Raw genomic sequence first — 144,179 nt, forward strand, 5'->3', positions numbered from 1 at the left:
TAATTTGAAATTTAAACCAGAATGTGGGCATCTTTAGAGGTGATTATTTACTTGTGTCAGGACTTAAACTGAATTAGATTTCTCAGAAACTCAGGCAGATTTCTTTATGTTGAACACAAGAAGGAGGTCATGAGAATACTTCTTCAGCCAACCTAGAAAGACTCTGGAGGAGTTGGCCACACTAATATTTTTCTGGAGGTGGAAACAGACCAGTATGATAGTCCTTATAACACGGTTCATTGCAGCTTGAAGATTAACTCAGAAGGCTTAAACCTGATACTGGAGCCTCTCCCTATCAACTCCCTATCATTCCTTCTCTACTATCTTGAAACATTCCCTCACTGCCCACATTCTTAAAAAACCTTCACTAGATGCTACCTTCTCCTCAGCTATCAGCCTTTATCTCTCCTCCTTGAAAAAGTTGTCTACATTTGCTTCTTCTACTCCTTCTCCTTTCCCTCACTCCTCAACCCTTCTCATTGTGCCTTTTGACCTAGTTACTCATCTGAAACTTCTCTCTTCCGAGTTACCAATGATCTCTTAGTTGTCAAATCTGACATACTTTTCCCATGCCTAATCCTTCTTAACCTCTCTGCATTTGACACTGCTAACTCCTCTCTCCTAGATACCATTTCCTTTCTTCAGTTTTGCCTCCATCTGACTTCTCCTGTCCCTCCTTTCCTGGCCCATTTCATGTTAAACCTCCTAATTGTGGGTGTCATTCCTCAAGGTTCTGTTATGGGCTGTCATCTTTTCTCATTCTGTACTCTTGGCAGTCTCACCAGTTTCCATGAGTTTCACTGTCATCTCCCTGTGGTTGACTCTCAGATCTACATCTCCAGTTTCAATCTCGTATCATCAGATGTTCCAAACTGGATGTCCCAGAGCCATCTTAAACTCACAGCCTAAAACTGAGCTCATTATCCTGCCTCCTAAACCTTATTCTCTTTAGACTTACCTATTTCTTTCAAAGGCACTATCGTCCTTCCAATAATCTCAGCATCATGTCTGACTCCTCACTCTCCCTCACCCCCACATAACCCACGTAGTTGCCAAATCTTGCTGCTTCTACCTCCACAACATCTTTGCATCCTACCCCTTCTCTCTAGTCAAACAGCTATGAATTTAGGCCCTTAACGCCTCTTACCTAGCTTATTGCAACAGCCTCCTCATTGGGCTCCCAACTGGTCTTCCTGATTGGTCTCCCTTCCTTAGATCTTTTGCCATTCCAGTCCATCTTACACACTGCTGCCTAAGTAATTTTCCTTAAGTGCAGATCTGACCATGTAACTCCTCTATTCAACTAGTTTCAGTGGCTTTCTATTGCATCTGAAATGAAATATAAACTTCCATGTTTTGATTTTAAAACTCTTTACAGCCTGGCCCCAAGTTATCTTTCCAGCCTTCCCGGACATTTCACCGCCTCCCACACTCAGTGATCTAGCCCCACTGGCATTCTCTATGTTCCTCACTCATGACACTGCACCTCTGTGCCTTTTCTTTGATTCTCCGCCACACCTGGAATGCATGCCCTGCTTACCTTTGCCTCCTGGAGCCCCCCACTTCTAATACACAATGCAGCTTTCCTGATCTCCCCACCTGCTAGTGTGTTTCCTTCTATGATACCTTGTATTTGACTACTTTGTGTGTGTATGTGTATATATAAAGGCATTTATTAATTTTACGCTTGTGTAATATGTTTTTATATGCACTTGCTGCCTCCCCAAGTAGAGTGTAAGCTTAACATGAGTGGAGATAATTTCATTCTTTGTACTCATATCCCCAGTATTTAGAACAGTGCCTAGGACATAACAAATACTTAATAATGAAATGTTGATTAATTAGCCTCTCCATTATGGATCCCCATGTTAGATCAAGGAGTCATCAGGTTTCGCTGCCATCCATTACAACAGCTGGATATTTGGTAATGGTCTCAAGACGTGGTTCTAACAAATAAGAAACTTGTGCAGGGTTGTCAGGGACAAGCGGAACTGATGCATTGTTAATCAGTCAAGTAACACAAGCTATTGATCTAAATTTCTTTTTAAACCACTAGGATCCTTTTAAATCACTCAGGAAGATTTTAGTATGGTCAGTTAAGTCTTCTGGTTCACTGTGATTAATATATGTTCTAGTTACTGTTGTGAGCTGCCCACCAAAGTTAAGGCTGTGTGTGTGTGTGTGTGTGTATGTATGTGCATGAACACATGTGTGTTGAGGGATGCCAAATAACTGCTTGTTGGTATCATCTACTTGTATATCTCAGAGCTGGGAAGTCCAAGATGGGGGCGGGGGGAGGGTGACAGGATGGTGAATGGGGCTTATATTCAGGTCTGCTGTCTTTACACTCTACATTAAGTGATTCAGCCCTTGGGGGTGGGCTGTATAGGTCCTTTCCCTAAAAACCTGAAAAGAAATGGTCAGTTAGACTGATACAACGACTATGCAGTTCTGTGCAGAATAAAATAGTAGCGGGAAGAACAGTCCAAGGGTCACCTTAGGGGCAGCTGCGGTTCTAAGGAAATAGAACTGGGTATGGAGTCAGATAGAAAACCTGGGCTCCACTCCATGCTCCACTGCTTCCTAGCTGTTTTGCCTCTGGGAATTTACCTTCCCAGTTTCAGTTTCATCATCTGCAACATGTGGATAATGATGTCTGCCTTGCACACATCATTTGGTTATGAGAACGTCATCTATTATTATTATTTATGGTGTGGCATGTTACTTATCAGGTGTATTGTCAAGGACATTTGTGGTCATCAGTGGGTTGGACTAGATGACTTCTGATGTCTCTTTCAACTCTGAGACCCTGTGAATCTGTGTAATCTGAATTGATGAAACATGCAGTGTGGACACTACAAACATATGGGTGTTTGGGGCACAACTGTGATGCAGTATGTTGAGTACAGGTGTTGCTTATATTAATTGTGTCTAGGACAGGTGGTAATGATTTTTCACGGGAGTGGCCTGGGGGCTGTAATAAGCTATGGGGGAGGGAGGACTCCTTTCAATACTACAGTGACTTGGGAGCAATCCTACACTCAGGCTGCCAGCATTGTCAGGGCAGTAGGAGTTAGGGATGGGGGAAAGGGAGGAAGGAGAATGGAAGAGTGCCCAGATTTAAACACTGTCGTGTGTCTCCTGTTAATGCTCGTTGAGAACTAGAGACAGCTCAGAAGATTCACTACCTGGCAGTTCGGCCAGAGGCAACCCATGGCATAGTGGATTGAGTGCAGGGATTAGTAGTAAGAAGATCTCGGTTCAGATCCTGCCTCTGACCATTACTACTTGTGTGACCCTGGGCTAGTCACCTAACTTCTTAGTTTGGGCAACTCTCTAGGACTTAGCTAAGTCATTAACAAGTTGTGATCTGTGTTGAAGGTGGGAGTTCCCACCCCAGGGTTCTGTCATACAGATGAAATCATAGCTCCTTCCGAAATTCATGTAATTCTTTTATTTTCTTTTAGTTTTTTTAGTGGTATGATCTTTAATATTAAAGTTCTGTATTCATTTAGTATGGATTATGTGATATGGTGTGAGGTATTGGTCTTAAGCCTGTTTTCTGTAAGTTTTCTCAGCAGTTTTTATCAAACAGAGCCCTTTCCTAGGTAATTGATGTTTCCTGCTTTATCAAATACTGGGTTATTGAGTTTCGTTGTTTTTAATTCTCCCTCATCTAGTCTATTCCATTGACCTACTTTGATGTTTCTTGACCAACACATGGTTTTGATGAATTCTAGAAGAGCTATTTCTTTTGTCGCCATCCCTTTTCATCACTTCCCTTGGGTTTTTCCAATGAATTTTGTTATTATTTCATCAAGTTCAATAAAGTATCTACTTGGTACTTTGATTGGTATAGCATGAAAAATGTATGTTATCTTGGGTGGTATTGTCATTTTGAAAGTTATATTGGCATGGGTCACGAGCGATGAATATTCCTGTATTCTGTTGTTGCTTCATCTTACATCTGTATAGTTATTGACAGTTTACAAAGTGCTTTCACAAATATGTTTTAATCTTAATCAAAATTTCTGTGATGTGTATATCATCTCCTTTTTTACAAAGAAGGAAACTGAGGCCCAATGAACTTATATAACTTGTCCAACTAGGTGGAAGCATCAGAGCGAGAGCCTGTTATTATACGTTTTATTTATATTTAGTTAATTTTAATCACAAGGACCATTATTGTAAGATTTTATTGTTGGTGTAGTTTTTACATAGCCTCAGAGTGCTTTCCTCATAGCTAACTTGTGAGGTAGGGTAGGTCGCTGTAGTTTTTCTAAGAAAACTTGTGATGTCTAGTAAATTCACACACAGGGTTTTTCCCCGCCCTTATTGTAAAGACTTTGGTCCAAGGGGAAATCAAGCTGTGATAAAAAGAAAACTTTTTTATACTTTATTGAAAAATGCAAGTCGTGTTGCCTAGGAAATACATGGTCCAGTAATAAAGTACTGTACAAGCTAGTAAAAGAAAGATTTATATTTCATCCAGGAAAGCTCTAGTAATTCAGTAATAGGAGGAAGTGGATTATTTCCCCCTGCCTCTAGGCAAGGTTTCTAGGAGTTGTGATTGTGCCCCAGGCTAAGAGGAAATCACCTTTAGCTTTGGGAGTTAATTATGCGGAGGGTTCGTGCTCACGCCCGTTGTGCTTCGGCTGTTTCTGAAAGGCGAGTCCGTGCCGGCTGAGTATATGGGCCGTGCGCAAAGATTAGTGAATGTAGTGTAATGAGTGAAAAGATGCGATGAGTAGGCAGAGTTGAAAGAGAGCGAGTGTAAACATAGACGGGGAAGGCGCAGCCTGCAGGTGCTGGGGCCATTCAAACAGAACACTTCACTGCTCTAGGAGCACAGAGAGCCCGGGGAGGTGCTCAGCTCCCTACGGTTAGACGGCTTTGTAGATTCTGGGCAGACAGTGGCTTGTTAGCGAGATGAGATCTTTTTTGGGGGGGCGGAAAGAAAGCGTTTTCTTCTAACATGACCAAACTAGGCTGTTAGAAGTAAATTTGACTTTTGTATTTTGGGGAGTGAGCAAAAAACGTCTATGGAGAGAGTTGGGAAGGAGATGAAGGGGAGCCTGCTGGACCGGTCCTCCTTGGCAACTTTAAGTGATCCAGATGTAACCCTGCTCTCAGTCCACAAGCGACCATCCTTCAAGAAGATGCCTCGTTTAGGCAACCATTCCGAGCCAGCGCCCCCTCGGGATCATGGTCGTGCTCTCCCCAAGGGGAAGGCATTGGCTCCGGGAATTTTGAACGGAATGCCAGAGACCAGCTCCCCTCAGGTCAGTGGGCTTTTCGAGGGGGCTGCTCTCGGACAGCTCCTGAAACAAGTGGACGTTTTGATGCCCCCATATGTTGTGTGTATACATAAGGAGAGAGCCCCTTAGAATGAGGGTGCACATGCCTTTAGAACTATCAGGTGGTGGGACTTTCTGTCTCTTTCTTTTCTCAGTAATATTGTTTTATCGAGGTAACAGCTTTTGTCTTCTCGGTGAATTTTGGCTAAATATTTTGGAAACCTGTAGCAGTGGTTCGAAAGGTTAGCCTCTGCATTGGTCCAGAATACAAGGTCTCCAAAATGAGGGTTTTTTTCCCCTTTTCTCATGTAGATTTAAATTTTAGCTCTAAACCTACATTTAAAGACAAGGTGGATGATTTGAAAACATAGCAAAAACAATGGTTATTTACTTAATTTATTGCTTGAGGTTTTGTTGTTTTTATGAGCAGGTAAAGTAATTATTTTGCATAGGATCATTTGTCCCAGGAAAATTACTTTAAGAAAAATTAAGGAGCCTTTAGGAGGCTTTCAATCAATGGGTATAAAGTAGAATTGGCTTAATTCTTATGTGGCCTTTATAATTATTTTTGTTAATAATTGTTTAGAAGCAGTAAAGGTTAAGGTGAATTTTATACCTAGGGCTTCTTGGAGTGGGTTGTAAGACATGTAATTCAGTTGAATGAATATTCAGCTGCCATGTTTCAACCTTTTGGGTTAAAGGCCGAAAAATGTTTTTCTGTATTGTTATGTTTTGCCAGTATTTTGACTGTAAAACAATTAAAAATATTTTTTACAGGGCTAAGCTGGTAGAAACATTAATGTTACATTAGAAGAAACTTCTCAGGCAAATTTGATAGACGCCCCAGTGTGGAGTCACGGTTGCTGACAGTTTAGTAATTTATTGCCGGAGCTGGGGTTAGGATGGGCCTTGTTGATAAGGGAAGGGAAAAATCAATCTTGTTCTTATAATCAGCGGGAAAAAATGGTCTTGATGGTTATGCAGCTACTGTACTTCATCACCCATGGGATAAATTCTTGATAGCCTAGTAGTGGTTACCATTTTCTTCTCTCGGATTTTTTTTTCAGAGTAGATGTAATAGCATGGATTTTCAGAATAAATTCCCTTAATTTAGGAGTTAAACGAATATGTGACAGTTGCTTGAAATCTTAAAGGACAAGTAAAGTTACTTAAGTTGGTATTCCCTTCCTTGAAGGTTTATGAAGCAGGACGCTTCTACTGCTGGAGGATTTTTTTTTAGAGTGATATCAGAAAATAAAGATTTTGGAGGTCTAGAGAGGAAGAATATTCCACCTCCACAGTTATCATCTGGAATTCAGTGGGAGCTCACCTGCTTCTCAGCAAGTATGATTTCAGTTAAAATAATCAGAACAGTGCTTTACAGGGACCAATGTGGATTCCTGAAGTTTTTGTGTGAGAAATGGAAACTATCACTAGTTTTATGGTCACTCACTTGTTGAAGAAGGAGGCAGTTAGGGAGGTGGTTAAAGCATAATTCCCTCTGCAAAAAGATGGGCCTGGAGAGAGACCATTGACTCTTTGTAGTAGATTTTCTAGTAATTCGCTTGGTACTATCTGTATTGTCTGGGTATGATAGCTCTCCTTACAGGTTACTTAGTTTAGAATTAAAATTAGTAATCCTTAATGAAGGAAATGGACAGGTTTAAGTATGTGAAAACAAAGCAGGAATTTAAACTCAAAGCGATGCAAAGAACACTCATATATGAGATGTATCTGTCTATCCATTTATACATCTTTTATATCTCCCTAAGGACCACTGTGTCTTTTCATCTGACCCGTACCTGAAACCTCTTGCATATTTCATTTCTTCATTAGAATGTAAGCTCTTCGAAAGTAGTCCCACTTTTCTCTTTGTATCCCTAGTGCTTAGTATAGTGCTTTATATATAGTAAGTGCTCAACAAATGCTTTTTAAAATTCATTTTTCATATATATGAATATATATGGATATATAGATCTGTGATACTTTACACCTTCTGTACGAAGCCTTTCCTGATTTTCCAACTGCTGGTGTCCTGCCTCCCTAATTATGTCACATTTATTACATATAATATTTTTTATATACATATGTATATGCACATATTATCTCTCCTAATAACATGACAGCTCCTTGAGAAGAAATATTGCTTCATTTTTTGCCTTTTAATCCTCAGCAATTAACATAGTATGAGGCATATAGTAAGAGCTTAATAAATGCTTATTGATTGATTAAAATTGAGCAACCAAACACCTACTTAAACCTTGGCTGTTTTGGGAGACCATAGTAACACTTGATATGTTGGATTTAGTCATGTTCTAATGACATCTGAGTACCTGGAACTACTAATTTCTCACTCACATGGATGGGCAATTAATTTACTGGTACAGAGTACTTTTAGTTAAAACAGGATCATGTTCCAAATGAAGCCTTGTTCTAAAATGATTAAGGTTACTATGTACTTGTATTTTCTTTTTAACATTGCTCCTAACAATGTAGAATAAAATCATGGCAGTAAAATATAGGGTTCTTCAGCTCCTAAAAGCTTTTTGAGAAATAAAAGAGAAACAAAAGAGATAGCAAAAAAAAAAAATGGAACTAAATGATAGTGGGAAAGATATTTAAATTGGAAACACAAAGAGACTTCTTGACTACAAGGGTTGTTAATTTGCTATCTTCTGTCTCTTGAGATTTATAAAATACGAGATAGAGTTCTCAGGGGTAGTTAAATTGGATTCTGCCTAGATGAACTCATGGTGACTTTCTGAATCCTCAGTCCATTGTATCCCACTTGAAATAAGTCTGATATGTAAAAACCCAACTATATAAAAATTATTAGGCTTTTTGCAAAATAATTTTGTGATTTAGGAAGGAATTCTATGATCAGTCCTTTAAATAGTGAGCCCATTATGCACTTTGGTATAAAGAAAGTTGATACATGCACACCTATTCAGGAATACATCTGTTGCATTAATTGAATTGTATCTGAGTCTGTGCTAAGAACAGTGCAGCCATTACAGTAAAATCCATGTAAGCTTATAATAAAGATAAAGACTGATTAATTTATTCTATCAGACCTAAGACATTTCTATGCCATCTGAATTCATCAGCATTGTATGAAAAATTAAAAGTCTGGGCCTGCCAACTATTTTTCTATAGTATAAACATTTGAAAAAGCTTAGTGTAATCCATACTTAATTAAACTCTGGAAAACCACCTGGGATACATATCCTTACTATCTGGGTCTTCTCTTGATTCTGGAAAATGATGCAAGAGAATTATGGCCTTACTGATTTGACTTAGGGCATTTCATTAGAATATTAAAAACCAAACCAAACCAACCCACTATCAGAGATTGGCCGTTTGACTGATAGTGCAAGATTAGCCTTTAACCTTGCCTAGTCTCCCTCGCAGAATGTTATCATAGAGATGACACTGCCATAGCTCACAAGGTACTGTTATTTGATAAATCGTCAAATGAAATATTTGCTGCAGTAGACAAAAGTTAGATAACAATGCAATTCTCTGAAACGTTAAGAAGTCGAATTGTATGGAATTTGATTCTCTGTTAAGAAAAGCTGTTAAGATAACTGTTGTGAAGAATTTTAACTCTTCAGTTAGGTGGCTGGATCATGGATTTGTGTTGTTGAAGGAAAAAAAAAATCTACTATTAATATGGTACTCCGTGTTTCTAGGCACAGGTCTACCAGAAACATTTTACTATATCTATCATTATTTTAAAACGAAGAATTTCTAGCTTAGAGAAATATCCAAACTGATATAGTCTCCTTATGTTCTTGGGCATATTTTTCTCCAAGTCATTTTGAGATAGCATTTATAGGAAGCTTGAACAAGAAAATGGCACAAAATAATGAAATGTGGTTTTGTGGTTAACATTCCACTTCGTCTGACAGAATAATAGTCACTTAATCTTTTGGTGAAGCCGTTGGAGAGCCATCCTCCTAAAATTATTCAGCCATCTCTGAGCACTCCCTTCCATGCCTCCCTGTGACCCATCACAGGTGACATGAAGGAATCAAAGGGATTGCCTCCTTCTGATCAATATCCTCTTCATTTCATGACATGTTCAAAGAAGGGACAGCCCTTACATGGTCAGTAGTCCAATCATTTCAGAAGGTGAGAAAGACAATAACTAGACAAGAGTAAATTTGGTTACCACCTCATTCCTGGAACCTTGACCTTTATTCTTGACTTTTTACACATTTTCCTAAAGGGAAAAGTCTGGAAATGACTTTTAGACTAAAGAATGTTATTTCTTAACATTTTCAATTGAAGTAAAAAGCTTTCTAGTAGGTTCCTAAATTCTTTTGCTTTTTTACTACCTTAGTTTAGAAGAAATTAATCCAAATAAACTGATTATTAATTATTCTGTATAGTTTACATTGCTTGTTGTTCAGTTGTTTCTTAATCTTGTCTTACTCTTTGTGACCTCGTTTGGGGTTTTCTTGGCAAAGATACTGGGGTGGTTTGCTATTTCCTTCTGCAGCTCATTTTACAGCTGAGGAAACTGAGGCAAACAGGGTTAAGTGACTTGCCCAGAGCCACACAGCTAGTAAGTGTCTGAGGCCAGATTTGAACTCAGGAAGATGAGGGCCCGACACTCTATCCACTGTGCAACCTAGCTGCCCTTACGTTGATTAGAGAAATATTACCCTGGGCAGTTTTCAAGTATTATTTCTTAAATTATATTGTTCAATTTTTAAAAAACTTTTTGTATTTTTCTGGGAAACTTATAGTTCTTAAGTTGTCTCTACTTATCTGGTCTTGAAGATCAATGTTTTGTATACTTATGGAGATCATGTTTTCTTTTATCGGTACTGCTTTTTGCTTTGCTTCCATATTGCCCTTCACTTTCATCTATATGCATTCCCAGTCCATATTTCTATCTTCTATTTCTTTGGTGAGACTTTCTACTATGGATTCAAGTTTTTCTATTCTACTAATTATTTCTGCTTTGTAGGCTATGAATTATTCTTTCACAGTGTTTATTTCCCTTTTAAACCATTCAAGAACATCCTGCTGTGGTTCCATGCTCTCTTGGGAATTCACAGGATCCTCCACCTTGTCAGGTGTTGATTCAGTTTCCTTTTTCTTTCAGAGATTCCAAATGCTTAGAGAAAATCATGGACTGAATTCATGATGAAGCAGAGAGACTATTAATAACTGCTGATCGATATTCTTCCTATCTCAACATCTTTATAAGAATAATACACATGTGTATTGAGGCCATTTTTGATGAGAGTATGAGAATAAACAGGAAGGTTTTTGCAAAATTGCTCTATAGCTGACATTTATTTAGAGTTACACAGTTGACTAAAAGGTGGAGAGAATAGAAAGTTCCACAATGCTTAATGTTTGTTGAGAACAAAAAAGCATTTGATTTTCCAAAGCAGAATTCTATCTCAAAGACTGTCCTCCTGAAAGGTATCTCTCGTGAACCTGCTGGAATCATAACAAGATTCTTTGAAAGTTGTAACTACTTGATTTTTTGAATATCGTGTGAGTCATAAAATATGAAGATGAATATTCACCAAAGGCTTGCCACTGTTACAGAGCATATCCAACACAGAATCCAAAGGGAAGAGAAATTCCTTACAGATTAAATTCAGTAACCATTTCTTAAACACCTACTACTTGCAAAATACTGTGCTAAGCCCTGGGGATATAAAGATAGAAGTGACGCAGTGTCAACCCTCAAAAAGCTTAGATTTCATGGATTTTGTGGTCTTCCCGTTCCTTCTGTTTGTGAATGACTTTGTGCTGGTAACCTTTGCACATATTAAGTGTGTTGTCATATTTTGTCTTTTTTAACCTCCATATCTTGTTTCAAAAACATCCCCTTTTCTTTTTTTTCATGATATAACCTTAGTTTAGACCCTCTTACCTGGTCTACTGTAGTAGTCTCCAGATTAACCTTCCTGTCTTAAATCTCTCACTTTTCCAGTTCATCTTTCAGACAGCTGCCAAAATGATTGTCCTAAAGCATAGGACGGTCTACTGTAGCGTGATATGGAAACTCCTCTGTTTAGCATTTAAAGCTTTTCACAGCCTGGCCACGATCTGCCCTTCCTGCATTATTATACATTGCTGCTCTTCCCACAATCTTTGGTCTTGCCAAACTGGCCTACTTGCTGTTTCTCACACAGAGAACTCTACTGCCATTGCATAGTATCTGTCATGCTTGGAATGAACTCCCTCCTCCCCTCTGTTATCATGATCTCCAGCTTTCCAGACCTCCCAAACCGCTAGCACCACCCTCCCTCCATTAACTTATATTTATTTGTTATATATTCTATACGAACTTATATGTCCATGTTGTTTCCTTTATCAGATTATAAACTACTTGAATGCAGGGACTATTTAGGTTTTGTCTTTGTATCTTCAGCACTCAGCACACATAGTGCTTGGTGCATAGTAAGTTTTTAATAAATACTGGTGGGGCAGCTAGGTGGAGCAGTGACTAGAGCACCGACTCTGGAGTCAGGAGGACCTGAGTTCAAATTCGGCCTCAGACGCTTGACACGCTAGCCGTGTGACCTTGGACAACTCACTTAACCCCAATTGCCCTGCCTTTCCCCCTCCAAAAAAAAAAAAGAATAAATACTTGTTGATTGATCAATCGAATGCTGGAATGTTGAAGAACCTCCTGAAATCTATAGTTTCTCAAAATCATCTCCCCAACTATCCTCATGTAAAAAACAATGTGGACAAAGAATACCTAATGTTGAGACTGTGATATGCATTTAGGGGAACACAGTCTAGCCTTTGGGAAATTGTGAGGTGTTTTTAACAAAGTCCTCCTTTTCAACACCAGCAGTCTCTCAGGGTGCTGTTTGGTCATGAAAATTAAAATTTTGGGTCATGTAAAAGGGAATGAATAGAGACAAATATGGCAAGTGTAAGTGGGTTACAACATAATACCAGTAAAAAGTTGTTCAGAAGTGGTATAAAAGAGATCATCAGAGCCAGAAAGAGTCAGGATAGCCATCCACCAAGACAGATGCACAGCCCGTGTGCTCCATTCGGCGGAAGCTAAGAAGTCTATAGGAAGGCCCCTAATACATTGAATGGACCCCCTTTGGAGTATTTGTGGAGTTGTACAGAATAGGAAGGTGTGGATACATGAATGGGGGTCTGGTACAGGGAGTGCCTACACTGATGACATGGGAGATCCAGCCAAACATTAAAGACTACAAGGTCACACTATTTCCCATGGGAGAATAGCATTTCCAGTTCCTTAAAAAGGTTACCATGTGAGGTCATGGGTCTTATAGAAGCATTCTTTGCAAATAGGACAGATGTATCTAGCTGTCTGGAGATGGTGATAAAGTCCTGTTTCAAGGAAGGAGTTAGAATTTGTTGACTTCTCCTGGCCTTTGCTGTCCCTCTGGTTCTTTGGTGTTCAGAGAATTCATAAGTGAGGCCGCTTGAGTATGGTAGTCCAGGATGTACCTAGCACCAAGAGTATGTAGCGTCGGAGCAGAAGATCTGACTTTGCTAATGACTTTTCCTTCTCCCCACAGAGAAGGAAGATGGTCTATGTGCTTTGAGCATAGGGGGAAAGGATGGATGTTGAGAGAAACAGTCCAGTGTGCATTGTGTTGCTGGAGTACTTCTGAAATGACAAAAGTGCTAGGTAGAGGACGGAAGGTCTTGTCCCCTAGAAGAGCATGCTGGTCTTCTTAACCTAACTATATGTCTGTTCCCTTGAACCAGGGAAATGGGGCAGTTAAAGCTGACTAATTTTTTGGGGGATGTGTAAGAGTTACAAGTGAAAGGGGTCGTATAAAATCAATCAATAAGCATTTATTAACCTTTTACTCTGTGCTAGGCACTGTGTTTGAGCCCTGAGGATACAAAGCCAAAAATGAAACAGCCCCTGCCTTCAGGTAACTCACAACTTACATGTACACATGTAAGTAAGCGCAAAATACAGACAAAAGAAACACGAAATGATTTTACGGAGAGCACTGGCCACCCAGGAGATCAAGAGTAGCAACGTGCAGAAGGTGATGTGTGAAATGAGCTTTGGGGGAAGCTGAGAATAAGAAGTGAGGGTGAAGGGGTCAGCCTGTGCTAAGACACAAAGACCGAAGATGAGATCATGTCTGGGAGTATTAGCAGTTAATGTAAATTGCTGTTCCTCTTCTATTTAAAAACAATAAGGGTGAGAAAGGAAAGAATGCCTCCCTTCCTCACCCCTCCCCCTCCAGGTATATACTAAGTGTGACTGACCGGATCTGTACATCACAGCTAACCCAGATGTTGAAAGTCACAGAACAACAGAATCTCAGCGTTAGAGAGGGCCCGAGGGTCGCATGGCCCGACCTATAGGTACAGAGGAATTCTAGCTTCTCCAACAAGTGGTCAGACAGCCTTTACTTGAAGGCTGCCAGTGGTTGGGAGCTTAATACTTTTTAAAGAAGATATAGATATAGATAGATAGCTAAGTCTAGCTAGCTAGCTCTCTTTCTAATCTGTATCCATCTATGTCTATTCTGAACATTATCGTGGTTGTTTGGTTGTGTCTGATTTTTTGTGACCCCATGGATCATAGTCTGCCAGACTGTCCATGGAGTTTTCTTGGCAAGGATACTGGAGTGGTTTACCATTTCTTTCTCCAGCTCATTTTACAAATGAGAAAATTGAGGCAAACAGCTTTAAGTGACTTGCCTAGGGTCACACAGCGAGGAAGTGTCTTTTGCCTCTTTTGTATCCCCAGTGTTTAGCACAGTGTCTGGCACTGTGGTGCTTAATAAATGTTTTTTGATTGGTTAATTGATTGGTCATGTCCAAAATCATGTGTCTCCTGTCCCTTGAGTTCATCACTTTTCTGTTAGGAGGTAGATGACATCCTTTATCATAGATCCTCTGGTGAGTTACCACTTTGGTCAGAGTTCTCAAGTCTTTCAAAGTTATTTTTCTTAACAATGTTGTCATTGTGTAAGTTGTTCTAGCTCTGCTCATTTTGCTCTGTTAGTGCTTACTTCCCAGGATTGTCTGAAATTGTCTCTTTCTTCTTTTCTTGTGGTACAATACTATTCCCGTTATGTTCATATACCACAATTTGTTCAGCTATTTGCCACGTAAAGGATATGCCCTTAATTTCCTCTCCTCTCCTCTCCTTTTCCCTTCTCCCTTTCCCTCTCCCTCTCCTCTCTTCTCTGCCTAACCTTGCCTTTTTTCTTTTCCACCTCCCCCTCCCTTCAGAATCAGGAAGTTTGTTTTCTTTGTGACTGTTTCCTCCCCAGTATTATCTTTCTTCTTAATCCCTCCTATGCCTGTCCCTGCCTGTTTCCTTATGGAGTTTGATGTATTTCTACAAGATATGTGTGTGTGTGTGTGTGTGTGTGTTCAGCCCTTTTCTACCCCCACATTTCTATACTCTTTTTCGTGCTCCCCAATTCTGAGAAATAAAAGTTCTATACCCCCCATTCTCCTTTATATAGTAGTGTATTCCTTTTACCTTTCCTTTTATTTCTACCCCCATTCTCCTTTATATAGTAGTGTATTCCTTTTACCTTTCCTTTTATTTCCCCTCTTAAAACGTTCGGAACAAAACTGATTCATTCCCAGATCCTCTGTTTTTCTTAATTAATGTCCTTAATACCCTTTGAATACACTAAGGTTCTGAGAGCACATTAATTCTTGGTGCAGCCCATTTCACTATTGAAAAGCTTTTCATTATATTGAAAATTTCTCAGCAAATTCCTCTTCCATCTGGGATCAAACAGAAGAAATCTTCCTTGTGATTGTACTTCACATACTTGCAGATAGATAGTGTTGAACCTGAAAGTTGGTTGAAGGAAACAACAGGCTAGGTGGTAGAAAAAATTCATATTGCTTCCTTCTTTGTTCATTCCCCTTAAACTTAGTGGATACATGCATGCATGGGACCACACTAAATCTGACTCCCCGAACAAAGGAATGAGGAAGCTTAAATACATTTTTTTTGGTCCCAACACAGCAGCCTGCATTACATCACTTTTATGACCCCTATGTGTGTTAATTATGATACAAGACAAGGATTTTCTTTAATGGAATAGATTGCAAATACAATAAGTCAGATAGTTGACAAAGTGTCAATTGAAATTACAACCCAGGATCTCTGTGTTTAATTTGCCATTAACATTCCATAACATAGTATATGCCCATAAAATATTAAGATAAGGAAAAGTCACATAATTCAAGATAGTGTCTGGGGTCAAGGTTCTCACCCTTAATGGCCATGGACAGAGAAAGGAATGCTCTGAGTGTGTTGGGATCAGAAGAGGCATCTCCGAGCTTACTCAGACAACAAAGAGATTGTTAGGATCAGGCTTTTCTTCTGGTTAATTAGTTCAGGCTCTGAGTCTTATTGAAATTACAAAAATGATATAAAATGGTATAAAATGTTCCACAATAGCTACCATGTCCCCCTAAAAGATTCTTCCCTGGATAAATATGTCCAGTTTCTTCAACCAATGGTCTTGGTCTGTGTCCTCTCAATCATTCTAGTTGCCTTTCTTTGTAAATGTTCAAATCAGTGTATCTAAAATAGGAAACATATTTTTGCCTTTTGAATATACATAGAAGGATTTGAATCTGTCCTTATAATTTTGAGGAACATGTTGATTCAATTATGGGTGGTGGTGGTGTGTGGAGTGAAGTACCAGAAATCAGAACTCTCTATAGTAGTTTTCCTTCATGCAGTACCATAGGGATGAAATTGTTGTTGTGTTTGCCCTTCATTTTCAAAGAGGACCATGATAGGGAAATGATGACATGACTTGCAGTTGACTTGGATTTGAGTGCAAGGGCACCATCCTAACTTTCTCCTCCAAAGCCATCTGGATCCAGTGACCTGATATTCATCAGGATGACTGGAGATGGTCCAGGATGCAATGGGAGACCCCGGCCCTTTTAAGCTCAGGCCTTTACATGTACTCACTTAGAGTGAGGTAATGCCTATTCAGTGAATTGGCCTCTTTAAGAAGTGAATCAAGAGATAGCCCCTTTAATTAGCAAAAAAGAAAAAAATCAAGGCGGGATGGTGGTTCAACAATCTGGCTAGCAGCTTCTGTGGGGGTGTAAGATCCAGCAACAACCAGCACCGAGAAAGCTGCCAACACAGGTTCTTTGATCTGCTTTACTAAGGAAAGGAACTTTAAGGGGTTAACAATCTCAGTTTAATCAAACATACAAATATCACTCACAGTTCAGGGGGAAAAGATCAGCCCCCTGAACTTCAAGGCAAATACAAACAGAAATTACAAACATCAACAGACAGACCTTGTCTGATTCAAATCACAATACATAGTTACCAGTACCAACATCTGGGTTGCAAAGCTGGGGGCAGTTTGCAACTTGCCCAGAGTCTCAACACTCCTTCCATGAGTGTGCCCCAAAAATCAAATGCCAAGCTCTCCTCAATTATATCCAGTTTGGAGCCCTGAGGGCTCTGACCTCACCCAGGCTGGGTGAGGGATAGTTCCCCATCTCCAGTATCACATCACGTACAAATCAATGACTCCCGATTGTCTCAGGGCTGAGAAATACTTCAAGACAAAAAGATCCCACTTTATCTGCCCCATTCAAACAAAGGCCAGAATCATTAAAGGCACTTGAGAAGAAATGCAAAATGTACCACCTTAATTACTATTACAGATGGGAAGACCTTCAGAAAAAGTTACCACTGACATTCACTTTAAGCCAGGAGGGCCCTAAATACAGCCGTTAAGTGGAGCTTGGCAAGGGACCTATTGTGGCCCAATCTCTGAGCTTCGGAGTAAACTGTGAGGAAGAAAGGAAAGGAGGGAGGGAGGAAGGAAGGAAGGAAGGAGAGGGGAAGGGAGAGGCAAAATAATATGCCTTTGAAAGTATTTTGGTATATATTTTATGTTTTGGAAGGCTTGGAGAAACAACCTTCAAAGGCACAAATATTAGCGATGAAGTGCCATGTGTAAGAAAGAGCAAGATCAATTTGGCTGCATTGTAAAATGGATTAAGAGGAGTAATAGGTAATAAAGCTGGACAGGTAGTTTGGGCCAGGTTGCGAAGTATTTTAAATGACAAATGTGAGACTTTGTATTTGGCTTTAGAGGCCATAAGGAACCCCTAGGGTTCGTTGAGTAGGGGGGTTGAGTGGCCTGGTCAGACCTGGGCTTTAGGACAATCACTTTGACCGTTCCGTGTAGAATGAATTGTAGAGGTACAGATTTGTGCCAGGGACACTCACTTGGAGGGCATTGCAGCAGTCTAGGTGAGAAGTGATAAAGACCTGAAGTAAGGCAGTGGCTGTGTGTGTAGAGAGAAAGGGGATGGGTGTGAGATGCAGCTGATTGGATGTGTGCGGTGAGGAGGTGAGGATGCCACCTAGTATAGTTACAAAGATTGTGGTGCCCTTGAGCGATAGAGGAAATCTGGAAGAAGGGTGGGTTTGGGGGGAAATTAATGAGCCCTGTTTTGGACATTGTGTTGTGTTTCTTTGACAGTCAGTGCATAGGAATAGTGATTAAACCCTTGGGAGCTGAGAGAGTGGAAAGACAAGGGAAGAGAGCCAAGGACACCACCTTAGGCTACAGCTACAGTTAGGAGACACAATATGATTACCTAATAAAAAGATAACAGGGTCAAGAAAATCCAAGAGGGGGTGGTCAGCCGTGTTAGATGCTGCAGAGAGATCAAGAAGGATAAAGATAGAGAAAAGATGGGGCAATTAACTCCTTTTTCCAGGAGTTTGGCTATGAAAAATTGTCCTGCATCTGTCTTCCTCTTCATGGAAAAACTCCTTGAAAAAGCTTTCTGCTCTTTTTGTCTCTAATTCTCTTACTTCTGACCTCACTTAATAAAACTGCGTTCTCCAAAGTTAATAATAATCTCTGAGTTGACCATCCTTTCTGTCTGAAGACTATTACTTTTCTAAGTTTTCATGATACTAATACCTCGGTTCTCCTTCTACCTGTGTGACAGCTTGCTAGTGAATGGCAGTGAGCGCTGTGGTCTTAACAAAAGTGAATACAGTCACACAATTACACCTGGAGAATCATCTTTATGAAAATTTGAAAATTATTTTGTGCTATTAATTCAACTTGATTCAATAAACATTTATAGAGCATTTACCACACATGTGTATGTACTCTCATGTACATGTACACTACACACACAAACGTTTATATTCGTATATATTTCTATTAAATTAAGAGCTGATGTAACAGCAGACAGAGGGCTGCTCCCACACCACTAACTAAAACTAACACTCAGGGTGTTCCAAAACAAACACACACTCTGGTATGTCATAAAGTTGCCTCTGTTTTCAGGATTTTTTTCTTTCTGGCCCACTTGGCTTTACAAACCTGCCCTTCTAGAAGGAGATTTATTTATATTGTTTCCTGCAAAGGAATGGTTCCAGCTGTCCTGATAAACCCTTTTGGCGGTTATACACACTTCACAAATTTTGACCAAGAAAAATTAAGATAAACTAGGTGGAAAACCATTGATGATTCACTTCTTAGACGTTGGAGATGGCTAATGAGTTAGATTTTTATCCTTAAGAAGCAGTTTGCTAGCCTAATATATGTCTGTAGTAGTCTTTGAGATTACTGTGAATCACTATCCTTCTTTGAGAATCTTTTCATTTTTCTTTCCCATAGCCTTTATCTTTGTTCTTTTTAATAAGGCTTCATTTGATGCTGATGACATCCAGAAGATTTTGTTTTCTTACCTGTGTCTGCAGTATGCTTAGGCAACACCACATGGAAATGGTTAGCTGTGTAGCAGCTGAACACCCTTAGGTTAAAAAAAAAAGTGATTTAAACAAATGACATGATGAAGTAGCACTATGAGTGTAATTTTTAAAAGTCCTAGTGTAGGTAGAAATAATGGAGAATTTAATAAGACCATGGCTTTGCCAACAGAATGAAATGGAGAAGCAAGGAAATTGTCCATCTGATTCATGGAAAAGCATTTTCCTCCTGAGGAAAAACAAATATTGGGTCTGTCCTTCAGACCAACTGTTTGAAATATTCAGACCAACTGCATTGATTGCATGGTTTGCCTCTTCATTTTGCATTTATGGATGCAGATTTGAGAACAAACTAGACTATAAACTGACTGAAAGCAGGGGCTGTGCCAGTTTGTCTTTATATCTTCCCCTAATGCCTAATATAGTCTCTTGTATATACTATTGACTTAGTAAATGGTTGTTGGATTTACTCCATTAAATCTAGTTTTCTGGTCTTCCTGTGACAAGAAATTAATCAGGTCAACATCATTATTCATGTTCTCTAGGGAATAGTTTTGATAAGTGAAATACATAAATAATTTCCCTCATATTTGGTTAGTAATTTCAGTTACATTTCTTTTTTTTTGGCAACATATTCTTTTTTTAAAAATCATTATTTATTTATTTAATACTTTTAGTTTTCAGCATTAATTTTCACAAGAGTTTGAATTACAAATTTTCTCCCCATTTCTACCCTCCCGCCCCCATTCCAAGATGGCATATATTCTGATTGCCCCATTCCCCAATCAGCCCTCCCTTCCCCAGTCACCCCACTCCTCCCCATCCCCTTTTCCCTTACTTTCTTGTAGGGTAAGATAGATGTTTATGCCCCATTGCCTGTTTATCTTATTGCCTAGTTGCATGCAAAAACTTTTTTTTTGAACATCTTCTTTTAAAACTTTGAGTTCCACATTCTCTCCCCTCTTCCTTCCCCACCCACCCTCCCTAAGAAGGCAAGCAATTCAACATAGGCCACATGTGTATCATTATGCAAAACCTTTCCACAATACTCATGTTGTGAAAGACTAACTATATTTTGCTCCTTCCTGTCCTATCCCCCTTTATCCAATTTTCTCCCTTGACCCTGTCCCTTTTCAAAACTGTTTACTTTTGATTACCTCCTCCCCCTATCTGCCCTCCCTTCTACCCTCTCCCCCCTTTTTATCTCCTTCCTCCTTCTTTCCTGTGGGGTAAGATACCCAATTGAGTGTGTATGTTATTCCCTCCTCAGGTCAAATCTAATGAGAGCAAGATTCACTCATTCCCCCTCACCTGCCTGCCTTCCCTCCCAACAGAACTGCTTTTTCTTGCCATTTTTATGTGGGATAATTTACCCCATTCTATCCCTCCCTTTCTCCCTCTCTCAATATATTCCTCTCTCATCCCTTAATTTGATTTTATTTTTTTAAATATCATCCCTTCATATTCAACTCACCCTGTGCCCTCTGTCTGTCTGTCTCTCTACATGTGTGTGTATATATATATGTGTGTATATATATATATACATATATGTATATATGTATGTATGTATAGTCCCTTCAGCTACCTTAACACTGAGAAAGGTCTCATGAATTATGCACATCATCTTTCCATGTAGTAATGTAAACAGAACAGTTCAACTTTAGTAAGTCCCTTGTGATTTCTCTTTCTTGTTTACCTTTTCATGCTTCTCTTGATTTTTGTGTTTGAAAGTCAAATTTTATATTGAGCTCTGGTCTTTTCACTGAGAAAGCTTGAAAGTCCTCTATTTTATTGAAAGTCTCTATTTTATTGAAAATCCCTATTTTGCCTTGGAGCATGATACTCAATTTTGCTGGGTAGGTGATTCTTGGTTTTAATCCTAGCTCCATTGACCTCCAGAATATCATATTCCAAGCCCTTCGATCCCTTAATGTAGAAGCTGCTAGATCTTGTGTTATCCTGATTGTGTTTCCACAATACTCAAATTGTTTCTTCCTGGCTGCTTGCAGTATTTTCTCCTTGATCTCGGAGCTCTGGAATTTGGTGACAGTATTCCTAGGAGTTTTCTTTTTGGGATCTTTTTTAGGAGGTGATCTGTGGATTCTTTCAATTTCTATTTTACCCTGTGGCTGTAGAATGTCAGGGTAGTTCTCCTTGATAATTTCTTGAAAGATGATATCTAGGCTCTTTTTTTGATCATGGCTTTCAGGTAGTCCAATAATTTTTAAATTATCTCTCCTGGATCTATTTTCCAGGTCAGTGGTTTTTCCAATGAGATATTTCACATTGTCTTCCATTTTTTCATTCCCTTGATTCTGTTTTATAATATCTTGATTTCTCATCAAGTCACTAGCTTCCACTTGCTGCAATCTAATTTTTAAGGTAGTATTTTCTTCAGTGGTCGTTTGGACCTCCTTTTCCATTTGGCTAATTCTGCCTTTCAAGGCATTCTTCTCCTCATTGGCTTTTTGGAGCTCTTTTGCCATTTGAGTTTGTCTATTTTTTAAGGTCTTGTTTTCTTCAGTATTTTTTTTGGTCTCCTTGTTTTTCATGGTTTTCTTGCATCCTTCTCATTTCTCTTCCCAATTTTTCCTCTACTTCTCTAACTTGCTTTTCCAAATCCTTTTTGAGCTCTTCCATGGCCTGAGACCAGTTCATGTTTTTCTTGGAGGCTTTTGATGTAGGCCCTTTGTCTTTGTTGACTTCTTCTGGCTGTATGTTTTGGTCTTCTTTGTCACCAAAGAAAGATTCCAAAGTCTGAGACTCAATCTGGGTGTGTTTTCGCTGCCTGTCCATGTTCCCAGCTAACTTACTTGACCCTTGAGTTTTTCAGTAGGCTATGACTGCTTGTAGAGTAAAGAGTTCTATGTTCTAAGCTTGGGAGGATGCACAAACTCTGCTACACCAGCACTCCTCCTTCCCCAAGAACCCTCAACCCAGACTGGACTTAGATCTTCAGCAGGCTCTTCACTCCTGCTCTGATCTGCCACTTAATTCCTCCCACCAGGTGGGCCTGGGGCCAGAAGCAACTGCAGCTGTAGTTTTGTAGCTGCCCCACCTCTGCTGCCCCCGGGGCGGTGGCTGAACCGAAAACTCTATCCCCCTGTCCCCAGCAGTTTTTCCCACTAACCTTCTCTGTTGTCTTTGGTGTTTGTGGGTTGAGAAGTCTGGTAACTGCTGCAGCTCACTGATTCAGGGTGCTAGGGCATGCTCCGCCCGGCTCCTGGTCTGGTTGGTCTGTGCCCACGCTGGGCTCTGCTCTGCTCCACTCGCTCCCAGCTCCATGCTGGATAGACCTTACCTAGAGACCATCCAGGCTGTCCTGGGCTAGAGCCCTGCTTCCCTCTGCTATTTTGTGGGTTCTGCAGTTCTTCTCTGTTGTCTTTGTTGTTTGTGGGTTGAGAAGTCTGGCAACTGCCACAGCTCACTGATTCAGGGTGCTAGGGCCCGCTCCACCCAGCTCCTGGTCTGGTTGTTCCGTATGGCCCATGCTGGGTTCTGCTCCGCTCTCAGCTCCATGCACGAAAGACCTCACCCAGCAACCATCCAGGCTGTCCTGGTCTGGAACCCTGTTTCCCTCTGCTATTTTGTGGGTTCTGCCGTTCTAGAATTGGTTCAGAGCCATTTTTTATAGGTTTTTGGAGGGACTTGGTGGGGAGCTCACTCTAGTCCCTGCTTTCCAGCTGCCACCTTGGCTCTGCCCCCCTCCTCCAATCTAATTTTTAAGGTAGTATTTTCTTCAGTGGTCTTTTGGACCTCCTTTTCCATTTGGCTAATTCTGCCTTTCAAGGCATTTTTCTCCTCATTGGCTTCTTGGAGATCTTTTGCTGTTTGAGTTAGTCTATTTTTTAGGGTGTTGTTTTCTTCAGTATTTTTGGGGTCTCCTTTAGCAAGTCATTGACTTGTTTTTCATGGTTTTCTCACATCATTCTCATTTCTCTTCCCAATTTTTCCTCTACTTCTCTAACTTGTTTTTCCAAATCCTTTTTGAGGTCTTCTATGGCCTGAGACCAGTTCATGTTTTTCTTGGAGGCTTTTGATGTAGGCCCTTTGTCTTTGTTGACTTCTTCTGGCTGTATGTTTTGGTCTTCTTTGTCACCAAAGAAAGATTCCAAAGTGTGAGTCTGAATCTGAGTCCATTTTTGGTACCTGGCCATATTCCCAGCCAACTACTTGACCCTTGAGTTTTTTGTCAGGGTATGACTGCTTGTAGAGTGTAGAGTACTTTGTCCCAAGCTTGAGTGGCTGCGCTGTTGTTTTCAGAGCTATTTCTACCCAGCTAGCTCTGCCACACCAGCCCTCCTCCTCCCCCAAGAACCACCAACCTAGACTGGACTCAGATCTAAGCTGGCTCTGCACTCCTGCTCTGATCAGCCACTTAATTCCCCCCATGAGATGGGCCTGGGCCTGGAAGCAACTGCAGCTGTAGGTCTGTAGCTTCACCTCCCCTGCTGCCCCCGGGGTGGTGGCCGAACTGTGAACTCCTTTCACTCTGTCCCAGCAGCTTCTCCTACTAACTTTCTCTGTTGTCTTTGGTGTTTGTGGGTTGAGAAGTCTGGTAACTGCCACAGCTCACTGATTCAGGGTGCTAGGGCCTGTTCTGCCTGGCTCCTGGTCTGGTTGGTCCAGGTGCGGCTCATGCTGGGCTCTGCTCCTCTGTGCTCCCAGCTCTGTGCGTGATAGACCTTATCCAGCGACCATCCAGGCCGTCCAGGGTTGGAGCCCTGCTTCCCTCTGCTATTTCATGGGTTCTGCAGTTCTAGAATTTGTTCAGAGCCATTTTTTATCGGTGTTTGGAGGTCCCTGGGGGAGAGCCCTAGGCAAGTCCCTGCTTTCCAGCGCCATCTTGGCTCTGCCCCACTCAGTTACATGTCTTACCAAACTTAAAAAAAATTTCACATCTTTTTTCTTCCTCTTCCCACATTCTTTTGGATATATAATAACTAGTAGAAGATCAAAAAGATGATTGTAGAAGGGAGAAAGGATAAACAACCTAGCTAAAGAGTAATTCCCTAGATAAGTTAGGGTTAATTCTCAGAACAAGTTGTAAAGTTTAACTTTTTTAAGGTATAGCATATTATTAATATTTTACTCAATTAGTTCATGATTTCCTAAGTGATTATCATAACAAATATAATATTCTCTGTTTTCAGAGATGATTATAATCTTCAATTTGTTTATTTACCTATAATCTCTTCAAAAATAACTGTTACTAGGATTTAATTCGTATTAAATAGAAGCAAGTGAAGCCGACTGTTGTGAAATTACAATAATCACACCAGCCCTGGAGTCAGGAGGACCTGAGTTCAAATCTGGCCTCAGACACTTGACACACTTGTTAGCTGTGTGACCTGGGCAAGTCACTTAACCCCAATTGCCCTGCCTTCCCCCCTCTCCGCCCCCTCCCCCCCAAACAAAGAAATTACAATGACCAAATTCGGCCCCCAAGAATAGATGTGAAAAGGTACTCTTCACTTGTTCTCAATCTTGTACTCACTTCATTATATTAGGTATCTGTGGCTTCTTTGGTAGGGACGCTCCCTCCATTAATGTAAATGGCAACACTTGCCTTAGGTGATAGTCTTTATGAGTTATTACAACTGAAAAAATTCATCTTTCATTAGCCCATTTTCTGGTAATTAGCCTCTTTGAATTTAGGAATTTAGGGAGACTCGTCCTTAGATGACAGTCTAACTCTGGGTCTGTGCTTGTTGCCACCTGGTAGTACCTACCAGAACTTGTACTCCTTGAGCATCACTTCCGTGCTGTGGTACATCATCAGAGGAAGACTTTTTACATAACACTTCCCTTTGAAGAGGACTTTAGGTGAACCTTCTGTCTTAAGAACTGTATTGGACCTTCAAATTCAACTGCTAATGAGATAGCTTAAAGAAGTACCAGTAAGAGAGCAAAGAAACAGAGAGTAGCTGAAAGGAATGTATTTCCTTTAAGTCTTTTTGGCATAGCCGAGGCAGCCATATATATTAAAAAAAATAAATGAACCACGTTGCTGTACTTATATTGTAGAGAATTTTTTCCCCAATTTTTAAAACATTTGCATCTAAAGTTTTGAATTCTAAATTCTATCCTTCCCTCCCTCCATGAGATGATAAGCAATCAGTTAGAGGTTATACATGTGAAGTTATGTAAAATTATATTACACTAGTCCTTTTGTATAGGAGGACTCAAATAAAAAAAGAAAGAAAAACTGAAACATAGCATGTTTCAGTCTGTATTCAATCAATATCAATTCTTTCTCTGCAGTCAGATAGAATGTTTCATAATTAGTCCTTTGGGATTGTTTTAGATTATTGTATTGCTGAGAATAACTAAGTCATTTACAATTCTTCTTTGTATGATATTGTTGTTACTATGTACAATGTTCTCCTGGTTCTATTCACTTCACTGCATCAGTTCATGTAAGTCTTTCCAAGTTCTTCCGAAATCATCCTGCATGTCATTTCTTATAGCTCAATAATATTCCATTACAATCATATACCACAGCTTGTTTAGCCATTCCCAACTTGATGGACATTCCTTTGATTTTCAATTTTTAGCCACCACAAAAATATTTCATTAATATTTTTTTTGGTAGAAATAGGTCCTTTTCCTTTTTTTTGGATGTCTTTGAAATGTAGACCTAGCAGTGGTATTGTTAGATCAAAGGGTATGCACAGTTTTATAGCTCTTTGGGCATAGTTGCAAATTGCTCTCCAGAAAGATTGTATCAGTTCCCAATTCTACCAACAGTGCATTAGTGTCCCAGTTTTCCCACATCCCTTCCAACATCCAATATTTTCCTTTTTTGTCATATTAGCCACTCTGATAGGTGTGAGGTGGTACCTCAGAGTTATTTTAATTTTCATTTCTCTGATCTATAGTGATTTAGAGCTTTTTTTTCATATGACTATAGATAGCTTTGATTTCCATGTCTGAAAATTGCTTGTTCAAATCCTTTGACCATTTATCAGTTGGAGAAAGAGTTGTAATTTTTATAAATTGGACTTAGTTCTCTATATATTTGAGAAATGAGGCCTTTATCAGAGATACTTGTTGCAAAAATTTTTTCCCAAGCTTTTTGCTTTCCTTATAATTTTGGTTGCATTTGTTTTCTTTGTGGAACAACTTTTTAATTTTATATAATCAAAATTATTTTACATTTTGTAATGGTTTGTATATCTTCTTTGGTCCTAAACTATTCTTTTATCCATAAATCTGATGGATAAACTATTTCATGCTCTACTAATTTGATTCTGGTATCACCCTTTATATATCAATCATGTACCCATTTTGACCTTTTCTTGGTGTACAGTGTGAGATGTTTGTCTATATCTAGTTTCTGCCATACTGTTTTCCAGTTTTCCCAGCAGTTTTTGTTCTAAAAGCTTGGATCTTGGAGTTTATCATGTATTAGATTACTATGATTATTTACTATAATGTAGTGTGTACCTAATCTATTCCACTGATCCACCACTCTATTTCTTAGCCAGTACCAAATCGTTTAATAATCACCCCTTACAGTCTGGTATGGCTAGACCACCTTCTTTCACTTTTTTTATTGATTCCTTTGACATCCTTGAGCTTTTGTTCTTCCAGATGAATTTTGTTATTTTTTCTTGCTTTATAAAATAAGTTTTTTGATAGTTTGATTGGTATGACACTGAACACATAGATTATTTTAGGAAAAATTGTCATTTTTATTATGTTGGCCTACCCATGAGCAATTAATATTTTTCCAGTTGTTTAGATCTGACTTTATTTGCGTGAAAAGTGTTTTATAGTTATGTTAATATAGTTCCTGGGTTTGTCTTGGCAGGTAGACTCCCAAATATTTTATATTGTCTGCATTTATTTTAAATGGAATTTCTCTTTCTATCTCTTGTGGTTGGGCATTGTTGGTAATATATAGAAATGTTGGGGATTTATGAGGGTTAATTTTGTATTCTGCAACTTTGCTAAAGTTGTTAATAATTTCAAGTAGTTTTTTTAGTTGATTTTCTGGGATTTCTAAGTATAATATCATATCATCTGCGAAGAGTGATAGTTTTGTTTCCTCATTGCCTATTCTAATTCCTTTAACTTCTTTTTCTTCTTTTATTGCTATAGCTAACATTTCTAGTACAATATTCAATAATAAAGGTGATAATGGGCTTTCTTGCATCATCCCTGATTGTACTGGAAGGGCTTCTGGCGTATCCCTGTTACAGATAATGTTTACTGATGGTTTATGTAAATATTACTTATAATTTTGAGGTAAGTTCCATTTATTCCCATGCTCTGTAGTGTTTTTAATATCAATGGGTGCTGTATTTTGTCAAAGGCTTTTTCAGCATCTATTGAGATAATCATATGATTTCTGTTGGTTTTGTTATTGATATGGTCAGATTGAGATAATCATATGATTTCTGTTGATTTTGTTATTGATATGGTCAGTTATGCTGATAATTTTCCTAATATTGAACCAGCCCTGCATTCCTGGTGTGAATCCTACCTGGTCATAATGTATGATCTTTGTGATATGTTGCTGTAATCTCTTTGTTACTATTTTATTTAAAAATTTTGCATGAATATTCATTAGAGAAATTGGTCTATAATTTTCTTTCTGTTTTGGCTCTTCCTGATTTGGGTATCAATACCATATTCATGTTATAAAAGGAATGTTGTAGGACTCCTTCTTTGCTTATTTTTCCAAATAGTTTTTATGATACTGGAATTAATTGTTCTTTAAATGTTTGGTAGAATTCGCTTGTGAATCCATCTGGTCCTGGAGATTTTTTTCTTAGGAAGTTCATTGATGACTTGTTCAATTTCTTTTTCTAAGGTTGGGTTATTGAATTATTTTATTTCTTCTGTTAATCTGGGTAATTTATGTTTTTTTAGATAGTCATCCATTTAATTTAGATTGTCAAATTTTTTGGCATATAATTGAGCAAAATAGCTCCTAAAAATTGTCTTAATTTCCTGTTCATTGGTAGTGAATTTACCCCTTTCATTTTTGATACTAGTAATTTGGTTTTTTTCTTTCCTTTTTTTAAGTCAAATTAACCAATGGTTTATCTCTTTCATTGTTTTTTTTTTTTTTTGCAAAACCAGCTTCTAGTTTTATTAGTTCAATGTTTTTCTTTCAGCTTCATTAATTTTTTTTTTTGATTTTCAGGATTTCCAATTTGGTGTTTAATTGGGGATTTTTAATTTGTTCTTTTTCTGGTTTTTTTAGTTGCATGCCCAGTTCATTGATCTTCTTTTTGTCTGTTTTGTTGATGTAAACACTTAGAGATATAAATTTTCCCTCAAGTACCACTTTGACTGCATGCCATAAATTTTGGTATGTTGTCTCATTATTGTCATTTTCTTAAATGAAATTATTGATTGTTTTAATGATTTTTTTCTTTGACTCACTTGTTTTTTAGGATTAGGTTATTTAATTTCAAATTAATTTTCAATCTTTCTTTCCATTGTCCATTATCGAATGTAGTTTTTATTGCATTATGGTCTGAAAAGGATGCATTTACTATTTCTGCCTTTTTGCATTTGGTTGTGAGGTTTTTATGTCCTAAAATGTGGTCAGTTTTTGTGTAGGTGCCATATACTGCTGAAAAAAGGATATGTTCTTCTGTATTGCCATTCAGCTTTCTCCAGAGAGCTATCATAGCTAACGTTTCCAGAATTTTATCCATCTCCATAACTTCTTTCTTGTTTGTTTTGTGGATACTACATGATACTATCTTTCATCTTTATGTGCCAGAGAACCTGGAATGTCTCTAGGAGTAAGTAATAATATTGCTGATTTTGAATTCTAAATATGTCTTTTCTTCCTTTAGATGTTATCTAAAGTTTCCTCTGCTGCTTGTGCTCAAGAATTACCAGTAAAGCAGGAACTTGCTTTTGACAACATAGGCTATGAAGGCGGCTTGGATAGTTTACCTACATCATCTTCAACAAGCACTAGTATGATCAACATTTTGGGCATGACATGCCAATCATGTGTGAAGTCTATAGAGGGCAAGATTTCTAACTTGAAAGGTATTGTGAGCATAAAAGTTTCCCTTGAACAGAATAATGCCACTGTGAAATACATACCATTGATCATAAACCTACAACAGATTTGCTATGAAATTGGGGATATGGGCTTTGATGCTAATATAGCAGAAGGAAAGTCTGCATCATGGCCCACAAAACCCTCATTTGCTGATGAAGCAGTGACCAAGCTTCGTGTGGAGGGCATGACTTGCCAGTCATGTGTCAATACTATAGAAGGGAAGGTTGGAAAACTTCAAGGAGTTCTGAAAATCAAAGTCTCCCTTAGCAATCAAGAGGCTGTCATCACTTATCAGCCTTACATCATTCAACCTGGAGACCTTAGGGACCATATCAATGACATGGGATTCGAAGCCACCATCAAGAGCAAAATGGCACCATTAAGCCTGGGAATGATTGATATTGGACGGCTACAAAGCAATAACCCAAAGCAAATGCCAGCTCAACTCTACTGTAGTAATACTGAAGCGTGGGGGGACCAACGCAGCCCAGCTGCTACTCTCCTGTTAGGAGTGGAAGGAATGCATTGCAAATCTTGTGTCTTGAACATTGAAGGAAATATAGGTGGACTACCAGGTGTGCAAAGCATTAAAGTATCTCTGGAAAACAAAAGTGCAGATGTTCGATTTGATCCAGCCTCCATTTCCCCACTATTCTTGAAGCAAGCCATTGAGACTCTCCCACCTGGGAATTTTAAAGTCACTCTCCCTAATGGAGTAGAAGGCAGTGGGTTGGAGAATTCGTTAGACAGCTTGTCTTCAAGACTTCCTCTATTTACACAATCCCAAGGAAACCAAGCACAGGGAGTATGGAGTACTGCTGTGATTGGCATTGAGGGCATGACCTGTGCTTCCTGTGTGCAGTCCATTGAGAGCCTACTATCCCAAAGGGAAGGGCTAGGAAAAGTTTCAGTTTCTTTGGCTGAAGGGATTGGAACTATCCACTATAATGCCTCAGTAGTGAGTCCTGAAGAGCTAAAAGCTGCCATTGAAGACATGGGATTTGGGGCATCCATCATAACTGGTATGTATTTATTATCTGGTTGTTTCATTGTCAACTGTCTTCTCTTTTTCTCCCTTAAAAATATAGTATCCAGCTAGTTTGACAGGTGGCTCATTTTCTTATAGAATAACAGTAAAGCAGTCATCCTTTTTACACTGAATGACTGAATGAATTTGTATCATTTCCAATAGCCAGGTAAAATTCTCATCTGGATATTATGGCAGTGGATACCAAAGATGAGCACAATAAGGCCCTTTGACATTTTGTTGTTATTTTTTTTCTTAAGGCAGTTATGTCTTGTTTGGTTGCTTTTGACTCCAGATTCACTCCAAACAAACTGTCTTTGCCACAGAGACTTGTAGAATATTTTTTAAACTGTATCTTTTTTTTTCAGGTAATATCTCAGAATAAAGTTTCATTCATGTTTTCAGAGGAAGCAAGTAAAATCAGAATAGAGGAAATGGATTTTCCAGCCTTTTAGCTTTAGCTTCCATGATAACCATGCTTAGAGGTAGCTTGTTATCATGGAAAGGATGCTGAATTTCGAATCAGAGGGACCTGGGTTCGAATCTCAAGTCTATCACTATTTTAATTATCCTGGGCAAACCACTTAACTGCCTTGAGTCTCAGTTCTTCATCTATAAAAGTAGAGAATTGGACTAGATGACCTCTAAGGGTCCCTTCTAGCTTTGAATCTATGACACTATTAATTCCTTAGCTCAGAGCTGTCCAAAATGCAGCCCGACTACAAGCATAGAAATTTACATAAATGTTTTAGTAAACGAAGCTTAGCTACTGCAGAGCTCTTTCTAAAATGGCCAATCAAAATATCTTGTCTATTGTTTCAATAAAAACCTAAGGTTGGACAGCCCTGCCTTAGCTCATGGTCTCATTTTTAGGTCAGTCCCCTAGAGATCATTCCATTTCCTTTTTCCAAAATGATTGGTAGATGGCTATTTTGTAGATGGATATTTTGATGACTGATGACTTCATAGAAAGTTGAATGCCATAGCCAGGGCTTGTAAATGTAAGGAGTAAAGACCTTTATCAGTCAAGTGGACAAATTACTCATCGCCTTTTTCTTCCTCTGTCTCTTGTAAAAAGGCACTGAGTCTGAACTCCTGTAAAATTGCTCATTTTCTAAGCAATGATGAAAATAAAGGCTGGCTTAATTGAATTCACCTTCTAGCCCTTCTACACTTCCAAATTTAATAATAATTTACATTTATACAACACTATATACTTACAAAGCATACTATGCACAACAAAACCTTAGAAGATAAGCAGCGCAGGTACAATTTTTCCACATAAGGAAACTTGAAGCTGCTTAACTTGCTACTTTTGCGAACTCATACAACTCATTAACAGCAGAGTCAGGATTCTAACACACATCTTGTGTTTGGAATTGCAGTTTTCTTTACATTGTAGCATATGCTGCCTCCTTAGCTAATGTCATCCTTATAGGGATTAGCCTTATGGTGGGCATGGGGAGGAAGAGAAGTCCCTTTGTGGACCACCTGCAAAAATTTGACTTCACACATTTTCATGACACCAGACTGAATTTCCAGGAGTTCCAGGTCACTGGTGTTCCCTCCTTCCTCCATCAGAAAAACATGAGAAGTAAAACCGTGGATGGGGGCAAATGCCTCCTCACTGCCTGGTGTTAAACATAATTTTGATTGGTACCTAATTAATCTGCCTGTGCCTCTTTATTTTCTTTCTGTCAAAATTGTGGCAGATGCTTGTGGGTAATATTTGTTTAGAGATACTGCCTGACATAGTGGAAAGACCTCTGGACAGGGAGATGGAAGGCCTGAGTTTCAGCCCCAGCACTGTCACTTGCCAGCCTTGGGGCTTCCCTTCTCTGTGAACAAATTTTTCTCCCCGATAAACTGGAGCTAACAGTGCTCTCATTATGGCCCTCATGGAGCTGGGAAGAAAGTGCATAATAAGTCATGCACAGTGCTATAATGCGTGAGGGTGAGTGATCGCTTCCATCAGAATCCTTTTGGTTTGCATACTTCACATTTTATATATTAAGGGAGGTAGCAATTAAGTATTAAAAGCCTTTACCAAAACACTATAGCTTATATCCTGAGATAGAAGAAATGTTGCTATGCTAGAAGTAAGCCAGCTAAAACTTCCAGAAATATACGTCTGGCTTCATCTGCATAAAGTATAGGGTTAGGACTTCAAAGCGCTGGTTTTAATTGCCCAGGTGATGTTAGGAACACTTAGAGCAAACTGGACCAGCTGAAATGTTTTAGGCAGCCAGTTTGTTATGGCTTCATAGGTAGGATTCTGATTTTGTTGGATGCTTTTTTCCTTTTAGGACTGTAACGAGGTAGGTGGATGGTGCAGTTGATAAGTGTGTTGAATCTGAGTTCGAATGAGTCCTCACACACTTATTAGCTGTGTGATCCTGAGCAAGTCACTCAACCTTTCTCAGTTTCAGTTTCCTCACCTGTAAAATGAGGATAGTAGCACCCACATCCCAGGGTTGTTGTGAGGATAAAACGAGCTAATATTTGTAAAGTGCTTAAGCGCACCTTATAATACTATATGAATGCTAGCTATCGGAGGAGGAGGAAGAGGCCTAAGCGGAGGAGTAGCAATAGGAACCGTGTTCTGACCTTGTACATACACTCGATTACCAGCGTAGAATGTGTATATCACACGTGTTGTTTTGGTTACATTCTGTACTTCACCTGGTTTCAGGAAGGAGATCTTTTTAAAAAGAAGAATCAGTTAAAAAAACAAAAGAGAACAGTTAATCCTGTTTTAACAGGAAAGAAATGTAGCATGAAGTCCACGCATAACTGTTTATTATGGGATTTTAAATCCTTCATCAATTACGCTTGAGCAGTTAGCTGTTATTTGGAAGCTGGCACAATGATGGCTGGGATAGGCAGTGTCGTGGATGGCAGATTTTGAATCCAAAGAGATCTTGACAGGCCACAACAGTGGGCTGAATAAAAAAAAAAAGATAAAAGTTTAATTGGGATTAACGCAAAATCTTATATTTGGGTTAAAAAAAAAGTTACCAGAATCAGGATGGGATAGTTGTGGCTAGATCATAGTTCATCTGAAAAATATGTGTCTATTTTAATGCATTGAAAGCTCAAAAAATATGATGGGCCTAGGGACTGGACCTGTGATTTAATTGGTATAGGGAACTTCCAAATGAGGAGACTCCCTCCACCAGTGTAGGTCAGCAGATTTTGAAGTATGGCCCCGTAACAGGAGGAGGCCAAGTCATTAGCCTGTGGGTGGAGTTGGTGGTGAGATAAGAGAAGAAAATGTTGGCAATTGGTTCTGTAAAGAATGAGACAAGGTGGTTGAGATGGGTAGAATAGGAAGCTTCCCTAGAAACAAGGCTCTGGATCATGAATCCACCAAAACTTGGCTGATTTTTCTCTAGCAGTGCTAAACAACAGGCAGGAACTAGAAAATGTTAGAGGGGAGGATTAAAAACAAGGGCTCCTGACTCCTAGTCTGGTTCCAACCTGCTCCCCCATGCCGCCCATCTGTAAGGAGCCGATCTGAGAGAAAGCGGTTGAGCAATGTTGTGTGGCAGTTAAAAGTCTCTTCTTTGCTTGCTCTGCCTGACCACTGCCATTGGGATTAAGCAAATATTTAAAGATGAGATTTTGGCTCTTTGAATTTCTGATAAGTGGCATTCCTTATGAAGGAAGGATCTGGGTGTTACAGAAGGGGACCTTCTATTCTGTGCTGGGGGGACTTAGGGCCTAGCAGTCACCTGACTGCTGCTGTCGACCTAGTGATGGATTGTGGAAAAGGTGGAGTTCAGAACAGTTCTGATAGCTGGAGTCACCAAAGTCAAGGTGAAGGTTATTTGAGTTGAGAAGATGAAGCAACTGAGGTCAGAGTTTTCCATAAATTCCAGTGGGAAAAGGAAGCCTAAAAGACCTGGCATTTGTTTTGTTTCAGTATACTCCTTTTAGGGAAAAGAGTCAAACCGTAAGGATCATAGATTTAAAACCAGAAGGGATTTCTCTAAAAAAACCTTCTCATTAAGGCCAATCCCCTCTTTTTGCAGAGACTTGTCCAAGGTCACATATACCCTCAGAGGTGATATTTGAACCCCCTGTCCTTTGCCTCCAGAACCAGTGCCCTTTCAATATGCCACACTGCTTTCCAGTGACAGAAAACATTATTATTAGGGATTGATTAAGAAGAAACCTACTAATATATGGCTGGGTACCATTTCAGCCCTATTGCCTCACAGGTGGAGTGGAGATTCTTTTTTTGGGGGGGTGGGGAGCGCAGTGAGTTTGGACAGATCTCTCCTAACCCTGAACTTTGATGATTCTGTAATTCTTGAACCTTTAACATCTGTAGTCTATGTAGCTGATATTCATCACCTACAGGATCGTTAATATCCAGATTAGAGGCTCTTAGAATATATGATGTCCTTATTTACCAAAGAAGTACTAAATTATATTCATGGTACTATATTTAAGAAAGATAAGTCGGCATTTTTTAAAATGTAGAGGCTGAAACAAAATGGTTTTTTGATCAAGCCTTAGCCAACCAGCATGGACTGTCCCCCATGCCTGGAACTGTCTGCCTACTGACCTCCTTGGCTTCTGTCAAGTGTCAGCTGAAATCCCAGCCTTCTGCCAAGAAACCTTTCCTAGGCCTCCCTAATCTCAGTGCCTTCCCTGTGAGCTTATCTCCGTGTATATATCTTCTTTTTACTTAATTGATGGTATGTTGTCTCTCCTCTTAGACTGTGAACTTCTCAAGAACAAGGAGTGTTTTTGCCTTTCCTTATATTCCCCAGTGCTTAGCATAGTGGCTGGCACATAGTAGGCATTTAGATGCTTGTTGACTGACTAACCAAAGCATTCAGTTAACCAGAATGCTCCATCCATCAACCATTTTAGTTCGTGAGGTTTTTCTGCATGAGTAGGGAAGAAGAGGAGGAAGAGAGCCCAGTATGGTCTCTCAGGCTTTGATTATGATGCTGTCAGATTTTTGTTTTCTATTTTTCTGGAAGAAATGATTTGATTTTCTAATTTAACTACCTCTTTTTCCTTTTATAAAAAATATAGAAACCAGTTCCAGAAAGCATGTTGGAAACTATTATGCTATGGATTCTAATGCCCAAACAGAGCTTCAGGACTCAGTTACTCTTCAAGAGGAAGAAGTTGATGCTAAGGGGTATCACAAAACAAACGTCTTGACCAACTCTCCAGAGCCTTTTCCCTCAGAATACTCACTTCACCCTGAGGCGGTGACCTCGGAGAAATGCTTTTTATGCATAACAGGCATGACCTGTGCATCCTGTGTCTCCAATATAGAAAGAAATCTGCTAAAGGAAGATGGTGAGAGACGTAAACCCTAAATTATCTCCAGTATAGAATCCATGAAATATATTTATCTGTTCTATATTGGAACAGCTTAAGAGACCATTGAAGTAGGGCATACATTATCTCCCTTTGGGGCCATCATTTGCTACTTGTCTGTCTAATAACTTGGTAAGAGGTTTTTCTTTGATTAGTATAAAAGTCTGCCTAATCTTCTTGGACAATTGGTTCCTTGCCTATTTTCTGATCTTTGATATTTCATTTATTTGGGATATAAAAGATAGGTTTGCATAAATTAGGCATGGAAAAAGGGTATCTCTCAACCCAGAGCTTTTTCTCTTTCTTGGTATCTTTTTTTTAATGTTCAGTCCTCCTGGTATTAGCATTGTAGCTTTTTACCTTTTAGCCCTTGTTTATTGTATGGCTTCATAAAACTCCATCTTCTCTCAAGTCCTTTTCTTCTTGTGGGTTTCCCATTTCTTAAGACAGAAGAACCTCTTCCTAGTCCTATGTTCACTATAATCTCTGTTTTCCTGGTATCTGAGAACAATGGTCCTTAAAAATGTGGTCTGAGAAAGGCCTCTATATATTATCCACAGGCTAAATTAATTTATAAACAAGACCATACTTTTGTGTCCTCTGTGAATGCTTTCTTGATATTCCTCGTTGGCATTTCATTAATCCTTTCTCCTAATTTGGACAAGGTGTTTTGCAGTGGCAAATGGAAGCAGGTGGGGTGGTTGGTCTATAGCCTTGTTAATCTCACAGAAGCAGGCTATGGACTGAAAACATTTGAGGTTACTGCTTTAGAGGGGAATTCTTTCTTATTTAGAAACATCTGAGAAAGTAGTTCTCTCCCTTTTGTAAAATGGTGGCTCATAGATGCAAGGTATATTTCCCTTTTGGGGGTATATGATGTATATGGCCATATCCCACTGGTATGGCATCCTATGGCCTGAGGGAGACTTTTTTCACTTTTCAGTGTACTGTACATGCTGTTCCATGGAATCTTGTTTAGCATAAGCCACAAATGTTGTCCTTATGGTTTCAGGTATACTTTCAGTTCTGGTCGCACTGATGGCTGGAAAAGCAGAGGTCAAATATAATCCACAAACCATCCAGCCCCTTGAAATAGTCCAGCTCATCCAGAATTTGGGCTTTGAAGCTACAGTAATGGAAGATTATACTGCATCAGATGGCAGTGTTGAGCTGATTGTGAGTATTGGGGTGGAAAACTAAGAGAGAAGGAGAAAAGCTTAAGAGAAAGCAACTGGACTCTAGATTGGACCCTGCCACTAATTGGCAGGAACACCATAGTCAAGCCACCTTCCCTCTCTTATCTCAGGTTCCCAAGAATGAGACAACTAGACCCAGCTATGGAAGGGTCCTTAAATAGTCCCTTATTTATTGGAGGGCTTCATTCTTTGGGCTGTTGACTGACCTATTTCTGGTTCAGGAGACCTAGCATAAATTTTTTTTCTAAGTTACCAGTAATGATTGTTCACCCTGTGGTGCAATGAATGGACAGTTATGACTTGTCACTCCCAGAAGTAGGTACTTTGGGATCAAATCAGTGCATTGGAAGGAGGATTTGGGGAGTAAAAGGAGGTTTTTAGAGAGGAGAGAAATTCAAGAACCTTGGGGAGGTGCAGGCTTAGGGAGCTGTTGGTATCCTGGTGAACTAGTGTTAGAAGTGGTGCTCAGAAAACTGAAGCATTTGAGATGTTGGAATGACTACATGCCTCTGATTGGCCACGAAGAAGGTTGAGGAGGCTCAAAAGGTTTGTTCTGAATATCTGAGATGCTGTGAAACCCACTGGCTGAGAGAGGAAAGAGCATATGTAAACTCTCTTCTCTGTGTCCTTGTGTGGATGGGACAAGGGTCATACATACCAAACCAAAGATAAGCAGTCACCATATCTGCTGCTCAGAAAAAAATGAGAAGCTGTACCACGGGATTGGGGAGAGTGAGTGGAGCCTTCTTATTTACTATAACCAGTCACCCTGTCTATGAGGGAGGAGGACAACATAGAAACATTTATACAGGGTGTCCCAGAAGTCTTGGTGCACTTACTCACTTACTGCACTTCAGGGAATCCCTGTATGACATTTTAAATGGGCAAAGTATTTTCCTTAATGACAACCCTGTGAGGTAGCTAGAACAAGTATTATTTGTAGAGGTGGCCTGGTGGTTAGGGTGCTAGACTTGGAGTCAAGAAAAGAAGACCTGAGTTCAAACCCAACCTTAGCTACTTACTAACTGTGCGATTCTGGGCAAATCACTTAACCTCTGTCTGCTTCAGTTTCTTCTTCTGTAAAATGGGGAGTATAACAGCACCTACCTCCCAGGGTTGGTGTGAGAATCAGATGGGATAATATTGATAAAGCTCTTTTCAAACCTTAAAGCACTCTATAAATGCTGGCTATTGTAACTATACTCACTTGACATGTAAGAAACAGACTCTGAGTGGTTGCGGGAATGCGCATGTTTACTTAGCTAGCAGATATTAGACCGGAGGGTTACAAACCAGGGCTCCTGACTCCAAGTCGGGCCCCAGTCCGCTCCCCCATGCCGCCCATCTGTAAGGGGGCTGTTGTGTCGAGCAGCCGGCCTGAAAGAAAGAGATTGAGCAATGCTGTGTGGCAGAGCTAAAAGAGTTTCGTTTGCTTGCCATGTCTGACCGCTGCCATTAGCAATAAGCAAATATTTAAAGACACAGGTGGCACTTTGAATTTCTTATAAGTGACATTCTTTATGAAGGAACGAACTGGGTGTTACAGAATAGGGCCTTCCTTTCTGTGCTGGGGGACTTAGGGCCAAGCAGTCACCTGATTGCTGCTGTCAACCTAGTGATGGACACTGGAAGAATTTTCCTTTTCCCCTAATACCACATTCTGCAAAGGAGGCAAATACTAAACCAACCAGTTTGCTACACCCCCAATCTAAAAATAAATGAGTAATTTTATTTAAGAACTTTTTTCAACATTATAAGAATTATGGTGCCTTGATATAGTATTTTTTTTAGCTAATTTGCCTTTATGATCATTGCTGTGTATTATTTTCACTACTGGTCACTATAACAGCTACACAGGATTTTCTTGTGGATCTCAGCGTTTGGAGAAGCAATGTGGACTTAGAAGGCTTGGGTTAGAGTCTCTTCTCCATCAGTATGACCTTGAACAGATGATTAACACCTGTGGTGCTCAGGTTCCTTAACTATAAATGGGGATACTGCACTAGGCCAAATATAGGCCACACTGTCCTCCCCAGTCTGGCTTATATTAACCTGAGTCTGGGCTATACTGGGCATTGTTTTTAAATGTTTAGCTACCCACATACACACACACAGATACACACACATTTTTCCTTTCAAAGAGATCTTATTTTTGTTGTGTAGCCCATATTTTTGGGTCATACTTTATCAAATGTGTGTGTGTGTGTGTGTGTGTGTGTGACAGTCACAGTCACGACTTGGTACTCCCCAGAGTAGATACTTCTGGATTAAATCAGTGCATGGGAAGTATGTGTGTGTGTGTTTGCGTACGTCTACATATATAAATCTGTGTGTGTGTGTGTGTGTGTGTGTGTGTGTACACACACATATATACATAATTATATAATTATGTATTATAATTTTTTGGTGTTTAGTCATTTTCATTGGTGTCTGACTCTGTGTCCCCTTTTGGGCTTTTTTTTTGACAGAGATACTGGAGTGGTTTGTCATTTCCTTCTGTAGCTCATTTAACAGATGAGGAAACTGAGGCAAATTGGGTTGAGTGACTTACTCAGGGTCACACAGCTAGTAAGTGTCTGAGGCTAGATTTGAACTCAGGTCTTTCCGACTCCAGGACTGGCCCTCTATCCACTGCACCAAGTAGCTGCCCCATTATATTATATTATGTTGTAATATCTCAAATTATATTAATAATTTCAATGTGTATTGGACCAGATGGCTCCTGAGGTCCCTTCCACCTCTCAAATTCTGTGATTCTGTGTTATCCAGTGTTTAGCTCCTCTGCCCAATCTGATCCCCTTAAATAAGATTCACAGGGATTTTGTGCAAGTGCGATCTTATGGAAGATGTATGTGATGGCTCTTTGTAGCTCTCAAGCCGCATATAAATGTGAGCTATCACGTATGATAATTAAGCTGTTAATGAAGGACAATGCTGACCATTTGTGCTCAATGTCTGATCCATTGTATGCATTCTACAGCAATGATTTCCTCCTTTCCTGCAGTTATGGAACCGAAGGAGACCTTAACAGATGCCCTTGTCTCTTCCTTAGCAGGGACAGAGTCTAAGTTTTAAGGAGCTCACATTGTTTCGTAAAGGCTATATCTCCTCACGAAATCTCATTGAGATAGATGAAGAGCAGGCATTGTACCCATGGTGCCAGTGAGAAAACAGAAATAAAGAGAAAAGATGCCTCCTACAAACCATGCAGCAAGTAACTCCCCGAGCTGGAAGTTTGAGTTCAAGTTGTCCTGCCTCTCCATTTATTGCTCAGTTATGTTGCCTAGACAAGGGATTCACAACCTTTTTGGGGGAGAAGAACTACTTTTTATTTATGTACTTGAAGAAGCTTGCAGGGGCGGGGGGTGGGGGTGGATCGTGCTGATATGGAGAGTTAACTCCCCAAATGAGTGAGGGTATCATGGGGAAAGGTTGCTGACTCCATAGTCAGAGAACATGAATTGAAATCCTGTTTCTAATGCTTACTACCAATGTGACCTTGAAAGAGTGACTTACTGGCCCTGGACCTCAGTTTCTTCATTTGCAAAATGAAGGGGTTGGACTAGATAACCTCCCATATATCTTCCGCCTCAAGATCTGTGGCCTGGTGGTCTTATAATGTACTGGATAGATTACTGGCCACTTAGGAGTTGATCAGAGGGAATGTGGTGGTAGGTACTTGTGACAGAGGTTGGAGAGCCGTAGTCTAGATCCCACAAGTTCTCTATAAATATCTGTTTTGTCCTTCTGCTTTGTAGGTCACAGGGATGACCTGTGCTTCATGCGTTCACAACATTGAATCCAGGTTGACCAGAACCAAGGGCATTCTCTATGCCTCTGTGGCCCTTGCCACTAGCAAGGCTCACATCAAGTTTGATCCTGAAATCTTGGGTCCTCGGGATATTATAAAAATTATTGAGGTAAGTTATTTTAAAGTACGCTCATAGAGATAATCTTAGGTAATCTGAAATAGTAAGACGATAGATTGGAGTAAAATACTTTTATATCTTTGTGTTCATCTTGGAAGAACATTTGAAACGTCTTTGGAGCTGAGATATCTGGCCCATGAACCTAATGATTCCTGCTGCCTTAGTATTTTAACTCTTTCATTTTTTCATCAGATGTGTATTTCATTGTTTGCTCTGTGCCCTGAACTGTATTAGAGAAGACATCAAGATGGAAAAGATGTAGTCAGCCCTCAAGGAGCTACAATCTGCATTCATCTCGTTTGACCAAGACTCCCCCCTGATATATATTAGAGACCGTTAGTGATGACTTGCATGGTTTTTAAAAAATCAACACAGAAACCAAACAGGATTAACTTACAATTCAACCTTTAGAGAACAGCATACAGTTGCAGCTTAGTGGTAACCACAGTCTCCTCAGAATCTCTTATGAAATGCAGCATCTTCATGCAAGATTAGCAATGTGCATTCTTAACTTTCTTTAATAAGAGTGACTTTTCCATTGTTTAAAAAACAAACATCCCATACTGAATGGCCCTGACATACTGTTAGTATTCGATAAATCTTGAAGGATGCCAATAATTTGGAATAAAAGAGTGATGTAAAGGATCAGAGGTCAAATTTGCAAGGCTAGGAAGAATCTCTAGAAGGCAGTGATTGGGCACAGCTTTTTCAGGCCTCTCAGTGTATTTTATGTGCTCTGTTACCACCTTCATTTGGCCTTACCCCCATCAGAGCCTGGGGTTGCATCTTCTTTGTTGTTCTGAGAAATCTCACCTGCTCCTTGCCTTGAGCCTTCTGTTTCAGCTTGTATGTCTTTTCCCTAGTACCGTAGTGCTGGAATTAGTCATACATAGCCCTGTTTGCCAAGATTCTCAGATGTCCTCATCTCTCTCACACCATCTTCTCCAGCTCTATTTGATTTTTATTGTTCAAGACCTGTGATGAAAGTTCCAGGGTCTCTGTCCTCATGGGATCAGCTGTCTCATTTCCTAGCAGCTTTTTCCCGTGGGCATTGTAAAGAGAGAATCAAAAGTCATTGTGGTGTTGGGGAGTGGGAAAGGAGAAGGGTGCGCATGTGTGTCTATGTGGAAGATTGAGAGGTGGTCATTGATGAGCCACAAATGAAATCCTAACTGTTGAATGACCTTGTAAATCATCATGTGATTTAGTGGAAACATCCATGTGCTTAACATCAGGACATCTGGATTCGTAGCTTCCAAACAGCATTTCTCAAACTTTTTGATCTCAGGATCCCTTTACACTCTTGAAAATTGTTGAGGACCCTCCCAAACAGCTTCTTTAAATGGAAACTGTCTATGTTTACTGTATTATAAATTAAAATGTTTTATTATAAAAAAATTTTGACCTTGAGGACCCCATGGAAGGATCTCGGGGACCTATAGGGGCCCCTAAACAATACTTTGAGAACTTCTGCTCTAACTCTTACTAGATGTATGACTTTGAGCAAGTTTTAAACCCTTCTGACCGTGTTTTATAACCTGAAAAACAGGGATTGTGATGTTTTCAGTATCTCACAGTGTTGTGAGGAAAGTGCATTGTAAACCTACATGATTGTGTTATTTATTAGCAGTAATGGGGTGGGGAGTAAATTATCTGTGTGACTTTGGACAAGTCCCAAGTCCCTTTATATCTCATTTCTGCAGAGTACAGGAGTTGGACTCTATCTCAAGGGCTCTTTCAGCTCAGAAGCCCTCTGAATACTGGAATCCTTGGACAAGGGCTTTTCTATGTATACTATCTTTGAATTCATAAAAGGAAAGCATCACTGTTCTTGTGGACGGAAGACATTCTATAAAGCATCATGCAGGCTGGGCCCAGGTTGGGATTCTTTGGGGTGTGTGTGTGTGTGTAGAGGAGGCAGGTAGAATTTGTACATTCTTATGTGTGAGGAGAAATGAGAGTTTATGGGCCACCACTAATGGAGCAAAAAAGTGAGAGTGTCTCATGAACTCGTCGCATTGTTTATGAAATGCTTTTTCCAATGCGTTCATTCATTTACCAAGTTTTCTCCACTTTTTTTTTTCTTTTTTTAAAAACCAGGAAATTGGCTTCCATGCTTCCTTGGCTCAGAGGAACCCCAATGCTCATCATTTGGATCACAAGATGGAAATCAAACAGTAGGTAGAACAGTTTAAAAATAACCCGACGCTCTTGGATAACCCAGATTCTTTGGCTTATCCTGGTGCAAGCTCGTCTATGTAACCATTGTTGCTAGGGTCCAGTGTTTCATGCAGTCTTGGATTAACGTGGCTTTGTGTCTCTTAGTTGTAACACCCCTGACCTTAATTTGGGAGAGATCTTAGACCTAGAACACTTTGCAAATTAAGAATGGGTACTTTATTTAAATGAGAGTCAAGATCAAGGCCTGAGGAGAGGATTCATGGTATAGTGGAAAGAATGCTGCCTTCATTGGTAAGAGACCTGGGTTCTAATCCCTCCTCTACCACTTATTTCGTGAGCAAACACTTTGCCCTTCTGGACCTCAATGACCTCATCTGTAAAATGGACATAATGATACCTTACCTGCCTTTAGGCAGGATGCTGGATCTGATGGTCCTTGAAGGCCCTTCTAACTCTTTGGAAAACTTCTTTTTTTTTTTTGGAAGGTGGGAAGGCAGGGCAATGTGGGTTAAGTGACTTGCCCAAGGTCACATAGCTAGTAAGTATGTCAAGTGTCTGAGGCTGGATTTGAACTCAGGTCCTCCTGACTGCTGGGCTGGTCCTCTACTCACTGTACCACCTAGCTGCCCCCACTCTTTGGAAAACTTAAAATGCCAAATATAGCCTCAGTGGGCTGATGTCTGGGAGGAAGAGCCATTGCCTTTTCCCTTCTGGCCAAAGCCCTTGACACAGGTGATACAGATGTGTTTCAAACCCCACCAGCAGGAGAACAGACACCAATCCAAGTGGGAATTGTGTCTCTCACATGATGTGGTTACTGCCCTTTCCTTTCTAGATGGAAGAAGTCTTTCCTGTGCAGTCTGGTGTTTGGCATTCCCGTCTTGTGCTTGATGATTTACATGTTAATACCTAGCAGTCAGCCTCATGAGTCCATGGTATTGGAGTACAACCTTATCCCTGGATTATCCATCTTAAATCTCATCTTCTTTGTCCTGTGCACTTTTGTCCAGGTGTGTATAACAAGGAAAAGCAAGGCCTGTCTTGCTCTGCTGCTTGCTTGGGTGAGTTTGTGAGCTCTGGACCCAGACCAAATGAGGTCCCATGTTTGGAATCACACAGGGGGCCACTTTATTGCTTGTTCCATGGCCCTGCAGCTCACAGGCTGAGATGATGAATGCTATCTGTAGTGTCACTGACCAGCGTGGGCCTTGATCACTAATGTGAAGGACTAAAGAGGAGCTGCCCTCCTGAGTCTCTTAGTAGCCCATGTTCTCTTCTCTCCTGGGATGAACAGTAGTTCCCTCCATGACTGTGTGGCCTGGAAGTGATGTGTTCTGTGCTTTGGCAGGAGCATCTTACTTGCTATCTGTACACGTACAAGGCTTTCCTCTTCATCCTGGAGTGGAAACAGGGTTGGACCTGGAGCTGGGAGATATTTGCTTGAATCACAGTTCTGATATTTACTAGCACTAGACAAATTACTTAATCTCTCTAGGTCTCAGGTTTCTCAGATGAAAAGTAAGGGGGTTGGATTAGAACAGTAGCCACTTAGTGAGAGCTAAATAACTTAGAGTTATTAGGTAAAGGAACACTGTAGAATTTCAGGGCTAAAAAGGACCTTGGGGTCCTTTAATCCAATGACCAGATTTTACGTACAAGAAACCCATGACTTAGAAAGAACATATGCACAAGCTTACAAGAGGAGTCTCCTAACACCCATATTCTTTAAGGAATTTAAAATGTTATGTACTTGGCTTTATGTTAGAAAACTAAGAGTATCTTCTTGGGGTGGGAAGTGGGCACTTGATGCACACATTTTTGGGGAAGCAGTTACTTTTAAGGGCTTTAAAGCCTCTTGGTGTAGTCCTGGAGTCTTAGAGATGAACATGACCTTTGAATAATCCTGAGGTCTATTCCTCTCCCTTGCTGTCCCCGTCTTTAATCAGGGAACTGCTTTTAATCACATGTCATTGATCATATATATGTCTTCTCCTCAACCACACTGTAAGTTCTGTGAGGGCAGGGTCCATATTTAAATTGTTCATCTTCAGTAGTGCATTATAAGTAAGTAATTGAATTTGAATCTGAATCTGAATCCATCCATCCCTGAATTTGAAAGGCCATTCTTTACAACTCCTCAATGCACAGTTCAGCCTTCAGTTTTAGAATTTACTTTTTAAAAAATCATCTGTTAAAATGGAAACAAGCAGTTGTGTGAAAGCCAAGGACATATGTCCTCAGGGCAAAGGAGTGGGCTGGGGGACTGGATGGGGGTATGGGGAGAGAACTAGATCTGTGTGCTAAGATTGTTTGACTTGCTTATCAACGGTAATCTACAGTCTTACCTACTCCTCTCTACAGTTCCTAGGTGGGTGGTATTTCTACGTCCAGGCCTACAAATCATTGAAACACAAGACTGCCAACATGGATGTGCTCATTGTATTGGCGACAAGCATCGCTTATGCCTACTCTTTTGTGATCTTGGTGGTAGCCATTGCCGAGAAGGCAGAGAAGAGTCCTGTCACCTTCTTTGATACACCTCCCATGCTTTTTGTGTTCATTGCACTGGGGAGGTGGTTGGAACATGTGGCAAAGGTAAGAAGCATAAGAAAGATAGGTTGTTTGCAGATCCTGACATTGCTTGACCTGTATTCAGATAACTCGTACTTTAGTTTTGAAATATTAAACTTCAGGTAAATTCCCATGATAAAGGGACATGCTCATTTTGCACGTACTACACACACACACACACACACACACACACACACGTTAAATCGCTAATGCAAGTTGGTGGGACTTCACCCTGAAAGAAATTAGATTGAGCTTAAAATAAAATAGGAAGCGAATGGTTAAGAATTTTTAAAAATGTATGAATTCACTGCTATAACTTTTGTACTGAATTATTTCTGCTTATGATGGCACAGCCATCAAGCTCATGCAGTGACATCGTGGGCATGAGGGAGGAGCAGCAGTATATTATTCAAGTAGAAAGAATGTTTGAATCTATCAACAAGACTATTAAATGACAGTACTTTTCTTTAGGTAAAACAAAGTTGTTACCACCCCATTACTCCTAACCCCAGGATTTTGTGTGAGAGTCTAGATGGGGCCATGCCTTTTAAAAATTTCTCTGGCATCTCTTCTCTTTATCTCTTAGAGCAAAACATCTGAAGCCCTTGCGAAACTAATGTCTCTTCAAGCCACAGAAGCTACCGTTGTGACATTGGGCGAGGACAACCTAATCCTCAGGTGACTATTCTTCACCAGAGACTCTCTTTCCCAGGCTGGGGTTTATATCTGTCATTCATAAAGTGTTCATTGATGTTGTGGGAATGGCACTGGATATGAAGTCAGAAGACCCACCTTTGAGTCCTGGTTCTACTACTAACTGAGTCTTAGGCTGGGTGCTTTCATTTCCCTGAACCAATACTTGGAGGGTTATAAGCAAAGTGCTTTATAAACCTTAAAGCATCATATAAATGTGAATTATCATTACCTTGTGTGCACTTTGTCATGTAAGAAAAGCAAAAAAAAAAAAAAAGAAATCTTACTTAGGCATGGCGCTTGCCCCCAGGGATATCAGCTGGACTCTGGCTGTGGCTTTCTGTTTGGTCTCCTTTTCTCATCACTCTAATCAAGGGGTTCTTAACCTGGGACCTGTGAACTTATTTTTAGAAATATTTTGATACCTGTTATTTCATTATAATCGGTTTTCTTTGTAATCCTCTATGTTCTGTTTTATGCATTTTCAGCCATTCTTTTGATGTGTTTCTTAACTACCACCATCACCACCCTCTTGTGCTATACAACTCTCCAGTGGCTTCAAACTTTGAAGAACCTTTCATAAGCTGCTGATCGGTGCCTGAAAGGATTGCATGTGTGATCCAGGCCTAAAGGCCATCCAAAGAGTCAGGTTTTGATGCTTAGCAGACAGTTGAGATGACCCAGGTGGCTGAACTAGAGGACCCCCTCTACAGATCCACTGGTCTGAGAAAGGTCATCCAGAACCTGTCACACAATGTGTAGTGACAGGGTGCCCTGGCTTGTTAAAATTAAAATAAGTCACTTATTACATAAACTTCACAAAACCAAGGAAGTGTAAAGTATAAATAATCTTTCCGTTGGTATGTTTTGTAAGTTTATAGACTTTATACTTCTGAAGTTACTAAAGTTTAAACCTGCACTAGGACTTTTGGGACACCCTGCATGTGTACATCTGCCCCTCAAAAATGTAAACTCCTCAAAGGCAGGGACTGTTTTACTGTTGTCTTTGTACTCCTGGCACATAGCACTGAGCATTGCACACAGTAGGCCCTTGATGAATGGCTGTTGATCATTTGATAATTATCTATTCTACCCTAATCGTTTTATAGATAGAAAACTTTGAATCTTAGAGATTGTATTTTCCAAGGGCACTTGGACAGTAAGTAGTAAACCTAGGCCCTAGTTAACATATTTTGTGTAATAATAATTTAAATACTTTGACTTAGAATTTGTGAGACAACTTCTGGGGATTCATTATTCACCCTAATCAGGACCTAGCTTTGAGAAGATAATTGGCAACACAAGGAAGTATATAGTCCCCAAAAAGTGCCATGGGAGTGTTAGCAGTGAATGGAGGAGAGGCCACTTAACTTCTGTCTGCCTCGGTTTCTTCATTGATAAAATGAGGATGATAATAATGCCACTTATTGTTTGCTGATGTTTACAAGACACCTTGGTTCTCTAAGGGGTGGGGGAGTCACTGCTTAAAAGAAATGGTGCTTCCCAGTTAGGCTAGTGATTTAAAAAAAAATCCCTCTGCAAGCATTCATTCAGTGCCTTTTATCTGCCAGGCACTAACTTTTCATGCTAAACCAAAGAAAAAGGCTTTTATTCCATGATGATGGTGGTACTAAGAACTAAAATACAGCTGTAGAAGTGGTCCGACCACAATACAACTGTCATCTTCCGCATTCTGCACGATGTTTTTCTAGTAATGCAACATAAGCTTGCACGTCATTCAGTTCCCTCACATCGAGTTTCTAGAGCACTAAAATTCCTAGATCTTTGGCACATTTACTGCGGTCTAGCTGTCCCTCCCCCACCCTGTGCTTGTGTAGATGATTTCTTAAAACCAAACTACAGTCTTATTTTTTTTTTTCTGTGCTTCAAGGATCTGTAATTTTGTAAACATGAGCACTCCCTCCCCTCATGCCCGGACTGTAAACCCTATGTGAGTGGATGGTTAACTCTGAGGGTTGCCATGTTTAAAAATAAAAATCATCAGTCTGTGGCCAGTTAGGTGACGAGCTTCTCCAAACTTATCTAGGCTGGTTCTCAGATAACAAGTGTGTGCTCCATCACCAGACCCATGCTTGGAATCTTTTTAGCTTGGTAGCTAGAACTTGTGCTCTGCTGTTAGGGCCTTTGAGAACATCTATGAACACTTTTACACGATGATGAAACATTGGGATGTGACTCTAGTGGGCTTTGCCTTTTTGCTAGTCAATGTCATCTTAGTAACTTTGGCCCATCATTTGATCCTTTTTGGATTCTTATCAGTTTGTGAGTAGAGAAATTACAGGATTTGGAGCCAGTGGGGTCCATCTTTGATCTTCTAGTCTAAGGCTCTCATTGTAGAGATAAGAAAACCTTGAAGGCCAGAGAAGTGAATAAACTTGCCTGACGTTATGGAAATGGTGGGTAGCAGAGCTAGGACTGGAATCTAGGACCTCTAACTCTAAATTCAGTGTTCTCTGCATTATGTGATATTGCTTCCTTTTGACTTCATTGACTAATGCGGGGACATTCGAAGAGCTCAGGCAGTCTAGCACACTCTTTTCCTGTTCTGTTTATTCTGGATCAAGTTCTACCTTTGTGGTATCTGATCAAATAGCTTTGTGTAGAGTAGGCATTCAATAAATATTTGTGAAATAGGCTTTAGACTGTAAAGCACAATTGAGCGCAGCAAACATGTAATAAATAAATACCTATTACCTATAATTGTACCTGCTTTTGTCCATGACTGCCGGAACCTCTTTGTATCTCTAGTGTCTGACACATTATAAGTGCTAGAATGTTAGAAGATAATGGAAACAGAAATAAGACTTTGAGGCATTTGATTCCACCCTCCTCCTGCCTCCTTTAGGAATAATCATTGTAACAGGTTCAGAATGCCACATAAAACAACATAAAATGAGCTTATTCTTCTTCCTCAGAGCTTGTACAGAGCTAAGTCTGTTTTCCCCCTTCATATGCTTATGCACTTTGCTACTGTTAGGTGAGAATAAAAAGGGTTTTGACTGAGTCACTATTATACATTGGTACTTAGAAATGTCTAGCATACATTTGTCCAGAATCAATGTGATTAAAAAAAAAACCAAACTCTTCCATATCTCTGTTATAAACAGGATGTAGCATCTTTTTAAAAGATGGTGATTAAAAAGGGTTTCTTCTTGAAGAACTGGTAACCTTTTAGAAAACAATTTTTCTTTATAAATCTAAGGTTTGAGTAACTCCACACTTCCTGTCAGAAAACATGCTATAATGTATAAAAGCACAGGTCACTAAGGGAATGGATGTAATTCAAATTTCAGTTCATACTAGACCCTAGCTAAAGTATCGATCAGAGAGGGGACAAGATGGCTGGAATGAGTTATGAGTGCCTCTAAATCAAGATACTTTGTCCTAAGTAAAAAAAAAAAAAAAAGGCTGTGGCACAGAAGTATACTTTTGCTCTCTTTTTGGCTTCTCCAAGGTGAAGAACCAGGAGTAGAAAGCAGAATAGTTGGTTTGGGGTTTTTTTCCTGCTATGATGTCACCATTTATTGTCACATACTTTTCAGCTATTGCTGTTATTAAATAAATTAATGCTCACCAATCTTCTTTCAAATCTAGCTTCAAAAACTCTGAAAATTGAAAGGCCAAATAGGTTGCATGTTTGCTAATATTAGACACATTTAATTGACCTAAATATTTTCTGTTGTTGAAGGGTACTTGAAGTGAAGAGAAAATTTGCCAATGGACCTACCTCTGTTTGTGTTCCCTCTTCTCTTTTATTTTTACTTTATCATTTTTTAACATTCTTTTAAAAATAAATAGTTCCAAATTCTCTTCCCTTGCACCCCTCCCCAACCTACTGAGGAGGCGAGCCAATATGATAACAATTATGCATGTGAAATCATGCAAAACATATTTCCGTATTAACTGAAAAAAATCAAGAAAAATAAAGTGAGAAAATTATACTTCAGTTTGCACTCAGATTTCATCAGTTCTCTCTCTGGAAGTGGGTAGTATTTTTTCATCATGAGTCCTTTGGAATTGTCTTGGATCATTGTGTTGGTCAGAGTAGCCAAGTCTTTCATTGCTGATCATCCAGTATTGCTTTCACCATATATAATGAACTCCTGGTTCTGCTCACTTCATTTTGCATCAATTCATATAAGTCTTTCCATGTTTTTCTGAGAGTATCCTGCTTGTCATTTCTTTTAGTACGATTGTATTCCATCACAATCATATACCACAGCTTATTCAGCCATTCCACAGTTGATGGGCATTTCTTTAGTTTCCAATTCTTTGCTACCACAAAAAGAGCTGCTACAAATATCTTTGTTCAAATGGGTCCTTTTCCCATCTTTTGGATGTCTTTGGGATACAGACCTAGTAGTGGTATTGCTATGTCAAAGGTATGCACAGTTTTATAACCCTTTGGTCCTATTCCAAACCGTTTCCTAGGGTGGTTGGACAAAAGCAAGAGAGTTGTGATGGTAAACTATTAGCAGAAACTCTTAGGCTAGAAGGGATGTTGGAAAAAGAAAACTTAACACCTGTCCTTTGATTAATTAGGAAGATAGGTTTTTCTTCCTAGCTCTTAGCTATGCAAATAAGGCTAAAAGGAGCTACTTACCTCCAGTACAGTAGAAGTATTGGAGTCATCAGTATACCCAGGAAGGGCTTTTGTCTCTAAATTAAGATTCAGACCTGGAAGAAAAACCAATTAGGTCATAATTATAGGATTGCAGAATTGAAAGAGTCCCTAGAGATTTTCTGATTGAACTTCTACCCGAATCAGGAATCTAAACCACAGGATTCCCTGATAATTGATCATCTGAGATTCTAATAGGGAGGAAGGAGAGATTAAAAAACAGAGGTCACTTGTAGCTAGGGAGATCAAGGAAAATCTCATGAAGGATCAGGTATTTGAGCTAGACCTTGAAGGAAGAGAAAGACTTCAATAGGCAAAGGTGTAGGGAAAGACCATGCCAGGCATAGAATGTGCAAAGACTTAGAAAAAGGGTAGGGTCAGTATGATACTGGGAGATTTTGAAGAGCCTGCTTGGGTGAGGAAATAGAGTGGGTCATGCTCAGTATGCAGTAGGTCTGGAAACACGAAGGACTGACCTTTGTATAATACGAAGTGCTTTACACGCCTGCTTTCACTTGGCCCTTGTGGCAACTTCTCAAGGCAATTATTGTCCATTACAGATGAGGTAGTTGAGGCTCAGATCCGGTGTCAGAGGTCGAATTTTAACCTAAGTCTTACTCCAAGTTCAGTACCTTATCTCTTACACTATGCTGCCTCTCAAAGATGGATTAGAGCCATTATCATAGAAAAAAAAATTAAGCGTCATGGAACTGTTAAAATTCTTTATGGCGTAGAACCAAGATGGTGAATTAGAGGCAACAACCCACTTGAACGCTCTCAATATTCCCCTCTGAACAACTTTAAAGTAATGCCTCAAATCAAATTTTGGAGTAATAGAGCCAACAAAAGGTCAGGATGAGACATTTTTTCAGCCTAAGAAAACTTAGAAGGTATGCAGGGGAGATCTATGACACCAGAGTGAGCACTGGCTTGGAGCACAGTGCTATAGCACCAGCCATGGGCCTTGGAGGTGACTGCAATGGTAGCAGTAGCAGCTTAGGAAGCCCAACAACTAGTCAGAAGGAGATTGAAGGGAACCCTTTGCTGACACTGATTAGCAACCCAGAAGCAACTCTGCGTAACAGTTCCAGGGTGGAGAGGAGCATTTCTGGTCAGTCACAAGGGAGTAGGGGCCCTGGTCTCAGTTCCAAGGTGAAGAGAAATGTGGGGACCAGGGGTCCTTTCTGGGTAAAGACCAGAGCACAGACCAGGAAAGCAGTGATCCTACTTCTCCCAGGATCACACAAAAAACCTGTAGACCCCCTCAAACTAGTTCTGAAAACATCAACATGAAAAAGCCTGAAGCTTGGGACAGTACCTCCCCACTCTTAGGTGAGCAGAGCCCAACTTTAGAGGAGTAGATAAATGAGAAAAATCTTTGCAGCAAGTTTCTCTGATAAAGGTCTCAATTTTAAGATATATAGGGAAATGATTCAAATTTATAAGAATAAGAGCCATTCTCCAATTGATCAAAGGATATAAAAAGGCAGTTTACAGATGATGGAATCCAAACTATCAATAGCAGTATAACAATACTTGAAATCACTAATAATCAGAGAAATACAAAGTAAAGTACCTCTTCACACACGCATCAGATTGGCACAGTTGACTCAAAAGGAAGTGCCAGAGGGGATGTGGGAAAGCAAGTACACTAATGCATTGTCGATGGATCTATGGGCTGTTAAAGCCTTTTGGAACTATGCCCCAAAAGCTATTAAATTGTGTATACATAGTCTTTGACCTAGTGGTCCTGCTTCTAGATCTATACCCTAGGAGATCAAAGAAAGGGGGAAAAGATCCCATGGGCACAGAAGTATTTGCAGCACCTTTTTTTTTATGGTGGTGAAGAATTTGAAACTGAGGGGATGTGCATCGACTGGAGAATGACTGAACAAGTCATGATCTATGTATGTGCTGTAGGAAATGATGAAAGGGACAGCTGCAGAGAAACCTGGGAAGACTTGTATGAACTGATTCAGAGTGAGATAAGAATAGTAGAACAATTTATACAAAAATATTACAAAGGCAATCAACTTTGAAAACCTTAGGTACTTGGACCAACACAATGACCAACCATAATTTCAGAGGACTCACAGTGGAATAAGGCCACCCATCTCTTGATAGGGAGGTGATCGGCTCCGAGAACTGATTGAGATATTTTCAGACGGCCAACTCAGGAATTTGTTTTGCTTGACCATTCGTGTTTGTAATGAGGACTTTGTTTTTCATGCTTCCTTAAGGGGGAATGAAGGGAAGTGGGAGGGAGAAAAGGGACATATTTGTTTAAAATAAAACTAACTTAATTTTTAGAAAAAAATAATTTATTTTTAGTTTTCAACATTTACTTCCATAAGATTTTGAGTTCCAAATTTTCTCCCTAATTCTCCCCTCCCCCAATTCCAAGAAAGTGTGCATTCTGATTACCCCTTCCCCCAATCTGCCCTCCCTTCTATTACCACCCCCCCCTTCTCTTATCCCCTTCCCTTCTGTTTTCTTGTAGGGCAAGATAGATTTCTATACCCCATTGCCTGTATATCTTATTTCCCAGTTGCATGTAAAAACAATTTTTAACATTCTTTTTTAACATTCTTTTAACATTCTTTAACATTCTTTTTTAAAACTTTGAGTTCCATATTCTCTCCTTTCCTCCCTCCCCAACCACCCTCATTGAGAAGGCAAGCAATTTGATGTAGGTTATACATGTGTTGTCATGCAAAACACATACATAATAGTCATGTTGTGAAAAATTAGCTATATTTTCCTCCATTCTGTCTTGGCCCCCATTTATTGTATTCTTTCCTTTGACCCTGTCCCGCCTCAAAAATGTTTGCTTCTGATTACCCCTCCCCCATTTGCCCTCTTATCCATCAACCCCACCCCCCCCATCCCTTTCCCCCCTACTTTCCTGTAGGGTGAGATAGATTTCCATATCCAATTGAGTGTGTATGTTAATCCCTCCTTCAGCTAAATCTGATGGGAGTAAGGTTCACTCATTCCCTCTCACCTCCCTCCTCTTCTCCTCCACTGTAAAAGCTTTTTCTTGCCTCTTTTATGTGAGATAAAAATTAACTTAATTTTTAAAAATGTTCAAGCATTCAAAAAAAGAACATTCTCTTTACATGGAATGTGGTCCCAATGATGAGAAAATATAAATGAATATGGTTCGTAGAATCTAGAGCTAGAAGGAACCTTAGAGATCATCCAATTCAACTTCTTTTTCTTAAATATAAGGAGCTATAGGTCCAGAAGAGTGAAGAGACTTATCTAAGGTCACAAGAAAACCATCAGAGCTGGGATTTGAACTTAGGTCCTTGACTCCAAAGCCAGCACAAGTTTTGCCACACTCTCCTGCCTTCTTGGGCTTTTTACTTTCCCAATTTTTTACTTTATTAATATTTATTGCAGGGAGGAGCAAGTTCCTATGGAGCTGGTTCAGCGGAATGACGTGATCAAGGTAGTACCTGGAGGAAAGTTCCCAGTAGATGGAAAAGTCCTAGAAGGCAGCACCATGGCCGATGAGTCCCTCATCACAGGTTAGCTAGTGTTGATTGAACTTCACTTCCTGGAGATTTGCCAGGATACTTAAATGATGATGGCAAATGTAGCTCATAATATTTCTCCATTTTCCCCATTCTAGGAGAAGCCATGCCAGTCACTAAGAAACCAGGGAGCACAGTGATTGCTGGTTCAATCAATGCGCATGGCTCGGTGCTAGTTACTGCCACTCATGTTGGGTCTGATACCACACTGGCACAAATTGTGAAACTGGTAGAAGAGGCTCAAATGTCAAAGGTAATGAAAATATCCAGAGTAGCTGGCAAACACTGGACATGGCTTCATCGTATCCTCATTCTGGAAATTATTTTAAGATCTTCATAGTAGCCCATTCTGTTTTCTTAGGTATGACTGGTCCATGAAATGATTAAGGAAGAAAATGATTGTGTATTAATTTCTTTATCCATGCTTATAGCATTATTTATCTTTTTATTTATGAGTTCCAATGGTTTTGGTGTCTTGTTGTTTCTTCCATAGGCACCCATTCAGCAACTGGCTGACAGATTTAGCGGATATTTTGTCCCATTCATCATCATTGTGTCAACTGTGACATTGGTGGCATGGATTGTAATCGGTTTTATCGATTTTGATGTTGTCCAGAAATACTTTCCTGTAAGTTGAGTGCCTTGATTGTATTGTTTTTCTACATTTTACTGCAACAAATGCTTCTCTTTCAGTGCCCAGAGTCATCAGGCTTTTATTATCCATTGCATTCATTGTATTTGCTTCTTTCTTTTTTTGGCCATACAAATGCAAGACACAGGCAGGATGATCAGCATACTGGATATTTCTGATTGAACATGGCCACCATTTCTATGTGTTGCCCATTGTGATTACTGTCAAAACAAATTAGTTTCTTCTTATTTTAATGTTGGGCCTCTAGGAGGTTAGTTTTAAATGTGAAGGAACTCCCACCCTACTTGCATGAGTATATTGATCACTTTTGTTGAGTACCTACTATATTCAAGGCACTGTAATCAGGGCTATCAGGAATGCAAAGACAAGTAAATCACCAGCCCTTCATGCAAGGATCTTATTCTGTTTGGGAAAATAAGAAAAATATACTTTAAAAATTAACATTAAAAAGCACCATATGATAAGGGCAAAGTGTGACAAGCAGTGTTTTTAGCTTTTTTGTTTTGAATTTTGATTTCTCTTACCTGGAACAGTCTAACATTTGTTAGCCTAGAGTTTAGGAAGCTATACTTTATGTTATTTCCCCATCACTGACTCCCTCAGAGGGATTCATGGAACATCTATTGACAATTAAGATGTCATTTCTTATTTTGAAATTAATAGGAATAGACACTAGACCTGGGATTTCGGTGGTCTAGGAAAACTCCCTCTACTACTGCTGGTCAACATCTCCTTCGGACATATAGTTTTAGAGAAGTTCCCTACAGCAGTGAGAGGTTTAGTGACTTTCCCAGGATCACAAAGCCAATACGTGTTATAGGAGGCAATTAAACCCAGTTTTTCTTGGCCACTAGGCCAGTTGTCTAGCCACTATTTCATATGGCCTTTCTTTGAAAATAATACTTAAGCTTAGAACAGACAGGTATTCTAATATAGCTTTTTCTGACATCAAGTTGCCTTCCTTTGGTGACAAAAGCAAACTACAAATACTCCTCTGGAGTGAGAAGGAAGGGGACCTAAAAGTGCCAGATCTCAAACTATATTACAAACCAGTAATCATCAAAGCAATTTTAGTGCTAGTTAAGAAAGAGAGAGGTTAATCAGTAGAACAGATTAGGTATACAATATGCAGGAGTAAATGAACAGTAGCCTAGCATTTGATAAACTCAAATATCCTAGCTCTTGGTACAAAAACTCATATTAATGCCTAGACTTGGCTAACTTGATTGCCTACAAAAGCTGAGGTTTTAGGGGCCAGAGGGACCAGTAAAAAAAAATGTTCTAAGATAAAAAATTGGACCATGAGAAGATTAAGATTTATCCTATTTACAGTTAATGGACTTTTGTCCTGTTAGTGCTTAAGTCATGGCTCTTTGTCTCTGAACTTAGGTTAGAGTTTAATAGGCTTGTAATGGGTTAAGTTTAAACATCTGGCTCTCCTGCCTCACGAATTTAACTGACACTGGAGAATGTGTGAGAAAACAAGGAGGTTTGGGCCTGATATTTTTATGCCACCAAACTCTGTTCAGGTGTGTCTGGTTTGCTTTCCAAAAGTCTGGACTGCTACCTCTCGCCTGCACTGAGACAGTGAGCACTTCCTAGTCTCATGAGAGAAGAGGGGTCATTGCTAGTCCTCGTTACCAAACTTGTAACCAATCATGTTGTTCCTATGCCTCAGCTCTATAACCAGTCTTGTTGCCCTTAATTCCATGACGTCATCTACCCTGTTTTGGTCTTTGTTCTGTACTCCTCAAACCATGTGTAAGGGATACTGTCCTCTTGCTCGAGGCCTTTGGTATTAATGAAGGCAAGCCACTGACCTGACCCATTTATTGACAGGTATCATGCCCCTGCTAGTAAATGTTATCTTGCTGAGAGAGCTGCTTCAATTTACCCTTTTGTTAAAATTCAGTCATGACAACTATGTGATTTTATGGGATTTCTGATGTTACATGCTTCTTCATCTTGTATTTAGACTTTTTTTTAACTGCAAAATCATGGAGAAGCTAACGAAGGAGATGCTATATATTCCTATAACTTTGCTCTATGAGAATTGTTTCCAGGATGCTGTTGCATCCTAGTAGCTTGAATGTGGATTTATACCAAAGAGGTATGGGCTATTGGATTTTGATACTAATGGCTAGAGTGGCTTAAGAACTCTCTAGAGCCTTCTGCCTGATTTTTAAAATTACAAACTTAAAAACCCTACAGAAACAAATATCTAATTTAATTTTTCACCCTCATTTTAAAAAATTTTGAGTTCTAAAATGTCTTTCTCTCATCCTTCACCCATCCATTGAAAACGCAAACAATATATCAGTTAAACATGTGAAGTCATGAAGAACATATTTCTATATTAGTCATGTTGGGGTAGAAAAAGCAAAAAACTCAAACAAAAAAATTAACAAGAAAAAATAAAGAAAGTGGAAAAAATATGGTTCATTCTGTGCTCAGAGATTATCAGGTCTCTTTCTGGAGAGAGAGAGCATTTTTTATCCTGGGTCCTTTGGAATTATCTTGGCTCATTGTCTTGATCAGAGTAACTGAGTCTTCCACAGTTGATCATCCTTACAATATTGCTGTTAGTGTGTATAACATTCTCCTGGTTCTGCTCACTTCATTCTGCATCAGTTCATATAAGTCTTCCAAGGTTTTTCTGAAACCATCCTGCTTGTCATTTCTTATAGCACAATAGTATTCCACCACAATCGTATACCACAGCTTATTCAACCATTCCCCAATTGATGAGCAATCCCCTCCATTTCCAATTTTTTGCTACCACAAAAGGAGCTGCTATAAATATTTTTGTATAAATAGGTCCTTTCTTCTTTTTTTGGATCTCTTTGGGATACAGACCTAGTAATGGTATTGTTGGGTCGAAGTTATGCATAGTTTTTTAACTCTTTGGGAATAATTTCAAATTGTTCTCCGAACGGTTGGATTAGTTCACAACTTCACCACAGTACATTAGTGTACCTGTTTTTCCACGTCCCCTCCAGCATTTATCATTCTGTTTTTATGTTAGCCGATCTGATAGGTGTGCGGCGGTACCTCAAAGTTGTTTTAATTTTCATTTCTTTAATCAGCAGTGATTTAGAAGGTTTTTTCATTACTATTGATAGCTTTAATGATGCTATCTACTACTTTATCTACCATCCTTTCACCATTTATGAGAATGGCTGTTATTTTTATAAGTTTGGCTCAGTTCTCTATATATTTGAGAAACAAGGCCTTAACTTGCTATAAATCCTCCCCCCCTTTTAATTTTGGCTGTGGTTTTGTTTGTGCAAATCCTTTTTAAATTTCATTTAATCAAAATTATCCATTTTACTTTCTGCGATCCTCTCCATCTCTTGCTTGGTCATGAACTCTTCCCTTATCCATAGGTAAATTTTTCTATGCTCCCCTAATTTACTTACGATGTCACTGATCTCACCATTTATGTCTAAATCATGTACCCATTTTGACCTTATCTTGGTATATACAGTGTGAGCTGTTGATCCTTGCCTAGCTTTTGCAAAATTACTTTCCAGTTTTCCCAGTAATTTTTGTCAAATGTTGAGTTCTTGCCCCCAGAGCTTGGATCTTTGAGTTTATCGAACACTATAGTACTAGCGTAGTTCACTACTGTATATTGAGTGCCTGATTTATTTCTCTGATCCACCACTCTGTTTCTTAGCCAGTACCAGGTGTTTTGACAATTACCACTTTGATTTATAGTTTGAGATCTAGCTTCACATTTTTTTTATTGATTCCCTTGATATTCTTGACCTTTGTTGTTTCAGGTGACTCTTGTAACCATTTTTTCTAGCTCTATAAAATAATTCTTTCGTAGTTTGATTGGCATGGCACTGAATAAGTAAATTAATTTAGGTAGCATTGTTATTTTTGTTATAATAACTCAGCCCCCCTGTGAGCAATGAATATTTCTCCAGTTGTTAAAATCTGGATTTATTTGTGTGAAAAGTGAAACAGAAATATCTAAATGCACACTAAAGAATAAAAATTTTATTTGTATGAGAACCATAAAATGTTATATTTCATAGCAGAGACAGTATGGCACAGTGGATTAGGGAGCTGGCTTTGAAGTCTAGAAGACCTGGATTCAAGTCCTTCCTGTGCCAAGTACTGACTGTGTGACACTGGGCAGATCACTTAATTTCCTAGTGTTCTAGACCAGTGGAGTCAAACTCAGAAGTAGTGGCCACTAAATAGTATCTCGACTTAGAAAACTACATTTTAACATTATATTTTATTGTATTTTTATTAATTTTGTTAAATAGTTCCCTGTTAAATTTTTAATCTGGTAGGGTTGCACTTGGGAATGTTGTGGCCAATGGGCTGTATGTTTGACTCCTCTGCTGTAGGCAACTCTTAAGACTGTAGGTTGCAGAGAAGGTATCAACATGCATTGGTGGGGAGAGTTTCTTCATCTGGGAATTCCCTATACTAATAATACGGTCACAAGTCCTGTCCTTATCCCTGTCAGTTTTTATAAATGAAGCCCATATTTCATATTTATCTAATGAAATAGGGGCAGAGATAGGAAGTTGTGTTGCAATATTTTTGATTCAGGAAAGGTGTTTTTAATTGGGTCTTGAGTAAAAGAAACATTTCTCTATTATCATAAATCTGAAATTTTTTAGAAACACTAAAAAACAAGCCAACTTAGTCCAGGGACTTTTAATTCATGTTAAGATACTCATATTGCCACAGAGCATTCATGGATGGATATCTATCATTTTTAAAATTAAAATTTACTTTTTATTATTATAACTGTGACAAAAATCAGTGAACATGAACTCTTCCTGATACAAAGAACAGAAAAAGAGTATATGAAATCATGAATTGTCACTAGATGCATTTTGGGTTTTTTAAAATACATTTCCTGTTTTTTGAGTTGTGGCATAGAGTATTCTTTTGTTAACAAGGCTTCCCTAACAATATTTCTTTGAGGGAAATTAGTAAGTTATTCAGTTTTTGTAGATAGGAAAACTGAGCTGTGAACCAATTAAATGATTTACCTGAAACTACCCAGTCAGAGAAGAACAAAATTAGAATGCAATTTTCTTGAATCCCAGCTCGTAACAAGATTAGAGGTCTGCTCCTTCAATATTTTCTCAATTTCAGGATTCTGTCAGCCTTCTTGCCTAAATCTCAAACTGCTTTCTCTCTTCACTTTTCAGAGTGCTAACAAACACGTCTCTCAGGCAGAAGTGATCATTCGTTTTGCATTCCAGACATCCATCACAGTATTGTGTATTGCCTGTCCTTGCTCTCTGGGCTTGGCTACACCAACAGCAGTAATGGTTGGAACAGGGGTGGCTGCCCAAAATGGGATTCTCATCAAAGGAGGAAAGCCCCTCGAAATGGCGCACAAGGTACGTGCACTCACTCTCTCTATAGCGCCTCGCCAAGGGTTAAACGAAAACTGGATTTGCAATTAGGAGGGTCTTCCTTGAGGGACAAGAAGTGGACTCTCTGAGGAGGAAGCAGCTGTTTGCACTCCCCAGAAACAATGGTGTTTATCCTCAGGTCTTGTCAGGATGAAGCTCATCCATCATGGAGTCATAATGTCATTGAGACAGCCGAGTGGCTCCATTCAAGTACATGTACAGCTTGGGCAAGATGGCCTCTGAAATTCTGAAACAGACTTTAGAATGACTGCCTATTGCCTTTAACTGAGACAGAAGCCACCACTGCAACGCCGTTGATAGTCCCATGGTAGTGTGATCTGGGCAGGATCACAAAACAGCAAATACTCTTGAATATTTAAACTCTTCCTTTCCTGAGACCTCCCCATCTCTGTCCTCATTCTCATCCTTGAAGTTCTGGGCCCCTGAGTCCAATATTAGGCAACCTTAGCCCCTGTCTTATCATACAAAGGAAGGCTAATTACCAATCTTTGTTTCTACTTTAACAGATTTAAGCAGCAGCACAAAATGCTTGGCAGTCTGCATTGAGGCAATTGTGTGCCCCTAATTAAGGTTTGAAAATCACTCTGCCTCCTGTGTGTTAGTGACCCTCTAGACCTTTGAGCTTCAGAAACACATGACTTGGCTTATCACAAAATAAATATATGCTTTTAAGTAACAGAATCTTCTGGTGTCAGAATTATGTTTATGTACAAAAGTTGACATGAGTGTCCCTCAAGGCTTTACTTGTATGTTGTATCCTAGGCAACCTTGCCTGTGCTTCATCCTGACTTGGGTGGGAAGACGTAGGAATTAATTTCTAGTTATGAGATTTGATTTTAGAGAGAGAGGTATAAAATCTTTTTCTTTGTGGGTCTTTTTTAATGGCATAGACTCTTGTTTGTCTGAGATGACTTAGGCATTGCTGGTTCTACCAGGAGACAGGAGGATGGATGACATGACCTCTAATGCCCCTTGTAACCCTTTGATTCTGGCAACATGTGGAACTTAGGATCACATACAGTTGGTCATAGATTTTGAACTAATTGGAAGGGACCCTAGTCCAACACCCTCATTTTATAGATTAAGAGCTTGTACTGAAGGATCACACAGATTGCAAGAGGCAGAGCCAGGGCTTAATCCTGGGGTCCTGATTCCAAGTTAGCACTCTCCCCACTCTGCCACAATAATTCCCCAGTTTATCCCTTTGTTAAAAATTCCAGTGCTGGTCTTTTCTGACAGATCAAGACGGTGATGTTTGACAAAACTGGAACCATCACCTATGGTGTCCCCAAAGTCATGAGAGTTCTGCTGCTGGTCGACATGGTTTCCCTACCTCTGAGGAAACTCCTGGCTGTGGTTGGCACTGCTGAAGCGAGCAGTGAGCACCCCCTGGGTGTGGCTGTCACTAAGTACTGTAAAGAGGTAGGTACGCAGATTATAAAATATCCCAGTCCCTGTCCTCTTCTTTCATCTTTAGTGCCTTGGTAGGTGAGGCTTCCTGATACCTTTATTACATGTCTGTTAACATTATATAACCAAGTGCAGTGATCATATGTTTCCCCTGTGGAGCTGAAGAGTTCCTGGCTAGTTTAGTGAGCAGGAATTTTTGGTGTGGATTGGACCTGTGATTTCATTGATAGACATTCCACCAGTACAGATGAACACCTGTTCTGTAACTTGCAGTCTTAGTTTCCCAGGGCACCGAGAGGTTAAATCACTTATCTGGGGTCACATAGCCAGTGTGCGTCTGAGTTAGAACTTGAACGCGGCTCTTCTTGACTTCAAAGCCAATATCCTTTCTATCCACTATACAACGCCATCACCTCCTAAGCAGGGATATGCCTCGTAAAGTCAGAGGTGCCTCGTGCCCACTAGAGTGTACCACCAGTGGTCATAAAGGTAATGGAGAAAACCCTATAAAATTCAGCTAAATACAAAAAGTGATTTTGGAAAATAAGAATTAGAATCCCTTTGTTCAGGATTTTCAGCCTTGGCATTGATTCAGCCACATAGATTTCTTTGGCTGGGAGGCCCTAAGGATTTTTTTTTTCTCTCCGACATCTTGAACATGATAGTAAAGGTAGTAGGTCCTACTAAAACATTGGCCAGAGGCAGTTGGAACAACCTGAATGTTACGATCAGTAAACATTGAAAATTAATGTGAGTGATTTAACAGGAAGCACTGTAAAATCTTAGTTGTGTAGAAATTCATTCAGAAACCTGATTTAGGTTATATGTTTTAGGTAGGGTTGATCAATACATGACATTATTCTCTATCCATCACTTCCTTCCACCTGATTCTGTTTCTTTTTCTCCATCTCGAACTTCCTTCACAGGAACTTGGAACCGAAACTCTGGGGTACTGCACGGACTTCCAAGCTGTCCCTGGGTGTGGAATTGGCTGTAAAGTCAGCAATGTCGAAGCCATCTTGGCCCAGAGAGAAGACCCTTTAAATGAACGGAATAGCCATCTGAATGGTGTTGGCAGCTTTCCCGATGTAAAAGGTTTCATTGATCGTTGTCTTTGGCTCCAGGGAAATAGCAATAGTCAAAACTTGATTGGGCTGAAGTGGAATTGTGCCAAACCACAGAGGCAACCTTGCCAAGTATTTCTGTTGTGATTTCCTCCTTAGCCTGGAAAAAGGTGTGCATATGGGTGGCTATGATACGTAGCCAAGTCACATACAAAAGCCTTTTCTAATCCACACAATGTCCAACGGTAATGGGAGATAGGGATATTATACTCTGGTACTTCTGGAGAACGGTAATTTCATTATTGTGTATACTCCCTCTCCTAATGTGTATGGAAATCCTTCCATGGCTCAGGGAGACAGCCTGGTATGGTGGAGAAAGCCCTATCTGTGGAGTCAAGGACTTGGGTTCAGATCTTGCCTCTGATACTTCCTACCTGTGTGACATTGAGTAAATCTTTTATTCTCTGTGGGCCTTAGTTTTCTCATCTGTAAGGTGAGGGAGTTAGGCTCTGTGGCCTTCGATATATTCTAGCTTTAGATATGTGATGTTATTATCATGTAACTGCTTCACAAAGGACAGAACTAGCATGTTGGAGACTTAGTACCTCTGTGATAGAAACTCACAGGAAACACTCCATGTGTCCCTCTTTTTTTTTTTCCTGGAGGGGGGAGGTGAGGCAGTCATGGTTAAGTGACTTGCCCAAGGTCACACAGCTAGTAAGTGTCAAGTGTCTGAGTCTCCTTGGCTGGTGCTCTATTCACTGCATATGTCCCTCTCCTATCTTTCATTCTTGATACATAAATGACCTATAGGCTTTTTGAGTCATACCCAACCTTATCCATGTCTTTATGCTACTTCTTATACAAATAACATGCTTCAGCCTGCTTACACTAATAAATATGTATAATATACATATTAATAAATATATTTATGTGATAAACATAAATATGATCTTCATAAGTGCATATATATATATATATATATAAACAAAAGGTATCAATAAAATTCAACCCATCTTATGATGCTCCAATCTATCTATATCTCTCTCTATATATTTTTCATATATCTGTCTGTCTATCTATCTATCTGTCTGTAGGCGGCTAAGTGGTGCAGTGCATAGAGTGCTAGGCCTGGGACCAGGAAGACTCATCTTTGTGAATTCACATCTGGCCTCAGACATTTACTAGCTGTGTGACCCTGTTTGCCTCAGTTTCCTTATCTGTCAGATGAGCTGGAGAAGGAAATGGCAAACCACTCCAGTATCTTTTCCCAGAAAACCTCAAATGGGGTCACAGAGAGTTGGATAGGACTGAAAAAATGACCAAACAACAAAGTATCTATGTAGATATAGATGTATATGTCTACATCTATGGATGTACAGATAGCTGGATTGGAGAATTTGGTACCTTTTGTTTTTTACACCACAATCATTTCCCATTATATACCCTTTACTCCCCACCATTGAACTCTCTCTGTTCTAACAAAGAAACAGGGTTAAGCAAAATAGACCAATAGAATGACCTCCATTCTATTGTATACTGCACCCTACAATTGGCATTCCCTGATCCTCCGTGTGGAGGAGGGAAGTTATCCAGACCAAGATTGGTCACTGTGTTGTGCATCTTTTTATTGCACTTTGGGTTGTTTTGACATTTTAATTCTGCTGAGTCTGTGACATGCTGGGACTCACAGACATATAACATTGCTGGGACGATATTGGTTTTAAAGCTCTCTTAACACTAATGATAGTACATATCGCTGAAATTCACAGATAATCCCCCCAGACCAACCTCACTTCTGCCGTTACGTTTATTTTTTTTTTAATTTTAAATAGTATTTTTTTCAAAATTATATGTCAAGACAATTTTTAGCATTCATTTTTGCAAAATTTTAAGTTCCAAATTTTTCTCCCTCCTTTGTCTCTTCCTAAAATGGTAGGTAATTTGATATAGCTTATAATGTATTATCATGTAAAACACATTTCCATATTAATCACATTTGTGGAAGAAGAAACAGATCAAAAGGAAAAAAATGCAAAAAAGAATGAAGTGAAAAAAAGCATGCTTTGATCTGCATTCAGAATCTGTCAGTTCTCTATCTGTTTGTGGATAGCATTTCCCTTCATGAGCCCTTTGTATTTGTCTTGGATCACTGTGTTGCTGAGAAGAGCTGAGTCATTCATAGTTGATCATTATACAATGTTGCTGATACCATGTACGATGTTTCCCGGGTTCTGCTCATTTGACTTTGCATTAGTTTGTACAAGTCTTTCCAGGTTTTTCTGAAGTCTGGCTGTTCATCATTTCTTATTGCAAGATGGTATTCCATCACATTCATATACCACAGCTTGTTTAGCCATTCTCCACTTGATGGACATCCTTCAATTTCCAAAATTTTTCCAGCAGAGAAAGGGCTGCTATAAATATTTTTGCACTGGTAGGTCCTTTCCCCCTTTTTGTGATCTCTTTGGGATACGGTCTGTCATTACATTTAACATCCACTTTGCTTAATTACATTTAAGTTTTTACCCCTTTTCCTTTCTATTTTTCTCGCTCTGATGAAGGTGAAATAAAATGTTAAGAGAGGCAGATGAAGGCACGAAAAGCCCACAAGGTTCAAATAGTTCATGCTAGGGCTGAATGATAGGAAGAATACTGGGTTTATAAACCATACGACCAGAGTTTGAATCTTGGCTCTGTTAATTACTAATTATGTGATCTTGGACAAATCACTTCACTTGCTGAGGCCTCTCTTTACTCATCTGTAAAATTAGATAGTTGGAGTAAATTGAATCATTCTGACGTGTCAAGGATAGCCTCCCAATGGAACACAATCTATCGATCAATTCCTTTCACTCTCTGGGTGTGATCATGCCAGTGTAAGAGTCCATCCAGATCCTGAGAGCCTTCCTCACCTTTTCCTGACATCCTGAGGATACCGCTCCATCCGTCATTTATCCGTCATTGCCTCAGTGTAACCAGCTCACCATCTTTTTAGTATACATTTATTTGATGACATCATTTGCACTGCTTCTCCTGTTTCATTCCTTGTTTTGGAATGGACTATGGCTTGATTGAGCCCACCAGGTTCCTCCTTTGCCTTTTGGGTGGTCTTTAATTTTACTTCTTCAGAACCAGTAGTGTACTGTGAATCATAGCCATACGACATTATTGCAAGAACTAAAAAGATGTGCCTTTGTTTCAGGAGAAAGCTTGGAGTCATTCAAAGAGCCAGCTGCTCTCCTCGTGTTCAGCCATAGAGGCAAATCACTGACCAGTGTCTTTCTGGGCTACATGTACTAATAGATGAGCCTGATAAGTTGTTTGTCAAACTGTATAGGATCATGTGAATGAAAGGTGTTTTTTATCCACATAGTTTTTCATGTGCTGATAGGCCAAATGTCCTTGATGGTGAAAAGAGTTCATTATAGAAATCCTTGCTCATATTTTCCACATTTTTGCTGTCTGTTGTCCTCTTTCAGTTTTATCCATTAAAATGTTTACGATGACATTTCTTGCTAAGTTTTTTTAATTAATTTTTTCTTTACTGCTTAATGCCATTTTATGAAGCAATACTACTCATAATCATCTACCATCCTTCTCCATAAGATGTTATAAAATGAGAGTATGTCATGAATACTATACCTTCTTTGAAAATCAGAAGACATTGAAAAATGCAAGCCTTCAAAACAAAATCATAAAAAACAAAATTGATTATATTTTGACAGACAAGAAATTACTTTTTTGGGGAATCTTCTGACTTGACTATCTTGGTGCAGTAAGTTAACCAGCATGTTAGAGTAAAAGTAAAAATAAACCTAAAACTAGAAGAAAGAATAAAATTACACAAAGGGATGCATGTGCAATTAAAATAACTCCCAAGTTCTTGATGTTGAAAAAAAGAAAGTTGATGGAAGACAGTATATTAATACTGATTCAGTTGAACAACAGACATTTATGGTTTTTATAATTAATTTGCTTTTAGTTTTCAACATTCACTTGAATAAGATTTTGAGTTTTTAAATTTTCTCCCCTCCCTTCTCCCCCTTCCCAAGATGGAGTGCAATTTGATACAGGCTCTACATGTACATTTATATTAAACATATTTTCATATTAGTCATGATGTAAAGAAGAATTAGAACCAATGGGAGGAACCACAAGAAAGAAGAAACAAAATAAAATGACAAAAAGAGAGCAAATAGTATGCTTCCATCTGTACTCACACTCCAGAGTTCTTTCTCTGGATGTGGATAGCATTTTCCATCATGAGCCTTTTGGAGTTGTCTTAGATCCTTAGAAAAGCTAAGTCTATCAAAGTCAATCATTATACAATGTGGCTGTTACTGTGTACAGTGTTCTCCTGGTTCTGCTCATTTCACTCAGCATCAGTTCATATAAGTCTTTCCAGGTTTTTCCGAAGCCCGCTTACTTATCATTTCTTATATCACAGTAGTATTTCATTACATTCATCTACCACAACTTGTTCAGCCATTCCTCAATTCATGGACATCCCCTCAATTTCCAATTCTTTGCCACCACAAAAAGAGCCGCTATAAATATTTTTATACATGTGGGTCCTTTTCCCATTTTTATGATCTTTTTGGGATACTGACCTAGTAGTAGTACTGCTGGATCAAAATGTATGCACAGTTTTATAGACCTTTGGGCATAGTTCCAAATTGCTCTCCAGAATGGTTGGATCAGTTCACAACTCTACCCACAATGTATTAGTGTTCCAGTTTTCCCACATCTTCTTAAGCATTTATCATTTTCCTGTTTTGTCAAGTTAGCCAATCTGATAGGTATGAGTGGTACCTCAGAGTGGTTTTGATTTGCATTTGTCCAATCAATAGTGATTTAGAGCATTTTTTCATATGACTATAGATAGCTTTAATTTCTTCACCTGAAAACTGCCTGTTCATATCCTACAACAAACATTTATTAAATACTCTATATGCCAGGCTCTATTCTAGGAGCTGGTGAAACAAGTATAAAGAATAAAAAATCTTTATTCTCAAAGGGCTTACATTCTAATGGGGAAAACAGTAAGGACACTTATAGATATATACAGAATAGAGAATCATTGCAAAGTAGTTCAATACAAGGTAATTTGAGAGAGAGGAAGCTAGGATTTGGGGAGATCAGGAAAAGCTTCGTGTAGAAGGTAGGACTGGAGAGTGATCACTGAGTTGACATGAAAAAGAGGAGTTTATTCCAGGCATGTGGGAGATCCAGTGATAAATGGAATGTTACGTGTAAGGAACAGAGAGAAGGCCAGTTTGGCTGTATTCTGACAATTTGGTTTGAAAGTTTAACCAAGTCAGTTGCTGTAACAAGAAGCCCCAAAGAGCCTAAAAATTTCCTTAGCAAATCCTTGAGCTCTTTGATAGACTGAGAGCTATGGCCACCAAAGACACCACCAATATAGAATATAAGCACATTCCTAAAATCTTGTGGAGAAAGATGGTGGATGATTTGATTATCACTTCATAAAACTGAGAAACAGTGAAGGGAAAAACATTTTTTAAAAGTTTAGGGAGAGACCCAACTAAACAAAGTAATTCTAGGGACCTTGATAATAAAAACAGTAGGATGACAAGAAATAGATAAAAAGCATAAAAGATCTGTTGATTTTTTTTCTTCATCAAACTCTTTTTACCACTAAGGACATTGTAGTCCCCATATTGGGACAGTTCCAGACATGATTCTAGAAGTTGTGGCACTGAAGAGAATGAGGATGGGAAAAGTATCTGGGCTTGACTAAGTATACATAGAAGAGGTCTGTGCTTAAGATGACATAATTTTGAGGGCATTGAGGTATCATTTCAATAGGTGTCTGAAGGAAGGTAGAAACCAAAGGTGTAGAAAAATTCCAAACCTTATTACAAAAAACCCCCACAAAAACCAAAAAATGAGAATATTAATGATTTACCAACCCTTTGTCTCATTTGCCATATGCAACACTTACTTACAGTAAGCCACAAATGTATGAAGATGAATATTAATAATAGTAGATAGCATTTCCTTAGAGTTTTAAGGTTCGAAGAGCTTTAGAAATGTTATTTTATCCTCACCACAACCCTGTGAGATAGGTGCTATTATTGTCTCCCATTTTACAGATGAGAAAACTGTTGAAGACAGAGGTTAAATGTCATGCGCAAGGTCACACAGCTCATAGTGTCTGAGGCCAGATTTAAGTTTAGGTCTTCCTGACTCCATGTCCAGAGTATAGGATTTACTAAATGCTTACTTTATGGCAGATATTGTGTTGAGCAGTGACAATGAAAAGGGAACAGGCTTTTTTCATAAATGGTATTCCACAAAAGCCAATGTCTTTACCATTAAACAGTTACCTGAAAGGTGTAGAGAGGTACAAAATCCCACAGTTCTTTTTGTTTGTCGATTTTAAAAAAGTGTTGGAAATATCACATTAAAGTCTCTTTTCCAACAAGGTAGGTACCCCCCATATGTAAGTCAAAGTTATAAAAGTCCTCAAACCTTTTTTGGTAAAGAATACCATTGTCCAAAGTATTGTTATACACTTGGATGGGCAACTCTTAGAGCTTGTTCATTAGTATGTAGATTTGAGACAGGTGCTACAGATGAACAGTGAGCTGGGCCCAAAATTGAAGAAGAAGAGGGGACTGGACTCTGTTGCCTTTGGGAAATTACAGACTTCTTTTAATAATTCTAAGCTTCTCCCTGAAACCTGATCCACTGGAGAATTAGAATTATATTGAATACTTCTTCCCAGATCCACATGTGGTGCCAATACTGATATCCTGTTAAAGTGGCTTTTCAAGGTAAAGTACCAAGTCAGCTACTTTGTGAGACACTGCCATTACTTATGGCACTTCATCATGCCCAGTGGAAGCCATCTTCCTAACTGTGTTTTAAATGACAGTCATAATGTGATTAAATTCATCAGACATCTATTAAAGACAAATTATCCAAATCTAGTTTATGCCTCTTAGCGGGTGTTATACCACCACTGATCATGAGAAAGTTGGCAGCTGAAGACTGAAAACTCAAGTATCTCTGATTTGAAAACATGGAAATAAGCAAATACCTTAAATCCATGACAGTTTTATACCTATTCTGGACGTGACAGAAGATTTGGGTTATGGTATTAATCGCTATATACAACTAGATACTCTCTGGCAAAAAATGGAGCTCCAGGTTGACCTTTCTAGGGGAGATAATAGAAATGGTCCTAAGCTAAAATGGCTCTTCTTGAAAATTGGCACTTCAGAGATTGGCATGATGAATTCAGCTAAATTCAGCAAGCGTTTGCTAAGGTACCTGCTGTACGCAAGATGCTATACTATGTACTATGGATCTGGGTACTTAAAAATTGGGGTTACTCCAGTAGAATGAGGTTATTCAGGTACCAGTAAAGAATGACCATAAAGTATATGATGGCTTGCAGATTCTTTAGGGGAAACTTGCGTCAAGACAGACTGTGTTGTAGTATTGAAAAGAATCATTGTGTTTGGTACTAAGAAAGTCATTAGACATGATATTAATAGGGATACTTAACCTAGAGTCTGTGAACTTGTTTTATTAAAAAAAAATTTTTTTTTGGCAACTACATCTCAATATATTTAGTTCCTTTCTATAATCTCATGTACTTCATTCATTTAAAGATATTCTGAGAAAGGGGTTCATAAATGTCACCAGACTGCCAAAGGGGTCCATGCGATAAAAGAAGCAGCTATTATTGCTAAAGGCAGACAAAAGATATTATAGCAATCATAGCTAGCAATTATATAGCCCTGTACATCTCATTTGATCCCCTCAACAACTCTTGTGAAGGAGGTGCTATTATTTTCCCCTTTTTACAGATAAGGAAACTGAGACTAAAAAAGGTTTAATGACTTGTCTCATGGCTAGTAAGTGTCTGAAATAGAATTAGAACTATAAAGTGTTACAAGAAATAGTCAGTCAGCAAATATTTATTAAGTGCCTATGATATGCCAGGCATTGTGTCAAGCCCAGTACTGGGGATATAAAATGAGGCTAAAGATGGTCCCTGTTGGAATCTTTGCGTGAATGTACTGCGTGTCGTCAGAAGTCTCTGCCTGGTACATGCCTGTGATGTGTATGTATTACACATTATATTTTCCTTTCTACCCTTTCTATAAGCAATATTATTGTGGGGGGATAGAAATTACTGGCTAACTCTTTTCCAGGATAGTTAAATGTGGGGATCTTATAGCTTGTTTTTTAGCCCTCTCTTGTGATATAGACTGGGCTTTGTTTGTATCTAATGGCCCAATGTACATTCTATTGGACAGGTGCAGCAGTGCCCCAGACCTACTCTGTGCTGATTGGGAACCGGGAATGGATGCGACGAAATGGTTTAACTATATCTGCTGACGTCAGCGATGCTATGACAGGCCATGAAATGAAGGGGCAGACCGCAATATTGGTGGCTATTGATGGTAAGTCATCTCCTCAGTCCACTCCATAGGGTGATGTCTGTTTCTTGTGTGTGCTGTATTCTCTGAGTCAAAGTTACTAATTTATCCTTTCCCATCCCTGCCACCAAAATCACCCCTGCCTGATCTTGGTTGTTAGCAATCTGCTTATATTCACAACAGCACGAAGCTTTAGCACATTTAGCACGTTGTTTTTAAAAAGCATTAGTGCCAAAAATCTATCCTTATTTTGAACTTTTATTTTACTTAATTTTCATTTAACAAGCATTTATTTCCTCTTCCCTTGTCTTCCCACCAATTAAAAACAAACAAAAAAATGCTTGTAACAAATATGTGTGATTGAGCAAAACAAATTCTTGCATTGGCCAGGTCCAAAAGTTTATCTCATTCTACATCCTGGGTCCATCACCTCTCTCTTATGAGGTAGATGACCTGCTTCAACAAAAGTCCTCTGCAATCAAGATTGTTACTGCAATGATTGTGAAATAATATTCCATTACATTCATATACCATAATTTCTTCAACTATTTCCCAATTGATGGGTACCTTTTTGGTTTGCAGTTTTTACTACTACTAAAAAAGAGCTTCTGTAAAAATTTATGTACATATGGGTCCTTTTCCTTCTTTCCTTTGTTAATCTCTTTGGGGCCTATTAGTGATATTACTTGATCAAAAGGTATATACAGTTTAATGACTTTCTGAACATAATTTTGAGTTACTTTCCCAAATCACCAAACTAATTCATAGTTCTGTCTGTTTTCATTCAGCCTCTCCAACATTTTCATTTTTTTTGTTATCTTTGCCAATTTGATGGCAAACCTGAGAGTTGCTTTGATTTGCATTTCGCTATTTATGATTTGGAGCATTTTTTTCATGTAACTGTTGCTAGCTTGGATATTTTATCGCTTGAAAACTGCCTGTTTCTAACCTTTGACTACCTATCAGTTGGGGAACGGCTTTTCTTTTTGTAAATTTGAATCAGTTCCTTGTACATCTCAAAAATCACATCTTTATAAAAGAAACTTAATTGCAAAGATTTTTTTCCCCTAGGTAACTGTTTCACTTCTAGCTTTGACTGCATTGTTTTTGTCTGCAATTTTTTTTTATTTCATGTAATCAAAATTGTATATTTTATCTTCTGTGATCCTCTCTATCTTTTGTTTGGTTATAAACTAACTCTATCGATAGTTGTAAATAGCAATTTTTTCCTTGTTCCTCTAATTTGTTTTTTATGTGACCTTTTATGTCTGTCCTATATCCATGTGTGAGGTGTTGGTCTGCTCCAAAATTAGTTTCTGCCAGACTGATATCTCATTTTGCCAATAGTTAATGACACATATTGAGATAGCCAGCTCTTACTCCATTGTGTTTATCCCATGCCATGCCACAGTATTTTTTTGCTTCTGTGTTGTGTACCTAGTCTGTTCTACTATTTGGCCTTTCCATTTTTTAAGTAGTCCCAAATCATTTTATTTATTACTTCAATGTAGTATAGTTTGAGATGTCATATTGCTAGACCACCTTCCTTTCCATTTTTTTGAAAAATGGTTTTTCTTGAGACTCTTCCTTTCGTTGAATTTACTTATTATTTTTTCCCAATTCTATAAAGTAATCCTTTGGTAGTTTGATTGGTATGGCACTGATTAATTTAGATAGTAATGTCATTTTTATTATATTGGATCAATCTACCCATGATGAATCAGTATTTCTCTAGTTATGTAGGTCTTATCTCTATAAGATGTTTTTTTTTAAAGTCATATAGTTACTGTGTTTTCTTGATAAGCATTTGATAATATATTTTATACAGTCTGTAGTTTTTTGTTTTTTTTTTTTTTTTTTGGCAGGGCAGTTGGGGTTAAGTGACTTGCCCAAGGTCACACAGCTAGTAAATGTGTCAAGTGTGTGAGCCTGGATTTGAACTCAGGTCCTCGATTCCAGGGCCGGTGCTCTACTCACTGAGCCTCCTAGCTGCCCCTGTAGTTATTTTAAATGGAATTTCTCTTTCTGTCTCTCCTCCTGGGCATTGTTGGTAAAATACAGAAATACTGATGATTTTAGTGAATTTTTACATCCTTTAACTTTGCTGGAATTGTTTTGATTAATTTTAGTTATCTCTCTATGATTCTCATATTAACTATAAAACTATCATTTTGTTTCATCTTTCCTATATTCCCTCAATTCCTTTTTTTTCTTGTTACAGCTTGCATTTCTAAAACTTTATTTTAAAAAATGGACATCCTTGCTTTACTCGTGTTCTTATTGGAAAGATCCCCATTATGTATAATCCTAGCTTCTTAGTTTCAGATAGATAGTACTTCCCATTTATTCTTATGCTTTTTAGTGTTTTTAGCAGAGATAGGTTATTTTATCAAAAGCTTTTTCTGCATCTCTTGATTTTGTTGTTTTTAAATAGGGTCTAATTTGTTTATAGTTTTCTCAATATTCAACCAGCTCTGTGTTCCTGGCAGAAATATTCTAAGGCTCAAATGAGGTGATATATATACAAAGTGCTTTGCAAACCTTAAAGCACCTGTGGCTTTATAATGCCTCTTTGTTACTGGTGTCTTTTTGGTTGTTGTTGATGCATTCTTCCAGCCTCATTTCCCAAACTGGGACTTTGTGTTAGGGCCAGGTTCTGTGTACTTTCAGAGGGAATTTGGGGGCTTTGTATGAGTCTGATCTGTGTTATAGAGTCTTGCAGCTGTTTTCATTATTTTGAGTGCCGTGTCTTTTAAAGACTTTAAGGTTGCTCAGGCCAGGGAGCTGTGTCAAATCCGGGAGTGCAGCTTACACTGACTTGTGATAACCAATTGCTGAATTTTCAGTGTGACCATTTATACCTTGGAACTCAGCAGATTAAATATTGATTAAATAAATCAAGCAGGGCTTGATTTATTGCTCTATTTATTGTCTGAGCTTCAGAAAGTGATGGAGAAAATGTTAATGCAGATTAAGTTTAAAAGTATGTTGTACACACATTCCCCTTCCCCGTCCCCCCACTCCCCTCCACCCTGAGCCACTTGTTAAATATTTACTAGCATGCCCCTGGCCAGAACCATCATTTTAATTTAGTTTAGTGCTCCCCTTACTGATTTTTCAAAGGTGCATTTTTTCACATTTGGCAAAAATGGGACATTTCAGGATATACCTCCTCCTACCTCTCAGCCTCTTCTCATCATGGCATTAGTAACTAACTACTCTTTGGGTATGGTCATGTAGCTAATTCTCAGTAGTATTCTTTTGTACTCTTGGCTAGCCCACATCTCCATTTCATCCACAAACATAGCACAAAAGAGACTCGGTCAAATATTTTACTGAACTATTGTTATGCTATGACTAGAAGTATAGTTATACTGTATTTACAGTATTTTTCTATTCTACAAGACTATCTTCATTTCCTTCCTTTCATATGTTGTTGCCATAGCCAAATTTCTGTTTTAGAGACATTGGTCATCCTATTTTTAAACCTCTGATTCCCACTCTTTTTCCTTCATCCGATCATTCCCAGCTAAATGGGCATCATATTATAATCATAGCCTGTCTTCTTCTAGGCTAAAATTGCTTCAAAAGAGCCCAATATATGAAGACTTGTATTTATAAAGTACAGATCCTTTGCTTCTAAAAGATGTTCATTGCAAAATCCTTTAAATAGTAAGCTCCCCTAAGACGCTTGATGATTCAGTTTACAAAAATTGATTTCAGGAACATGTGTATTTTATAAAGTAAGTTATACCTTATACCTAAAATTTAACAGACAAATTATAACTTATCTTTTTTTTCTTTCAAAGCCTTAAGAAATTCTGTTTCTCTTTGTCATCTCCTCTTTTTCCCTTTTCTCAGATCTTCCCCTCAGAACCACCTTGTCAGGATTCTACTCTGAGTTTCTTCTCTTTAAAACTATCTATTAGTTTCATTTTTCTCTGTGTCTCACACTCAACTCTTTGGCCTACATTAGTCTATATTCATTCCTTTTACTCATTCCATTTTCCTTTGGCTTTGGCCAAATAAGTGTTTTCCCGTTACCCATTTTGTTCTTTTCTGCCTTGTTTCAATGCCATTTCTTCTTTCAAGTTATCTTCCTTCCCAGCTGGCTAGACCTTGTTGTTTATGATCCATGTAATTAGAGAAGTCCTGCTCCCTGTACCTCCTCTCTACCCTCGATCCCCAATCCAGTCCTCCCATTTATATGCCTCAATTTTTCATTAGTCAATCAACCAGCAGGCATCTTTTAGGTACTTACTGTATGAGCTGGGTACTATGTAAAGAGCTAGAGATACAAAGAAAAAGCAAACATAGCCCTTTCCCTTGAGGAGCTTATATTCTATAAATAAGAACATACAAGATAAATACAGAGTAGATGGAAGGCAGCCTTAGAATGGATGGCACCAGCAACTGGAATGGGAGAAGGAGATGATCAGGAAATGCCTTCTGGAGGAGATGGTACTTCACCTGAGTCTTAAAGAAAACCTAGCATTGGAAAACTGTGCTAGGCATGTATAAATGTATAAGCTAGTGGGTGGGGAGCCACAAATCTTCCACACCTGGAGTGCTCTCTCTCTCTCTCTACTGACTTCCTTCAAGTCCCCACTAAAATTCCGTCTTTTACAGGAAGCCTTTTCCAAGCCCTCTCAATTCTAGTGTCTTCTCTCTCTGAATTATTTTCTGTTTATCTTGTAGATAGCCTGTTTGCATATGTTTGTTTACATGTGCTCTTCCCCATTAGAGTACAAGCTCTTTAACAGTAGGGCCTCTGTTATTTTTTTTCCTTTTTTGTTTCCCCAGTGCTTAGCATAATGCCTGGCACATAGCATGTACTTAATTCATGTTTACTGATTGATTAAAGCTTGTTGCTTTTTTATGATAGAAGAAAATTATCTTTGGACAGAGAAGAGAGCCACTATAACCTGGCTGCTATGGGCAGTATTATTGGCCAAACCTGAAGCAGAGGCTTACTCACACATGCTGACTACCATTTTCATTTACAAAAAAAAATCATATAAAATCCGCTCTGGGAAAATATAAGATGCTGCCAGGACTTAAAGTTATTAAAAACTATTCGAACAACTCTTTTAAAGCTATTAAAGCTTAAAGTGACACTAAAACTTTGGGGACACCTGTGTATACTTTAGGAAGTGACAAGAGGGCATGAGCTAACTAACCCCTTTTTGTCTGCTCTCCTTTTGTTTTGCTTTGCTTTCTGTGGTTATTTAACTAAGACTCTTTTCTTCCCAGGTGTGCTCTGTGGGATGGTGGCCATAGCAGATTCCGTCAAGCAAGAGGCAGCCCTGGCTGTCCATACCCTCAAAAGTATGGGTGTGGATGTGGTTCTGATAACGGGGGACAACAGGAAAACTGCAAAAGCCATCGCCACACAGGTCTGCTGGTGGCTGTGTTTGGTTTGTGGGTTGTCATGTATTCTCCTTGGGAGTCCGTTAATGATTCCTATGGCTGGCTGCCTTTGGCCCCATGTGTCACAATATCCTAGGATTCAGGGTCAAGGGGTCCTTTGAGATCAGGCAAGCCACCTCCTTTGTGAGGAAACTTAGGTCCTTGGGTGGCATGTATTGTTATCTTCATTTTCACCACAGACACAGACAGTAAATGTCAGAACTAGCATTTGAACCCGGTCTGCTGACTCAAAAGCTGGGACTCTTTCTAGGCCTCTCCTGACCTTGCATGTTTTGTATTGGTCTTTATCAACCTGACCTTGGAATGAAAAACAACTCCATCTTTTCTGTGTGTGTTTCCTTATTTGCTTAAAAAAAGAAAAGAAAGGTAACATTTCAAAGGAAGATGCTTTTCTGGCTCAGCATCTTTGCTTGAATCTGAGTGTGAACCAAGGAAACAAGACCCCTGGGTTTGAATTCTCTCTCTACCACTTACTAGCTATGTAATTAATCTTGCTTTTCATATTCTTGTGCTGATGGAGCTGTGAAGGGGTCTTACAGTTCTGGATTTAGTTTTGGAATTAAGCCAGCGACTAAACTGTCCAGACCCTTCAGCCTCACTATTGCACTAAAGGGCATATACCCTTAAGGAATCAAAGACAGAAGCCAAATCTGCTCTATGCCCAATTATTTGTAGCAGTATCTTTTGTGGTAGCAAAAAACTAGAAGCAGAAAGGTACTTATCGATTGGGAAATGGCTTTCAAAGCTAAGGTATGTAAATGTAATGGGATATTATTGTACAATAAGGAATCAAGAATTCAGAGAAACATGCAGAGATTTGTAGGAATTGAAGCAGAGTTCAGTAAGAAGGAAGAAAACAAGCACACAATGAATACATCATTATGAAAAGTTCATTAAAAATAAATGTAACTCCAGGAAAACCATTCAACAAACCTTTATTAAGCTATCTCTATTGTTGCCTCTGCTCAGAGTAATGTTTTTAAAGAATGGAAGGAAATCATGAATTTCAATTAGAGGTTAGTGAAAATAAAGATGTCATTTTTCCCATCCAAGTTCACAGACCCCCTGAAATCTGTCCATGAACCCAGACCCTGGGTTAAGAACCTCCGACTCAGTTCATCCCCAACCTCTCACTGATGAGGAAACTGAAGATTGCAGAGGTTGTGGTTTTCCCAAGTTGTCATCATTTTCCAGTATTGGAGAAACATGTTAGGTATTACCTTTATCACGTAGTTGTAAGCAGACTTTGATAATTAGAAAGAAGGAAAAGAAATTCAGCACATGAGACATGGGCTGGTGGAGGGGGGGATAGGGAATACAGGGAGCATATCAAAACCTCACAGTATCCTAGGATTTAGAGACTGTAGACTCCCACACCCTCATTTTACTAATATGGAAACTAAGGTGTAGAGAAGTTGGTTCCTGTCGAAGGTCCCTCAGGGAAGCAATAGCAAAGCCAGGTCTTCATCCTCTAACTCCATATTGTCGTGCCAGAAAAGGGAGGCTGAAAATAAAGATTGGGGGCCCTAGAGATGAGATGGCCAGTGTTTCCTGAGGACAACTCTGACCATAACTGTACATGACCTTGTGCTTTTAAAAATGGGCTTATCTTTAGCAACAACTGATGAAGAAAGTATCAGTAAATACAGATGTCCTCATGCCATGTAATTCATAATTTAAATTTATTTGCATGCAGGCATCATTACTTCTTGCTTTCCAGAGGTTGGCTGGAGCTCAGGACATGGGAATTTGTATGGGAGGGGGTCTTATGGATTGGGGATACCTGACGGCGATTCTCTGGTTACGCTTCCTTAAATCTCGGGCTCTTGAGCACAGATTCCGGAAAGCAGAGGTGGAAGTGATAGTGCTTCCTCACCAGCTGATGTTTGCCTGAGAAGCTTAGCTAGAAGTAATGGCTGTGACCGAGCTCTAGAATGGGAGTTCAAAGAGAGATCTGCTTTGTTCTCCACCTCTGCCACTACCTCCCTGTGTGGTTTAGGGCAGGTCACTCGTCTCCTCCTCCATAAAAGGAATGGGTTGGAATTAATCAGCAGTTCCCAGCCTTTCAATATGAGGAAGCTTTTTTGATGTCAGATAAATTCCATTAATAAAACTTGTGGTAGGAAAAGTATTCTTGGTACAAGTTATTGAGTGTATACTTGCTGACAAGGCAGCAATACCTGATGTATGCAGGAGTACGTGGACCCTCTTTTAATAACTACTGCCTCAGATTGGAGCCACAACAGTAAATTATCCCCATCAATGAACAGTCATTAAGTATGCACTATATTCCAGGTACTGTGCTAAATACTGGAGACACAATGACAGGAGGGAAACAGTCCGTGCCCTCAAAGAGCTTGTACTCTATTGGAGGTCTCTATGGTCTCTTTTAGTTCTAAAAGTCTGATTCTGTGATCTTCCTCAAGCAGCCTAAGTGCGTACTTTATTACTTAATTCTGATACTTCTATCAATTTCCACTTGCTCCCTTGATGATAGGATAATTACAATCCATATTTATGTGGTGCCTTGAGAGGTATAATGCTTTCTTTGCATCAGCCCTGTGGGGTAAGTGGTAGAGGTATCATTATCATCCCCATTTTAAAGTTGAGGAAACTAAGGCTCAGAAAAGTTAGAGGAGTTTCCCAAGGTCCGCCCTCTTTCCACTGTACCACATTGCCTTACTAGCCATTCTGCTCTCTCAGTCCTCCTAGATCTGAAATAGATGGTCAAGGTGCGAGGACAGTATTCTTTTATCTTCCCCAGTGCAGCCCACCTCTACTGGTCACCTTTCAGGACGCATGTTCTTTTTGCAAGAGGAAGGAACGGAGACCCTGGGCTTCTGAGGGCTGTTGTCGGCCATACGGTACCACACTATGATTTTCTCTCCTTTACAGGTGGGCATTAGCAAAGTTTTTGCAGAGGTCCTCCCCTCTCACAAGGTGGCCAAAGTCCAGGAGCTTCAAAACCAAGGGAAGAAAGTGGCTATGGTAGGAGATGGAGTGAATGACTCTCCTGCCTTGGCGAGGGCTGATGTCGGTATTGCCATTGGGACGGGGACAGATGTAGCTATTGAAGCCGCCGATGTCGTCCTCATCAGGGTGAGCTTGGATCCATCTTCTGGGCTTCTTTTTCTTCCTAACTTGGGGAAGGAAGTGGGATGGGAGGAGGGCATAGTTAACTCAGGATGGCTTCCTGAGTTACAATATGTTCTTGTGTTTCAGAACGATTTGCTAGATGTGGTTGCTAGTATTCATCTTTCCAAGAGGATTGTCCGGAGAATACGAATGAATCTGGTGTTGGCCTTAATTTATAACCTACTTGGGATACCCATCGCAGCAGGTTGGTAGTGATTTGCAACTGATTTGTTGCAAAGATGTTCATCAAGTTGGCTCCTGACTCCAAAGAAGAAGGAGTAGAGGAACTTCCTTGGTTTAATTTTTTTTAATTTATTTTTTTATTTTTAGTTTACAACACTCAGTTCCACCAGTTTTTGAGGTCCAAATTTTCTCCCCTGCCTCCTCTTCCCCCCTCCTCCCTAAGACAGCATGTTATCTGTTATGGGTTCTACATATACCTTCACATTGAACTTATTTACATAATAGTCAAATTGTAAAGAAGAATTATATTGGTTTAATTTTTATGAGTTAGAGATGAGCTGTGCCTTGGAGGGTAACCCTGATGGAGAAAGAGAGAGAGAGAGAGAGAGAGAAAGAGAGAGAGAGAGAGAGAGAGAGAAAGAGAGAGAGAGAGCTATATCACGCATTTCTTTATCTATATTTTTGGGAGATAGATAGGAAACTATTACTAGGATCTGTCCACCAACGGGGAGAATGGGGTTTCCTGAGACAGAAAACTTTGAGATACCAACAGGATCATAGAACATTTTAACCAGAAAAAAAAAAATGAACACTGTTTACCTGCACTGCCCATGAAAGTGGGAGGGACAGCTTTCTTTTTCCCAGGGTAGGGGTGTGAAAGAAGGAACCACACTATCTTTACGTTCTCATGAGAAAGGCCCCTAGCAAATCAGGCAGTATAATAGCTGCCATTTTTATAGAACTTTAAGACTTGACTCACTTTAAGGTAGGGCGGATATTATATTAGCTCCATTTTTGCAAATGAGGAAGCAGGGAAAGAAAGGTTAAATGAATTGCCCGAGGTCAGGCAGAACCAGGACCCAAACCCACCCTCCAAGTCCAGCTTTCCTTCTGCCACATTTGGTACTGTATGGAGGGTGTGCAGTCTGTGATCTGAGAGGGAATATCTGCACATCTTGCAAATATCAGAGTATCTTTGTCCTCCCTTGCCCGGCTCTTATCTCCCTGCGTCAACACCCTTCTCTATCTCTCCCACATCTCTCTCAATCTGAAGATCCAGCTCTCCCTTTAGATCTTATCAAGATGAAGCCCGGTGTCTGAAGTCTTTAACACCTAGCTCAAGCATCTCCTTCCCTCCCTACTCCCTCTGAAACTTCTAGTCAGAAAGCTAGTATTGCTATGGATAGCACTTACATAGTGCTTTAAGGTTTTCAAAGCATTCTACAGATGATCTCATTTTATGTTCACAAGCACCCTGGGAGGTACGTGTCATTATCATCTCCCTTTTACAGCTGAGGAAACTGAGGAATAGGACTGGGACATATAATGTAGAGAAAGGCTCACACTGCGACTGAGAAGAAGGATGAAATCTCTGAAAATGACTTTTCCATCTTTGGTCTCTCTCTCTCTCTTTGTGATTACAGGTGGCTCACATAACAGGGATTAGTGCTCTCACCAGCATTCATTTAGTGGGGCAGTAGAACTATCTCCTCCTCTCAGAATGGCAAGCTTGCTTTCACCTCCAGTACCTTTCAGTCTGATAAAGAGCCAGGCGCTTGTGTGGACAGCTCATTTCACCCATCTTTGTTTCCCCATTCTGTACCATGTTGTGACCAAGCCCCTTGTTTCTGTTAAATAAAATGCTTTGATGTCCTTGGGTGAAAACATTCATCCCCTGCAGACTCACCCTCTAGTGGGGAGCCTCTATATAACTAGCTGGGAGAGTTCTGAACAGTAGACTGACAAGCATTTCTTGAATGCCTGCTATGTGCTAGAGATTATAGATACAAGTACACAAAGGAGATAAGCCTGACCTCAAGTAGTTTATATTCTATAAAGACCATGCAATTCATGAGTATTGAAGCCTTCATCTGAAAGGACGTGCCAGAATTTGTGCAGTGTAGGCATGGCCTTTGAGAATTCTCAACATGGGATGCAGCACCAAAGTAGGATTCAGGAGTGACCTGTAAATATAAAACACCCCCTCTCCTGTGTTAATGTAACCTTTCCCTATTTTTTTTTTCTGATCATGTCTGCTACTTACAATCATAGATGGAGAGCTTCAAGGGGCCCTAGAGGTCATCTAATGCAACCCTCCCTCATTTTATGGATGAGGAAGCAGAGGCCAGGGAAGTTGTGAAGTGGTATCCAAGGCAGGATTTGAACCCAGGACCTCTCGACTCAGGATCAGAATTGCTTTTCCCTGTACCATGCTCCATTCCAGGGTTTCACTTCCCTTTCCCCAGCTCTCCCCAAATGCCTTGATAAGTTATATACATCTATAAAATTGTCCTAAACCTTACAATGCCATATGCTGACCAGTTTCAGGAGGAGCCGAGCAGATGGGATCATTAAGGAGCATTAAGTCTCTTTTACAATTCCACAATTTCATGCTCTCTAGCTTTGAAAACGTACAGTTGAATTGTTTCATTCTAAAAGTGTCTTGTGCCCAGTGAGCACTCAGTGGAGAAACGCTGGAGATGATTTTGACAGTGCTAAGGGAGGGGGTGGAGGCTGCAGAGGGAGGGTGGCTAGATGGCACAGTGCATAGAGTGCCAGGACTGGAGTCAGGAAGACTCATCTTCTTGAGTTCAATTCTGGCCTCACATGCTTCCCAGCTGTGTGACCCTGGGCAAGTTGCTTAACCCAGTTTGCCTCAGTTTCCTCATCTGTAAAATTGAACTGGAGAAGGAGATGGCAAAACCACTCCAGCATGTCTGCCAAGAAAATCCTATATGGGGGTCACAAAGACTCAGACATGACCGAAATGACCAAACAACAATAAAAGTGGGAGCGGAGGAGAGAAGAGGGAGAGAGAAACATGTAAAACAGTAGACTCCCATCTCCCAGGTGAAGCCTCATGGGTAAGGATCTTGTTGACTGTTGTTGTTGCTTCTGTGATTTACATAGATGGGGGTTCTCTGCCAGATGGTGCAGACACAATTCTGCATACCCTCTCACTCCTTCACCCATGATGTTTGTTCCCTTGCACAAATCCTCCCCACCAGATCTCCCTGGCAGGCTGGAGGACTGCCTCTGCGGCCTTTTAACATGCACAGCACTCAGGAGCTCTCCTGGTTCTCCATTTGAAGGCAGGACCAACAAACCTTGCCAATCACAAATCTGCTGGACAATTTTATTTTATGCCATGTCTTGGGGCAGCCTGCCCCCCTACTCTCCATCTCTCCCTTGCCTTCTGGTCACTCACAATTTGGATTCTCTTTCTGTCATGGTGGTCCGTGATTCACAGCTTGGTGGCACCACTGGGAGAACACCAGTAGGAAGAAAGGGTAGACTTTTTGCCTGAGTTAGGACAACCAAAAGTAGTCCTGGCATTGCTTGTTGTGCAGGACACACTCTCCTTTTGGCTTCCTTAAGGGCTGAGTAATTAAATTCAACAAACACTTATTAAGCACCTCCTGGGTGCAAGGCACTAGGGAAACAAAGTCTAAAACAGAACAGTCCCTCGCCTCGAGGAGTTGACAGTCTACTGGAGGAAGACAGCCTACACACAGGCAAGCCAACTGATAAATATCCACAAAATAACTTCAGGAGCGCTAGGAACTGGAGTGGGGATCATGAAAGGCCTCAGGCTGCTCTGTGAAGGAAGCTTGGGACTCTCAGAGACGAGGACTGGATTATATGATCCCCACACAAGAATTGTTGTTGTTTGTCCTTCACTCTTTGATGACCAATGACATCAGGAAGGTGATATCTGACTTGCAAGGGGATTGGATTTAAGTGAGGCTCTTCCCCAGAGCCATCTGGTTCCAGTGACACATAGATTAGGATGACCGGAGATGCCCTGGACACAGTGGGAGACCTTGGCCTTTCTAAGCGTAGGTGTCTTTAACAGGTCTCAGTTTGTCTGAGGCACAGCCAAACTGGTGATTTAAGGCTAAGTAAGAAACAAGGAGGGCCAAAAAATGGCCTCTTACCTACTCCAGAAAGAAAAAAAATCAATCTGGGAGGGGGAAGATCCTCAGGGTTTCTGGCCAGAATCCAAACAATTGCTGTTTACACTCACTTTGAGCTATCAAAACCTAACCATGACCAAGTGAGGCTTGGGCTGGGTTCTTTTGTTGGCCAGTCAGTAAGAGCTGGAGTGATTTGGGTTTAAGGCATACTCAAGTAGCTCCATTGAATCCCGAAGGGCTTTATCAAAGCCTGGTTTTGTCCATTGCTGTATTTTAGTAAATCATTAATGAGGACTACATGGGGCAAAAGAGTCAATTGTCTCAGTTTTTTAAAATGGTAGAGTAACATAGTAGGAAAGGAAAAAGATCTAGCCCATACTAACCCCAAGATATCTTGCAGGTGATCAAAATTTTTGTTCCTTTGGGTAGAGCACCCACAGGTGAAGGTATGATTCCCAATGGGAGAGGAGGGAAGGAGGGAGGGAGAGAGGGAGGGAGGGAGGGAGAGAGGGAAGGAGGGAGGGAGAGAGGGAAGGAGGGAGGGAGAGAGGGAAGGAAGGAGGGAGGGAAGGAGCAGCAATTGCCCAATGTGAAACTGGCCATGTCGGGTCCCCCAGCGGGGCAGTACTACTACTCAGAGATTGTTGTTTGTCATTCATTCTGAAGAGGACCAAGGACATCGAGGTGCGTATTGACTTGCAAGTGAATTGGATTTAAGTGAGGCAGGGCTGTGCAAAGTCACCAGCCTCACTCTCTACTCCAGAGCCATCTGGACCACCTGGTCAAAGTACAGAGGAGGAAGATGAGATTGTCATACCCTGACACTACACCCCACTATGTACTCTTCAACCAGTGACTGGTCTCCTAACTGTTCCACAAACAAGATGCTCATCTCTCAGCTTCAGGCATTTTTTCTGGCTGTCCTCCATGCCTGGAGGGCTCTCCCTCTTGTGTTCTGATTACTGACACCCCCCCCTTCCCTGCTTCCTTTAATTCCCAATTAATATCCCACCTTCCAAAGGAAGTCTTCCTCAGCCCCTCTTAATTCCAGTGTGTTCCCTCTGTTGATTATTTCCTATTTATGCTGTTTATAGCTTGCTTTGTATAGATTACTTTCACTTTCTTTTATTAGATTGTAAGTTCCTTGAGGGCAGGGACTATCTTTTGCTTCTTTTGGTATTTGTCAATATTTAACATAGTGCCTGGTGTGCAGTAGGTGTTTAATGAATGTTTACTGATTGATTGTGGTAAAGCTATCAGGCCAGTTTTAACCAAAAGGTAGAATTTTAGAACATAAGCCTCGATAGTAAGGATTGGTTCACTCTTTTTGTTTTCTGGTGTCTTGCACTTAGTAGGCACTTAATAAATGCTCATTTTTGCTCAGGAGAGAAATATGAAACAACTGGAAAGGCACGTGGGAGTCACATTGTCTAGGGCTTTAAATGTGAGGCTAAGGTTGGTTTTGTCTGTTTCTAAATTTTATCGTGTGTGTTTCTTTTTGGCTAGGTGTGTTCATGCCCATTGGCATTGTGCTACAGCCTGGATGGGATCCGCTGCCATGGCCGCCTCCTCCGTGTCTGTTGTACTTGCCTCACTACAGCTGAAGTGGTAAGTGCCATAGAGAGTAAAAGGAGAGTGTGAGGTCCAGGATAGAAAGGCTACTCTGCTGGCACTGGCACAGCTTTTCTTTTATGGTCTTGAGAAGGCTCATTCGGGAGTCTAGGGTCACCACCATAGGGCGTCCCCAGTGAAGCTGAATGTGCTGTTTGTAAAATTATTCATAAGCAACAAGCTTCTGCTGGTGATGATTAACACTCGATAAATGCCGGGTGTTGTATCGAAATGATATCAGTAAAGATGCCTACTGCTTGGGAAATTTTTAAAGTAGGAGAAAAACCCCTGCCCCTTGGCAAGTTGAGCCATTTTTTCCTTTAAAGGGAATGAGATCCCAGAAGTGAGAGGAAGGAAGTGTAGCTCCTGTTGTTGGAGAGTTGGGTGAGGAATGTTGCATATATAATCAGATGTGATCACCCAGTCTGCTGTTTCCTTTCCCTGGTTACTTAGGAAGTCTTGAGAGGTGGGAGTAGAGGTATAGCTAGACATTTTTAAAGTAAAAACAAAAGACAGTCATAAATAATAAAAAATAAAATAAAATAACATAAATGGGGAATCCCCTGGTACTGTCTTTTTAGCTTTTCATTTTGGGGTCACCCTTGTTTAAGGTCTTTTGGTAGGTATAACATTTTCCTTAGTCTACAAGAGCTAAAAAAAAATGCTGAAAAATTCCATAAGACTTTCCTTATCTCCCTCTTCCTAGTTACAAGAAACCAGATATGGAGAAGTATGAAGCCCAAGCCCGTGGCCACATGAAACCCCTTAACCCGTCCCAGATCAGCGTTCACATTGGGATGGATGACCGGCGAAGGGATAACAAAGCCACCTCATGGGATCAGGTCAGCTGTGTCAGCCAAGTGTCACTGTCCTCCCTGACATCAGATAGGTTGTCTCGGCACAGCACCCTGGCAGATGGAGGGGACAAATGGTCGTACTTGATCGGGATGAAGAACAATCCATCTGAAAGGTGGCAGCCATCACAGAACATTCACAGCATGATCAGGATGCCAGGGGATCAATGAGTTCCCCCATACACAGAAGGAGATGGGGAAGAATTCTTTTGCTTCAACTCGGCTAAACAACTGTAGCATCACTTTTCATTTGCTGGGATGAACTGAAATCTTCTCTGGCATTGGGAGCAATTCTGATACACTTGTTCTTGACCAGGGCAACCTGTGGCTTTTCCCAGAAACAATTTTAGTCCTAGGAAAAAGAGTTCTAGCCCATGGCAGCCATCTTCAACACTGGTTTGGAATATACAGGAGAAAAGCTTCAGCCTCCACTATTTTTTCAGTTCTTTGCTTTTGGAGAAGGAAAAAAAAATCTCCTAAAAAAGGGGGAGGAAAACCAGTGTTCCTCACAGTTTCCCTTTTATCGTTTGGGATGAATAATAATAGTGAAATGTGGGAAATCACATAAGGACTAAAAAGCTGGCCAAGATTTTCTGTAGAGTCCAGGTAAAAACTTCATATCATTTTTTCATTAATGCAAGTCTTTATGTTATCATAATGTCAAGACCACGGTTTACCTCAAAGTGCCATTCTCTTACAGCATATGACCTCTTTTTCAATTCTCTTCTCTCCTCCACCTCTTTCCACCATCCCATTTCCCTCTCCAGGATCCCACCCTGGCTCTCATGCTTGTATTCCCTTAATTTGTGGTCATGATCCTTTGCTCCTCTGTTCCCTACCTCTGGAATCCCTGTATCTGCTACGGTCTGTTCTGTTTCCTTTCCGATGTTTCTCCACACTGACTTGACTTGTGCACTTCCTGGCTGAGGTGGTGCATCCGTACGTATGTGCCAGATGGCTCGCCATCTATCTTTGTGTGATGAGAAATGCTTTTATCACCTAAGGCCCCTCACTTATTGCTTCTCACTGTGGAGGAATGGGGTATGTTGTGTTTTGCAGCAGCAGCTGCTGCTGGAGCCTGAGGTTTAAGAGCAGATTAAAACTCTTTTTCCTGGAGGTTGTGGGGCCCTAGCAAAAGGGGACAGCAGTGCCCCTTTGCTAAGCACAAGATGCCATTCAGGTGTTTGTGATTGGCAAGTGGTGGGGGGGAGGAAGAAATGAGGAGTGTTTTCTGTGGAGGAAAGCAGTCACTCAAACAGGATTGCTTAGGAAACCATAGTAAATCGAAGCCTCCTCAGGTAATTCATGGCCTTCTGTAGACCTACATTAGCCCTGCAAAAAAAAGGGAGGAAATATTTTTGGACAGTCAGAGGGGAACACTGGACCTTCTCAAATGAAAATATTTTTTTAATATTCATCAGCTACTTGCAAATGGCATCCACATCTAGAAGGCAGATGGATCTTGTTTATTGTCTAAGTTAATTTGCTGCAGCTGATAATTGAAGGGACCATATGGAAGTGGGCTGGTGGAAAGACTCCACTGGTTAAAGTAGTAAGTGGACTCCTTAGACAGTGGGATTGGAGGATTTGTGAGGACAAAGGGGCCATGACTGATAGATATTGTGCTATTTCAAGCAATGATCAATATTTGCCACCAAAAAACATTTTTAAATGAAAAAAATTTTACACCCTAGTTTCTGGGGGTACATGTGCTATATATAAATACATATTAGTTGCACTGATATCGAATGGAGTTCAATGAGACACTTTCATCTGTTTGTAGGAAGGTTAGTTTTTCCACATTATGGGCTATTTATTTTCCTAGAGTTTTTTCCTCTGAAATCCAGAGTTCTATTTTCTTACCTGTCCCTTTTACCCTTTTCTTTGTTTTCCTTCTTTTCTATTGGCTTTCCTCAGTAAAAAGAAAAAAAAGTCCATTTTTCTAAGTTAATAATGACCTGAAGAAGATAACTCTGTTGATTTTTAAAAAGCTTATAAAACCTCAGATGCCATGTTTATAAATATTTATGTAATTGTAAAGGAAAAAAACCTCATAAATGCACAATAGTTGAAGGATTTATTTTGGGTCTGATGGAATGTTTACTATTTTTGAAACCTTATGCAACCTTAAAATAAAGTTGTTACTTTTTATCTATTTCCAAAACTATTTGTTATTCTCTTTGGGAATAGGAAGCTACACTTTTGGTAATATGTGGTGAGTCCAGGGCAATACTTGCCTAAAGATTCACCAGTAGTATCCTTAGGGCTCTAAAAGAAATAAGAGATATAAAGGCAGAATTGATAAGATTTAGCAACAGATAAGACATGGCAGGGTGAGAGAGAGTCAGGAGTTGAGAGTAACACCTAGGTTGCATGCCTCCATGACTAGGATTCTTTGCATCTCCGGTGCTTGATATAGGTGCTTAATAAATGTTATATGACTGACTCAGCAGTAAGAGGGAAGTTTGGAAGAGAGGGGGGTGGGTTTAGGGGAAAGACAGCGCATGCAGTTTTGGACATACTGAGCTTAATGACTAAATCCAGTACGTGATATCCAATAAGCAGTTAGAGATGCAAGACTCTAGTTTTCAAGAGGTTAGAGGTTGGTAAATAGATCTGAGAATCATCTACAGAGAGATGACAATTGAATCCGTGGGAGTAGATGAGGTCACCAAGCAAGATAGTAACACAACACAATAATGTTGCACCTGCGGTCAGGTTAGAGGGTCAGAAGATCAAGGTCCTGATACCTTAAAGATTTGATTTTCTTTGGGAGAGAATTTGCTACCTAAATACTTCTATTCAGTATTATTCAGAAGACTCCAACATGTGATGCTATACAGAGGTGAACTGAAATGTCAGTGTTTCCCTAACATCCTTTATCCCATCAGTCTATGAAATTTTAAATCAAAAATAGCCCCAGTATTATTTCCATGATTGAAAAAATTTAGAGGTCTGTTCATGGTTCTGACATTCTGTGCTTATGAATTTTGGTTTCAGAAGAATGGTGTCAGAAAATGGTAGTGATATGACTGGAGAAAAACAGGTGCCAAAGATGATGTCACAGGTTCACTTCAGGGGATCAAGATTAACAGAAGAAAAACCTAGGGTAAACCAAAATCTGAATTCCAAATGCTGGTGAATGAGGAGTGACTGATTATTCATGTTACCAAAGAATCTTTTGATTTACAAAAGGGGTTCCATTCAGAGTTCATTTTAAATAACTCCCTCCCCCATTACATTTAAAATGCTATTTAATTTAGAGAAATTGACTTGCCCCCAACTTTGCAAAATTACATTTGTTGAGTTAATTGAGGGTATACATTCAAATGGCAAGGATGCATGTTTTGATCTCCCCCCTCCCCCCAGATTACATATACTTGGTGAAAACATGTTCTTTACTCAACAAGAATCCTGTGGAGCCAGTCAGAACATCAGAATCCTTTTTCATTTGCAGTCTCCACTTGTGTAGTGATACACCCTGTTTGGGCAGCCTCCAAAGGGAGATGTGTGCATGTCTGCCCTTTCCTTTGTGTGAAGACAATAAACGAGGTTGAAATTACAGGACAGAATGTAAGCATGTTAAATAATGCTGAAATACCAGCATTTACTTCCCTCTTTTTAAAAAGGATGAATACCCAGAGATGTATTTTGAGCTGGAAAATCATCCAGGAGCTAAATGTAAACAGAAGTTGGTGGAAATTAAGTATTCTTTTGTGGACAGGCACTTGTGAACAAATGCAGGAGAAAGAGGTTGTGGTTGTGTGTGTGTGTGTGTGTTGTGTGTGTGTGTATTCCTTGATCATGCCATTTAGCCACCTAAACATAAAATCAATCCACGTGATCACCTGAGGTCAGCATGAGTTGTCACCTAGACCTTTAGACAAGTTAAGCTCTGTTTGTAGCAAAGGGCAGGAATTTGAAATGACAGTATCCTGATTCCATAAGGGGCAGACGTTTTCTCCTCCCCTTTGCCACTCTGTCCAAGCACCAACTGTAAATATCCAGTAAGTGTTCAATAAATACCCTTTTCTCCAGAGTTCACGATTTGCACTATCAGTCTCATGAGGATGGTGATTGAGGGAGAGGTATCAACTTTTTAAAGGCAGGCTGAGCATGATACATCATTTCCCTCTCAAACCACCAGGGGTCTCTCTTAACCAAAACCTAGAATTTGAATGGAGATGTCCATTTCACCCTTTACTGTTGTTTTTATGTATCTTAAAAATTCGAACAAACATTTTCATAATGAAAATATTGCATAGAAGAAGAAAAAAACTTAAGGCGTTGTTTATGCCAGATGTTCCAGTGCCTCTAAAACGTAAACCGGTATTTAATCTACGCGGGCAGGACAGGATTTCAGAGCACTTTCAAATTTGCATTCAGCTATGAATAGTACCTTGTCAGGTTTACTTGACAGTCAAATTTCCCCCTTATCACCACCTATGCCTATTGAGATTGTCATCATTCTTTTGACAAGTTTAGTTTTTTACTTTTTTTTTTTTAAGCCAGTGCAGGAAAAGATGTTAGACGCCCCAGACTCTGGATTGTTCTAGAGCTGAAAATTCTAAGGAATTAGAGTTACGCTTCATGGAGACCCCACTTATCATCATAGACAGGATGTCTAGCCTAGGCTTAGAATGTTTCACACAGTATGTGCCATGGGTGCTTAATGAATTTTAATGGACCCATTCTTGGAAGATAACTGGTCACAAGAGCGCAGAACTAGGAGTCTAGGGAACAGAGTTCCCATTCTGGTCCTGTTACTGAGTTGTGCGGCGTAGGCGGGGAATTTTAAAAACTTCTCTATGACTCACAATATCCTTTGCTTCATCATGAGGGATGCATATTGCAACACCACCAAGCCTTAGTAGAATGTAAGCACCTTGAAGACAGGGACTTTTTTTTTTGTACTTGTATCCCCAGTACCTAGCATAGTACCTGGCACATAGGAAAGTACTTGATAAATGCTTATTGAATTATTAGACTATTTTATGAATTGCAGTGGCTGAGATGATAATTAGCTGGTGGCTAATTATGATAATGAGCCTCTCCAAAGTTAAGCTCTTTCTTGGACCACTGTCAGCCACTGGCCTAGCCTCAAAGCCCTTTTCATTTGAGGCCTTCTAGAACTTTACTTCCACTGTAGAGAGAACCCATGATCATGTCTATACCAGCATGAGGCCTTGGAACAGAACTGTAGTGGAGGTCATTGGTCAAATGTAGATAATAATGCTTATCTATCACACAACTCTGTGTAGGGCAGAAAAAAAATAATACATGAAAATCTGTTTAAAAAAAAACCAGCATTACACAATTTTAGGTGGCATTGCATTATTGTTTCTTAATGTTTTCTGTTGTGAAGATCTCCCTGGTCTCTGCTTTCCATTTCCTCATGATGTTGGCCTACTCTCCCTTTTCCTAATCCTACTCCACTGCTGTCCTCAGAATATGATTATTCAACAGACTCACTAGGGATAGGTGACTAATAACCCTCAAGATGAGTGGAGGAAAGGTTAACCTGGACTCCCTTGAGGAGGTGGGACAGAGCTGAGCTAGGAAGGGCAGCTGATACAGCAAAAACAACACTGGATGTGAAGTCAGAGAGCACAGGGTTCAAATCTAGACTCTGGTACCAGTGTGACCTTGAGAAAGTCACTTGACCTTCTGGGCCTCACTTTGCTGAACTATAAAATAAGGAGGCTTTACTAGATGACTTCTAAGGTCCTTTCCAGTTCAGAAATCTAAATTATTACCCTCTCAGATGGAGAATTTACTCTTCTGAGCTTCTTGCCTTGAAGCTGGGGCTTATTTCAACTTATGCCCACTGAGGGCACGTAGGGCAAGACTGAGAGCAGAATAGGGACTTTCTCAACACTCATAAGAGCTAAGGCAAGTTGAAATGTGGAGACCATGGAGACAGGAATATTCCATTTCCCCATTCTCCATGAGACAAGGTTACCTTCCAGGAACCTGGAAGTCAAGGAATCACCACAGAGTTGGTGCCCAGAGGGTTTGAATGAGTCATTGGTTGTCTTGTATAGTCATATAGGCTCTGCCCTGATAGAAATGCCCCTTCCTTACACATTCCCCTGGGAAAGACCCATCTAGATTTGTGGGTGCAGAGCTCTACCTAGCAGCTGCTATCATTACCTGGAAGCCCTTCTACTACCCTCAGCTAATATTCAATAAACATCATTCTCCCATTTCTACTTCAGTAAACAGTTATTCCTTGTTTTGGAGAACCAGCAGAAACGTTTCTAGAAAGAACCAGAAGAAACATTTCTAGATAGAAGCCACAGAAACAAGAGCTCTCGGGGGAGTCCCCAATAATTTTTTTTAGAGCATAAAGTGATCCTGAGACCAAAAAGTTGAGAACTACTGCGCGACTGTTGAGCACAACTATTTTTAGAATAGCAAATCTTTCAAAAGTTATATTTTATTGAGATAAGGCATTAATTTATCAGCTGCACTAGTCAGTAAAATGCTTCTTCTAAGAGATGTCCAGAAATAGAAATTCTCTGTTGCTACTCTATCTTGCCTCCCTTCCAGGATTGATGTTTTCTGAGATCTTGATGAATTTCCTCCTGATTTCCTCCTTTTATCCTCATGGTTTTTGGAATGCACCTTCCTCATCTACACCCGACTCACATACAAATGAATTTCACTCTATTTCCCCCTTAAAGCTCCTGGATTTCCATGAGCATAGTACCTCCTTAACATATGATGCCCCTGTGGGCATTTACTCAGACTCAAGCCCTTCCCTCTAGAGAAAGAGTAGCAGACAGACCTAGAAACATCTAGAGTGATGATGATTCATGCTAAGCACCATAGAAACTTTCAAGTTTCTGGTACATATTTACCTAGTCATTATGTTTGGTGTATTGGACTCTGCTTATCCTAAACTAGCACATTGGGGAAAGGCTGCAGCTCCCTTTGTCCCTGAGTATAAATTACCTAAAGTTGCCAATGTTCAGGAAGCCAAGCGTCGTCGCAATCCTGACAGAACAGACTAGTGGGGTGACTGTGTCACCGACTGATACACGCCTTCTTAGAGGCAGCTAAGTGGCTCAGTATCCACTGGGCCTGGAGTCAGAGACCCAAGTCCAAATCTGGCCTCAGATACTTACTAGCTGTGTGTCCGGGGCAAGTCATTTAATCTCTGTCTCTCTCAGTTTCTTCAACTGTAAATGAGTTTGATAGCACCTACTTTCCAGGGTTGTTGTGAGTATCAAATAAGATAATATTTATAAAGTGCTTAACACAGCGCTTAGAACATAGTAGGTGTTAATAAGTGTTTGGTGATTGATTGCTAATAAATGCTTATTCTAACTCCCTTCTTCTTTTTCCTTCCTTCTTCCTCCTTCCTTCCTTCCTTCCCTTCCTTCCTTCCTTCCTTCCTTCCTTCCTTCCTTCCTTCCTCCTTCCTCCTTTCCTCCTTCTCCCTTCCTCCCTTCCTCCCTTCCTCCCTTCCTTCCTTCTTCCTCCCTCCCTCCCTCCTTCCTTTCTTTCCTTCTTTCCTCTCCTTCCTTCCTTCCTTCCTTCCTCCCCCCTTTCTTCCCTTCCTCCCTCCCTTCCTTCTCCTTCCTCCTTTGTATTAACATCAACAAATTATATCTAAGTAAGTTCTTTATGGAAAGATAACATGTCATAGAGCAGTAATTCTCAAACTTTTCGGTCTTAGGACCCCTTTATGCTCTGGAAAAATTATTGGGGATCCCCAAGAGCTCTTGTTTCTGTGGGTTCTATCTAGAAATGAAAACATCGTATTATCATAAAAACAGTTTTGACCTTGTGATCCCTTCAAAGGGTCTCAGGTACCCCCAGGGGTCCCTAAATCAGACTTTGAGAAAAAAAATGCTAGTATAGCTTTTATCTAGTTCTTTAAGGTTTGCAAAGCTCTTTACAATTATCTCATTTTATCCTCAAAACAACCCGGGGGAAGTAGGTGCTATATTATCCGCATTTTACAGATGAGAAGACAGAGAAGACATCATGTGACCTGCTTAGATCACTCAGCTAGTAAGAGTCTGAGGCAAGATTTGAACTCAGGTCTTCCTGATTCCAAGTGCAACACCCTATCCACCGTGCCACCTAGCTGGAGAGACAGGAGGCCCCAGAGTCAGGATCTGCGTCTGGGTGTCGCTCCACATTTATGAATGTATGACTGTGGCCAACCTCTCGGTGCCCCTAGATAATTCTTTAAAACGATGGGTGGCTGAGCAGGTGTTAATTTGCTTTGGTAGATGATGCTTCCTCACTAAGAATTCCCTATACCAATGAAATCATAGGTCTAACCCCCCCCACCTCCAAAAAAAAGAAAATTCCCCATGGACTGTTTCTCTACTTGATAGCCAGTTCCTTTATCAGGGCAGCTTTTATCTATTCTGTTCCTTTTAAAGAGGCTCATCTCAGCAAGTCTCAGTGACAGCTACGAGGTGAAATTTGCCTCCTTATGTTGGAATCCCTCATTTCCCTGTTTAGTACTCTATTTGTATACTTAGATGTAGCTGTCTAAGTCCCTGGATTTTATTGCCTGCTCTTTTCTTGGACGAATGATTCCTCCTGTGAATTGCCGGTCCTCTCTGCTGTTAGTCTTCTTCCTACGTTATCAGAGAAATATCTCCCACTGAGTTCATGATAGGCAGTCGCTGCCAATAATGCTATCACAACACAGAAATCACAAAGGTTAAACCTAGGTTGTTTATGCTCCATCACAGGTTCAGAAGGTAGAAGAGTAACTCTGGACCTTATTGAGGTTCAAACAAAGCTTTTCATAGGGGAAATGTACGCCAGAGGCATAATTTTGACATCAGCAATCCTCGTACATTTTCTTAGGCCATAAAAGTTGTACAACTTAGTTAAAGAGAATCATAGTCGATACATACCCTAAGAAAACAGATCTAGTTAAACAGACTCTTAGGTAAACAAGTCAGGTTCAGATTAAATTACATTTAGAGGGTTCATAGTAGCTGATGGTGAGAGGGGAAATTTAAGTGCCTCAGAGATAACTTCAGAGTCAGCATCAGCTGGAATCCTTTCACAAATACATCAAGTCAGGAAAACCTTGAGTCTCTTTTGGATTCTTATCTGGGGGATGTTGAGGCCCTAAGTAAATTTTCACATACATAGGACAGGTTTCATCTAGCTCATTAACCTCCTAACTAGGAGAATGGCCTTGAATCCCAAATAATAAAAATTAATAAAGGAAATAAAAAAGTGCTCATACACTATATTGTAATTGCTGCTTCTGGGGAGATTTCATCTGATTTTCACATCTATTTGGGTAGTTTTCATAGTTCCATTTTCCATTCCATTTTCAGTTTAAAGTCCTCTTAATCTATTCGAAAAACTCCAGGCAAATCTTTTTACCAGTCATTGCATGGTGACTCCCTCATGACCGAAGACTGTCAGGTCTATTTTTAAGCCATGGTCTAGAAATAAAAATCATACTTTGACACCAACTGCAGGTGTCCCCAATCTGCTTTTCTCTTAGATCCCCCCACACACCTTGAATTGATGACAGAGAGGAAAAAGCCACCTGTGCTCCTAAATGCTTCTGTTCTTCACCAAGACTTCACAACCCCCCCCCACCCCCCCCCCCCCCCCCCCCCCCCCCCCCCCCCCCCCCCCCCCCCCCCCCCCCCCCCCCCCCCCCCCCCCCCCCCCCCCCCCCCCCCCCCCCCCGCAAGGATTTCTAGTTTACATTCCTTTCCTTCTTTGTTTCTCTTTGGAATACTTTCCCTAGTATTTCCGGTGAGATTTCATCCTCCTTAGAATAGCATTCACCTCAACCTGAATTTTGTGTTACATTGTTCTTTCTTGTTAGTAACAGAGATGCAAATGTAGCCACCTACTCTCTGCAGGCCATTGCAAAATTCCCCTTCACCTCCAGACTTAGTGGAATCAAGACCCTTAGCTTAGTCCTTTGTCTTGTTGGCTATTCTCATGGCTGACTCTTGTGGATAACCGAAATGGCAACTGTCTGGGGCTTCTAAGACAGGCCAAAGCCCCAGTGCAAACGGCAGTTGTCTACAGCTATTGACTGTGAGGGAGGTCAAGCAAAATGCAATTACTAACTATGTACCTTTTAAGAAACTTCTCTTTTCTTCCTCCCCAGTTATCAAATTCAGAATCCTCTCCCTTCTCCTTCCCTCTCACCACTATTAGTATTTGAAGTTGTGATTTGGATTTTTGGGCTACAGCCAACATGGAAGCAATGAAATGCACACAACAGGGGCTGATATAGTGTGCATGTGTGTGCGTATGTATATGTATATAGGTATGTATATAGATATATATGTATAGACAGATATGTATATATATACACATAAACATGTGTGGTATATATATACACACATACATCTGTACACATACATATACATATATATATTTGTAATATATATATATATTTACCTGCAGCCTTACAAATGTGAAGAGATAAAGGCTTTAAAGTGAGAAGAGTTGATAGAGGGATAGAAAATTGCACCCATGGATCTATCAAGCCTGGTACTGTACAGCAAAAACAAATTAGGAGCAACAGAAGAACAGTAATTCACGAGAGATACCATCCAAGAAAATGAGCAAGAAAAACCGCGTCTATATAGAAATACGTGAACTATGGGTAGCAGATGTGGGAAGTAGAGATCTTGATGAAAAATCTGACCTTTGGTTAACTCATATTGTCAGGAAGCGTTTCTTCCCATCACATATAAATTTGCCTCTTTTCATCTACCATGCATAACTAGTTCTAATCTGGAGCTGAGCCAAGTGAGTCTAATCCTTTGTTCACGTGATAGTTCTTCAAAAACTTGAAGACAGTTGGCAAATCCCTCCCTATCTTACCCCCTTCTCCAGGCTAACCATCTCCATTCCCTGCAACCAATCCTAAACATAATCTTGAACCCCTCTACCATTCTGGCCGCTCTCTACTGGATATTCTATTACTTATTAATCAGTAAGCAAGCCACAAGCATTTATTAAAACCTACTATGCGCTAGGCATTGTGCTAATACTGAGGATACAGAGACAAAAACAAAGTAGTCCCTGCCCTCAGAGTGCTTATTCATATTGGGGGGAGACAACCTGTACATAAATAAGTTATAAAAACATAAAGGACGTGTGAAGGAAGATGCTATCTGCATCCAGAGAAAGAACTGATAAATGGATAATTTATATATATACACATTTGTGTCTAATGGTAGCCCTTTGGGGGAGAGGGGGAGGAAAAAATTTACATGATGAATAGTAAGTTGTACATAATAGTTTTGCAGTATCATATGCAATCATCTTTTTATTATACTGTTATGGAAATGCTTGTTTTATTCCATAAATTACAAAAAAAGTAAATAAAATTTAAAAATAAAAATAAACAAAAAGATGGTAATTTGAGGAAGAAATCAACAAGCCAACAAGCATTTATTAAGCACTTATTATGTTAAGACATAAGTAGCTAGGGGTGGGGAGGTTAATGTCAGGAAAGGCTTCGTAGAAGATGATATTTCAGCAGGGATTCTGAGAAGTGAAGGTGAGCAAGGAATAGATCTTCGCCAGGGTAGACTGCCAATGCAAAGAAAGAGAGATGGAGAATGTGGAGTGTTGTGAGTGAGGAAAAGAATAGTCTGGACAGACCAGAGTATGGGAAGAAGGACAATCTATTACACAATTGGAAAGGTGGGTTGGGACTTTCGAAGGGCTTTCGAAGGGCTTTCGAAGCTAAGCAGGAGTTTCTATTTCATTCTATAGGTAATAGGAAGCCATTAGAGTCGACTGAACAGGGTAGTGACATAGTCAGACTTTCCTGTGCTTTAGGAAAATCACCTTAGGAACTATGTAGAGGATGGATTGATGTCGGGGGCGGGGAGGCAAGGCAGGGAGCCCACTTAGGAAACCATTGCAGTTGTCTAGATGAGCGGAGGGAGGCCTGAACTAGTTTGGTGGCAGTGAGAGTTGGGAATAGATTCAAGAGATGGGATGGGATGAGAGAGAGTAAAGATTCAGAGTCAATGTCCAAGTTGCCTTCCTTGGTGACTGGAAAGATGCTGGTACTCTGAATAGAAATAGGGAAGTTCAGAAGGGGATGGGGGAAAGACAAGAGTTCTGCTTTTGTAATGTTGGGTTTGAGATGTCTATGGGATACTCAATTTGAAATGTCCAATAAATAAATAAAGCTATAGGACTGGTGGTTAATTGAAAGATGAGGGTTAGACAAATAGATCTGGGAATCATCTTCATAAAGATGATAATTAAGCCTATGGGAACTGGTAAGGTCACAAAGAAAGTGATCAGACAGGTAAGAATAGAACCGGGAGCAGTCATGAAGCCCCAGAGAGGATGGAGGGTGATCCGTAGGGCCATGGAGGGTGATCAGTAGTGCCAGAAGGTGATCCATAGTGCCATAGAGGGTGATCCATAGTGCCAAATGCCTTAGGGAGGTCAAGAAGGATGAGCATTGAGAAAAGGACATTGGATTTGGTCATTAAGAGATCATTGGTCACTCAGAAAGATCACTTCAGTGATAGATTACAAAGGGTAACAAATGAATAGGAAGAGAAGTGGAGGAAATGAATGCAAATAGCTTTAATTTTTTTCTCTAGGAGTATATGAACAAGAGGAAATACATAGGACAGTAGCTTGGGGGGAATGGTAGGGGGTTGAGGGTTTTACAAGGAAAGGGAAGACTTGAGTGTGTTTGCAGACGGTGGAGAATGAACAAGTAGTGAGGGAGAGACTGAGGATTGGTAACAAAGGGGAAATCATTGTGGGGAGGGGAAGACAATCTCCCGAAGACGACAGGAGGAGAGAAAATTACCCAAGCATACAGAAGGCTTAGCCTTGAAAAAGAAGAGGGAGTCACTTCTTCATTATCCATTGGAGTAAAAAGGAGAGAATGGTGGGAAATAACCAGGAATTTTGAGGTGTGGAGTTGGGGAGATGAGGAGAAGAGGGAGCCTACAGAGGATGACTTCTCTCTTTTCTCAAAATAGAAGGTAAGATCCTCAATGGAGAGGGTTGGAGGAGAAGGTTATTCTGAGTTGGTTGAGAAAAGATAAAGTATAAAATAGCCTCTGTAAACAGCAGGATAGAGAATTGACCAAAGGAGGGTAAAAAGATTGTGTTGAGAACCCAGGCGAGATTAGATAAACATTTGTAACCATTCTTATTATCTCGTCTAAATCTGTAATTCTACTGATTTTGCTTCCCTTTCCCAGGTAAAGGATTTTGAGATGCTTTCTTCAAGCCTCTCCCTGAAAGTTTTGCCTTTTGATAAATCTATTGGCAGAGTATAAATTCTGTTGAGTGATTTGGGTAGCATCTACCTTCCTTTATAGGGCAGCTAGGTGGCACAGTGGATAGAGCACTGGGTTGGGAACCAGGAAGACTCACCTTTCTGATTTCAAATCTGACCTCAGACACTTACTAGATGGGTGATCTTGGGAAAGTCACTTAACCCCATTTGCCTCAGTTTCCTCACCTGTAAAGTGAGCCAGAGAGGGAAATGGCAAACCACTCCAGTATCTTTGCAAAGAAAACCCCAAGTGGGGTAACAAAGAGTCGGACACGACTGAAAATTCCTACTTTACAGGACAGCTGTGAAAATCAAATGAGGCAGTGTCCACCAATCCCCTGGGCTAGATGGAACAGTGGATAGTGCACCAGGCAGGAGTCAGGAAGACCTGACTTCAGATTTGGCCTCTGACACTCGCTATCTGTGTGACTCTGGGCAAGTCACTTCTGCCTGCCTCAGTTTCCTCATCTGTAACACTTATCTACCAGGGTTGTTGTGGGGATCAAATGAGATAAAAATTGCGAGGCACTTAGCACAGAAATATAGAAAATGCTCTATAAATAGATGCTAGCTATCATTATTGATTTATATTGTTATGGGAATAGGAATACTCTTGAATATGGTAACAGTTAAAACTATTAGGAGTCATTTACATCTCTGTGTGAATATGTTATCATATCCTTCCCAGAGAGAAGGTTTGGGGGGCTGGGGATGGGGCGGAGTGGAGAGGGAGCGACATCTGTAATTCATTGTTTTAAGTGAGGAAACCAACATCAGATAAGTATGGTTTTAGAAAGTTGTCTATGGCACCGAGAGGTCCTTGGTCAGCCCAGTCACTATATGTCAAAGGATAGACTTGAATTCAGGTCTTCCAGACTTCTAGAACAGTTCTCTATCCACTATGGTAAGTTGTGTCTCCTGACTGGGTGTGGACAGGGGTATGCTGGAGTCAGCTTGGAGGCTAGAGCCCATTGTTAAATTTTCACTCCTCTCAAGTCCACAAACACAACAAATCAACCAAAGGTGGCTTGATTTACTGTTTTGTTGATTGTCTAGATTTAATAAAGTGATGGAGAAAATATTAATGATGCAGGTTAAACTTAAAAGTGCATTGTGCATACATTGCCCCCCTCCCCCCTTACCCCACCCCACCAGAGATGGTTGTTAAACATTTACCAATGTAGCTTTGGGTATGAGAATCAGAGTGGGAAGGGCCTAGGCACTGAGTGCCCAAAGAGTGAGGTCATTACTGCTGGCTTTCATTTGTTCAATCTCCTGCCCTTCCCATAATTTTAGGTAGAAAAGAGGTCTTGCGGATCTACCAGGCAGTCACACCCCTGAAGTAAATGTGGATATTTAAAGCCTCCCTAGCCTGTGCTTCTTTTATTTTCTCCTGTACCTTTCATGTATTGCAGCCCACCTCTGGCTTACACTTGATGTTACTCCATTGATACCACCTCCCTCAGTCTCCTCTCCCCTCTGATTGGAGTGCTGGAAAGTGAAGTACCAAACTCCTCCTAATGCCTTCCTTTATAGAAGACAGAAACTGGACTTTTCCACTCGCTCCACTCTGCATCTTTTACTCCTTCTGAAACTCCATTAAACAAGATATCTCCTGGTCTCCCACCCCTTTCCTGTCTCCTTTTGTATGTTGTCTCCCTCCACTAGATTGTAAACTCCTTGAGGGCAGGGACTATCTTTCTTTTCTTAATTGTATTCCCAGTGGGGGCTATCTCCAGTTTCCCTAATCTATATCTGGCCACTGGACCCAGATGGCTGTGGAGGAGAAAGTGAGGCTGGTGACTTTGCACAGCACTGCCTCACTTAAATCCAATTCACTTGCAAGTCATGTCATCACCTTCCTGATGTCCTTTGATGATGTCCTTTTCAAGAATGAAGGACAAACAACAATACCCCCGGTGCTCAGTACAGCACCCGGCCCAGGAGGTGCTTGATAAATATTTATTGGACTGGGTTATATGGGTGTGGGTATGTCCAGGGGGGGTAGTGAGCCTAGCCTCTCCTACCTGAAGGCTTTGAGAGGGAGGCACCCACATTTAAATGTCCACGTTGCTGCCTGAGAGATCTGCTGGACCCTTCTTTCCCAGGTGAAGGATTCTGTGGAGATGCTTTCCTTAAGCGTTTTAACCTTAAATTTCTATTCTTTTATCCTTTACATGCCTAGACTTACTGAGCTGATTTCACACGGACTGAACCATGAAGCTTAAACAATCTTCCCTTTCTCCTTAGCAACCATTTCCTTTTGAAAGGGGCTATAAATGGCTTTAAAGCCTGTCTGCTTAAGTATTGCCTTAAAGTGAAAGCAGCAGTTCTCATGACTTTCTCCAGGTATTTTTTTTTAATTTCCCCTTGCTTAAAATACATTAAGTTATAAAGTATGCATCACACTCCCTGATCCCTGGCATCTGAATCATCGTTTAAAAAAACCTCTTAGTGACTTTTTAGTCAGGACTCCTATGTCATAAATTGAATTTTCCTTTGAATCTCAAGCTAATGAATTAGGCTTCCAGAGTCCCTCTTCCCTCCCTTAGCTTTTGTCTTCTTTTCCTGGGATGATAAAGAGATCCACACAATTTCAAAAGTCATGCCTTTGTTCTCACTCCCCCTGCCCCCGCCGCCCCCTTAACTAGTTCAGATCCTATACCCTTTTCTTATATCATTACCGCCTTGGTCCTGGGCCCAGCCTCACTTTCTCCTCCTCTTCCAATCCTGTCTCAGGCCTGTCCGCTCTGCATCTTGCCAAGTTTCTGGCTCTTGGAAGCAAAGAAGTCCTTATTCCTTGGCTCAGACTAGCTCCTCGTGGTCTGGCTTCTTTATAGCTCCTTGAAAGATGAGCTCTCTCCTGACGGCTTTAGATGAGCTTTTCTCTGGTTTTCCAACAGCAACCCAGCTGCAGTGACTAAACAGACATTTTACCAAATGTTTATTGCTATTTGTTTAAAATAGGAGAACTGTGGGCTGGGCCTTGATGACTGAGTTTTTTCGGTCTTCGGTTTTTTTTGTTTTGTTTTGGCTAAGGAAAATAGGAAGGTGCATTGTTTTGATTAAAAATTCTTTCCTTCTTTCAGAAATGTTTTTTTTTTTTTTTGTCCTCTTACCCTATCTTTTCTAGACTTATGGGGGCAGAACCTTGGACTTTTTTTTTTTTTTGAGGCAATGGGGTTAAGTCACTTGCCCAGCTAGTAAGTGTCTGCGGCTGGTTTTGAACTCTAGATCCTCCTCTGTCTTCAGGGCTGGTGCTCTGAGCCACCTAGCTGCCCTAGACTTGCTGCTTCTAACCCGGGCTGGTTCTCTCCTTCTTAGGTGGCCTGCCCAGTCCAGTTTCCCTCCCTTTTCCCCCAAAACACACTGCTGCTAAGGGCTCACCATATTAATATTGGACTTAGTGTGGACACCCAATTAACTTAAGCCAGCTACAGCTCAGAAGCCTAGCCGAACTCAAGCAATCAGGAATGCGTTTTAAACCACATAAGCGCATCTTGATTCTATATGGAAGCGTCTTTGTCAAACTTGATTCATTTCTTTCTGTAATGCCCTCCCATACTAGTGAACATAACTTCTGGTTCAAGCACCCTGTTGTTTATGGATTAAGACCCCCAAACCACCACCTTCAAATTTATTTAATACCACTTCAACTTATCTTTGTTCAAGGTAGAAGAGGATGTCATGGTTGAGTCCCTGGAGGTAGAAATTAGAATGGAGAACACTGGGACCAGCGCACCTAATAAGATCCTAAGAACCCAGAGGTGAAGGATAAATTATAGGTGTATTCTTTCATTCACTCATCTATCCATTCAAAAATTATGGGAGAATGATGAGACCATTGAATTAGAATAGAAGAAAGAAAAATTGAAAGAAGAAAGAACTTTAAGGTCATTTCATTTGACCCTCACATTTTATAGATGAAATTACTGAGTCCTAGAGAAAAGAAGTGATGTGTTAGGGTCCCACAGGTAGTTAAATGACAAAATTAGGATATGAATTAAAGTCCTCAGACTTCGTATCCCCTGTTCTTCCCTCTCCACCACTCAGCCCAATTGTGACCTTTATGTCAGACGCAAAGGCCTCAAGTGCACTTCAGGGACCTCTGAGATGTCTGCCTCATTGCCTTCCACCCAAGAGGAACATGGAGATCTCTGTGTCAGGCCCTTCCCCATGGGTAGCTCTCCTTATAAGCACTCAAACTCACAGTTTCAAAACATTAACCCCCATACTTTAATGTGTCCATGATCTTATAAATGTGGGCATTCTCTGCAATAAGGCGATAATCTAGCTATACCTTCTTGTTCTAAGATATCCTTATTTCTTTCCACCAGTACTCCTTCTCTGGATACATGATTAGTCTGCCTCCTTTTCCAGCCATGTGTTTCCTTGATGTTATCTTTGATGTGCTTTTGATATTTGATTTGGCACTGAACTGATGCTGCAGCCCTTTTTATGCCCACCATGCTTCTCTTTGGGTGGCCTGCAGTTTTAATTTGGAGGTTCTGTGATTTGTAGACATAGAGCATTAGTGAAAAAAACTGAAATGAAAATATTTTAATATTTTATGTTTGAGGAAATGTTTGAGGGGGGTCACAAGGACTACATAATTTCTCAAATGTAATCCCACCCACTCTCTCCTATTTAATTCTCTGCTCAGTCAGTTCAGTCAGTCAATAAACATTTATTAAGTGCCTGCTATGAGCCAGACTGGGAATACAAATAGAAAAAAGAAAGACAGCTCTTGCCCTCAAGGAGATTACAATCTAATGGAGAGAAGACAACACATAAAGAAAGCTGAAGAGAAGAGGCAGTGATGGTATCTCATCTCAGGAGTATGATACAGAAGTGCCAGAGAGTGCAGCTGGGTGGCAAATGAAGAAATGGCTGACCTGGGCACCTTTCTTAAATGGAGGTTCTGGAAGGAGATCTATACTCACCCTCCAATCATTGGGGCCCAAGGAACAGAAGGTATGAGTATCTTGGTTGATGTAATCTTGCAGGTTAATGAGGTTCTTGGGGTATGGTGGGGAAATCTGAAGTCCAGTTCTTTGTCTATCTGCAATATCTGTCCAAGATTATGTACTGATGGATCAGGTCTATGTGATGATTGTCCAAATACCTATTATATAGTCTGGACAAATAAAGATTCTTTGTCCGCTTGATTTTTCCTGTGTGGATAAAGTCAGGCTAAACACTTTTAAGTGATCTTGGATCTCATTTAGCATACTCTGCAAAGTTCTGGGATTATGCAATCAGTACAAAATCATCTTCAGGAGCTCACCATACATAAAGGAATCCCTCTTATAGTTGAACTATTTGGGAATCTTTTCCGTGACAATGACAAACACTTTTAACTTTTAACCTTTGTCTTCCCTATTTTACACCTTGATTTATATTAATGCAAATCGTTGTACCTTTTATAAGTGAAAAATGAGGAATGTTAGGGCCAAAAATGAACTTTTGTGTAGAGAAAGATAGTTAAACGAACTTCTAAAGGATGCAAGGTACTACCCCTTCCATTTGTGAACAGTTTGGTTGGCAGCAACAACAAAAAAAGGGGGCAGAATAAGAACTTTTGTGAATGAAAAACTGACAGAATCCATTTGTGAAGAAGCAGCTTTTCTGTAAAAGTATGAAAGACATAGATGACGGAGAAGACTAGTTGGAATTCACAAAGTGATAAATCAAATAACTGTTTGGAAACTAGATGACAATTAAATAAAGACTGTTGGTTTCATAATTAACATAAAAGTGGATTTCATGAGTTTTACCTCCTAAGGGAAAAAATAAGTCACCGAGCACCAGGGGACTCTGACTTCAGCCATTAAAACTGAAGAACCTAGCAGGAGAGGAGAGAAGATAAAGTCAGCAGTTAAGGAGACAGCAGGAGAATCAGCTGCCAAAGGTTTCAGCTGCGGTGCTGGGAGTGGTTGATTGGCTAGAGAGAAGCTGAAGCTCATTGGGATAGAGCTGAATTTCACTTATTGCACAACTTGTACTATTTACAGCTTGAGAGAGATGAAACGTATTTGCATTGGAGCCTCTGTGGAAAATGGATGGAAAGACACAGTCAAGAACTACCCAGAAGGCATGGATGAGTTGCATGATCTCTACCAATCCATCAAAATATCAAAACATAACCAAGCTTAAGTAATCACTTTGATAAATCTATGTAATACTTGGTTGGGAGAAAAGAAAATAGAAAGACTGGGAAGAACAAAGAGAGGACCTTCTGAAGGGAGTCTGCTCAAAGGGCTATGGTAGAGTACTTGAGAGAAACTAGCTTTTGCTTTTTCTTTAAATTTCTTTTTTATTTTTAGTTTACAACACTCAGTTTCACAAGTTTTTGAGTTCCGAATTTTCTCTCCCTCTCTCTGTTCCCCTCTCCCCACCAAGACGGCATGTAATCCAGTGTAGGTTCTACATATACCTTCGCATTAAACTTATTTACATAATAGTGAAGTTGTAAAGAAGAATCATAACCCATGGAATGAATCATGACAAAGAAGAAACAAAACCAAAAAAGAAGAAAAAAAAAGAGAGAGCAAATAGTTTGCCTCAATCTGCATTCAGACTCCATAATTCTTTCTCTGAATGTGGATAGCTTTTTCCATCGTGAGTCTTTTGGAGATGTCTTAGAACGTTGCATTGCTGAGAAGAGCCAACTCTATCAAAGTTAGTCCTTACAGATACCATGTGTCTGTAATCATATACAATGTTCTGGTTCTGCTCCCCTCACTCAGCATCAGTTCATATAAGTCTTTCCAGGTTATAATGAAGTCTGTCTGCTTCTTATTTCTTATAGCACAGTAGTATTCCATTGCATTCTTATACCACAATTTGTTTAGCCATTCCCCAATTGATGGACAACCCCTTGATTTCCAGTTCTTTGCCACCACAAAAATTGCTATAAATATTTTGTACATACTGAGACCAGCTTTTTCTTGACAGGTTTTAAGCAATTCTAAGGTAAGTTACATGGTCATTATATGCTTCAGTTTCCTTCTCTGCTTTTTGCTCCCTGTATTTCTTTCAAAGGAATTTTTTTTTGAGCTAAAACATTTTGAGCAATAAACAAGATGCTATGTGAAGATGAGATCCTTGTCATTCCTTTCAACTTTGAAAATAAGGGAAGGGAGGATGCCTTTAGCTGACATGTGAGATAGTCCTGCCTCTGTAACAACAGTGTTAATTGCAGCTACTGTGGAGGTGCAAGGCCAATAACACCAGCACACAGGAGGGCTGCTAGCACAAGTTCTTTGATCTGCTTTTTTAAAAGGAAAGCAACTTTAAAGAGTTAACAATCTTACTTTAATTAAACATACATATAACATTCACTTAGTTCAGGGGAAAAAGTCCACACCCTGAACTTCAGAGAAAACACAAACAGAAATTAAAAGAGAAAAATAACACAAATCAGACAGGCTTCTAACTGTCTGACCATAGCAATACATACATAGTTACCAGAGGGAGAAACACCAACATCTGGGTTTTCAAAGCTGGGGGAGGGGGGCTCCTTAATGGCTTCTCATCTGCCCAAATCACAGAAACACTTCTAATGAGTGAGCCCCAAAGCAAAATGCTAACCTCAGAGTTATATACTGTTTCTAATCAGGACTCTTGATTCAATCAAAGACTCTTGATTCAAAAAAGGCAAGACTCAATCAAAGGCACTTTGATTGCCTTAGTGATGAGAAGCACTCCAAAAAAAAAAAACAGCAAAAAGTCCCACTTTACTTGCCATTACAGCCTCCTAAGCCCTTTTTGCACCCTGCGTGTTTAGAAGCCTGTAAAATATAGTAATGGAAGTAGACAGATACAGACCTGATATCTGTCAGGAAACAATTGGCTGCCTTCAAACCCTTACCTTTCATTTATAACTCCAAAAAGAGTTTGTGGGTGTTACTGTGGTCTAATTGAAATACTTATACTACTTAATGGGGGATTTTACAAAATTAAGCTATGTTCAGAACCAATTCAATGCATTCAGAAGATCTCCTAGGATGGTATAAGACTGATTTACCCAACACACTTCACACCTGGGTATAGCAGTGATCACTGATTGGATTTTTCTGTTATGGAGCGTTTCTTCAGAAAAGTGTCTCCTCTTACTTCCCTCTACCTCCAGTCCCCAAATCATAGAACCATAAGCTCTTAGAGTTGAAAAGAACCTCAGAAGGCATCTGGTTCACTTCCAGCCGAAGCACCTCTAATCAGCTAAGTAGAACAGAGGACTGAGCGTTAAAAATCAGTTTGGAATCAGGAAGTACCTAGTTGGAATGCTGCCTCAGACACTTCCTAGCTGTGTGACTCTGGGAAAGTCACTTCACTTTTCTCAATCTGTAAAGTGGGTATAATACTAGCCCCTACTTTACAGGTTATTGTGAGGATCAAATAAGACAACATCTATAAAGCCCTTTGCAAATCTTAAAGCAGCTTGATAAATGCTACTGCTGCTACTGCTACTGCTCCTATTCAGACTACTTCTGCTACTATCTAGAATCTACTCAAACACTCCAGGTGATGGAGAGCCGACTACCTACCAAAGCAATATATTCCATTTCTGGATATCACGACTTCTTTGGAAGTTTCTTCTTATGATGAACCAAAATCTTCCCTTCTATTGGTCCTAATTCTGCCTTATGTAGCTAAGCAGAACAAATTGATCCTTCTCCCATATAGTTCAAATAATACTCACAGATCATTGATTTATATTTGAAAAAAAAATCTTTGAGATTATCTAGTATAACCCCCTCATTTTCCAGATGATGAAACTGAGGCCCAGAGATGTCGAGTGACTTTCCTAAGGTCACACAGGTGTCAGTAATCATCAAAGTCAGAATTTGAACCCAGATCCTCTGATTTGAGAGCCAGCATGCCTACCACATCACAGAGCCCACAATCATATTCCCCCTAAGCAAAGGTGTGCTCTGAGGAAAGGGTTAAGCTCCATCTTTCCATACTCTTTGGTTTATTAGGCCTACTTACCCTGGTTTGCTGGGTGAATGTTTAACCGTCGGCTGTCCACAAAAAATGTACACATGACACACTTTTAAGTTTATTCTGCATTATCAACATTTTCTCCATTTTCTTTAGAAATTAGCACAACAATAAATAAGTCATAATTTTTAGCTATTTCTGAGGTATAAATGCTCACACTGAAAATTTAACAATTGGCTCTTGCAAGCCACTACAAGCTGGCTCTAGCACACCCTTATCCCCAAGTCTTCTCTCTGCTTCAGGCTAAATGTCCCTAGTTCATTTATAGCATGGTTTTAAATCTACTCCCCTTCCTGCTTTCCCTCCTCTGAAGACACTATCATTTGTCAGTGTGCCTGCTAAATACATTATTCAGAATTAGACACAATCCTACTCTTGATGTGGTTTAAGCATGACAGGGAAGAATGGGTCTCTAAACTCTGCCATTCTGAACACTGTGCTTTCAGCTTAGTGTTGAAGAACTGCCGCTGGACCCAGGGGGCTGGGCTATTGCCCCAACCTCCTTTCCACTAAGGGGCCACTCTCCTCTGTGTGCACTCACATGGCCTGCACAAGGCTCAGGCCTAAGGGAAACTGGTCTCCAATGGAAAGTGTTAAGCTCCCTTTTCTCATTCTCTTTGGCCTATCAGGTCTACTACCCTGGTTTGCCAGAGGATGAATTACTTATACCTTAGCTTGTGGCTTAATCCCAACAGAAGCGGGGGAAAGGTACTTAGTGTACATTGGGAATCAGGTATGCAACAGGTATTTATTTCCTACATGCACAAAAATGTGAAAAGATTCAAAAGGCTCACAGAACATGTTGACAAATAGGATTTCATTAATTTTACTTAAAATGACAGCTACATTCTCCCAGGGTATAGATAACTAAGAATTATCAGAACATAAACATTTGGGGTGATTACTCAAAAGGCATGATTACATTTCATCTTGGTTCTGCACTGTCTAAACAACTCCAGGTCTATATCTTCTGGTGAAATCGACCAAGCTCAGGTTCTTATCGTCAGAGTTCTTGAGTAACTGCTGCTGATTTCTCCCTTTATCAGCTCCAAACAAAAGGACTCAGGATCTCCAAACCTCTCAAACTTTCAAGACTGGACACATTTCATCTCAGGACTCATTCAACTAAAATCAACAAAGAATAAACACAAAAGAGGTAGCCCCACAGCCAGATTCAAGCCTGCCTAGGCAAGACATGTGCTTTAATGACCAAATGTTCATAGCTTTATGTTGGCTCCAATGTGAGAAAGGGAAAGCTCTTCTACCCCTACACCTCCTTCAGATTGGATCAGAATGATCCTGGCAACTTGTGGCTAGAAGGGAAGAGAATACTGAGTTTGGAGGTGCTTTTCTTTAAATGTTCACTAATCATCCTCAGTGCTTCTTGCTCAGCTGTCAACAAAGGGATGGCCACATTATTTCAAAGCCCCCAGTTTACTCAAGTGTTGAGTCACACACACACATACCTAGTTGCAAACAGGAAGGACCACATCGTAATTGCGTGGTACCGTAGGTCCTTTTGAGTACGTGTTTCTGTCTAATTGCTTCTTCTTTCACCTAGTACTTGAATGTTTATCTTTTTAAAGTTCTTTCATCTGTGACCAGGAAGACCTGGGTTCAAATTCCGTCTCAGACACAGCTGTGTAACCTTGGGCAAATCCCTTAACTGCTCTGGGCCTCAGCTTCTGTATCTATAAGATAAGAGTGTTGGATCTGATGGTCTTAAGATTCCTTCCAGCTCTAAAAATCGATGATCCTGTGGTTTCCATTTGTCACAAGAACTTTAATTAATCCTTTCCTAGGCACATTATTGAGAAGCTTAAGCATTCTCCGCTTTGCCTAAAGCACCAGGGACTAGCCCCGGGATGTTCACCTCACGATCACAAACATGTAGATGTCCTCTCAAACTCAAATTTCAGCTTGCTGAGAGACCTCAATTTTGGTTCTGTTCAGATCAGGGCTAGTGTTTTTGGAAGCTACCTCTGCAATGCAGCTGTAAGCAAGGAGAGAGGGAAGGGGAAGGGGGAAGAGAAAGAGAAGGAGGGAGAAAGTAAGAAAGGGAAAGAGACAGAGAACCTGCTCACCAGGAAATAGCTCATTAAGCATACATTGTCATCAACTTTGAGAGCAGCAGGACAACATAATGACTGTAATTATGAAAGATGCATTCTGCTGAATGCCCTTTATGTTAGCACCCCCCTCACCCCTAAACACTTCTTACATGCCAGCCAAAAGAATTTTTAAAAATCCAATGAGCTGATTTTATCGTGCCACGGGTAAAAGTAAATCTTTTTCCTTGCCTAGGTGGCTTGGTTAAGAGTTTATGTACCTTATCAGGATTTCCTTGGCAGTAATGTGAAGCTTATTTGGAGAGGGGGAAGGAGGGCTAAGTTTATATCCACAAGTTAGGGCCTTTGGCAATAACACTGAACTGACAGGCAATCCCTGGAATAGACTTTAGTAGCCTCATCTATTAATTTAGTTAGATCAGCAAGTTCTGGAAGTTTTCAGTGGGAGGAAGCAGAGGGAGCAAGTTATGATTCGTCACCTTTATGTATTTTTTAGGGAAACCTTTTGGGATATCTTATGCCCAGCATTTGAGTAGTAGAAGTATGGCCCCATAATTCTGTAGGATGTCTAATATTTGGCTTGGAGAGTATGAAAGCAGGACTTTTTTTATTCAGTAATAGAATGGGGAAGACTAGGGAAGAGGGGAAGAGAGGGAGCTCAAGGCAAATGGTTTATTTTTTTCTGTAAAATATGAGGCAAGGTTTTTATCTGAGAGAGTGGGGGGAGAGGGAGCCATGGGGGTTTGAGGAAGAATGAAAAGATTTAGAAGAGCCACTGTGGAGAGTGGGATAGTGACTTGGAGGTGTAGAAGGATTGCCTAGCAGCAGTCCTTCTACAGTGCCTGTATCAGTAAGGCAAGTGTCACAATATCGATGGTGACCATGAATATGCCTGTACAGTTCTGTATCATAGAATGTGAGAGACTCTCCATGTAGAAGGCAGAAGAAATACAACATTTATTCAGACACCAGAGGATCACATCCTAAAACCAATAACTCTGATTCAACATAGCAGCAATTCTATCCCCAAACTAATAAGCCCACTTTATCATAACAGCAAGGAACTTAAAACACAATATCACAGCAGGGAACCAAACCATCCCATAACCTTCCCCTCTGATGGGGCCTTCCGGTAAACACTCACTTAGAAATCCTAGCTGTCTGCTTGCCTGCATCCTCTCCTCCTGCAGTTCTGAGAGAGAGCTTAGGGGCTACCCTCAGAGTATATATATATATATATATATATATATATATATATATATATATATATATATCTTTTTAGAGTCTGAGGACTTCACAACCCTCCTGAGAGTATATATATATATATATATATATATATTATATATATATATATATATATATATATATATATATATATATATATATATATATATATATATATATCCTTTTTAGAGTCTGAGGACTTCACAACCCTCCTGAACTAATTAACAAAAGGGTGTGGGGTTCCCTACAAACAAGCCTCTCCTAATCAAGCTTCCCTTAACTAGCTCCACCTGAGACCTGTTAATAGGATTAATGGGGGAGGTGGGGAGAAGATCTTTAATCACATTAATACCACAGGGCCCAATTGAGATTTTATAACATAAATTTGTGGTTGCATAACTTTATCTTCATTCAGCAGCATTGGTGTACAAGTGAAGGTGATAGATGGTGGGAGTGATCCAAATCTGAGGCTTAGATGGGCAAAAATCAGTGCAATGATAAGAGGGCTAGGAATTCAAGAGAGGATGACAGTGTAGAGTTGAACTGGTTCACCCAAGGGTCAAGATAGGGAAAAAGGAGAGAATGGATTAGCGCAGGAAAGATGGCTTGGTAGAAAACTGAGGGATTGAAGGATTGGAGGTCATGGTGTGGACAAGGAATAGGGTTTGGTAAAGAAAGGGTGAGAGAAAAGGTGGAAAGTCAATAGATTATGGTTAGATAAGGGAATTTCAGAATTCTTGCACATGGAGGTGGTACGTTTGTGAGTGGTGACAAGATCAGGAATATGACCCTCTTTGGGTGTGGCTGAGGTGGTGTGGAGGAGTAAGTAATGGGGGCTGAGGAACTGAGTGCTCACAAACTGTTGCTTTAATAATACATTTTGGAATTTTTCCAGGAATCAAAGTAAAATTAACCAGCCTATGGTTTAAAGACCCAAGCCACTTTATTTTTTAAAACTTGGGACATTTTCCTCTCTCCAGTCCTGAGGCAACTCTTCTGTTCTCCATGATTTTTCAAAGATCGTCAACTCAGCAATCATAGCTACCCATTCTTTTACTATTGTGGCAGTGTAACTCATTCAGGCCTAGTGACTTGAACTCAATGAGATCAACTAAATGTTCTCTTACCATCTTCTCATTTATTGTGAGCGTTAACTTGTAAATTATTCTTCCTTTATCCACCTTTGTCCTAATGTCATTCAAGCAGAGTAAGTTTTGAGTTATTTTGCCTTCTCTCTGACATCCATTATAATTGTCTCACCCACCCCAACAAGTGGTCCTATGCTTTCTTTGATCTTCCTTTTGTCTTCAAGGAGGCCATTTCCAGCCCTGATCTACGTCTTCTCTCTGGACCCAGATGACTCTGGAAAAGAGAATGAGACTGGTGACTTTGCACAGCCCTGCCTCACTTAAACCCAATTCACTCACAAGTCAAGACATCACCTTCCTGATCATTGGTTTTTTGAGATCAAAGGACAGACAACAACAAATTTTGTCTCCAAACGTAATTAAAAGAACTCTTTTTTGTTCTTAGTATTCATTGCCAGACTTTGCTCATTCTGGGTTTTAGTACTTGACACTATTCTCAGATTGTACCATTCCTTGGCATCTATTCATTTCAATTCAGAAAACATTTCTCTGACTATTCACAGGCATTATATCAGTTCTCTTCTCTGGCTTCCATCTTCATATATACGTCAATTCTTTAGTGGGAGCAGAATATAATTCATTACCCATTCCCTAAGTTCTGGACTCATGGGAACTTAGGTTGTTATCTTGGAAACACCTTAATAATTAATGCTTTCCATAGTTTGCATGTGTCCCAGCCAGATCCTCTCTGGGAATATCAGAATATACTCTTTTTTAGCACTTCCTAAGGGCTATTCAATTTCCCTTATACAAGTAGCTAAGGAAGTTACTACAAGGCACACAAAAAGGACAGATAAGGGTGTTGGCACCCAAGTCCTATTAAAAGTCTATGTATTCCTTTTCTTTCTATGCAATTTTTGTCCATGTCGTACTATAAATATGCTATAGAGGGTCTTCCCAACAGATTAGAGACTTTCTTATAAGTTTTTAAATTATCTCCATTTTATTTTATTTTAAACAGTATTTTCCAACTATACATAAAGATAATTTTCAGCATTCATTTCTACAAAATTTTGAGTTCCAAATTTTTCTCCCTCTCTCCCTCCCTCTTCCTAAAAGGTAAGCAATTTGATATGGATTATATATGTACAATCATGTAAAACATATTTCCATATTAGTCACAGTTGTAAAAGAAGAAACAGACCAAAAAGAAAAAAAAACCCAAGAAAAAATAAAGAAAGTGAAAACAGTATACTCTGATCTGTATTTGGAGTCCTTCAGTTCTTTCTCTGGATGTGGATAGCATTTTCCATCATGAGTCCTGGTAATTGTCTTGGATCATTGTAATACTGAGAAGAGCTAAGTCATTCATTGTTGATCATCACACAATGTTGCTATTACTGTGTACAATGTTTTCATGGTTCTGCTCATTTCACTTTACTTTACATCAGTTCATATAAGTCTTTCCAGGTTTTTCTGAAATCATCCTGCTTATCATTTCTTATTGCACAATAGTATTCCATTACGTTTACATACCACAGCTTTTTCGGTGATTACCCAATCGAGCCCCTCAATTTCCAATTTTTTGCCACCACAAAAAGAGCTGATATAAATATTTTTGATATTTTATGATCTTTTCCCTTTTTATGATCTCTTTGGGATATAGACCTAGTAGTGGTATTGCTGGATTAAAGGGTATGCACAGTTGGTTGCCCTTTGGGCATACTTCCTTTTTTTTTTAATCATCCTATAGGTTTAAAAGAAAAACAAAACCAAACACCCAAGGGTACCTGTACAGAACTCAGGTTGTCCATCTATTATCCCTCCATCTTGGCAAATGTCCAGCGCACAGTCCTTTTCCAATCATATATATCTAAGAGTACATTTTGTGTCATGTCTTACATGCAAGTGGACGTTATTAGTATGCTGCCATCTACTACTATCTTCCATAAAAAGATTTTAAGGTCTAGAAAGGTTATTGAGTTCCCCATACATCTACATTGCTTTCTTTATACGACAATCTTTTTTCCTTCCCAAAAGGAATCTGTAGCTTCAGAATTTTATTCTTGAGAGCTTCCTATCCTTTTTAAATTTGTCAGTAGAATTCTAGGTCATAGGTCCCTACCTTTGTTTTCTATGAATTCTTTGTAATCTATACCTTCAAAGAGTGAAGGTGAGCATCAGATTATTCCTCACTCGTAAAATGAGGGGGCTGGATAAGATGATCTGTAAGGTACGTTCTCCAGCTGGACCCTCTGTGCCATAAGCATCCCTTTATGACATGGGACCGTTGAAAGGTGTGAACCTCTGATGTCTAGCCACCAGGGGTCCCCATTTGAGCACGTACAGCTATATGGAAACAGCTCCATAGCTTAGAAAGTGGCTTTGTGTTCATTATCTCATTGAAGCGACATAACTTCATGAGGTAAGTCTTTCATGTGTGATTATCTTCCTTTTATAAATGAAGAAAGTGAGGCTCAGTGGAAAGACATATGAACTGATTCAGAGTAAAGTAAGCAGAACCAGAAAAACTAGATAAATGGAAAGATGAATGCTATATGACTGCAATGACCAAGGTGTTTGACCGCAAAGAAAATCTGAGAAAATACATCTCTCACCCCCACCCTCCTTTGCGGAGATGGAAGGCTATGGAATATCACATTGCTGTCAGAATTAGTTAAGTCTTGGTTTTGCTAAACTGCCACTACAAAAAGAGCTGCTAAATATTTTTGTACAAATAGATCCTTTTTAAAAATCTCTTTGGGATATAGGTCTAGTAATAACATTGCTGGCTCACAGTTTTATAGCCATTTGGATATAATCCCAAATTGTTCTCCAGGATGATGGGACTAGTTCGTAACTCCACCAAACAGTGTATGAGTGTCTCATTTCCTCCCACCCCATCTACTCCAGTATTTATCATTTTCCTTTTGTCATATTAGCCAATCTGGTATCTCACAGTTGCTTTAATTTGCATTTCTTTAATCAATAGTGATTTAGAGCATATTTTCATGTGACTATTGATAGCTTTGATTTCTTCATCTGAAAACATACCTGTTCGTATCCATTGACCATTTATCAATTGGGGAAACCCCTTTACATTCTTAAAAATTATTGAGGACCTCAAAGAACTTTTGTTATATCTATCGATATTTGTCATCTTAAAAAAGTAATACTGATAAATTTTAAAATATTTATTCATTTGTTCAAAAGTAGTAATAAATCAGGAGCAGTTAGATGGCATAGTGGATAGAACACAGGCCTCAGAGTCAGGAGAACCTGAGTTCGAATTTGACCTCAGACACTTAGTAGCTGTGTGTGACTATGGGCAATTCATTCAACCCCAATTGCCTCACCCCACCCCACCCCAAATAGTAATAAATCCATTACATGGTAACTTAGATAGTATGTTTTTATGAAAAAAAATGTTATTTTCCCAAACCAAAAAAAAATTAGTGAAGAGAATGGCATTGTTTTACATATTTTTGCAAATCTCAATGTCTGGCTTAATAGAACATAGATGAATTCTCATTTCTGCTTCTGCATTCAATCTGTCATGGTATGTCATTTTGATTGAAGTATACAAAAAAATCTAGCCTTACACAGATAGGTAGTTAGAACAGGAAGGAATATTGTAAAAGGCAAATAAAGTCTTAGAATTATTGTGAAAGCAGTTTAAATCTCATGGATTCTCTTAAAAAGCCTTGAGGACCCCCATGGGTCTGCAACTCACACTTTGAGAACTTCTGGGCTAAGGCATTGTGTTTCTAGAAGGTCCTAATTAAAATGAAATTTGAGTGGGGATCACATTAAACACAAATACAGTTAACAATTGTTTAGACAATACAGTGTGCAGAGCACTGTTGGGTCCTGGAGGGGGAGGAGGAAACCTAGATAAGGCGTAATCTTTGCCCTCAACAAGCTTACAGGCTGATAATGGAATAAAACACCAAGACAGATAATTACAATATACAAAATTACACAACAAACATGTTGGGGAGTTGCAAATGAAGTGCTCTGTGAGGGAGTAGAGGCCAATAAGGATCAGAGGCAGATCCATGGAGTAGATGACATTTAAAATGGGGATTCAACAAATGAAGAGGAGGGGGAAGGATATCCCAGGTGTAGGCAGCAGTGTGAAGAAAGGCACAGAGACATGGGAGCTCAGTGTATTCAAGGTCAAAGAAGAGTGGAGTTTGACTAAAGTATAGAGGATGCAGAAGGGAGTGTGATAAGATAATGCTGGAAAGGCAGAGTGTTGCCAGATAGTGGAAAGCCTTAAATGGCAGACAAAGGAATTTGAATTTAACCTGGTAGGAAGTTGGGCACCATTAAAGATTTTTAAGCAAGGGTGTGACATGAGCAGATCAGTGCAGTGAAGAGAAAGATTACCCCAGGAGGGACAGGCAGGGAGAAATGCAATACTTAAGAATAAAAGTGGTGAGGCCTATGGGGAAGCTGTCAAAGATGGTTATCACAGGGAGGAAAAGAATAGCATTAGGAGAAGTGAGACCTAGGGAGAAGCTGAATGAAATGAGATTGTGTTTGGACCAAGAAATTTTGGAATTCTCAATCATGAAAATGGAACACCTGGGGATGAGAGTGAGATCAGGGGTGTGCTGGTGCCCAGATAGGAGGCAGTGAGGACATGAGCCAAGGGGGCTGATGTGGAAATAGGAAGGGATGGATGTAACAGAGATTGAAGAGGTGGACTTTACGGCACTTGATGACTGATTGGGTAACAGAAGGGTAGGAGAAAGAAAAGTCAAAGATAACATTAAGATATCAAACATGGAGTACTGAGTGAATTAATGATACCACTGACAAAAACAATATTGTCAGAAGGGGTGAAAAAGTTTTATCAGGGAAAATTATTGGGTAGGTTTTGGACTTGTTGAGTTTGAGATGCTAGTGAGACAAGTAGGTGGAGAGCTCTAGTGCTGGCACCAGACTTATTTGGAAGTCGTCTGTGTAGCAGTAATAGTTGAAACTGTGGGAGTGAATGAGTCAGCCAAAGGAGACATTGAGAGAAGAAAATGGCTAAGGATAGATCTTTAGGCAATACCCCCCTTAAGTTCAGAAGAGGATGAGGAACCAGAGGAGGAAATTAGAAGAAGCAGTTAGAGACACAGGAGAACAGAGTGAAGGTCATGGCTCTGGGGCCAAGGAAAGAAATGTTTTCCAATAGCAGATGGGGTAGGTCCAATAGCTAGTAGGTCAAGGAGACTGAGAAAAGGCCATTGGATTTGGCAATTAGGAAGTCATTGATAATGGGATTAAGGGTACAAGTAGAGGAGCTGACCTTGGCAAGAAGAACCATCTTGTCTTCAGAGACTGAAGTCAGAGTCTGAGTCTGAATCAGAGACTGGAGAAAGGGAAAAAAAATTGGGGGGTGGATGTAAAAGGGTTTTGAGATGTATGAGGGAAGAGTGAATTCATGCCAAATGGCCTTCCATATACTCTGTATAATCTTGTATGCTCAACATTGCTCGTATATTGTCTTCCAAACTAGAATGTGAACTCCTTGAGGATAGGGACCATGCTTTCTGAGTTTCTTTTCATCTTTATCACTTAGCACAGAACTTAATAATTGCCTGCCCACTGACTGACTATTTCCCTTTTTCAGTAACCCCGTGGCTTAGCACCCTGCCCGGCCTGTACTTGGTGTTTACCTTGTGCTTGTTGACTGGACTTACAGAGCTGGTCCCTTGTATGCTGCTCCCTGGGAAAACCACCAGAAAGGAAAACAGCCACAGCACAACTTCTTCCTGAGAAAGAAACCATAGAAAGGAGATGGGCAGAAGTTCCCCAGAAATTTGAAACAAGGGGACGAAGCTCCTCCCTGGTCAGTACTTGGTGACCCGTTGCCTATGAGATGATGGTAGATAACAGTAATCCGGCTCTGAGATTATATTCATGACTTCCATTTAACTACAGGTGACTTCTACATTCATGGGAAATGGCTGGACAAGTTGTGGTATATGATTGTGATGGAATACTACTGTGCTATAAGAAAAAATGAGCTCAATTATCTTAGAAAAGCATGGAAAGACTTGCATGAAATGACGAAGAGTGAAATAGCAGAACCAAGAGAACATTGTATACAGTAACAGCAATACTGTTTTAAGAACGACTTTGAGTGAATAAGTTATTTTGACTATTGTAAATACCCAAATTAACTATAAAGGACATATGAAGAGATGAAAGAACTGATAAATAGAAGTATGTATAGAATAATTTTACATATATATACATATAATACACATACATGTATATATATGTATGTATATATAATGTGTATTTTTATATTATATATATTTGTGTCTTATGGTAGCCATCTCCAGGTGGGAGAGGGAAAAAAGGAAAAAAAAAAGAAATTTATATTATAATTTTGTTGTATGGTTGAAAGAAATAGCAAGTTGTGCATAGCAGGTTTGCAGTTACATATTTAATCATCTTTTATTTTACTATGTTATAGAAGTGCTTGTTTTATTTCATAAATTAAAATAATTTTTTTTAAAAAGGCAACTTCTTAGTCTTACTCCCTGACTCGTTGACCTTAGGTCTAATTAGGAGATTAGGAACTAGACCTGTAATTACGTTGGTATAGGGAACTCCTAGGTGAGCAAATTCTATCAATGCAAATTGGCAACTTGCCTGCAGCAGATAATCAATTGACTTGCCTAGTGTCACGGATCCAACATGTGTCATAAGCATGACTTGAATTCAAGTCTTTCTGGCTCCAAATCCAGCCCTTAGTCTACTTGGCCACACTGTCTCTCCTAAGTATATTTGGGGCAGCTAGATGTTACAAAGGATAGAGTGCTGAGCCTGGACTCAAGAAGAACCAAGTTCAAATCTGACCCCAGACACTAGTGTGTGACTTTGGGCAAGTCATTTAACCTCTGTTTGACTCAGTTTCTTTGACTGTAAAATGAGGATAATAACGGCACCTGCTTCCTAGGGTTGTTGTGAGAATCAAATAAGATATCTGTAAAGTCCTTAGCACAGTGCCTAGCACATAGTAGGCACTATATAAATGCTAGCTTTTATCATTATTATTATTGGTGGTGGATCAGTGGAAATGATCATGCTTTCCCTCCCAACTCAGATTATCTGGAAGCTTCTGTACTTCCTGGAATTTTTATTAAGAATTTCCTCTATGCTAGAAATCATTTTCAGATTTCACATTTTTGATAACACCTTCCACCTAATGTCTTCTGACAACAATTTCCTTTTGTACCCATTGGGTGTATTGGGTCTCTGATCTCTGCACAGATCTGAAGGTTGAGAAAAACATGAAAAAAAAATTAGGTTTAGTTTTTAATACCTCTTACAGCAGATCTCCAAGTAAGACATTTTCCCAGGGACCTCAGTAGCTTTCTGTACTTTTTGAAGGTGAGGGAGGCAACTAATACGGCCTGCTGGTGCTTTCTGTTCTACCTGCTTGTCACACCAATCAAGGGGCATGGTGGATAGTGTGCTGGACTTGGGAGTCAGGGAGACCTGAGTTCAAATGATGCTTCAGACACATACTAGCTGGGTGATCCTGGACAAGGCACTTAACCTCTGTTTGCTTCAATTTCCTCACCTGTTAAATGAGGATAGTCATCGTGTCTGTCTCCCAAATGAAACAGTGTATGCACAGTGCTTTAGAATCCTTAAAGTGCTATAAAATAAATAATTACATATAGATAGATAGAGCGAGAGAGGTGTTCAGTCAGTTTCAGTCTTGTCCAACTCTCTGTGACCCCATTTGGGGTTTTTCTTGTCAAAGATACTGGAACGGTTTGCCATTTCCTTCTCCAGCTCATTTTACAGAAGAGGAAACTGAGGCAAAACAGAGTTGACTTGGGACACACAGCTGCTAAGTGTTTGAGGCTGGATTTGAACTCAGGTCTTCCTGACTCCAGGCCCAGTGTTCCATCCACTGCACCATCCAGCTGCCCCCATAATAATTTATATTTAAATAAATAATTTTATCAGAAATTGAAATGAGTCTTTGATTCTCTCAGAGCAGTACCTACATCATCGATCCCAAAGTGCCAAGGGTAAATATTTAGCATGTGGGATTGGGTTCACAGAGTCTTTTGCGTTCATCTTTGTGAGTTGCTTGTATTGTCCTCTGATGGACCTGTGCGGGATACAGTCTGTTCACTTGAGAAACCTCAGCTAACGTCTATAGGAGGGATGCTGCTTTTCTCAACTTATTCTCCTAAAAACACCTGAATCACTAGCTGAATCATGCCACACAGGATTACTATGAGGCATTGTCCTCAAAGTACAGTACGTTTGAAGAGTAATAGAGTGGGATGAGGACAAAGATTCTCAAGGTAATATCCTGTTTCTCTGAGGACTCAACGTAGTCTTTTAAATGATGAGTCTGCCGGCACGCACGCTTCCAGTATTCTGAGTGAGTGTGTAAAGGGGAGCTTTGTAACTCAATGCAGAGGCAGTGTGGGCCAACGGGTGGAGCATGTGGTTTTTGGAGTCAGAAAACCTAGGCTCCATAACCAACTCACTTGCTAGTCACTCAATCTCCTTATGCCTCAGTGTGACTATCTTAACACTTCATTTTATCCACTAATGTCACAGAAATGTTGCAAAAATAAATTAGACCTAATCTTTCTGAGATCCTTAAAGAGGATATTATTGAGATTAAGGACTGATTATTATCTATAAAACGTCTTCCTTGACTGAGAGGAAATACTGGAGACAACTTGGACCAGAGCTCTCTAGACTGTATTGAAGAACACTAGGAGAAGGCATGTCCTTGTCCAAGGTCTTTGTTATGTTTTTTATAGATTTAAAAGTGTAAGACATTTGCCTATTTTTGTGGTGATTCTATTTTCTGAAGTAAATATCAGAGCAAGTGCGGTATAGTGGAAAAAAAATTGGATAAGAATTTAAAAACTCTGGATCCAAATAATCTCTGCCACTTCCTAATTGGGTGGTCTTGGGGCAAAGTTGCTTTGATCCCCTGGCCCTTGATTTGCTCATGTTTAAAGTGAAGGGCTTGGATTAGATGAGCTTGCTTGATACTATGGCCTCTCCAGGACTCAGTTTCCTTATCAGTAAAATGAGAGGTTGGACTAGACGATGTCTTAGGTCTAAAGCTTATGACTCAATAGGAGAGTAATATGCATGTGATAGTAGATAAATGGGAAGGAGGCACAGGTTGCCTTTCTGTGCTTCCAGGTACCCAAGTATTACCCTCTAGACTCCTCACTCATCCCACACATTGAATGAGCGGCCAAGTTTTTAATTTCTCTCCATAACATCTCTAGCATTCCTCCCTTTGTCTCCACTCACATGACCATAGTCCCCTGTCACTTCTCACCTGGACTATTGCAAGAGCCTCCTGGATGATATTCTTTCATCCAACCCTTCCCCATCTCCACTTCATTCTCTCCACACAGCCACCGTGTTGGTATTCCTAAAGCACATGTCTAACCAGGTAACTACCTTACTCAGGAAACTACGGCGACTGCTCAGAACTTCCAGAATAAAATACAAATATTATGTCTCCGTTTAGTATGTAAAACCCTTTTCAATAATCTGACTCCAACCCATCTTTTCCAACTTGTTTTACATTATTTCCTCCTGCACATTCCGTGTTTCAGCCAAATTGGTCTATTGATACAAGTAAGATAGAGCACTGGAGGCAGGAGGAATCAAGTTCAAATGTGACCTTTCTCTGCCTTTGACAAAGACTAGATTCAAACACAGGTCTTCCTGAATATGAATTCCATATTAGCTGTCTGACCTTGGGCAAATCATTGTTCACCTCAGTTTTCTCATCTGTAAAATAGGGATAATAATTAATAAGGTTCTTTTATTTGCAGGGTTGTTTGGATAAAATGAAATGATATTGACAGAGGACTTTGCAAACATTAACACGCCATATAAAAGCCAGCGATTATTACTAATGTTCCTTATATACAATATTCCATCTCACACCGCTGTGCTTTTGCACAGGTTGACTCCGATGCCTGGAATACTCTCCTTCTTACTTCCTTCCTCTTCGTGGAATCTCTCACTCCCTTCAGAGCCCCCTACTCAAGTGCTTCTCTCTTTCCAGATGCTCCTTTCCTTCTGTGTCCTTGAATTTCCAAACATCTGTCCTCCCTTTTTTTTTTCCTTTAGTAAATCTTGCCGCTTCAGATCCAAGTTTTTCAATTTTGCCAGTTATTTCTATTGTGCAGGCTGTAAGCTCTGCTCTCAAAATCCTCATCTCCTCTTTAAGCCAGTTAGGGCCACCACGTTGTAGTTCTGTGCTCTCCTCAAAATCCACAGTCCTCTACGCCTTTGGTGTTGAATCATTTTCCTTGTTTTGCAGTATTTACTCATGAATGCCTGCACCCATTTACTAGATCTGAAGGCCGTATTTCCTTCTGCCCTTAGTATTTGTTTTATTTGCTTATGTTCAAGGTCTTTGAGGTTTCATCTTCCTGGGCCTCTTGGTAATGCAGTATTTTTTCCCCTTACCATCCCCATTGTTCACTCCCTGATTTCTTCCCCTCTGATGGTGGTTTTCCTGGATCTCAAAGCATCACAGCCTTCTCCCACTCTGGGCAATTCATGGTTCACCAGCCCAAGTCTCTGCCTCAGGTGACTCCTGGGGGGCATAGACCTGGCCCCAGGTAAATGCTGGGCTCTTTTCTTACACACACACACACACACACACACACACACACACACACACACACACACATGTATTCATAGAGTGTCCTGCCCCATTCCTTTTGTTTCTTAGTTCTGCGTCCCCAGGGTGGAGTGCTGCCATGCTGCTGCTATTACTTTCTGTGCACATTTCTTACATTTGCATTTTGAAACTCCAGCACTGGCTTGGCAGGCATAATATTTGTATTTTATTTTCGAAGTTATGAGCAGCTGCTGTAGTTTCCTGAGTAAGGTAGTTACCTGGTTAGACATGTGCTTTAGGAACACCAACACGGTGGCTGTGTGGAGAGAATGAAGTGGAGATGGGGAAGGGGTGGACAAAGGAAGATCATCTAGGAGGCTCTTGCAATAGTTCAGGTGAGAAGTGACAGGGGACTATGGTCATGTGAGTGGAGACAAAGGGAGGAATGCTAGAGATGTTATGGAGAGAAATTAAAAAACTTGGCTGCTCATTCAATGTGTGGGATGAGTGAGGAGTCTAGAGGGTAATACTTGGGTGCCTGGAAGCGCAGAAAGGCAAGGTCACCCAACCTGTGCCTCCTTCCCATTTATCTACTATCACATGTATATTACTCTCCTACTGAGTCATAAACTTTAGACCTAAGACATCACCTAGTCCAACCTCTCATTTTACCGATTAGGAAACTGAGACCTGGAGAGGCCACAGTATCAAGCAAGTTCATCTAATCCAACTCTTCACTTTAAACATAAGCAAACAGGGAGTTGGGGTGTAGAGTTGAGCTCTATTACTATCCCAGAAATGAGTCCTTCTCGCCCCCTCTGTTTCTTCGCTCTCCTGTAGAGTTCTGTTGGAGCGCATAAGGCAGATGTGATGCTGGCTATCGTGGCCTTGGCAAACTTCATCAGTTTGTAGCTTGATCTTCGGGGCACAAGAATGCAAGCCCGTGGTCCAGATCAGTTAGCTCAGCCTTGCTGCAGGAGCACTGTGGATGGTGAGGTGCTGAGTGAGTGCAAGTTAGACGTTAGTTCATTTGGGTTCCAGGGTCCTAGATCATGGAAACAGGTGAGATTGTGTTATCTTTGCTGCATAGTTTCTGTCATGGAGCCATCTGAGAGGATGTGAAGATCAGACAAAATGCCTAGTTCTCTTTGTTGGTCACATGACTCAGAATGAATATAGTAGACATTTAATAAATTTATTGAATTGAATTGTCCCAGATCTCTGCTCTGATTTTTATAAAGAGGAAAAGGAGAGTCCTATTTTCTTTGTTGTGCTGTGACCATATTTTTTAAACAAAAATCTACATTCAATCTATTATCTTTGCCTTATTATGACAATTGCATGTAATTTATATCAGCTCAAAAATATAGCATGGTACCATATTATAATGTGGTAATTATCAAAATAATCTGGTACTGGCTGAAAAATAAAGTGGTGGGTCAGTGGAATAGATTAGATACACGTTACATTACATTATAGCAAATGACCATAATAATCTAGTATATGATAAACTCTAAACATCCAACCTTTTGGAACAAAAACTCATTATTTGACAAAAACTGCTGGGAAAATTGGAAAACAGTATGACAGAAACTAGGTATAGACCAACATCTCGCACCACATATCAAGATAAGGTTGAAATAGGTAGAGGAGTTACACGTAAAGGGTGATACCATAAGCAGATTAGGAGAGTGTGGAATAGTTTATTTGCCAGATCTATGGATAAGGAAAGAATTTAGGTTCAAAGAAAATATAGAGAGCAATATAAAATGTAAAATAGATAATTTTGATTATAAAATTGAAAAGTTTTTGCACAAACAAAACCAATGCAATCAAAATTAAAAGGAAAGCAAAAAACTGGGGAAAATTTTTTTACATTTATCTCTGATAAAGGTCTCATTTCTAAAAAATATAGAGAACTGAGTCAAATTTATAAGAATACAAGTCATTCCCCAATTGACAAATGGCCAAAGGATATGAACAGGCAGTTTCCAGACAAAGAAATCAAAGTTATCTTTAGTCACGTGAAAAAATGCTCTAAAGCATAACTGACTAGAGAAATGAAAATTTTAAAACTCTGAGGTACTACCTCATACCTATCAGATTGATTAATATGACAGAAAAGGAAAATGATAAATGATGGAGGTGATGTGGGAAAACTAGGACAATAATGCACTGTTGGTGGAATTGCGAACTGATCCAATTATTATGGAGAGCAATTCGGAACTATGCCCAAAGGGCTATAAAACTGTGCATACCCTTTGATCCAGCAATACCACTGCTAGGTCTATATCCCAAAGACATAAAAAGGGGGGAGGGGAAGGACCTATTTGTACAAAAACATTTATAGCAGCTCTTTTTGTGGTGACTAAGAGTTGGAAATTGAAGGGATGCCCATCAACTGGGGAACGGCTAAACAAGCTGTGGTATATGATTGTAATGGAATGTTATTGTGCTATAAGAAATGACAAGCAGGATGATTTCAGAAAAACTTGGGAAGACTTATACGAACTGATGCAAAATGAAATGAACAGAACCGGGAGAACATTGTACACACTAACAGCAATATTATATGATGAAGAACTATGAATGACAGCTTTTTTGAGCAATACAATGATCTAAGACAATCCCAAAGGACTAATGATGAAGCATACTGTCTGCCTCCAAAGAAAGAACTGATATGATTGAATATAGACTGAAGCATGCTATATTTCACTTTCTTTCTTTTTCTTTTATTTAAGTCTTCTTGTACAAAATGACTAAGATGGAAATGCTTTTATATGATTGCACCTATATCTGATTGCTTGCCATCTCAGGAAGGGGGGGGAGGAGAGAAAGAGGGAGAGATAGAATTTGAAGCTAAAAATATTTTTTTAAATAACCCACAAATGTTTAAAAAAATTTTTTTGCATGTAATTGGGGGAAAATATTTTTAAAAAGTATTTGGCATTTAAGGCTATTTCCTTTCTTTTTCCCTTCCTTCCTTTCTTTCTTTCTTTCTTTCTTTTTTCTTTCTTTCTCCTCTTCTTCCTCCTCCTCCTCCACTTCCTCCTCCTCCTTTTCCTCTTTTTCTTCTCCTCCTTCTCCTCTTTCTTCTTCTTCTCCTCCTTGCCCTCCTTCTTTCTCTTCTTCTTCCAACCTGGATCCCACCTATCTTTCTAGGCTGATTTGACATTATTCCTTCTCATGAATTTTTTATTCCAGCCAAACAGGCCTTAATGTTCCTTGACACTGCTTAGGTTACTATCTCCTAAAAGAGTCAATGCTGCCTTTAGAGGTTCTTTTGAAGTTCAACCTTGTCCTCCTGGTTGCTGACTCTCCCAAACAGAAGAAACAGAGTAAAAAAAACCTCATTGACTATCCTTTCCCTGTCTTCTGGATTGACTGGGGTGGGACTTTCTTCTCTAATCCCTTCCCCTTACTCGCTCTCCCTTCACTACTCACTCTAGAGACCTGGGGGGAGAGGAAACACCTAGCCTTGAGAGTCCTCCAGGTGAGGTCATACCCAGAGACTACAACCAATACAGCTGAAATACAGTCCAGATGGAAAGCCCTGGGTTCTGTAAGAATTCTGCACTTGAGAGTTTAGCTATGAAACAAAGTTGATGAATGGCTCATAAAATACGTCCCTAGATGATCTCCCCGACCACCAAGCTAGAAGCAGGCTCCTAATTTATATAGTCTGTGAAATATTAAAAACCTTCCTCAGAGTCCCACTCCCCTTAGTATACTTGGACAGCTTTTATAGTCGCACTCAGCAAAACAATGGGAAAGGACTCCTTATCTAACAAATCAAACTTAACCAGAAATGCCATTGTACAGTGAAAGGTCTATATAAAAGGAATAGAAAAGTCATGGGGAAACTAGCTCTATTTCAGGGGGAGTAGAAGGAAAAGAGGAAAAAGAAGATACCTTCAGCTGCTTGACTTCAAAGCCAATGGGAAATAAGTCCGCTACGCCTCTGCCAGTGCTGGTGCTCGGTCTTCCTGCGGTGGGTATCTGGTCTCACTGAAACAGTCTCTGTTCTCCTTCCACCCATCTCTCTGTGTCCACAGACTTCATAGGGCCAAAATATCTTATCCTTTGATGTCTCAAAACTAGATTAGTCAGTTGGTCAACTAGCATTGATTAAGTAGGGTAGACAATGTACAAGTAAGTGTGCAAAAACAACATATATAAGAGAAAATTTAGAGATAATCAATCCTTCCTCCTAGGAAGCTCTTTCGTTATTCCCTGAAAGCCTGTGGGAGGGGCTACATTTGTATAAAATTTGGGATATTTCAAAGATTTATTGGGACAATAGGATAAAAATTTGAAATCAGGACTGACCCACTCAAATCTGGAAATATTGTTATTATAACTGTCTTTCCCTTGCCTCTCTAAGGAATCAGAGTTACAGAATTTTAAAGTTGGAGGGCACCTCAGTGGTGCCAACCCTAACCTGACTGAGAATCTCCTTTTCAAAATACTGTGAGATCATGCATGAGGTACCGGGAAGGACACTCAAAAGCTCAGTGGATCACACATGGCATTTTATTACTTACATGCACACGGCTCACATATTCTCCAGCCCTATAATCCTGTGGGCAGCACAGGCAATGGCATGGGCACATGGTAGGATTGCATCCCAATCAAGAGCCCAGATCTCTGGGTTTCTGACTTTATATCTGACTGCTCTGGCTGGGCAGATTCGAAAGGATTGAGAAGGAGGGGGACCTTAGGGACAATCCATCAATAAACATTTCCTAAGCACTTAGTAGGTGCCTGGTGTTGCTCTAAGCTCTGGAGATACAAAAAGAATCCAAAGACAATCCTTGTCCTCAAGAAGCTTACACTCTAATGGAAAATACAACATGCAAACAAATATATACAAAGCAAACTATATACAGGATAAAATAGCAAATTATTAACAGAGGGAAGGCATTGGAATTAAGAGAGGTTAGAAAAGGCTTTCAGTAAAAGAAGTGATTTTAGTTGGGATTAAGAAATCTAGGGAGTTGGGTAAGTGGAACAGAGAAGTCAATCAGTGGGTAACATTCCTTATCGATAGCAAGGGCACTGTAGTTAGGAAAGTTCACTAATCTTACAAACCAGGAGTAGATGAAGGCTGAAGATTATGATTAAGAGAGCTTTGCATTCCTTGCCCTAAACCAGTACTGGGGACATAAAGAAACTTCCTGGTACATAGGGAGGTCGATCTGTGGTCAAACATGGAATTACTTCCATTAGCTAGGGCCTAGCAACAGGCCAATCCTCACCCAGATCTAAAGAGCAGTGGTTATCTGTTCACCCTTTGCTTGAAGGTCTCCAGTGAGGAGATACCTCTTAGCTTCAAAGCCAGGCCATTTCACTTTCTCACAGCTCTGTTAGGTAGGAAGTTTCTTTCCGTCTATCATCATGACTGTGGCTGAAATTGTCTGCTTTGCATTTTGACCCTGTCACTTCCTATTCTTAAACCCCTTTGAGACTTCCTATCAATCACCCTGCAGGTCAAGGTTAAGCTCCTTACCTTGTGATTTTCAACCTTTCTTTATAGGTTTAGATCCACTCTTTTCTTATCTTGTCCCCTCCTAAGTCCTTGGACAACTGGTGGAACCTATGAACCTCTTCTTAGAACAATGTTTTTAAAAACATAAAATGAAATACGTAGGATTACAAAGGTAGTCATGTTGTGGTCATCAATGTAGTCATCAAAACATATTTTTTAAAGTTCGGGGACCACAGGTTAATTGAAATGTAGTTATCAAAATGTTTTTTTTCAAGTTCATGGACCTCAGGTTAAAAACACCTGCTCCAAACTGAATCTAAATGTGCCTTCAGGGGAGAAAGGGAGAGGGAGAGGGAGGAGAATGAGGCTACACAGAGGATTAAGGAAGGGTTAACAAATTCAAATTAGCCTAGGATTTGTGAGACTCAACTAGGAGAATCCACTAGCCCCTAAAGGCATTCTGAACAGGGGCCAGGCATCAGTAGGGCTAGTGAGAATACCTTGCCAGGAATTTCCTGTTCACTGAGTCTCCCAAGCTAGTATCTAGGCTGTTCATGAAATCAGGTCAGAAACCAGGGGTAGGGGCAGAAAAACATGGAGAAAGGAGCCTAGGACTTCAAACGGATGATGACTCCTTTCATACGCAGGATCATTTCAGACCCAGGCACTTTATGTAGTGATGTCCCTAAAGGAACATAACTGTAGCTTGAGAACTCTTTCCTAATGCTTCAGAACACAGAACCACACAATAATCACAGATATAGAGCTTGAGGGTGGCCATAGGGGTTATCTACTTCAGCCCCTCATTTTTCAACTGAACAAAAAAACAGAGGCCCAGGAATGGAAAACAACTTTCCCAAGGTCATACAGGTAACAAAAGACAGAACCAGGATTTGAATCCAGGTGCTCTGTGTGTACAGTCTGCCCCTTTCTAGTATACTATGTTAACTCCCCTCCACTTTTTAAAGACTCTCCATCTAGTTCATCTCCATTTCCAAAGTAGCACCTTTTCGCATCTGACCCATCAAGTTTCTTCTGGTTGTCTTAATAGCCCCTGACATTCTGTCTTCTCTGTAGTCATCTTCATTGATGAGTCAAGGGCTGGGGGCTTCTCTTCCACCTGTGTGTCAAGATGTACCTTCCTCGGCTAATTTCTCCACCTTGACTAAGACCTCACCCCACTACTAACACTCATATAGCAGAATTGCATGAAGCATACCCTTCAATGCCCCTTTTGCCATTCACTTAGTATTTTTGTCTTTTTTCATATGTCTTCTATTTCTGGACCAGTCAGTGTTCTTTCTATGAGGAAAAGACTTTGAAGCTTTGCTTCCGAGTTCCTTGATAACAACATGCTGACCTTTAATTGGGCATCAGTTCCAATTAAGCTCTTCCTCATCGTCAAGAAGAGGACCCCCTTAGGTCACATGTTTCTACTATAATTACAAATCAAAATATTAAGTACACCAGCATGTACTGGCAGAAAGAGATCCAACCTTGGAGTCAGGAATTCATGGGTTCAAGTCCCGTATCTGATACATACTGGCTTTGTGACCCTAGACAAGTCACTTAATCTTTCCATGCCCCTGGTAACTGACACTAAAAACTACAGAACAGTTGACTATGTGCATTGGTAGGAGAGGTTTTCACTAGAAATTCTATACATCGATGATATCATGAGTCTAGACCCTCCCCTGCCCCCCAAACCCAACACTGAAATAGCAGCACATTCTGTTTGTCCTCCCCCAGTGGTCTCCCTCAGGACCATTTCATCACAGAGAAGCATAAAGATAGTCCAGTCCATCCATATTGTTTTACAGATAGAGAGCTGAGACTCAGAGAAGTCAATCGGCTTGCTCTATGTCACCCAACAAGTTAGTTGCAGAACCGGAGCCTCCTGACTTTTATTTCAGAGCATTTCTAAGTACATCTTCATCCCTTATACCCAGGGAAATTCTCCCCATGAAGTTCTTGTCATACAACTGTACCATTCTCTGCCATCTACTGGCCCCTGGGCAACTAGCCAAGATTTTGTAGTGACTTTGGAATCTAACTTAAAGTCTCCTTTTCCATCAGTTTCCTTGTTTTCATCCTCACATCCTTCAAGTTCCATTTGATGATGCTTCAAAGTCATTATTCCTTAAATTCCTCCTTAAATTCTTCCTTCCATGCTCTACTTTAATGACTCGCTAGAGCAGTTGTGATGCAGACCTCCATCTATCCCTTGAAACTGCTGTACTTTCATGCTCTTAAAACTGTGAAATCCCTTTCTTTGATCATAATTTCCTATACTCTCAATTCTTCATTTCCCCTGTTCCTTCCAACCTGGCATTCTCCTTTATCATGACTTTCTCTCGTTATTCTGACAGTCCATCATTTGATGTTCTGTGCTGAGGCTGACTCAGGCCAGTTTCCCGGTAGTTGATGTTCAGTGCTGGAATATGAGCCACTCATAGGTTATACAAAAGTTAAGAAATGAGATTTACTTAGCTAGAACAAGAAGCCATTCAACAAAGATATGCATTGACATACCGACACCCTGAATGAATTCTCCTCAGCGAAGCTCCCCGTGCCCATGATGGTGGATCAGGGAGTGCCTGGAGCAACTTGTGGCTGTTTTATATTCAAGTGACCCAGAAATAATGTCAGCATCCCCACATCAATCAAGTTTCAAGTATGGTTTCAATACCTTTTAAGGAAAAAATGCCTAATTTGCATGGATTTGGGATATTGCACCTTTTATATTCCAGCTCTGGTCTCATTTTCCTCCTTATCCAATCTTCAGCCAATAATCAGGCATCCCAATACAGTACTCTCCTCCACCCTAAATTCCATCACCCCTTGACCTTTTGTCTTTCAGCTTTGAAAACCTTAAAGTTCTATGCATGTATTATTATTTTTAGACAACTCTAATCAAAAGACTTTCATTTATAGTTCTCTCCCCTGCAACCAAATACAGTGCATCTAATCCCCCTTTCATGGAAATCTTTTGAACCTCTGATGGCAACTATCATGTTCTCCTTAAGTCTTCTCCAGGCCTGACTTCTTCAGTTCCTTCAGCTTCTCCTCCCGTGGGATCATTTCCAGTCCTCTCACCACCCTGTTTGTGTTCCTCCAGAGATGCTTCAGCTTGTCAAAGTTCTTCCTGATCCCTGGCTCCCAGAACTTAGCTGTGAACTTCAGATCGGATCTGACCTGGCCAGAGCACACCAGGAGCATGGCCTCCTCCGTGCTGACACTGATTGCTGTGCTACATCACTCATCACTGATGCCTGCTGAGATTACAATTCATGAAATCCCCAGAGCTTGTCCAGATGAACTGTCATCAGGCCATACTTTCCCTTCCTATGCTTGTGCAGCTGACTCCAGTTACAGGACTCAAATGTGGGTTGTTTCATTCTTTGTGCTTGTATTCCCCAGCCTTAACACATTGACTGGCATGTATTTAGACTCTTAATAAATACTTGCTAATGGATTGATCTCTGTTAAATTTTACCATATTCTTTGGCTCATAGTTTTAGAATTTGGAGGATCTCAGTTCTGACATTCAACTCATTAGCTAACCCTCCCATTTTTCTGTTATTTCCAAATTTCAGAAGTCTGCCATTTATCGTTTTATGCAAGTCATTGGTAAACTCAGTTAATACAGTTGACCTTCTTGGTAGGACAATAGAGTCTTACTCTGACTAATGAGTTGCCCCAGTTGGAGGAAAAAAAAATAGGTTTCTATAGCTGTACTTAATCACATCAGAGCCAGAGCTAGACACACTGGCACCACCCAGCTGGGCTTCTCCTCCTCTTTTGTGAGGGAAGTCCCCCCCCCTTCCACCCTAACACACACACACACACACACACACACACACACACACACACACACCCTCCATTTGCACAGTCTTCTAGCTGTTTTGTGTCCTTTGGCTAACTGATTGAGCTGCTAGAAATCACAGACTAAGCAGAACCCAGGATTCTGGTTGGATTTGTTCAGTCAAATATTTACAATAGAGCTTTTACCTGGGAATGTTCTTATGAGAAATCATCCTGGCAAATTTGAGCAGTGCCTGCAAATAATAATGTAAGTTAATAATACAAGTAACTTGCCCAATTAATGAGATTGGCTGGTGGGTACACTCCAAGGGTCTAGAAACCCTGAACAACGCTGATTATATTGACACTCAGGAAGAGCTGCCTCAGATATCGATGTTCCCAAGATCTGCTAACCTAATTGATATGAACAGGTAATGGAGATGGAGAGGCTCTCTATTTATTAACTAATAAGTACTGCAGACTCTCACAAATGGAAAGAGCGCTGAGAGGAAGAAATGACAAATATATTCAATAATGAATTTACTATTTGGGGAAGTGTGGCATCTGGTGACTCGAATGAGGATGCAAATTACTATTCATCAGTCACCAGGCTCCACAAATTGGCACTTATTACTTATTCCTAAACCCATTGTTATCAGACACATGAGAGCAGGGGAGAGGAGACAGTGCAGGGGAAAGAGGCTTTTTTCCTTTATGCTTCTCAGGACTTTTTTTTTTAACTTCACCTGTCAATTAAAGCTATAGTTCCTTGCTCTAAGGGAAGAGAGCATATGAGACCAACTTACAGTAATGCAGAAGAGAAAGCATAGGTTTTTCCTTCCTACATCATGGCTATTATCTAGGAGATTCCTGCCCTCTTTTATTCAGGATACCGCGTACTTGGCCGCATGGTTTCTCTTCACAGCTTCTTCCTTATAGGCTAAGAAATTATGCCACTGCTTCTCCATGGTTGGGGCCAGGTACCTGAGGTACAGGAACTATCCCAATGGGCCTGGTAAGTAAGAGTATGTCCAGTTGACTTCCTGCCAAGATGGCAGCCTGAACAAGAGGAAGGTCACCCAGCTCCCACATACCTTCTCCACCCAAATCCTGAAATTCATGTAATGATCATGAAATGCAATAAGAAACATAAATGATGTCTTCTACCCTAAACCTGAACCAGAAGTCAGCCACTGGCTCCCCTTTCTCCAACCCCCCCCAACGGCTACACCAGTATAATTTGTTACTCTAGGTGTCTGGAAGCAGCAATGGTAGAGAGGTGCCCTGAGAAAGTCCCAAGGTGATCAGAAAGCCCTGGGGTGGTCAGAAAGCCTCAGGATGAGGACCTTGGAAGCCCCAGGGATCAGCAGCAGTTTCTGACTAACATGGTGCCAACTGGACCAGTCTGGTGCTACAGTGCTCAGAAAAGGACAGCCTGGGCCCAGGCATTCTGAGATCCTTAAAACTCTATCTTGAGATGCTGGAGAAGGCCTGAAGGTATAACATTTTGAATCTTAAAGATCTAGGAACTCTGGATCTTGGGAAATGGAGGCAAGTACAAGAACCAAGGGGAGACAGAGTGAATCCAAACAAGGCAAATCCTCCTGCCAAAAGCACAGCAAGGGCAGAAACTAGCCCTGACATAAAGCCCCAATTAAAGGACTGACACTGGAGAAACAAGTAAATCAAAGAGAATATTATCCAGTGTCAAAAATTATTATAAATCTAATTCCATAACAATTAATTGTAAGCAGAGGCTCAAGGAAAAAATGGATTTTTGACAAGAACTACATGAATACCCAGAAGAAATAAAGAGATTATATGTGTATATACACACACACATATGTATATATGTGTGTGTGTGTATTATATATATATATATATATACACATATAGTATACATACACACTTCTGGCTATCAAACAATTGGAAGGAGAATAGCTTAAAAGAAAAAGTGGTAAAAAAAAAGTGGTAAACCTTACTCAAGAAATGTAATACTTGAAAACTATATAGACCAAATAAAAATTAATGACTCCATGAAACAGAAAGACATATTAAAACAAAATCAAAAGATTGAAAATTAGAAGAAAATGTAAAATATTTGATTTTTTAAAAACTGACCTGGAAAACAGGTCAGATTCTCTGAAAATAATGATTTTTTAAAAAATTGTAAGTGAAATCTAGATATATTAGAACCAGAGGCTAAAGATAGAAAGATTCCACTTATCACCTCCTGACAAGAATCCTAAAAGGAAAATCCCATTAATATCAGAGCCAAAATCCAGAGCTCACACATTAATAAGTTTTTAAAAAGCACTATAAGCATCCAGAACTAAGTAGTTAAAATACCAAGGTTCAAATGACAAAAGACCTAGCAGCTTCCACTTAAGACCAGAGAACATCTTGGAATACAATATTCTAAGGCAAAAGATGTGGGCTTACAACCAAAAATAACTTACCCTGCAAAACTGAATATTAATCTCCAGGGTGCAAATGGATATTTAATGGAATAGAGAACTTTAAAGCATTTCTGATGAAAAGACCAGAATTGAGTATTAACTTTGAAATACAAACACAAAAATTAAGAGAAACTTAGAAAGATAAACTTACTTAACAATTGAAAGTGGTCGGATGATGTAAGACCAATATCCTAATGGGGGAAAAAGAAACAAGTGTGTCTTTTAAGAACCATAATGCCTTCAAAGACTATTGAGGAAGTTAAATAAGAAAAGCAGAGGTCTCATGGGGAGGGCAAAGAGAGATTGGTTCTGTTCTTTTGATTTGAAGAGGGAAAAGAGAAGTGAGGGTAAGAAGAGTGTAGAAAGATTAGAATATAAAAAGGGTATAGAAGCAATGTGGAAAAGAGGAATAAGGAGGGTGGTATTTATTATTTTCATAATTGGGATAGATGAGAAGTAATTGCAAGATGCAGGAAAGTGGACATTAGATGAACCTCACTCTTATCTGAATGGACAAAGGAAGGTTGAACACACACACACTCTCAGTTTGGCATAGAAATACATCAGATTCAGCAACAAACACACAGGGTGATGGGGGGGGCAGTTAAAAAGGAGGATAATACTGGAGAGGGAATAGTTACAGGCAAAGTAGACTGCTGGTCCTGAAGTGGGTATTAAAAGGAAGCAAAAGGGGAGGAAGGGGAAGGATAATAATAACAAGAACTGCTACAGTTGCTTCTAAATAATTGAGGTATTGCTGAGTAAATTGTTGCGCCACAACCAATTGAGAAGATGATTTCAGAGAATCCTAGTTAGTAGGAACTAACACAGAGGAAGTAAGCGGAACCGAGAGAAAATAGACAAAGATGATAACATGGTAAAGAAAAACCACTTTGAAAGACTTAAGAACCGATCAAACACTGACCTACTATTGTCTCCAGACCTATGATGAATATGTTAACATGTTACCCACATCCTGACAGAGACGTGATAGGCGCAACTTGCAGGAACATTTTTTGGATATGACCATTATATGGATTTGTTTTGCTTGATTCTTCCTATTTGTTGCAAAGGTTGCTTCTCCTCCCCAGCCTCCCCCTCTACTGTCAGTTCATTGGGGTAGGGGAGTGAAGAGGGTGTAGGGGCAGTGATGCATACACACACACACACATACACACACAAAAAGGGCCATTGTAACCTTAAAAAAATTCACAGAATAGAAGAAAATTCAGAATGTAACATGAACAAGTAGGATAATTTTGAAAGTAACGTGCAGAATTTATATACTTTTGAATAAAAGCAAGCAGTTTGAAATGAAGATTCATGGTTTCATATAAATCATCTTTTGATGTTCTGCTGTTTATTTAGAAATAATCTCTTTTGGGTGGGGTGTTTAAGTTCAGAATAAAAAATAATATATTTCTTCAAAGTGCCTGTGTGTGTGTGTGTATCTGCGTGTACAACTGCAATGTGCCTCTGTCTAACGCAATCCTTAATGGTTCTTTGCTGGGAGTGAAAGGGGAGGTTGGGCACATGCATGGGATTCCTCCAGATTATGACTCAGTTTGGCTCTTAACTTTGTAGCACTCTGGCCTATGCTCAGCAGAAACTCTTTGCAATTGATCTCTCCCCGCCCCCATCCCATCTCCTTTTTAGGCCCATCCGGGTTGCCCTGATGATGTTCTTAATCCTCTCAATAACGTTGCCAATAGGCATTTCCTAAGTGCTGCTTAAAGCAGTGCAGTCAGAGTCTCAGAGGTTGACTTCCCTGCACCTTCATCAAGTTTTTCAGGAAACTCCCATAATACCTGCCTACATTAGAATAGAGTTGGAGGTTTGGGGGGAGAAAATCTTCTCTTCCAGATAATACTGACTCTTGGCTGAACCAATGGAGTTTTGTGGCTCTGGGCTTGAGATTATTGGGTTCTGGGTGGATGAAGGGTGGGGATAGGGGTGATCTGGTAAAGGTTAGAACTGGCTCCCGTAAAATGAATGTACACTCAACACACTTTTAAGTTTAATCTGTATTATTTTTAAATCTAGACAATCAACAAAACAATAAATTAAGTCCTGATTTGTAGCACGCTGGAAATTTAATAATGGTTCTTGTGAGCTGGTAGGAGCTGCCTCCAGCACCCACCTGAGTGAGGGGCTGCTAATTCAACAGTGTGACTCTCAGAAGCTTTTTCTCCAAGTGTGCGTCTCCTTTTTGATTAACTCCAAAGTTTTGAAACTGAGTAATTGGGGAAACGGTGGTATTCATCAATAGAAATATGGTGGTAGAAAGAATGAAAAGGCTGTGGGAGGAAAATGATGTTGCCCAATTCCAAACCAGATGCTATCAGCTCCTCTTTCTTCCCTCGGTTTTCCTGACCCTACTCTCTCCTGGTTCTCCTCCTACCTAACTTTTCCTTCTTAGCCATCTTTGCTACTTTATTCCCCTTCACCTGTCCCCTAAATGTGGGTGTCCTCCAAAGCTCAGTGCCTGGGGTTCTTCTCCTTTTTCTCTCCACTATCTCCCTTACTGATCTCATTGACTTTCATGGCTTCCATTATCACCTCTCTACTCAAGTCCATGTATTCTGTTCTATCTTTCCCCTAGGATCCAGTATTTCATTCAGGTTGCCTAACATTTCTATCTGGATGTCAGTTTAGAACATAAAATTTGACACATCCCAAATTGAACTCAACATTGTTCCCGATAGCCTACCCCTCCTCCATGCTTCCCTATTCCATTCAAATCATTATCATCTTCCCAGGCACCCAGCTTCAAAATGGCAGTCACCTTTGACCTTTCCTTCCCCCATCCCAATACCAAGTAAATAGCCAAGTTCAGTTTATTCTATTTCCATGATATCTTTTGCATATTTACTCTCCCCTCCTATTCTTTTCACAACCACCAAGCCAATCTTCCAAATGAATGGATCTTATCCCTGAAGTTTCTTGATTTAAAACCTTAAGTTCCTCCCTATTGTCTGCCTTCTCTTGGACTGTTATTGAGCTATGGTTTTTCCCATCCTTTACCTGGCAGTTGAATATTTGAACCGAAGTTTAGTGTTTTACATTTATTTCTATCAAATATAATCTTATGACATTTGTTCCATTTTCTTAGCCTGTTGAGATGTTTTGGGGTTCTCTACACTCAGTGTATTGATTTTTATAAGTATATATTCTGTGTCTTCCTTTAATCCATTAATGAAAATGTTGAACAGAAGAGGACCATAATAGAATCCTGTAGCACTCCACTAGACAACTCCCTTCAGTGAGGTATAAATATATAATTCACTATTCTTTGATGATCTGGTCATTCAACCAATTTTAAATCCTCTAACTTTACTATGCTCCTGTCCATATCCCTCCATCTTGTCAGCATTGATATAATGAGAGCCTTTGTTTGCTGCCTTGCTGAAAATACAGGCACATTCTATCTACAGCGCTTACCTAATCTATCAATCTAATAATACTAAGAAAAAGAAAAAAAAAGTAAATGAAAATAGTCATGACTAACTCTGATGATCTGCAGGCTTGTCGTGATTGCCACTTTCCTTTCCAAGTACTCACAAATCATCCTCTTAAATATATGTTTTAGCATTTTGTCAGCTATTGACATCAGCTGTACCAAATAATGATTTAGATGCGTGATTCAAGATGCCCAAGAGTGCTGGCCCTATGAGCTCATTAATATCTGCTTCAATGCCCAGATCTCCATGTCCTGCTCCAATGTCACTTTCATCAAGCTTTCCCCGACATCCCACCTGGACATTTAATGGATCTAGTTTCTTCTTTTTGAAAATTCAGAGAGCATCTGCCTGTCTCCAGTCTTGTAGTGCCCCTTTTGTTTTCCACAACATTCTGAAGATCACTGATAAGCAATGTTCACATCCACAAATTTTTTTAATACCCTGGGATATAGTGCTTGAAGGTAGCTTTTTTATTTTTATTTTTTTAATCACCTCCTCACTTATCTTGGGTCTCATTCCCTGTATTCACTTCTCTTGGGGATCTCATTCTAATTTTCAGATATTTAGCACTAGGCACATATCATACCTCTGAAACACTCATAGGCCCCAGCAATAATCACGCTCATTTATGCAAATGAACAAGGATTTGAGTGCTAACATAACAAGGCACACAACACAACTTTTGTTCATTCAACAACCATTTATTAAAATTTTTATGTAAGGAACTGCTTTAGATGCTAGAGGTAAGACAGAGATAATTTAAGACATAGTCTCTGCCCTCATAGAGCTTACTATCACTTAATATTAAGGAGATGGGAGAAGGATAAAGGCTGGGAATATGTGGCCCAACTCCATCAAAGTGCTTTCCAGCAGATAATCTCTCACCATTACCACTGGTAATTTGGTCTTGGAATTTACCTTATGGTTCTAAGCTTTTATAGCATTTCTTTTTCTTAGCATTTTTAGTATTATTTATAGCATTTTTTCCTATGGATTTTATTTTATGCATTTAAAAATATTATTTTGAGGAGTCCATAGACTTCATCAGACTGCCATAGAGGTCCTAACACACACAAAAAAAGTCAAGACATCCTTTAACTAGAGTGTAAACATTTGCTTCACTGGCTTCAGGATCATCAGTCCTCTGCCAGGGCTCCTAGATTCAGTCACCACTGCAGACTCTCCAACATGACTTCTCATTTCTTCACTATCTATTATCCAGCTGAATCCTCTTCAAATCTGCCAGTACCCATAATTGCCTACTTTGTTTTTTAAAGTTCTTCCTTCCAGAAGATTCATTTAGAGTCCTTTCTTGATGATCCTACCAGTTTATTACAGATATATGACCTCTGGGGAAATGGCATGCAGGAAATTTCTCCCAATGGGTGATTTTTTTCTAAGTCCCACACATCAAGGGAAAAGGAAGTTCTTCTTGTCCATTCCCACTACATTTTCCTTCCAGTAAAAATTCTACAGTTCTAACAAACCACGCTGGGTACACAGGTGTAGCCTGAGGCACACATGATAAAAGATCCATTGCTTTCCAAAGAGTTTAGTCATAGATTGTCATCCACAGTAGGTGCTTAATAAATGTTTATTGATTGATTGATCCCAGGCACACAGGCCAGTTTCAAACACCTGTATTTATTTAACTATGTATTCTTTCCCTGATAGTATGCAAGTTTCTTGAAGGCAAGGGATGTTTCATTTTTATCTTTTTTTTTCTCAGTACCTACCTCAGCACTAATGCACATGGCTGCTTAATGAATGTTTCTTGATTCATTGATAGTGCACAATTTAGAATTGCATACAGTTTAGTAAACACAGATCACATTTAAATACATAGTACAAATCATTGCATAGCAAAGTCACACATAGTAGACCAAGCACATAGATAACACATGGCATCATGTATCAGAGTTGCATGTAATAGGTAAAATACAGAGATCATATGCAATGTGTGTTGGGGCTACATATAAAGTACAAGTTACACATGCTCCACTGGTGGGTATTGTTTGGTGACAGGCAATTTCTTCACCCATTACCTATGGAATATCATATGACAGTTTGGTCACTGGCTGCATGGTCTGGCACTTTTTCAGTGAACATCTATCAGTTCTGCACCCTCTGTATCCACACCTCTTGTGGGTATGTTGATACATCAGCCCCACTAGCCTAGTTCTGGGCCCAGGCTGAATGCTAGTGTCTCAAGCACCAATAAGTTAGGTTCTTTATGGTTTTATGAGACAATGTAGACAATAGTCTTCCACCATAATCTTCATCAATAGTGTTTTTACAAATGAGTTTGTATTCTATATCAGTGTCACCCTTGGATACCACTTCTCTTCCCAAAATGATCTGCATACACACATATGTATGCATGCACGTACGTACACATAATGATATTAAATGGTAATTCCATTAGTAAATTATGGTGACTATGCTAAATAACACCTCAACCTATGAGTATTATTGGAAAACTAACAATATGTCAGGTGCTCATTCAACAATCAAGTAATGACATATTTTAACTGGCAATCACTCAGTATCTGGCCTGACTTGAAAGTACGAATTTGGTCTTGTTACTCTTCAGCTACCTCTTAATATTTTACAGAATCTTAGAGGTCATTTTTTCATATATAAAACGTCAGGGTTATATTAGATAATCTCTGTAATATCCCTGACACCTCCCACATTCGATATAAAAAAACTTGTCATCTTACCAAATCTGTTTGGTTCTAAGAGACCTTGTTTGACTCAGTAGACTCTAAGGACAAATATAATATGATCATAATGATTCTGTAACTTGTGACCCAATCTTCTTTGATTTCTTGAGTTCTTAAGCCTAGAAGGAGCTCTCTGAAAAATAATATTATATAGAAATTGTTATGGAGTAAAAAAAACCCAACTTTAATTTAAACTAATTTGACATGACTTCCCAAGTTTTCCAAAACCTAGAATGGGAAAGCATGAACAAAAAGACAGCAAAAGGATTTGAAATGGAATAGTGACCACTCCAGTCCTATCATCAGTTGCGTAATGACCACGCATGAGTACTCTTCAAAGTTCGGTCTTCCACAATTACCAACTCCACCGATCAAAATCCTACCCACCTTTCCTGATCCAGTTAAAATTCTACTTCTTTTTTTGATACTTTATCTGAAATATTCTTTGCCTCGTCTCAACTCAACCACTTGTACACTTAATCCATTATGCCTTGTGTTGTAATAATTTCTGTATACTTTTCCTCAGCTAGACTGGTCCTGAATAACTAACAGGAATTATTGTAAGAAGTAATTAATGAAAAATATTATTCATGAAGTGTTGTGTAATAAGAATAATGATAAATTTTCACATTCTTTAAGTTTCTCTTGATTCCCATGTATGTGTTTACAAGTTTCTATGCAGCTCTGGTCTTTTCATCAGGAATGATTGGAAGTCCTCTATTTCATTAAAAATTATTTTTCCCACTGTAAAATTATACTCAATTTTCTGGGTAAGTTATTCTTGGTTGTAAGTCTATATCTTGCTTTCTGGGATATCATATTCTAAGCTCTCCATTCTTTTGGGGTGTGGCTGCTAAATCATGTGTGATCCTGACCATGACTACTTGGTACTTGAATTCTTTCTATTTTTACATTCCCCTCTAGCTCTAAGAGATATGGACAGTTTTCTTTTGTGATTTCTTGAAACATGATGTATAAGCTCTTTTTGCTCATGTCTTTCAGGTAGTTCAATGATTCTTAAATTCTTTCTCCTCAATCTGTTATCCAGATTAGTTATTTTTGCTATGGGATACCTTATATATTTTCTATTTTTTTCTATCTTTTGACTTTGTTTTAATATTTCTTATTGTCTCATGGAGTCATTAACTTATATTTAGTCCCATTAATTTCCAGGAAGTTTTATGTTTAAGTATGGTTCTGTATCACTGGTACCAAGCCATTATTTCTCTTTCCAATTCTTTCTTCCATAGATCTCATTTCTTTTCCTTTTTTTTCCTCCAGTGCTCTCATTTGATTTTTAAAATAGTTTTAAAACTTTTTTTCTCTTGCTTCACATCTTCCAGTAATTCTACTTGAATTTGTACCCAAGCTATGTTTCCTTTGAACTGTGCTTGTAGATGTTTTGGGATCACTCTCTTTTTCTGGGTTATGTATCAAGAGTTTTTTTTTTGTTTGTTTATTTGTTCATATTTTCCTGCCTGTTTTGGATTTTGGATATCATATTAAGGCCAATTTCTGTGAACTATTTGAAGGGATGTCTGGTTTGAGTTTCAGACAATTACTAGCATCATACAATTCTAGTTATGTAAACCTAGGCAAACTTAACTTCTGTTTGCCTCAGTTTTCTCATTTGTAAAATGGGGATAATAACAGTAGCTCTCAGACTTGTGTTCTTTTGGATCCTGCTGTTCCTTTCTTGGGGTACCAAAGGTTCAATATTTCAGCAATTCATGAATTTAAACAGCTAAGTGGAGTAGTGGGTACAGCATTGGACCTGGAATGAGGAGGAACCAAGTTTAAATGCTGTCTCAAATACTTCCTAGTGAAGTGCCCCAGGGTAAGTCTGTTCTTTCAGCTTTGACCTCCTCCTCTGTAAAACAGGGATAATATTAACACCTACCTCACAGGATTCTTAAGAAGATCAAACGCAATAAGAACTATTAAGTGCTTTGCAAACTTTAAAGTAGTTATATGAATGTTAGCTTTTATTGTTACTATCCATGGGTGGGTAAGTCCATTTGCCAATTCAGGTCAAAGTCTGATGCCAAAACCTTTCGTCACTGGCGACCAACATTCCGGTGTTGAGCCCTTTCCAAATTTAAATTGCATGTCTGTCATCAGTCCCATAATTGAAGCCCTTATACCTTAGTAGGATTGGGGGAGCTTGTTCTCTGCAGGCATAGGCTTCAAGAACCCAACGAAACCTTCATGCCCCATGAGGCATTGGAAGAGGGCTTCAGCAGAGGTGATTTGTTATCATTATTATATGACATTTAGATAATGCTTTGGAAAAATACATTAATAACAGGAAAAATGATCTTGTAGCCACCTATTTTAGGTGTTGCCTTGTAATTTATGTTTAATTCTCGATTCATGTCTGTCTCTTTTCTTAGCACTTTGAAGTAGGAAATCACTGCAGGAAGTTCCTGTTTTCCATGAAGATCTTTCTCCCCACCCCACGCTCAATTCTGCCATCAAATAGGTTTTCATCATTGAGAATGAAAAACAGCAGGGCCCCATCAAAAGTCATGTCATTTGAAGTCATAACACTTTACATTTCAATGGGAGCCAAACTTTATAGAAATCAGTTCCAGACTTGAGAATTAGCCTGTTCAGAGAGCTCCCTT

The 144,179-nt window shown here is 39.8% G+C and overlaps 1 protein-coding gene across 1 annotated transcript; it reads left to right on the forward strand.

The window, feature by feature from the left end:
* The first annotated feature begins 27,211 nt into the window (after nucleotides 1-27,211).
* On the forward strand, nucleotides 27,212-88,458 carry ATP7B (ATPase copper transporting beta). The gene is given in 23 exon segments (XM_036744382.1): nucleotides 27,212-27,291; nucleotides 28,860-30,099; nucleotides 35,157-35,429; nucleotides 36,463-36,626; nucleotides 40,405-40,566; nucleotides 42,676-42,752; nucleotides 43,592-43,766; nucleotides 45,118-45,351; nucleotides 45,914-46,005; nucleotides 54,068-54,195; nucleotides 54,300-54,454; nucleotides 54,695-54,829; nucleotides 60,040-60,234; nucleotides 61,510-61,692; nucleotides 62,607-62,775; nucleotides 71,042-71,188; nucleotides 76,418-76,560; nucleotides 79,490-79,693; nucleotides 79,817-79,934; nucleotides 85,336-85,365; nucleotides 85,368-85,437; nucleotides 86,147-86,376; nucleotides 86,379-88,458. Coding segments are annotated over 23 exon segments (4,386 nt in total). The 5' UTR covers nucleotides 27,212-27,258; the 3' UTR covers nucleotides 86,408-88,458.
* The last annotated feature ends 55,721 nt before the right edge of the window (nucleotides 88,459-144,179 follow it).

The sequence above is a fragment of the Trichosurus vulpecula genome, chromosome 2, assembly GCF_011100635.1.
Source record: "Trichosurus vulpecula isolate mTriVul1 chromosome 2, mTriVul1.pri, whole genome shotgun sequence".
In the NCBI taxonomy this organism is placed as follows: Eukaryota; Metazoa; Chordata; class Mammalia; order Diprotodontia; family Phalangeridae; genus Trichosurus; species Trichosurus vulpecula.